The following is a 114,782-nucleotide window of genomic DNA, read 5'->3' as shown; positions in this document are numbered from 1 at the left end:
TACTTTTCTGCTCTTTTGCACACCAGTATTTCTACTTGCACATCAACATCTGCTCATCTATCACTCCAGTGTTACTTAGCTAAATTGTAATTACTTCGCTAATATGGCCTCATTTATAATTGAAATGTGTCCTAATGGCCCACCGTCTTCATGTATAATTGAGATGTGTCCTAATGGCCCATAGTCATTGCCCACTGTCTTCATGTATAAATGAGATGTGTCGTAATGGCCAATGGCCCACTGTCTTCATGTATAATTGAGATGTGTCCTAATAACCCATGGTCCACTGTCTTCGTGTGAGATGTGAGATGAGATGTGTTGTTATGGCCAATGGCCCGCTGTCTTCATTTATAATTGAGATGTGTCATAATGGCCCACTGACTTTTATGTAAAATTGAGATGTGTCCTAATGACCGTTGGCCCACTGTCTTCATTTATAATTGAGATGTGTCATAATGGCCCATGACCCACTGTCTTCATGTATAAATGAGATGTGTTGCAATGGCCCACTTTCTTCATGCTTAATTGAGATGTGTCCTAATAACCCATGGCCCACTGTCTTAATGTATAATTGAGATGTGTCCTAATGGCCAATGGCCCACTTTCCTCATATACAATTGAGATGTGTCCTAATGACCCACTGACCTTCATGTATAATTGAGATGTGTCCTAATGACCCACTGACCTTCATGTATAATTGAGATGTGTCCTAATGACCCACTGACCTTCATGTATAATTGAGATGTGTCCTAATGACCCACTGACCTTCATGTATAATTGAGATGTGTCCTAATGACCCACTGACCTTCATGTATAATTGAGATGTGTCCTAATGACCCACTGACCTTCATGTATAATTGAGATGTGTCCTAATGAACCATGGCCCACTATCTTCATGTATAACTGAGATGTGTCCTAATGGCCCACTGTCTTCATGCTTAATTGAGATGTGTCCTAATAACCCATGGCCCACTGTCTTCAAGTATAATTGAGATGTGTCCTCATGGCCAATGGCCCACTTTCCTCATATACAATTGAGATGTGTCCTAATGACCCACTGACCTTCATGTATAATTGAGATGTGTCCTAATGAACCATGGCCCACTATCTTCATGTATAACTGAGATGTGTCCTAATGGCCCATTGTCTTCATGCTTAATTGAGATGTGTCCTAATGGCCCACTGTCTTCATGCTTAATTGAGATGTGTCCTAATGGCCCACTGTCTTCATGCTTAATTGAGATGTGTCCTAATAACCCATGGCCCACTGTCTTAATGTATAATTGAGATGTGTCCTAATGGCCAATGGCCCACTTTCCTCATATACAATTGAGATGTGTCCTAATGACCCACTGACCTTCATGTATAATTGAGATGTGTCCTAATGACCCACTGACCTTCATGTATAATTGAGATGTGTCCTAATGACCCACTGACCTTCATGTATAATTGAGATGTGTCCTAATGACCCACTGACCTTCATGTATAATTGAGATGTGTCCTAATGACCCACTGACCTTCATGTATAATTGAGATGTGTCCTAATGACCCACTGACCTTCATGTATAATTGAGATGTGTCCTAATGACCCACTGACCTTCATGTATAATTGAGATGCCATAATGGCACACTGTCGTCTTGTATAATTGAGATGTGTCATAATGTCCCACTGACCTTCATGTATAATTGAGATGTGTCCTAATGACCCACTGACCTTCATGTATAATTGAGATGTGTCATAATGTCCCACTGACCTTCATGTATATTTGAGATGTGTCCTAATGACCCACTGACCTTCATGTATAATTGAGATGTGTCCTAATGACCCACTGACCTTCATGTATAATTGAGATGTGTCATAATGACCCACTGACCTTCATGTATAATTGAGATGTGTCCTAATGACCCACTGACCTTCATGTATAATTGAGATGTGTCATAATGACCCACTGACCTTCATGTATAATTGAGATGTGTCCTAATGACCCACTGACCTTCATGTATAATTGAGATGTGTCATAATGACCCACTGACCTTCATGTATAATTGAGATGTGTCATAATGACCCACTGACCTTCATGTATAATTGAGATGTGTCCTAATGACCCACTGACCTTCATGTATAATTGAGATGTGTCCTAATGACCCACTGACCTTCATGTATAATTGAGATGTGTCATAATGGCCAATGGCCCACTTTCTTCATGTATAATTGAGATGCCATAATGGCACACTGTCTTCATGTATAATTGAGATGTCATAATGGCACACTGTCTTCATGTATAATTGAGATGTCATAATGGCACACTGTCTTCATGTATAATTGAGATGTCATAATGGCACACTGTCTTCATGTATAATTGAGATGTCATAATGGCACACTGTCTTCATGTATAATTGAGATGTCATAATGGCACACTGTCTTCATGTATAATTGAGATGTCATAATGGCACACTGTCTTCATGTATAATTGAGATGTCATAATGGCACACTGTCTTCATGTATAATTGAGATGTCATAATGGCCCACCGTCTTCATGTATAATTGAGATGTCATAATGGCACACTGTCTTCATGTATAATTGAGATGTCATAATGGCACACTTTCTTCATGTATAATTGAGATGTCATAATGGCACACTGTCTTCATGTATAATTGAGATGTCATAATGGCACACTGTCTTCATGTATAATTGAGATGTGTCATAATGGCCAATGGCCCACTTTCTTCATGTATAATTGAGATGCCATAATGGCACACTGTCTTCATGTATAATTGAGATGTCATAATGGCACACTGTCTTCATGTATAATTGAGATGTCATAATGGCACACTGTCTTCATGTATAATTGAGATGTGTCATAATGGCCAATGGCCCACTGTCTTCATGTATAATTGAGATGTCATAATGGCACACTGTCTTCATGTATAATTGAGATGTCATAATGGCACACTGTCTTCATGTATAATTGAGATGTCATAATGGCACACTGTCTTCATGTATAATTGAGATGTCATCTAATGGCCAATGGCACACTGTCTTCATGTATAATTGAGATGTCATAATGGCCCACCGTCTTCATGTATAATTGAGATGTGTCCTAATGACCCATTGCCCACTGTCTTCATTTATAATTGAAATGTGTTCTAATGGCCAATGGCCCAATGTCTCCATTTATAATTGAGATGTCATAATGTCCCACTGTCGTCTTGTATAATTGAGATGTGTCCTAATGGCCCACTGTCTTCATGTATAATTGAGATATGTCCTAATGCTCCATTGTGTGTCTAACTGCACGCACCACCACAGCCTGATGCACTCGCTGTAAATTAACACTAGGGCCAGACAGCTGTGGGCTTTTATATCCTATGATGGCTGGCAGTGAAAGAAGATATGGGTCATTCTCATTTAACCAAACATTTTTCAACTGTCATTTTTCACGAAATATGCTCTTGGATCACTGAGATTAGGATCTGCAAATATCCGTTTCATTATTATTTGTATGTTTTTTGATCAGATATTATGCATTTTACCACAATTTCCAAAAAAGTAATGAACAAATAAATGTATAAGATTTTTTACTTTGCTCACCCAATGAAAAGGACTGAGTTCAACCAAACTGAAAGTAAAAATATTAAAAATTAAATGATAAAATCATAAAATTCAATCAGACTTTTAAAAATGTATTTTAGCTATCTGTTTCGATAATGAGAAGGCAAAGTGGGGTAAATGGGATGTTGAGAATAAGAACCTCATTCTGAAGGCATGTAAGCAAGTCAATTAACTTCTACTACTATTCTAGAGGATGCAGGATTGGTGAATAAATCATTTTCAAACTAGGACCCAGTCATCTTTCTTTCTGACAGGCCCAAACACCTGAGTCACCACGGTGAAGGATGGCTTGTTAGTCTGAGGGCTCCTGTAAGTCAAACACACAGAAGCACAATACAACACCACTCACTCACTCAGTCAAGTGGTTGTAGTTATCTACGTTTACATGCCTTGTCACTGACAGGAAATATTAAAACCGGAACTTGTGGAAACAGGGTGAATGGTAAATGGTGTCTTTTAAAAGGACTGTTGTGCGAGTCAGAGCATGGTTGTGTACTGTGAGAGAGACTGTGATAAGATCGTTTTAAATAAGACCGATTTGGTCCGACAACCCCAGATCCAACTCATCAGAAAGCCCCCACCCCATGACTCCTGAGGCTCCTGAGTGGCGCAGCGGTCTAAGGCACTGTATCTCAGTGCAAGAGGTGTCAGTCCCTGGTTTGAATGCAGGCTGTGTCACATCCAGCCGTGATTGGGAGTCCAATAGGGTGTTGCACAATTGGTCCGGGTTTGGCCGGGGTAGGCCGTCATTGTAAATAAGAATTTGTTCTTAACTGACTTGCCTAGTTAAATAAAGGCTAAATAAAAAATGACCCAACTATCAATTTAGATCACAGATACAGTACATTTTAAGTGACAATGCAGTGTAGTTACTTTGTTCCCTTAGCTACTATAGTTGTATGACTAAGGATCTCTAGGGTGACACATGGTAATACCTGAGGCTACAAGATACTGCCCATTTCACAGGTAGCCTGGTGGGTAGGTGCGTTGGTCCAGTAACCGAAAGGTTGCTTGATTGAATCCCTGAGCTGATGAAGATGTTGATTAAGGCAGACCCCTGCACATGAATGTTGCTTAAGGCAGCCCCCCACATCTCTCTGATTCAGAGGGTTTGGGTCAAATGTGAAAGACACATTTTAGTTTAATGCATTCAGTTCTACAACTGGCTAAGTATCCCCTTTCCTTCTCTTTGACTTCAGTTTCTGTCATGTAAATGTCAGGCATTAGGTGACACTCCTATACAGGTAGGCTACAGTTGCTCTCTGGTTTGATTATTGTGAAGTGAGAGAGTGATAAGGGCAGCGCACAATTGGCCCAGAGTTGTCCAAGTTAGGGGAGTTTGCCTGGGTTAGGCCATCATTGTAAATAAAAATGTGTTCTTAACTGATTTGCCTAGTTAAAAAAAGGTAAAACAAAAACAAAATAAGATCCAATGATAACTGCAGATTATTCAGGAAAACAGACATTACTGTAATAAACAGACATCCACAGTGGGACAAAAAAGGATTTACGCTATTAAGTCACACTTCGTTCTTGGAACTGAGCTGAAAACTTAAATGGGATGCAGTTAATCTAATCTCCAGTAGGTGGAGACAGAACCCCTTAAATTATTGAAAAAAATAGGGTACAGGCTGAGAATTCTCAACTCCACAATAAGAATTCTCAGCTTGGTACCGGGTTGATTTTACATGAGGAGAAGAAGCTGGGGAAAAAACAACTCAGTTCAACATGAAAAATAAAACATGTATTGATACATATGCAATAAACAACACTGTAATTTTCTAAGGAAATCTTTGGGCTCTTGTCCAAAACCATAAACTATTTTCTATGATGTAGTAGTTCTAAATATAAATAATCCAATAACTTTCGGAGGCTTCTTACAATCAGATTACTGCAACTATTTACAATCAGATTACAGCAACTAATGATTTGATAAAAAAACGTAAAACAATGTTGACTTTGTAAATAATGACAGTGAATGACAATCATAATGAATCAATGCTATTTTGTCTACTCCTGAAGCTGCAGGTTTACAGCTTTTGACTGACTAGAACAGTAGTAGTGGTATAGTAAGAATCACTGCAGTCACTCAGTGATTAATTATCTGGCCATGGTCCAAAGCATCTCTAGTTAACAAACAGCAGATACACGGTCTAAAGCCTGAGGCACCGGGCAGGGCTAGATTACGCTCCTGGATTATCACAACTAATCCTGTTTTATCTGTAGTCTTAATCTGGCATATTGATGACTTAACATCTTGATCTATAAGAGGGATAAACGTGTAAATGTCTCTTCACTGTCAGAAATACTTGGTATTTATATACGCTTGGACCATAGCTGAAAAGGGTTTTGTTGCATACACTCATGTTTGGCTTTTCCGCTCATCTTCCTGCTTTTTCTTCTGAAGACCTCTAACCATCAGATCCATCTCGTTGAGTGTATTGAGCCATCCTGACAGGGAGTCCACCAACATGTATTTCAGAGCATCCTCAGTCCCACGGTGTGTGTGAGTCAAACATGAGTCATCCTGGTTCAGATGCCAATCAAAGTCTGTGTTTTCTGTGTCATATATTAAATACATTATTTATCCTACTTCAGACATGTTTAAAAGGACAGAACAACAAAGATATTGTATATACAGTACCAGTCAAAAGCTTGGAAACACCTACCCATTCAAGGGTTTTACTTAATTTTTAAAACGATTTTATACATTGTAGAATAATAGTAAAGACATCAATGCTATGAAATAACACACATGGAATCATGTAGTAACCAAAAAAGTGCTAGACAAATCAAAATATATTTTATATTGGGATTATTCAAAGTAGCCACCCTTTGCCTACACACACATGCAGAGAGCGAGAGAGAGAGAGAGAATAAGATGCTGCACAGCCCAACAAATATTTTATGAAGATTTTAAGAGGATGACAAACAACACGAGTTTTGACTTGAGTTTGGCCCCAGGCATCAACAGTAACATAATGCATTTTTCAATGAGATCAGCAGCCTAAGTCATTAGCTGGATGTATAACTGCAGCCTGCAAGCTACATCTGTTGAAACCGTAATGTTATTTAAAAAAATATTTTACAACTTATTTAAAAGAAAAGATTAGTCACAGTACAAAGCTTGCTCTTCTACATTCCCTACGTCTGGAAACCGTTACTACAGTATTTGCTTTGGGCTGGGCTGTCATCACTGAACGTGATCTGAGAGCGGTGACCGAGGAACCATATAAGGTGCAACCGGAAACAGAAAAAACATCGAATTCCATGGCAATTTACCTAAAGAACCTCTACACGAGGCTGCCTTTCACCATCGTTGACTGAACAGTGTTGTCCACGAGTTATATTAATCCAGAGAACGAGTCGTGCACCACCGAAGTTGCACAAGTTGTGTGTTGCCTCTTGCCAGTTGTAATGTCAGTCGGTGCCACACAGTGCTGCTAATGATTGCACAACATTAGCTAGCACCATCAGAGACTCTTGCTGGCAATATCAGTGGAGGAATCAGTATGGATGCGCTCTTGGTGTTCCTACTGCTGCTGGTCCCACTCTTGCTATGGACCAGCAGCACTTTTGTTTTTTATTTTAAAAAGTGTTTCTACGTGGCCTATATGATGATTTTGGCTGCGATTGCGATTCTGCTTAGTATTCTGAAAAGCGGCGGCAGGGACATCGAAAACATGAGGTAATTTCCAGGTTGTACAACAACGCGAGCCGTGCATTGCTAGCTAACGTTTGCTCATGGGAATGGAAGATGGCTACAGTAGCTAGATAGCTTGCCAAAGACTGAAATAATGCAACCATAACACCACTATTTGTTTCTACTTTCAGAAAAGGTATTTGCAGATATTTTCACCTATTCGTTGTTGCATTTTGTAACGGACTGAGAGATGGCTATCCAGCGGTTGGTAAGAAGGCTAGCGAGCTAGCTCCAATACATTACCAGATGTTTGGGACTTTCTGTACGGTATCATGCGGCTAATGCTAGGTAGTTTGCTAACGTTGTCGTTACATATGGCATTCAGACATGGCCTCAGGGCCCGACATTTTCGTGTCTGGAAACCAGGTCGAAACATGTATCCAACAGGCATGTTTTTTTTTTGCACAGATTTAAACCAACAACGGCAAAAAATGCCATTTTAATCCATGCATTGTTGTCATCGATTTTGTGTCTCAGGTCTAAACAGGACCAAGGCAAGATGTTTTATTTTATCAGTTGGTTTAACGTCATTGGACACTGTGTATTCGGAATGTATTCAGACCCCTTGACTTTTTCAAAATGTTGTTACGTTATGGCCTTATTCAAAAATAGATAATCGTTTTTCACCCCTCATCAATCAACAAACAATACCCCATAATGACAAAGCAAAAACGGACATTTAGACGATTTTACACATTTATTTCAGTTCCTCAAATGTCTTCAATTGACTTCTATCCTTATATGAAATAACTCAGTAAAATCTTTGAAATGGTTGAGTTTGACATATTTGTCAGGTGTACATCGCAATTCAAATCGCAATTGCAACATTTTGTTCAATATCGTCCAGCCCTATGTGGCTGTGGAATTGCAAATAAAATTGTATGAAGTTGAATTTAATAGCAATCAGAATGGAGAAATACCCATTGAAATCACTTGGAATGTATGTGTTGCCACCAAAGGGTCACGCACTACTCCTAAAGAGAATTTCGATTCTAAAATACAGTTAAACACTACCTTACTGTCAAAAAAATGTTTTTTAAATACCGTGATATATTTCGGCCATATCGTCTGGCTATATCTTAAACTGATGGATTATTATTATGCAGATACGATTTTTGCGGGGCGCGCACGTAGACTCCAGGGGGTTATTAATATTGAATTATTACTGCATGTAAAAGTACTCAATGAGTAATGTTACAAGGGATACCAGGTATTATATCGATGTGCAGGGGTACGAGGTATTTGAGGTAGATACTGTATGTACATGACTAGGAATAAAGTGATAGTAACCAGTAGCAGCAGTGTAAGTGGAACACTGGTCTATGCAGAATGTTTGGGTAGCTATTTGGTTAACTACTTAACTATTTAGCAGTCTAATAGCTTGGGGGTAGAAGCTGTTTAGGATCCTGTTGGTTCCAGACATGGAGCATCGGTACCTGAAAGATTAGTGGAATCTGTGTGGGTAGCTGGACAGGTAGAATGACTGACAGTGAAGGTGAACAGGAATGGATGAGACTGAGGCAGGAATTCCTTTAACCATAAAGTGGTATATTTACTGAGTAGTCTGTGCTGCATCACAAAGGAAACAAATAACATGTATCCAATCAAATTCATAATCAAAGATCAAATCTGATCATTCATTATTAACACAAGTTAGGGAGTTCAACAGTTCAATAGTAATCATCCGTGAGTCATTTAGGCTCGTAACTATTTATCATAAATCATGAAAGAATACAAACAGTGAATACAATCTATAATCCCCATTATCAAAGTCAATCAGTTAGCAAACAATGACGTTTCTCATTTCACTCTTTCAATTGTCTTCATGTGTACATATAATTGATTTCAATACACATGAACCATATCGATTGCATAATTGGCCTATGAGGATCCGTAGGGCCGTGATCATTGACAATTCACATTACACAATATGTTTGAAGCTGCGCTCCAAGCCGCGCTCCGCGGTAATAACTATTAACAGTAACTGAATGGCCCACTCTCCCGATCGCCACAGATAATTCAGATGAAAGGTAAGAGTCGGTGGACTTATGTGGATTCATGGACGCACAGAACTTCTGGATCAGATGGAGTTAAGGAAGAGAAAGCAGCGAGATCAGGCAATGGCAATTTCCTCCTTTTATGGAGTTGAGATCTGTCGGACATTTCCACCTGACCTAATTAAAGCGCCCCTGGCCCAGCTCAGTAAATGGCAATGAATTACTGCCGTGCAGTAGCAGAGACAACAGTGTATGACTAGGGTGGCTGAAGTCTTTGTCCATTTTTAGGGCCTTTCTCTGACACTGCCTGGTATAGAGGTCCAGGATGGCAGGGAGCTTGGCCCAGGGATGTACTGGCTTGTGTGCACTACCCTCTGTGGAGCCTTGCGGTCAGATGCCATGCAGTTGTGATACCAAGCGGAGATGCAGCCAGTCAACATGCTGTCATTGAAGCAGCTGTAGAACTTTTTGATCTAGAATGATGGTATTGATGTGAGCCATGAGCAGCCTTTAAAAACATTTCATGGCTACAGATGTGAGTGTTAAGGGGCCATAGTCATTTAGACAGTCCCTGTGCCCAAGAATGCAAACGTAACCTCTGTCAGTCAACTGGTCTGCAGGCCAGAGGGATTGGGACATATTTTACTGTGGCTAGTGAGACGACATGGCCGGTTGGACACAATAAGAGAGGAGTGGGGGTCAGATAGTCTCTCCCTTTCAGAGTCATGTTACCGGCTGGTTGTAACTTATCTCTTCCGAAAGGTACCCTAGAAATCAATGTATGTCTTCCCCAGCCTTGTGCTGCCTGTTGTCCTTTATGTTAGTGATAACACAACTGGCAGACTGACTTGGCTCAGGTTCAGTGCTCTTGGAATAACAGAACTGTTTCACAGCCAGGTGTGCAGACCAGAAATATTGGCTGTGGTGTCATGTTGCACCTGGCAGTATTCTCTTAACCCAAAGGTTTTCTGCAGCTGGACCATTTTCACAGTCGCCAACAAGTGTGTGTGTGTTTTTTGCATGTGTGTGAGAGACCGAGAGATTGAGTGTGTGAGGGAGCGTGTGGGGAGAAGTGGAAGATGGAGATCCAGACACACAGTGACACAGACCGAGAGGGGGCAGGCCGTATTAGAAAGAGTTGACTGATTCAACACGGAAGGATAGCACAGCCTGTCACGGTCATCTACCCTCAAATTGCTAGTGGGAACTCGAGGTCGACCGATTATGATTTTTCAACGCCGATGCTGATTATTGGAGGACCAAAAAAAAGCCACTACCGATTAATCGGATGATTTAAAAAAATATATATATCATTTACATTTATTTGTAATAATGACAATTACAACAATACTGAATGAACACTTAACTTAATATAATACATCACTAAAATCAATTTAGCCTCAAATAAAAATTGAAACATGTTAAATTTGGTTTCAATAATGAAAAAACAAAGTGTTGTAAAAGTGCAATATGTGCTCTGTAAGAACGTTTAAGTTCCTTACTCAGAACATATGAAAGCTGGTGGTTGCTTTTAACATGAGTCTTCAATATTCCCGGGTAAGAAGTTTTAGGTTGTAGTTATTATAGGACTATTTCTCTCTCTACCATTTGTATTTCATTAACCTTTGACTATTGGATGTTCTTATAGGAACTTTAGTATTGCCAGTGTAACAGTATAACTTCCGTCCCTCTCCTCGCTCCTACCTGGGCTCGAACCAGGAACACAACAACAGCCACTCTCGAAGCAGCGTTACCCATCGCTCCACAAAAGTCTCAGAGCGAGTGACTTTTGAAACGCTATCAGCGCGCACCCCGCTAACTAGCTAGCCATTTCACATCGGTTACACCAGCCTAATCTCAGGAGTTGATAGGCTTGAAGTCATAAACAGCGCAGTGCTTGAAGCACAGCGACGAGCTGCTGGCAAAACGCACGAAAGTGCTGTTTGAATGAATGCTTACGAGCCTGCTGCTGCCTACCGTCGCTCAGTCAGACTGCTCTATCAAATCATAGACTTATAACATAATAACACACAGAAATACGAGCCGTAGGTCATTAATATGGTCGAATCCGGAAACTATCATCTCGAAAACAAGACGTTTATTCTTTCAGTGAAATACGGAACCGTTCCGTATTTTATCTAAGGGGTGGCATCCATAAGTCTAAATATTCCTGTTACATTGCACAACATTCAATGTTGTGTCATAATTACGTAAAATTCTGGCAAATTAGGCGGCCTAAACTGACTGCGTGCAATGAACGCAAGAGAAGTGACAATTTCACCTGGTTAATATTGCCTGCTGACCTGGATTTCTTTTAGCTAAATATGCAGGTTTAAAAATATATACTTCTGTGTATTGACTTTAAGAAAGGCATTGATGTTTATCGTTAGGTACACATTGGAGCAATGATACGCACCGCATCAATTATATGCAACGCAGGACACGCTAGATAACTACACATGGTTGATGATATTACTAGTTTAACTAGTGATTATGATTGATTGATTGTTTTTTATAAGTTTAATGCTAGCTAGAAACTTACCTTGGCTTACTGTATTCGCGTAACAGGCAGGCTCCTCGGAGTGCAAAGGATGGTGGTTAGAGCGTTGGACTAGTTAACTAATGTGGCAAGATTGAATCCCCCGAGCTGACGAGGTAAATCTGTCGTTCTGCCCCTGAACGAGGCAGTTAACTTAACCCATTGTTCCTAGGCCGTCATTGAAAATAAGAATGTGTTCTTAACTGACTTGCCTCGTTAAATAAAGATTTAAATAAATACAAATTTAAATCCGTGTCCAAAATACCGATTTCCGATCGTTATGAAAACTTTAAATCGGCCCCAATTAATCGGCCATTCCGATTAATCAGTCGACCTCTAGTGGGAACTGGGACTCTTGAACCTGGCTCACTGTGTGAATGACCATCGTTTACAGCCCCAGGTCAAACACCCACTCAATGCTTAGTGTCTTTGAAAGCCTTATAGGTTGGCCATGTTTTCCTGCCAAACTAGTGCCGGTGTGTTGAGCATCACATGGCAAAAGGCATTTATAGCAATTATTCTAGAATGGGAGACTGTTTTTGTAGAGTCATTTTATTCTCAACCAAGACAGCGAAGGCACTGTCTACATCCCTATAGGAATGTTGCTGCAAGATTCCAACCTGAATCGTCACACAGAGTTTTGGGATGGAAACAAATGAGATTTAGACACTGCTCAAGGGGAATGGCTTATAGATGTCAACGGTACTACAGACCTGTCAGTGCTAAAGAACCATGATGTGCTATGTAGTGTATTGCAGTGTGCTGTCAACTCTTTTTTTTTCTCTGGGTTATGTCAACTGTCTCGGACTGCTTAGACTGGAACTTTAGCACGTTTATCTGTTGAAACTGGAACAATACTTTGGGATAGAATTGAGGTCCCCCTGACCTTGCTCAATTAATATTTGATTAAAACACTTTGTGAAACACTTACACAGTAGACTTTTGTTGAAGATAATGTTGGCTTTGCTCGTTTTGAAATAGTTCAAAACAAGGGTTAAAATTAGTATTTTAGAGAGCATGCAATGACATTCAGGAGGAAACTGACAACCTAAACATGATCATTAGAGGATAACCTTTGTGATATGTCAGTTGTTGACATTGCGGTTGCAACTGAATTTAAGGAAATTGTCTTCCTCTTTACGACTGTGCTGTAGTCTAATAAGAATAGCAGCTTGCTTGTCGATAGAGGCCTTGTGCAAAAGCATGCGTGATTGTGCAAGATTGGACGGTTTTATCGTCGTGATAGTGAGGAGATCGTGTTTTTATTCTGGTTTGAAGATCATATTTTGACATGCAGATCCAGTCTCATTGCATTCTACTCTACACACTCATTCTTGTGACTTGAGCAGTGTTGATCGTATTCTAAACCCACACAGGGAGGGGCCAGTGGAGAATAAAAGGACAGTATGCTGAATGCTAGACTGGAGTAAACAGAACCACACTCTTCTTCATCCTTTAGGGACAGAGGCTGTAGTCTTCCAGTAATGAAGGCCATCTGTTAGAGAGCATGCGCTGCTAGCCTTGTGTCCCGGACAGATCTGGGGGTTTATGTTATGGCTGCCTTGCCTTCCTCTCTTCAGCATGATTGTTATTGCTTTCCTGACAGAGAGCCTCAGCCTACCTTAAACTAAGATACATAGTCAGTAATGAGAAACTGACATCTCAGGCCGGTCTACTTTGTGTAAAACTAAATAGTATTAGGGTAGAATTAGACATAACATTGTGTTTATGATTAAATACCATTGCCTATGGTGTAGTACAGGCTATCGTTATTCATATGTTACGTAGGATAGGCTATTTTATAACTGACCCCAACTCTAAGAGAACGATTTCTTTCCACTTATTATGGTTGTAAGAACAAGAACAGCAGACAAGTCTAACCATGCTATTGTATGTGATGGTGAGTCTAACCATGCTATTGTATGTGATGGTGAGTCTAACCATGCTATTGTATGTGATGGTGAGTCTAACCATGCTATTGTATGTGATGGTCAGGGTTTCCATTAGCTGGCAATCGCTGGCTTTTGGCTGAATTTTAATAAAATGAGAAGGCGATTGGAAATAAAACTGTTGCTGGCCAAAATGACTGGGAGAATTTTTTTTAAATTTCATATGAGGCATGCCTTGCTTCAAAGTAGCCTATAGGCAGAATCTGACCATGGAGGCAATGATTTCATAGACTTCATAGGCAGTGAGTGAGTTTCAAGTTTGGGGAAGCTCACAATTTATCCTACCATTTTCTACCGTTCTGTGTGCCAATTATGATTTTCATATGTACATTTCAGTCGAACAGTTTCATTTCACTAACGTTTTCGTTTCTCAAAATCATTTTCACGTGGTTAATCATAAAAATCTGAATTAAATCGATAAATCAACTAATGCGAGATCACCAGCCTCTGCCATATGGACACATTGATACACCGTGATCCATTGGCGGCTAAAGAAATGAGCGCATGGAACTCATTGTCCATAGGTCAATGCAGCAGTAGACCTATAACTTCCACTGCTCTTTCACACTGAGGATTGGTGATTATCCATGGGGAGATTGTTGGAAAGTTTTTTTCAAATAGCATAATGTGAAGAACTATACTTTTAATATACACTACATAGCAAAAGTATGTGGACACTTACTCATCAAACAATCTCATTCTGAAGTCATTGTAATTAATATGGAGTTGGTCTCCCCCCCCCCCTGCTGCTATAACAGTCTCCACTCTTCTGGGAATGCTTTCCACTAGATGGAACATTGCTGCGAGCCAGGCGATTAGGCCTGGCTCGAAGTCGGCGTTCCACTTCATCCCAATGGTTTTCGATGGGGTTAAAGTTGAGGCTCTGTGCAGGCCAGTCAAGTTCTTCCACAGCGATCTCAACAAACCATTTCTGTAATGACCTCGCTTTGTGCACAGTGACATTGTCATGCGGAAACAGGAAAGGGCCTTCCCCAAACTGTTGCCACAAAGTTGTAACCACAGAATCATCTAGAATGCCATTGTATGTTAAGATTTCCCTTCACTGGAACTAAGGGGGGCCCGAACCATGAAAAACAGCCCCAGACCATTATTCTTCCTCCACCAAACTACAGTTGGCACTACTAAGCATTTGGGCATATGGCGTTCTCCTGTCATCCGCCAAACCCAGATTTGTCCATCAGACTGACAGATGGTGAAGCGTGATTCAGTACTCCAGGGAACACATTTCCACTGTTCCAGAGTCTAATGGTGGCGAGCTTTACACCACTGCAGCCGACGCTTGGCTTTGCGCATGGTGATCTTAGGCTTGTGTGTGGCTGTTCGGCCATGGAAACCCATTTTATGAAGCTCCCGACGAACAGTTCTTGTGCTGACGTTGCTTCCAGAGGCAGTCTATAGTGAGTGCACTCGGCAGTCCTGTTCTGTGGCCTACCACTTTGCGGCTGAGCCATTGTTGCTCCTGGATGTTTCCATTTACAGTTGACCGGGGCAGCTCTAGCAATGCAGACATTTTACGAACTGACTTGCTGGAAAGGTGGCATCCTATGACGGTGCCATGTTGAAAGTCACTGAACTCTTCAGAATGGGCCATTCTAATGCCAATGTTTGTCTATGGGGACTGCTCGGCTGTGCTCGATTTTATACACCTGTCAGCAACGGGTGTGGGCTGAAATAGCCAAATCCACTAATTTCAAGGGATGTTCACATACACTACATATACACATTTTGTGTAACAGCCTACTCATTATGAGTAGGAGGTAATCAGTCTGCTCACCTGGTGATCACGGACTGAGCAGAACTGATGCTCTGAAACTCTGCCGTTAATGTCTTTGTTTTGTTTCTAGTCACACTGTTTGACACTGAAATGGTTTTAACAAATAAAGATTGAATTGAATATTGTTGTTCCTTCCTTGGTTTCCAGGGTGATCCGCGCTCTGGTTCGTCACGTGAAGTACTTCCTGGGTCTGAGGTTTGACGTGAGCGGCTTGGAACACCTGCAAACAGAGGGACCCTACGTCATCATCTCCAACCACCAGAGCTCCCTGGACGTACTGGGTAGGAGACACACACAGATGGATGAACGGACCGACACACTCACAGATGCACACTTACGCGCGCACACACTTTTGAATAGGATCGAGTCATTTCCCTGGTCTCTCTGAGTCTCTTCCCTCTTGTATTGAATGCAAACACTGGGTTTCTCCCTTCTCACTAACTCCACCTTACCCTCCATAGTTCACTTCCTAAGGGAATCTTCTAGTAATGGTTTGAGTGCTGCCAGTCACAGAGCACTCTATTTTGAGAGAGGAGGATAGTGGGGATTGATACGCATGGTTTCAGTGGGCGAAGACTGACAACTGTCAGTTGGAATAGCGTCACACAAGCTCCGATCACTGACATGGCTGTCTAAGTCTAAACCCAACACCGACTGTGTACCCTAACTCTAGGGCTAGACAGCACTATTTTAAGATGGTGTATTTTGTAAATAATGTGGTTACATTAGAGAAAGGCATGGATCAATATAAACTGCATTATGCTTGGCACCAGAGGATTGTGCAGCACTAGCCTTAATTAGTGCCATGAGGCTGACTGGCTGAATTTAGTTATTGAATGCAGAATGTGTTATGCATTTTCACATCGAAATTGATCATCTTTGGTATCCCCTCATGGGAGATTTTGTTTGCATTCTAAAGGTCTTTGAATGATCTGTCTATTCAGAGAGTTGGTCAGGAGAGGAATTCTTAGTATGTCTCCTACTGGATGCTCATATGGCCTAGGTTGTGTTCCTTGTGTGTCACATTGATTTAAGTGTGTGTGTGGGTGGAGTCAGTGTTGCTGGAGGAGTCAGTGTGTATGTGTCTTGGTGGTGACTGAGTGATATGAGTTGGCTGCAAGTCAGGAGACTGACTACACGCTAGGAGACTGACAGCAGGAATGCAAGGGAGGGAGCGAGCGAGCATGTGTGAGGGAGAAGGTGATTGTGTCTGACAGCGGGAGGGAAAGAAGGAGTGTGTGACAGTGAGGGAGAAGGAGAGAGGTGCTTCATTAGAGCTGATAACACACCGCAGGAGGCTGATGGCTGATCTAGGGTCGGAGTTACCATACCAACCTCCCATAACAGATAATCTACTGAACTACTGCTCCACCTGCTGATCCCAATCCTCATGAACAACCCCGGCCTTCTGTCCCTAGCTTCCCTCCTCATAAACAACCCCGGCCTTCTGTCCCTAGCTTCCCTCCTCATGAACAACCCCGGCCTTCTGTCCCTAGCTTCCCTCCTCATGAACAACCCCGGCCTTTTGCCTCTAGCTTTTCTCTCTGCTCCTGGCCTCAAAGAGCACTTTGTTGGGCCAACTGGGTTGACAGGACACCAAAACAAACAACCATCCAGACACATGCCAGCGATATAGATCAGACTCGCTCAAATGATCAATACACTACTGATGACATTGACTACAGACAACTCTCTAGGGCTCACCCTATTTAGTCGACTGGTTGGTGGATAGGCTGTTGGACCGATAACTTTTTTTAGTCGGGCAGTTAAAATGATTACTTTTTGATTGACACCTGTCTCAGTGGACTAATCCATAGTGTAGGCCACGGGGATGGCTCACCAGTAGTATAGTTACCATTAATTCCCATAATTTCTAAGTACAATGTTTGTTTGGTTACCAGAACTTCTGTTAACCTCTCTACGCACCGAACCCATTAGCCGGATTAAATTCGACAACATACGGTGATCGCTACATAAATAGTCATATTAAACATTCATGTAAATACAAGTGTCTCACATGGTTCGAAAGCCTAGAATCTTGCTAATCCAACTGCGTTGTCAGATTTTTAAAATGATTTATTGTGAAAGAATACGGTGCGATTATCTGAGCACAGACCCCCATATCAAACTACTTATTCAGCCAGCGCTTGGGTAACAAAATCACAGATTGCATTGAAATAAATCTTTTACCTTTGAAGATCTTGCTCTGGTTGCAATCCCAAGGCTCATTGTTACACAATGGATGGTCTTTTGTTCGGTTAAATCCATTTTTTTATAGCCTAACACGAAACATTTTGTGAAAGCTTATCTCGTTGAATTTCGTGTCATTCAATTTGACGTAACATCCAACGTAAAATAGACTTTCCCTGACTTTATCCAGTCATGTTTGGTTTCCTTGCAATCAACTGTTTGTTTGTAAGTAACACAACCAAACCTGATGGGTCATTTTGCGGGACGTATTGACCCGGAAAAAACGATTGGAAGACAACAAGTGACGAGCCCATTTGTGCACCAATTATATGACCACTGTCTCGTTGATTGACTGTCTTTTAACCCAATGACCACTGATCGTCTTGAAATCTAGCTGGGAAGATAGCCAATGAGAAGAGGTAAACGGCAATATCCCATGATTCTTTGTTGTAAGACAAACCTTTCCATTGAACGCTGGCGTAAGGACCATTCTTTCGCCATTGCCAATTCAACCGTGAAGGAGCAAAGCTTATTATGCACGCAGTATTTCGGTGACTTGCATCTTCAGCTGTTTATTTATCCAATATCATGGCGAATAAGTCAAGGAAAGCTAATTCTAAGACTAGATATATATGAATGTAGAAACAATTTTAGAGGAAATTCATCGTGAAAGTGAGACAGATCTGCTTTTTGAAGACTCCATTTTGAAGACTGAAACTGGGGCATATTTTTTGAACGGAGAGGACATTGTTTTGGACTGGTAAGTTGCTTTCATGCTAATGCCGTTGTTTGAAATTAATATAAAATATTATTTGATTGTTTTTACATTTTATTTGCAATATATAAAGATGTAATGAAATGGTAAAGGTAAAGTACACGTTAGCTAGTCATTGTGAGTGTCTTGTTTGTATGAGAATGACCATTGTGTGTGTGTAATATATATATATATCACACACACACTGCTCAATAAAGGGAACACTAAAATGACACATCCTAGATCTGAATGAATAAAATATTCTTAAATACTTTTTTCTTTACATAGTTGAATGTGCTGACAACAAAATCACAAAATTATCAATGGAAATCAAATGTATCAACCCATGGAGGTCTGGATTTGGAGTCGCACTCAAAATTAAAGTGGAAAACCACACTACAGACGGATCCAACTTTGATGTAATGTCCTTATAACAAGTAAAAATGAGGCTCAGTAGTGTGTGTGGCCTCCACGTGCCTTTATGACCTCCCTACAACGCCTGGGCATGCTCCTGATGAGGTGGCGGATGGTCTCCTGAGGGATCTCCTCCCAGACCTGGACAAAGCATCCGCCAACTCCTGGACAGTCTGTGGTACAACGTGGCGTTGGTGGATGGAACGAGACATGATTTCGGAGATGTGCTCAATTGGATTCAGGTCTGGGGAACGGGCGGGCCAGTCCATAGCATCAATGCCTTCCTCTTGCAGGAACTGCTGACACACTCCAGCCACATGAGGTCTAGCATGGTCTTGCATTTGGAGGAACCCAGGGCCAACCGCACCAGCATATGGTCTCACAAGGGGTCTGAGGATCTCATCTCGGTACCTAATGGCAGTCGGGCTACCTCTAGCGAGCACATGGAGGGCTGTGCGGCCCCCCCAAAGAAATGCCACCCCACACCATGACTGACCCACCGCCAAACCGGTCGTGGTGGAGGATGTTGCAGGCAGCAGAACGTTCTCCGCGGCGTCTCCAGACTCTGTCACGTGCTCAGTGTGAACCTGCTTTCATCTGTGAAGAGCACAGGGCGCCAGTGGCGAATTTGCCAATCTTGGTATTCTCTGGCAAATGCCAAACGTCCTGCACGGTGTTGGGCTATAAGCACAACCCCCACCTGTGGACGTTGGGCCCTCATACCACCCTCATGGAGTCTGTTTCTGACCGTTTGAGCAGACACATGCACATTTGTGGCTTGCTGGAGGTCATTTTGCAGGGCTCTGGCAGTGCTCCTACTTGCACAAAGGAGTGGTCCTGCTGCTGGGTTGTTGCCCTCCTACGGCCTCCTCCACGTCTCCTGATGTACTGGCCTGTCTCATGGTAGCGCCTCCATGCTCTTGACACTACGCTGACAGACACAGCAAACCTTCTTGCCACAGCTCGCATTGATGTGCCATCCTGGATGAGCTGCACTACCTGAGCCACTTGTGTGGGTTGTAGACTCCGTCTCATGCTACCACTAGAGTGAAAGCACCACCAGCATAGGAACTGAGGTGGTCTGTGGTCACCACCTGCATAACCACTACTTTATTGGGGGTGTCTTGCTAATTGCCTATAATTTCCACCTGTTGCCTATTCCATTTGCACAACAGCATGTGACATGTATTGTCAATCAGCGTTGCTTACTAAGTGGACAGTTTGATTTCACAGAAGTGTGATTGACTTGGAGTTGCATTGACTTGGAGTTGCATTGTGTTGTTTAAGTGTTCCCTTTATTTTTTTGAGCAATATATATATAATATATATATTATATATATAAAATGGTATTGTGTAGAATGCAAACTCATACATCTCAACACAGCCAGCATGCTTCCTCCAATCAGTCTACATTAGAGGCAGCATCAAGGAGCAACAGCACCACTGCAACAAGCCCTGTCCCTTCTGCTCATCTGCCCAAATATATTTGTGCATGCATGGATGTGTCTAAGGGCCAAAAGGGCACAGCATGGAGGTGTTGCTTGCAAGATAAAGTATCCCATCACATGCACCACATGCTCAGCGGCTTTACATCAGAAAGAGACTGCTATGGCATCTGGCATCAGCAGCAGAATATTGTCTAGAGTTTTGGCAAAGTTGGTGGGGTTATATGGCAAAGTGGGTGGGGGCTAGGGTCAGTATGTTATATCTGGAGTACTTTTCCTGTCTTATCCGGTGTCTTGTGTGAATTTAAGTCTGCTCTCTTTCTCTCCTTCTTTCTCTCGGAGGACCTGAGCCCTTGGACCATGCTTCAGGACGACCTGCCATGATGACTCCTTGCTGTCCCCAGTCCACCCGGCCTTGCTGCTGTTCCAGTTTCAACTGTTCTGCCTGCGGCTATGGAACCCTAAACTGTTCATTTTTACTCTTGAGGAGCTGTCCTGTTGCACCCTCTAGAACCACTGTGATCTCCACCCGGCACAGACAGAAGAGGACTGGCCACCCCTCATAGCCTGGTTCCTCTCTAGGTTTCTTCCTAGGTTTATGCCTTTCTAGGGAGTTATTCCTAGCCACCGTGCTTCTACACCTGCATTGCTTGCTGTTTGGGGTTTTAGGCTGGAGCTATATAAATTGATTTGATAGAGGACTGAGGGTCTTCCAAATATTGAAAGTGTGTAAATAGCTACCCATGTTATTTTGTAAATGTGTGTGTGTGTATATATATATATATATATATTTTTTTTTTTCCCCCTCCATTTTTTTTGTGGGGGGGGGTGTTAGAATACCATTTTGGTATTTTGTATATAGTTATTTGTTTCAAAATGTATACCTTCACCAATTTGGCCACTTGGGTACATTTGGGCTACTCGTGTGGGACACCTGGGTGATTTCATGATAAATGTCATGTAGCACACTCATTTTGGAAGTTATCATTCTGAAACTTTGCACAAGTACTGTTGCCCTCTTGTATTTTTCACTGAAATTGTCCCCATCATCCTATCTGAATGTTTGTTATCTTGTTCATTTGAAATATGATATAAAAAAACATGTTTTTTTCCCATTGTTTTATCTAAACCAGATCTATTTTGTTATATTCTCCTACATTCAATTCACATGTACACAAACTTCAGAGTGTTTTCTTTCAAATGGTACCCAGAATATGCATATCCTTGGTTCTGTGCCTGAGCTACAGGCTGTTAGATTTGGGTATGTCTTCAGGCGGAAATTGCACAAAATAGGGGGGGGTGTGCTCTAAGAGGTTTTAATGCATTTAATTTATTATTAGTCATTTACAGTTGTCATTGTCGGAGTGGACACGTTGTTTGCAGAGCACACAACCTAGGCTACACAAGTTATTTCATTACATTTACGAGTTGTCAATTTATGAATTGTTTAGTTTTGGAGCGCTCCTCTCAATGTTGAGTAAGGACGCGCACCTGATTTATGCGCAGAAGTAGGCCTAGGCTGCGCGCAAATGTATGTTTATAGATGTGCCCATTTGGGGATCTGATAGTATTTCTGAGTGTCTTGACTCACCACCACTAATGAGCTTTGGCGCTTCTCGAAGTAATTTCTTCTTCACATCAAACGGCAAATAAACAAACTATGTTTTTACATCCATTGAGAATGACAATAGTTCCTCAATGTAGCCTATTTGAACCTTTCGAGTCCTCTCCCTTTCGAAAACCACTCAGGGGGAAAGAAAGTCCTGCTCTGATCTAGTGGAAAGTCCTAAGAGGCCCAGCTGTTTTACTTCTTATCCCTTGCGCTAATAGCCTACAGCTGTGTCTGTCTGGATCTCACTGGTTCTGGAAACTCTTGAGGTTCCAGAATATTCTATACAATGCTGCAAGTTTGTTAGTGCAAGCTTGTGGCTGGACCAGCTAGTTGTTAAAGTGAACATCCTTTTCGGCGAAATTTACTCTGCGCTCTGGAAAGACCGCAGTCGGGTGTAAAGACAGTTTGCCGAACGATAACTAAGAGATAGGTGAGAAGACTGACCAAGGAGACGGGGATGAGAAGGTGATGAAGTGTACTTCATGAGCTGTGACCAAAAAACAACTGGCATTTGGAAAGTTTGAGGTTATGGAGAAAGTGGGGTGGAACAAGAATTGTTAGCATTGTTAAGTATATTGCTATAGTAGTTGGATCCAATTCTCCGTTAGCTAGCCAGAGAAATATTGAGCACATCAAGTAATTGAGTTTATTGTGTGAAAATTAGCTGGCTAATAAAGTCCGACAGCTAGCTAACGTTAGTAACCTAACCAATTTGTTATAGTGTTAACTGGTATACAACTCCTCGCCGTTCCTCAAGTTTTAACGCGTTAGTTGCTTCCTGCCGGGACCCTGGCAATTTGTGTAAAATGTTAACTAGCGAACGAACTATCTGAACTAATGTTTCCCCTCTAATCTTCAGAATGAGAGCATGAGGTGAAAGTGAGGTCGTTGCTTGTTAAACAAATGGATTCCGGGATAAAGTGGAGCTGGAGCTGGGCCTGGCTTATGCTGGATGCCAATAGAGGTGAAATAAATGCCACACACTTTCCTTCTTTCAATATAGTGGATAAAAAGGTGTATGCCAGGTGTACTCTGCCTGAAAGAGATCAATTATGCCAACAAAGGGTATCATGCTCCACTGGCCACACGCTCCACTGGCAGACAATGTCCACAGGCAGAAAGTGTACAATGTAATAACGTGCAGCGTAGCCCAAAGATATTGCTTTAGTTGTGTTGAACTTGAAAGTAACACCTTTGGGATTTGAGGGGGATTATTACATTTTTTACTCTGAATGTTATTTTTGCATACATGTAGCCTTGTGCACTTGATCGATGTCTATAGTGGCCACTATAATAGAGCAAAAATGTAATGCCTGTTTGTTTCATTCTATTTTTAAGATGTTTTTTCCCCAAGTGCAATATTTAGATGTGTGTGTGTGTGTGTGTGTGTGTGTGTGTGTGTGGTCACAAACATTCTATTATAAAGGCTGTCATGTCTAACTGCAATATTACTGTGTTTGTTTTCAAGACTTGAGTGTCATTTGCAGTGAAGTCTGGGCAACAAATAACATTGGATTGCTTTCCTTACATTTAGCTGTGAGTTCAGTTCACATGAACCACTTTATGTTACACACATACTGATGATGTAGATCATATTCCTTGTTTAATTAGTTAAAACATGGGATTTGTTTGCATGTTTCAGTGTGAAAAAAGTGTCACCTTTTTGGGCCCTCACCAGATTGCATCCCTGGGTAAGAAAAATTGCAACTCCAAATGGGAAAAGGTTGCCAACCCCTGGTGTAGCCTATTAGCGGCCACTTCAGTAGCCTAATGAAGGCAAGCAGCAGCTAGAAGAGGTGGGTCGGGAACAGGTTTTTTTTCTTCTGGTTTGGCTATCTTGATTTCTGGCTCCCTCTTGAGTCCTTTGTGTGTCTGATTTAAATAATGACGTCTGCTTAAAGCATCAGACAAGCTCCGTAGCCTACATATAGTTGATTTTATTAAAATGCATAGGGTGTGTTTACATATCGAAAAATACAAGTTTAATGAACAGTCGATTTGTCGAAGGAACGGACGACTCTTGGTCGACCAAGATTTTTTTTTTGTCGGCGACAGCCCTATAACTCACTACAAGGCATGGCGACTTGACCCAGTACCAAATTCCAGACCAATCAAATGCAAAGCTTTACTGATTGTAATTAGCCACCTCAAACAAATACAGGGCTCTACAGTGTGATCATTTTGCTCGCCTATGTGCCTAAATATTTTTGCTGTGCGACCTGAAATTGATTTAGGAGCACCATTCTAGCTTTAAAGGGTAGGTAGCATGGGTTTTTACCCACCAATGTAATGGTGTGGTCAAAGACGTAGTAACTTAGTTATAGTCACGATCTGGTTACCTATAAGTACAAACATAGGTATGTTTTGGGGTTATTACATATTAACTTATTTCCAGATCACTTCTAAACTACCCACAATGCACTATTTCTCAACGTCGTATGGAAGATCTACTGTGGCTACATAGTTCGTAGGCTAGCTTGGTAGCTCGCTCAAGGTGGCTTACGTTAGCCACACCTCATGCTATTTATGGCTTTGAGGCTGTTATCTAGTAAGGCAGGCTCTGGTGCTATCTTGCCGTGAGTTCAAAATGTAAGAGAATCATGCCTGCTTTCTCTTTGTGTAGTACCTAGTCTGTTTTCCTTTTTGTTTTAACTTTTCGGCATGTTCTCTGTGAAGTAGGCTATGGGAGTTTTGTAGATTTTTCTACCTTGGCTTGGTGCTGGCGCATGTTTGTGCAACGATATCTTATCAGAGAGAAATAGGCTGGATATGTTGGCTGGATAGCTAGCTAGCTACATGAAGTAAGGGTCACCTGGAAACACTGACCAACACTTTGGTTCCTACCCTGTCAATAATTCCTCCCTCGTTTATTCATTGCTCCTCCCCACGATATTCCAACTATTTAATTAGAATAATCATATTTACAACAGATCACCAATTAACTAGGAATGTATATTTTTTGCCAACATGTGTGGAAATGATAATAGAAATGCAGCGATTGATTGAAAATGCTGAATATTTTTATTTTTTTTGGAGTTGGATTAAAAAGTATATATGGAGAAAGCCCCATTTAATAATTTGTGAACAATTCATACAGCATATTTAGAACTTTTATTATTCAGAAACATAAAATACTGTCACATATCAAACATTTTGTGATATATTTAGTTCATATTGCCCAGCCTTACTACCTACCCTTTATTATTTATCTGCTAAATGGCATATATTATTATTATATATTATTATTTCAAATGTTTCATTGTGCTCCTAATTTCTTTGTCTACATTTTTCAATTTAGGCTCACATGTGCTCCTTGTAAAAAAGGTCAGTTGTAGAGCCCTGCAAATAGATGACATATTAACTGTGACTTCGTAAGGCTAGTGTGAGAAGGTGAGATAGGTGAGAGAACACCATTCAAGGTCAGAAATTTCCTCACAATAATAATCAGACCACTGTGCATTAAAGGGTGAAGTCGACTGATCAGACCACTGACTCAACAGTGTGATTACCAACAACAGCAGGGCTCTCCAGAGGGTGGTGCGGTCAGCCTAACACATCACCAGGGGCACACTGCCTGCCCTCCAGGACATCTACAGCCACAGGAAGGCAAAGAAGATCATCAAGGACCTCAGCCACCCAAGCCACGGCCTGTTCACCAGCTACCATCCAGAAGGCAGACTGTACAGGTGCATCAAAGCTGGGACCGAGAGACTGAAAAACGGCTATCTCCAGGCCATCAGACTGTTAAATAGTCAACACTAGCCAGCCTCCGCCCAGTACCCTGCCCTGAATTTAGTCACTGTTACTAGCTGGTTACCACCTACTCTACTCTGCACCTTAGACTGCTGCCCCTATGTACATAGTCATTGAACACTGGTGACATTAATAATGTTAACATACTGTTTTACCCACTTCAGCAAGTATTCATACCCCTTGACTTCTTCCACATTTTGTGTTACATTCTGAATTTCAAATGATTCAATTTTTTCCCCCCAACCATCTGCACACTACCTCATAATGACGAAGTGAATACAGAAATATCTAATTTACATAAGTATCGACACCCCGGAGTCAATGCTTTGTAGAAGCACCTTTGGCAGCAACTACAGCTTTGAGTCGTCTTGGGTATGTCTGTATCAGCTTTGCACATCTGGATTTCCTCCCATTTTTCAAGCTCTGTTACGTTATATGGGGTGATTAGCAATCTTGAAGTCTTTCCACAGATTTTTAATGGGATTCAAGTCTGGGCTTTGGCTGGGCCACTCAAGGACTTTCACATTCTTGTTCTGAAGCAATTTCAGCATTGCTTTGGCTGTGTTGCTTGTGGTCATTGTCCTGTTGGAATGCAAATCTTGGCCCCAGTCTAAGGTATTTTGCACTATAAAACAGGTTCTCATCTAGGATTTGGCTGGATCTTCATTATTTCCCCTGGCCTTACCAGTCTCCCAGTCCCTGCTGCTGAAAAGCGTCCACATAGCATGATGCTGCTACTACCACGCTTCATGGGTTTTCTCCAGACATTGCGCTTTGCATTCAGGCCAAATAGTTACATTTTTGTCTCATAAGACCACAGGCATTTTTGCCTTATCTTGCGTGCTGTCATGTCTTTTTCTCAGGAGTGGCTTCTGTCTGGCCACTTTCCCATAAAGTCCAGATTGGTGAAGTGCTGTAGAGACTGTTGTCCTTCTGGCAGGTTCTCCCATCTCAGCCAAACAGCTCTGTAGTCCTGTCAGTCAGTGGTCATTGGGTTCTTGGTCACCTCCCTGACCAAGGTCCTTGCCCGGTTGCTCAGTTTGGTCTGAAGACCAGCTCTAGGCACACTACCGGGGTCGGGTTAACACAGAATTCTGTGTTTATCGTGCATAAGAAATATATTGCTGCATTTTGTAAACGCAGATCTAAAATGCTTCTTGTGATTTCTGCTTGGCATTAGACACATTTGCACTCCGATGAGAATTCACAAACATGCAGACAGCGCTCACACATCAGTCAAAGTTATTTTCTCGGTGTAGCCTAATTTACTCTGGTAAATGCAAGATTAACTTTAAGAAAAACATTAGGAAATGTAGCTGGCTACATTTTTTTTCTATGATAAACGTTGTACATTTGTTGACCTTGCATAGTTTTAGCAAAAAATACCTTGCTTTTTCATTGTAAGCTCATTTACTTGTGTAGCTGCTAGGCAAATAGCATTGCACTTCTGTCATCTGATTAAAATTATTTATTTTTTCTGCCTAATGTGTTGCGCTAATGCATTTTTTTGTGGAGGAGAACATTAGTTGTGTGCTCCTGATCACACTTGAATTCTAACATAAAGCGCATGTAAAATGGTTTGAAATGCAGATTTTTTTTTTTAAAGATCTGCATTTTGAAAATGCTCTAGAAATGTGTATACCCTTCCCCAGATATGCATAATTACAATCTCGTAGATCTGCGGACAGTTCCCTGGACTTGGTATAGTTTCTGCTCTGACATGCGCTATCAACTGTGGGACCTTATGTAGATGGGTATGTTTCTTTCTAATTCATGTCCAAGCTATTGAATTGGCGACAAGTGGATCTCAAGGATGATCAAAGGAAATTGGATGCACCTGAATTCAATTTGGAGTGTCATATCAAAGGGGTGGGAGAACTTAACTAAGTTAGATTTCTATATTTCATTTTGAAAAAATGTATATTTTGTCACTTTGTCATGAGGTATTGTGTGTAGATGAGTGCGATTTAAAACATATATTTGATAAATTTTTAATTCAGGCTGTAAAACAACCATGTGGAATAAGTCCAGGGGTATGAATACTTTCTGAAGGCCTTGTATATACTGTATTCTAGTCAAGGCTCATCCTATATAGCTACTGTTGTACACCTTGTCAATTCATATTTTTTCTACACACACACACACACAATCATACAGTGCATTGGAAAGTATTCAGACTCATTGACTTTTTCCACACTGTTACGTTACAGCCGTATTCTAAAATTGATTAAATAAAATGTTTTCCTCAACAATCTACACACAATACGCCATAATGAAAAAGCGAAAACAGGTTTTTATACATTTTTGCAAATGTATTGGGTCACAAGAGCAATACAAGAGCAATACAATCATAACAAATAAAATATTACCCTTTTACATGCGTTTTGTAACTTACACACCCCCATTCCAAACATGCTCCAATGTTGGACAATCCACAAAAATAAGGTACCAGTCAAAAGTTTGGGCACACCTACTCATTCAAGGGTTTTTCCTTATTTTCCTGTTTTCTACACTATAGAAGAGTAGTGACGACATCAAAACTATTAAATAACCCATGGAATCATGTATTAACCAAAAAAGTGTTAAACAAATCAAAATATATTTGAGATTCTTCAAAGTAGCCACCCTTTGCCTTTGACAGCTTTGCACACTCTTGGCATTCTCTCAACCAGCTTCACCTGGATTGCTTTTACAACCGTCTTGAAGTAGTTCCTACATATGCTGAGCACTTGTTGGCTGCTTTTCCTTCACTCGGTGGTCCAACTCATCCCAAACCATCTCGATTGGGTTTGATCTCTGCAACATGGTTGCCATAAACTCTTTGAATGAGTAGGTGTCCAAACTTTTGGCTGGTACTGTATGTGAACATCAGATGCAAATCTGTATTCCCAGTCATGTGAAATCCATAGACTGAATCCAAGGCCTAATGAATTTATTTCAATTGACTGATTTCTTTATATGAACTGTGTAACTCAGTAAATTGAAATTGTTGTATGTTGCATTTATTTATGTTCGGTGTACATGGTTGAATACTTTTTTTCAGATTTGCTTGAAGTGCATTCTAGAGCATGCACTATTTTCTTCTACCATACAGTATATCAAGAACAGAATAATTGAATGGCAATAGTTCATTGTCACCGGCAAGTGTACACATTTCTGGGGCAAATGTGACATTGTACCATGGCTGTAATTTAAGACTGGAATATGTAAGGGATAATCAACAAGGGGCTATGCGTCCTCTGGAAAGTAATGCAACTCTGTGGATGGTTAGATCCACTCCGTTAGTACGTTGTGGAACAAACCTTCTACGTTCATTATTTTCCATAAAACACACATCCCCTCATTGATAATCCCTTACATATTCCAGACTCTGACATTGCTCCTTCTGATGTTTCTTAATTTCTTTTTATTTTGGGGATTTGTTTGTATTCTTCGGTGTTACTGCACTGTTGAAGATAGAAACATAAGTATTTCGCTGCACCTTTTGATAGTATGTGTACGTGACCAATAACATTTAGATTAATTTGTTTTTAATGCACAGTGGTCTGATTATTAGACTTGGGCCTATAAGGCCTAACACTGAACCCAAACCGGCAATCTTGCATCCATTTATTTTGTCCCCCTACACCAAACGCGATCACGACACGCAGGTTAAAATATCAAAACAAACTCTGAACCAATTACATTTCATTTGGGGACAGGACGAAAAGCATTAAACATTTATGGCAATTTAGCTAGTTAGCTTGCACTTGCTAGCTAATTTGTCCTATTTAGCTAGCTTGCTGTTGCTAGCTAATTTGACCTTGGATATAAACATTGAGTTGTTATTTTACCTGAAATGCACAAGGTCCTCTACTCTGACAATTAATCCACACATAAAAAGGTAAACCGAATCGTTTCTAGTCATCTCTCCTCCTTCCAGGCTTTTTCATCTTTGAACTTATATGGTGATTGGCATCTAAACTGTCATAGTATTACCACGACCATGCTTCATTTACACAGGCAGCCCAATTTGTTTTATTTGTTTCACTAATTGGTCTTTTGACCAATCAAAACACATCTTTTCACATCAGCTCTTTTTCAGTGCTGATCTGAGTGGTCCAAAGACTAATTAGTGAAAAAATATTGGGCTGCCTGTGTAAATGCCTAACAGATCTAATAGTCTAGATCTTCTCGAAGATCATGTTCCCCCTCAGGTCTAATGGAGGTCCTGTAACAGATCCACTAACAGATCCTTTCCAACCCCCAGGTCTAATGGAGGTCCTCCCAGATCGCTGCACCATGGTTGCCAAGAAGGAGCTGGTGTACGCTGGCACTGTGGGCATCGTGTGCTGGCTGGGCGGCATCGTCTTCATCAACCGCAAGAAGACACGAGACGCCAAGAGTGTCATGGCCGAAGCTGCCAAGACCATGCTGGATGACCAGGTAAATCAACAGGACTAATCTATTGGACCAGATTAATTCGTAAACCCGCGCTGTGCTCTGGAGCCTTCCAATCTAACGACTAACTCCATTCTGAAAGCCCAATAATGTATGATGTCAGGGAGTGACATACTGTTAGATCATAAAAATTAATTAAACAAATTAATTTAATTCCCAAGCCAGTATATCCTGAAACTTAACCCAAGTTTGAATACTTGTAACTAGAAAAAAATTAAGTATTTTTTTATCAATGTTTATTTCTGGTTTAGTGTCCAGACCTTTCTCCACCACTGATATTTAAATACTGTTTCCATGCTTCCACATAGGCCTCACCTTTGACCCCTAACCTTTGCCCCCTGTAGATCCGTCTGTGGGTGTTCCCGGAGGGTACGCGGAACCAGAGGGGCGACCTGTTGCCCTTCAAGAAGGGAGCCTTCCACCTGGCAGTGCAAGCGCAAGTGAGCCACAGGGCCATGTGTGTGCGTGCATGCCTCTATTCCAGTGTTCACAAGGGGGACCTAACAACCTAGCATTGAGACTGACTGAACATCATATGAATTGCAGAGGACATTTTCACTACCTTTGACACAGATGGAAGACAAAGGGAGTAAGAGAGACTGAGAGAAGCAAAGACCAAGGGAGCAATACAGTGGGAGAGAGAGACCCAGAGAGCCTAATGGAAAGGGTTTCTAAGGTTATAGATGGAGGGTGATATCGGATGAGTGTTGGGGAGAATGAAAGACTGAGGAAGGGAGACAGGTGAAATAAATGTAAAGAATAACGTTACATGAAACAGAGCCAGACCGACACCGCAGGTTCACTCCAGGTTATGAGGCGTCGAAGTGTGTGTGTGTTTATTGTACAGTCTGTCTGTATAGCCTGTATTCAATGTAGGCCTTGTGTGCCTGCATGCTCAAAGGATGTGTATCAGTGGATAGATCTGAGAAACAGACGGAACACAGTAACCAAGACCTGCTGGTCCATATTAACTAACACAGAAATATCTGAGGAATCTCTGGTCTACAGAAGGGTCAATTCAAAACCCTAATCTGTATAGTAGATCTCTGCAGAATGGTATATGTTTGAGTTTCCCATATCATTAACACATGACTGTTGTACTCCAATGCAGAGCTAACGATATCTCTAGGTCTGCCTCTGCAGGGCTGGAGGAGATGGTGCATGTGTGTGTGTGCCCATAGATGTGTGTACAGACAGTCTGTGTAGGCCAGTCAGCCATGCATGTCTTTGTCTGTGTGTTCATGTTTGTCTTTGTCTTGCCTGAGGGAGGGAAGCATCCTTAAAAAGTAGATTATACTTGTTGGTTTGTGATCGTGGAAATAATGCTATTTTGGTACCCTGGGCTTATATCGAATGTGGAACGAACTGTCATGGTAATTCTATTTCTTGCTTCTCTCTCTTTCTTGCTTCTGTCTCTGTTCCAGGCTCCTATCATTCCCATCGTGTTCTCCTCCTACAGTAACTTCTATCTACGGAAAGAAAAGCAGTTCAACTCGGGTACAGATGTTTGTAGTTCATATTGAAAAGGTGTTATCCACAGCTACTCTTGACATTAATGGCTTATGATATTATTTATCAAAAGAAGTTGTCCTTTGCTTCCATGCAGACACGATGATGAGGGTTGTTGTGATGATGTTTACGATGATATTGATATTTATGCTATGCTATGTTCTAACAAGGGACCATCACACTGAAGATCCTTCCGAAGATTGAGACGAAGGGCATGACGTCAGACAACGTGGCCGACCTCTCCAACAAGTCCTACGACCTCATGCGCTCCGTCTTCCTAGACATCTCTGGCTCTGCCCCCGTAACCCAGAGCAACGGGCCCTCCTTGCGCCACTAAACATGAACAACCTCCCTCCTCATTTTCCTGTCCAAGACACCAAACCCCCCCCTTCTCTCCCCTCCACATAGTCCCAGCTCCCTACCTACCTACCTACTCACAAATTAAGTCAAATATATTGGCACCCTCGCACTTTACAATGGCGCAGAATGTTCTGTTTTCTCTTTTCAAAACTGGTTGAATGGATATGTCTTACCCTTAGGGCACCTGCAACTTACCACGGGTGAGAGAAATGACACCGTAAACAAGATAATTGCTTCCAACCAACCAAATTAATTTAGTATAATTTAGTCCAGGCTATCTTTTTTACTTTGAAATGAACAATCTCAATTTTAGAAGAAGAAAAAATGTATTGGTCCTGTGCAGTTGTAAATAAAACAAATTCATGTGTGTACACCAAATGTTTTTTAAATGTCAACTTATCTTAAAAAACATAGTGAATCATGCAAGGGTGCCAATATATTTGAGTGTATCTCTACCAGGACAGAACGCACACACCAGGTCTACGTCATGAACTCTTCTCTGCTTTCTGATGTGTTGGCCTGGTCCAGTTTGGTTCTGGTTGGTTCCTGGCCTAGCCCAGTACATTCCGGCCGTGACCGCTCACTGCAGCAGGTTAGAACAGCATGGATGTGATGTGGGTTCATCATGCATTCCTTTTGGATTGCTCTGTTGTCCAGCATTTTGTTTTGTTTATCTGTTTTTAAGTGGCTTTATGGTTGTCTGATTTTATGGCAGTAGTTGTGCTTTTGCTATTTTCCCTCTCCCTTCCTCCGGCTTGACTTTAGATTTTCGTAAATGTCGCCAGTGGATATTTATAGCTTCTTCTGGTGCTGCCTAACCTCTTTTCTTAATGCGCTCTCAGACAATCGCAACACACAACCACCCTGCTTTAACATGCACACACAACAGTTCCCCCTGCTCAACACCACATCCCACCCAACCCCAGTGTATCCTCCCCTGTTCTGCATTCCAGCCTATTGTCTCTGTGAAGAACAGGGGGAACAGGGGAGGTGGAGGGCAACAGAGGAGCGAGATGAGATCAACAGTAGTTGACTTAGGGACTTGTTCCTTATCTGTGTCTCAGTGGAATCCACTCTATATTGTTACTTACTTACATACTGACCACACTGGCATCTCAACCACCTTATCACAATAGCTCAATGATATACTGTACCATGCTTGATATACTGTACCATGATATAATGTACCACGCCAAACAACAAGGTATACAACGAAGACAAGAACCATCCTCAGTGAATTCATGGACTTTACTGGACTTATCAGTTTCCAAACGTGCATTTTTGGTTTACTACACAGATTTTCTTCACTCTTATTTTCTATCCGCCTAAGAAATAACCTGCATGTAACATTGAGCAAAGTGTTGTTGTTTTTTGCAGCTGTGTTCTATATTTCTCTTTATTTATATCTACATCATATGGTCTTGTGTTCATTTTATTTGTGTCTTAAAGTTCTGTTCTTTGTGCATGGAGAACATATTTAAGATGTATAAAAGGTGATTTTATGAAGTGCAATGTCCAACTGTTCAATCTAAACTGCTCCAAAGTGTAAGAGGTCTAGGATGTATTCATTACATCTGGCAACGGAAACTGTTTTAAGAGCCAAACAAAGCAAATGGAGCAAACTGAATGAAACGGAGGGACCTACTTGAACTCTGGTTTTGTTGGAAAAAGTGTGCTAGTGCTTTAAAAGTAACACATTGGGAAGTGATCTAGATGTAACACGGGTACACAAGTAACATTTATTTATTACCTAAGTCTTGTGCATTCTTTGCTTGGCCAAATGTTCCTTATTGTTACATGGCAACTATACTGAACAAAAATATAAATGCAACATGCAACAATTTTAAAGATTTTACTGAATTACAGTTCATAGAAGGAAATCAGGAAATAAGTTCATTAGACACTAATTTATGGCTTTCACATGACTGGGCAGGGGCACATGGGTGGGCATGGGAGGGCATCGGCCCCCCCACTTGGGCGCAAGGCCCAGTCAGTCAGAATCAGTTTTTCCCCACAAAAGGGCTTTATTACAGACAGAAATACTCCTCAGCACCCCTGCCTCCAGACGAGGTGAGGAAGCCAGATGTGGAGGGCCTGAGCTGTTGTGGTTACACACAGTCTGCAGTTGTGAGCCAGTTGTACGTACTGCCAAATTCTCTAAATTGACACTGGAGGTGGCTTACGGTAGATAAATTAACATTAAATTCTCAGGCAAGAGCCCTGTTGGACGTTCTTGCAGTCAGCATGCTAATAGCATGTTTCCTCATTTTGACACATCTGTGGTATCGTGTTGTGTGACAACTGCACATTTTAGAGTGGCCTTTTATTGTCCCCAGCACAAGGTGTACCTGTGTAATGATCACGCTGTTTAATTAGCTTCTTGATATGCCACCTGTCATGTGTATAAATTACCGTGACAATTTAGAAATGCCCACTAATAGGATGTAAACAAATTTGTGCTCAAAATTTGAGAGACAAGCTTTTTGTGCCAATGGAACATTTCTGGGATATTTCAGTTCATGACACATGGGACCAACACTTTGCATGTTACATTTATATTTTTGTTCAGTATAGAAGGGCTGCTGTCAGAGTGGTTTCCTTAGCTTTATACTTGATAAACTGGTGCTTTTCCTATTAATGGGGAAGAGGAGGGATACACGCATAGTCATTACATACTGTGGTTTTCTGACCAATTATGATACCCAAAACAGAACTGAGAATATTACATTTGATGTTTTTAATCGATGGATGGTGTATGATATGTACAACTCTGACTGTGGGGGACAGGCGCGGTCTATTTTTAAAGGAAGCGAGGAATTGGCTGAATGTTTTTGGCCTTGTATTCAAGGTAGTAATAATCAAAGTTGGGATTGTGAAGTTCGTAAACTTGTGAGAGGTTTTATATTCTGTAATTAATAGACAGATGACTGGAATGACTGAAATACTTTTAATGTATGGCAACGCAGCTTCTTATTTGTATCCAGATCTTGACATTTTTAATATTCACTGCCTTTACATTAGTTGGATAAAATGACGTCGCTTGAAGCTTTTTGCCTGTCAAAAACACCAGTCTGAGAATGTATTTCAGGATTATTTGTGTAATACTTATTGCATTTAACTCTTTATTTTTCAATTTTTAAAAAACTTTAAGTATAACTTATTTCAATGGAATGTTGTTTTGCATACAGTTGGTTTCTGACACAAAGAAATGTCAATGATTAATTGTTTTTATTTAAAATTAAGGTAAAGTAATTGAACACTTAATTTAATCTCCAGCATTTTTCTTTGTTGTGCACCCAAACTTCCTGAGGTACAGGGTTGAGGGTCAATCAATTTAAATTCAGTCAATCCAAAAAACATCTACTTCAATTATCCTCAGTGCTTCTCTGAAACATGTTTAATTAGAATTTCAGTTTACTTCCTGAATTGACTGAGTTGATTAACTCCAACCCTGTTGAGCCGCTCATGCTGTAGAAGTGAAATCATCTATGCTTTGTCTGGTAATAACCCTGTATACGAGGCCTCTTCATAGTCGATTGGCTACAGTAGCTTTACCTGCTGGGCTTTTGGCTTACTTGGTTCTGAGGAGTAAATCAACTCAAGGCCCGGGCTTTCCTCATCTTTATGTTCTTGAAGGCCAGTACCACCATGTAAGGAATATCGGTCTGAATACATCAAATAAATCTGTGACTTTAATTTATGTTAATAGAAGTATATATTAACAATAGTAAGCCTTTCATGGTTTTTGTTATCTTAATGCAGTGGTGTCTTTTAAAAAAATCTTACAACAGAGGTTTGAATGTTCATCAAAGATGCTACCAAATTGGTTTCAACCAAATGTATACTGTCATTGATTTTTAGACAATGGTCAATAGTTCGCCTATTAATCTTTTTATGATTATTTTCATGATGTTTTGTAGCTTAACTTTCTAGTGTGTCAGCTAAAAGCGTCATTGACTCATGACGATCATATGTTAACTCAACAGGCTCTGCAGCACTACTTTGGAGAGCCTGGTTGGTTGATCTGGCTGTTGTTTACAAAATTATATATAAGATATTGGAGAAAGATTTAAAGTATTCTAAATATGAATAAAGCACTTTTCATGTTGAGTTTGTGGTTATATTTCAAAAGAACAAATCTTATAAATATTCTGAATTTCACCAAAGTAATTAAAGTGTAATCTGTTGGCTTTAGATGACTATGAAGCATTGAGCTGTGGCCAAGGCGTCTTGTCTTATGACATCCTGCTGAGCTGTCTGTGTGGCCTAGACATACACATACAACAACATAGAAGCCCATTCTAGTATCTGGTTAATATCGACAATGTAGTATTTCTTGATTTCACAGAAATATTGATTAAACATGTTTGATGAATTCTTTGGAAAATAATGTCTTTTTTTCTTAAGGAGCTGTTGTAGAGCTTTATTACTGTTTCTTAACTCTCCATAGAATTGAAATCGGCAACTAGTAATGTGTTCGTTGAGTGTTCAAATGAGATCTCTTGTTCTTCCACGTGGAGCAGACACACATCCTCTACCAGACATTTTTGATTTAATCAATTTTATTACAAAAAGTTACAAAACAAGGTAAAAAAAAAGAAAAGTAAACTAACTATTGTAGCTCTATGAAATAAGCACAAGGAATTCTAACTTAAATACATAAATACAGATGTCCATGCGAACCCCACCATGGGGGCTCTGACAGTGGACTGATGTGAACCGAAAACATGGAAACCAGATACTTCAGAGTGAAATTGGCAGTTTTAACTTCGACTCTCAGGTAATGTGCTAATGGTAGAATGAGGCCCCTGTAACCGTCACAGGTGGTGATTCTATATGCTCTTCTATGTCTCCGTAATACAGCAATGACATGAAATGATGCTGTTCGGAGTGAAGGAAAGAGACACTTAAAAGGGTTGTATGTGTCACTGACAAAGCACATGACAGGGTTGCCCATCATAGAGCTAGTGTTCGAGTTAGCCTTTGGGCTGGTATAGGAACAGGAATACACAAACACTGAGTAGGCCTATGTTCTGCTAATGTTCATCCTCATCCTCCCATATCGTTGGGCTGGGGCATTCATTCCTATTGTGTTGTGGACTCAGACTTGCCTGGAGATATCTGGTTGGTGAGGGTGACCCAGTCCTGTTGTCTCTAATTCTCTTGGCAGGAACCTTTAGCAACAAAGGACAAATCAATGTTACTATCCATAGTCAACCAAATCACTTCACATCCACTTCAAGCCATTATATGGTCACTTTGTCCTGTCCAACAAGAGGAGTACAATGAAAAAAAGTTTGAAACTTTGTCTTTATCCACTCACAGCTTCCGAGGCGTTCCTCGAGGAAGCCGACCTGTTCGCTGAGCGAGTCGATGCGATCCAGCTGCTGGAAGGAGTGGGACAGGAAGCTGGTTTTCTCAGACACGCCCTCGTCCAGCGACATGGGGAACAGACTGGTGAAAGGGGCCAGGACCAACTGGAGCTTCTGGAGAGGTGAAAAGGGAGGGAGAGAGGAGATGAGGAAAGAGATGGGTGAGAGAGGAGATGGGGAGAGAGGAGAAGTTTGGAAGAGGGAGGCAAGAGAGAGGTTTGGAAGAGGGAGGCAGGAGAAAGAGGATAGAGGTTTGGAAGAGGGAGGTAGGAGAGAGAAGGGAAGAGTGAGGGGAGAGGGAGAGAAGGGCAGTCAGTGGCAGGGAGAAAAGATGAGGGGGATTAGTATATGTAGTGTATGTGACTAACAACATTGGCAACAAATCCCAACACAATCCGTCTCGCCATCACAGCGGTCGCTGTAATGTGGAAGTACTGCTATATTATACGGATCCTCCCATTTCAGCTGCCTGCATCTCCTCCTTCACTTTTACTGTAATCCACCGAGCATTAACGACATGACTTCTAATGAAAAACTAAAAAGACGTTTAAAAGGTCACTATGACAGACTGGCATTTCAAAGGATGCTGGGTTTTGTGAGTGCGTGTGTTCTCTGTTGGTTAACAAAGTTCATGATTACATCTTGAGTGGTATTTGATAATACACCAGCGTAACAGTCTAACGTGTGTCTGCCTGGCGCTGGCTCAGAGTGGGTGGGAGATGAGGGGTACTGGTAAGGGTTTAAGGGGGACTTTACAAGGATAGGAAGGGAGAGGGTATGTACGCCTGTTTGTGAGAGTGTGAATGTGTGTGTACACGTTTTCCTACTTTATCAGGACCACAATCCACTGACAAGTCACCAGAATGTTCTGACAAGTCACTAGAATGTTCTGACAAGTCACCAGAATGTTCTGACAAGGTAGGAAAATAATATATATATTTTTAAATGTCCTGAATTTGTTAAAATGCTATTGTTGGCGTAAAGGTTAGGTTTAGGGTTTGAGGTTAAGGTTAGGTTTAGAGTTTGAGGTTAAGGTTAGGTTTAGAGTTTGGGGTTAGGGAAAATAGAATTTTGAATGGAAATACATTTTTACTCCCCAGAAAGTCCTGAAAATTCCACAAAACAAAGCTGTGTGTGCAGGTGATGGTAGAGAACAGGGGGTGCAGTTGTACCTGCTCCAGCAGCTCTACTCTGTTCTTCAGGCTCTGGACCTCCTCTGTTACGTTCTCAGTCAGCCCATACCCTCCACCTGAAGACAACACACACAATCACACTGTGGATCACCAGTATTTAAGACACCCTCTATCTACACAATGGGGATGTGTATTGGGAGAAAACTTTTTGAAAACTATAAGGTACAACCTGACCAGCTTCAATAAGAACACAGATTCTTATTTTCTGTTGCAAAACGTTTTGCTACAGTGAACCCTACTGAATATGACCCAGTAGGGTTAGTTTACAAAGCTTTGGGGACAGATCAAATCAAATATTATGCACCGAATACAACAGGTGCGACCTTACAGTGAAATGCTTACTTACAAGCCCTTAACCAACAATGCTTTAAGAAGTTTCAAGAAAAAATAAGTGTTAGATAAAAATAGATAAGTACAAAATTTAAAATAAAAGTTTAAAAAATTAAACAGCAGCAGTAAAATAACAAGCCAGGCTATATCGAGGTAATATGTCCATGTAGGTATAGTTGAAGTGACTATGCATAGATTATAAACAGAGAGTAGCAGCAGCATAAAAGAGGGGTCTGGGTAGCCCTTTTATTAGCTGTTCAGGGGTCTTATGGCTTGGGGGTAGAAGCTGTTGAGAAGCCTTTTGGACCTTGACCTGGCGTTCCGGTACCTCTTGCCGTGCGGTATCACAGAGAACAGTCTATGACTACGGTGGCTGGAGTCTTTGACAATTTTTAGAGTGGAACGGGTGGGAGAGAGTGCGATGGTTAATCCTTCCAATTCTATCTAAAGCTTAGACTTGTGACATGTCTTTGAGATAGATAATGACTTCAGCATCTTACTCCGATCCTGCTCCAGAGTGATTCATAAGCAGACAGGGGGCCTCAGTCTCAGAGCTATGAAACAAATGGGAAGAGAACCACAAGCTGGCTGGGGAATTCAGTGCTAGGGGTGAAGCCGGTAACAAATCCATAACTTAAGACTGCAAAAGGGGCAGAGGATATGAGGAAATGACACACACACACCATGTAACTGGAAGAGAGGGCACTATGAATAAGACACACAGTCCATCATGGCTAAACATGTTGTCCTGTATCAGTTACAAGACAAGGAGGGGTGAGCTAAGTTGGCCTGAGTCCAACCAGCCACGAGTGTCCCCCTGTTCACCATGACAGGTCCCCAGAGCTATGGGCTCAGAGCTGGGTACAAACCCCACGTCTCCCCCCGGTCAGCCACGGAGCTAAGGCTGAGAACAACTCAATCTCTCCCAGATGTGGACAAGAGTCGAAAGGGGGGAGGCGACCCCCAGCAGATGAAGTTGATGAAGCTGGAATGAGAGCGCAAGTTCCGGCCAAGAAGAGAGAGAGACCGAGAAGGAAGAAAAAAGGTGGAGGGATTCAGACGAGAGCTGTTAAGGTCTGAGCAGGGCATTTATTCCCTTGTTTGTCTTGGTGATCTTCATCAACATCATACCTCAGCCTGGATATGAACAGTTCATGGATATAATAGGGCCATTAACCAAAACAATACTGCTGCTGATGTTAATGCTGCAGCAGCCTGCTGGCCTTGCACTTTGTTGGCCAGGAGAACAGAACTGTACTGAGCCTGCACATTTCTCTTTGTGTAGTTTAGTGTGTAAGACAATCTATCCTGTTTATCTCAACTCTATCTAGACAGACAGACACAAGGTAGAGGAAATGATTAGTCTTTCTTTATGTGTGTACTGTATGCTCATCGTACTACAGTTTACTGGCTAACAGTCTGAGAGAAATGGGAATTTCTTTGGGTTCCATCCAGCCACTTCTAGATATGGGAGGTTGTTTTAGCCTGTTGCTGAGTTACGCCAAACACAGCACATCTATGGGAGCTGTTTTTTCCCTTTTCTTCAGTGATATGCAGCAGTTTAGAGAATAGCTTGAGTGTGTGAAAGTGTGGGAGAGGAGGATGTTTCACTGCATACTAAAGGAACATTTTGGAATGGAAAGAAGTTTTCCTATGTTAAAGATAGGGAAGAAAGGTCTACATCAGGGATGGGCAACTGCCCCCCACCTGTGGACATTTAGCTTAGGGCCCCTGGCCCCAAAAGCCTAGGGCTGGCTCTGACTGCATGTGTGGGTATGGAATGTGACCCACGAGCCACTGCGCGGCCCCTCATGATGAGTTCCAATTTTTTGTGGGCCCCACCCCCATCAAAGCTGCCCATCCCTGGTCTGCATCAAACAGCTAGCTGATGTACAAACAGTGGTTATCAGCATGGTTCATCAGGTACCATACTGTACATGACCAGAAACTGTTGGTTGCTGACCGCAGTTGGTCTATCAATCGTTGTTTATACTGGTTATCAGTGTGGTCCATCTGGTCATAACATACACCACCACACCTTGTTGGTTGTTGACTGCATGCGGTCCACTTTGCAGTGTGCACCAGTCTCAGTGCATTATTACTCACGGTACGAGTAGAGTTTGGCATAGCGCGTACCAAAAGTAATAATGGACCAAGAGCCTGGCTGTGGTCCTGTCTGTCCTCTTCTTCACTCCCATTGGAGGCTTTGCTGAAACACACACACACACACACACACACACACACACACACACACACACACACACACACACACACACACACACACACACACACACACACACACACGATTGATTATCATGTCTGCAGATAAAGATAATGGTGGAGGTGTACCTGTATCACTGGAGGGGGGTCTGTGATCGTTTGCTGCTTCTTGACTGGGGTGGGTGGAAGAGGCCGGAGGAGGAGGAAGGTTCTCACAGGAGTGTGTGTCTCCTGCCAGCCTGTAGCCCTCTTTACACACACAGTGGTAGCTGCCTGCCATGTTCACACACTGATGAGAACAGGGCTGCTGCTCACTGCACTCATCCACATCTGACAGAGAGAGGGAGGAGAGACTGGGTGTCACTGATATTGTTAGGGTTAGAATTACGTTAAGGGTTAGGGTTAGGAGCTAGGGTAAGTTTTAGGGTTAAGAATTAGGGTAAGTTTTAGGGTTAAGAACTAGGGAAAGTTTTAGGGTAAGAACTAGGGAAAGTTTTAGGGTTAAGAAGTAGGGTAAGTTTTAGGGTTAAGAATTAGGGTAAGTTTTAGGGTTAAGAACTAGGGTAAGTTTTAGGGTTAAGAACTAGGGAAAGTTTTAGGGTAAGAACTAGGGAAAGTTTTAGGGTTAAGAACTAGGGTAAGTTTTAGGGTTAAGAACTAGGGTAAGTTTTAGGGTTAAGAACTAGGGAAAGTTTTAGGGTTAAGAACTAGGGTAAGTTTTAGGGTAAGAACTAGGGAACGTTTTAGGGTTAAGAACTAGGGTTAGGTTTAAGGTTATAAAGGTAAGAGTACAGGCTTAGCGAAAATATGATTTTGAATGGGACTGAATTGTACAGCTATCTACAAGGTTAGCTGTACAATACTGTGTGTACGTGCAAGAGCGTGTGTGTGTACCTGTTTGGCAGTGACGACCCATCCATCCCAGAGGACAGGCGCAGTGGTTGGGTCTTAAACATGTTCCTCCGTTCACACAGGACTGGCCACACACCGCTAGAGAGGACAGAGAGAAATAATCAAAAATTAACGCGCACACATACGGGATGCTAGGAGAGTGTAAACCCCTATTACCTTGGTTACAGTTGTGTGAGTGGAGTCGTCGCCAACCCGGGCAGCATTCTGTGTAAGAGTGTGAGACTGGCACTGCTCTGGTCACCTGACGGTACGCCACCCTGTACACTGTCCTGGAGAAACACACAACAGAAAGTTACAGCTAGGTCAGACAAGGTCTTTACTGCCCACACAGAGCCACTTAAATAGGTTTGAGTGATGATTCTGAGAACCACTGTGTGCGTGCAGAGCTCCTAGAGTTTTCTCCTTGTCAGCAGACATGGACACACAGATATATTAGGCTGGACCATGGACCAATGGTTACCAAGTGTGTGTGACAAGAGGGGGAGGATGTGGAAAGGATGGCAGGGGGTGAGGTTGACACCAAGCCAGTTATGGGTTCTGCTGTTTCACTGAAATCTGCTGAAATGTTTCCTGGCATTGTCCTCAGAGAGAAAAAGGGAAAGAGAGCAGGACAGAGAAAAATAGCCTCACAAAAGATGTCTCGCAAATTCATCAATAACATCAGTCTCATGGTGGGAAGAAAAGTTTATAATTATGGTTGTCGGCTGGGAGCAGTCTGCTGCTGCGGAGAGAGAGAGCGAGAGAGAGAGAGAGAAAGAATGAAAGAGTGCGTAAGCACAGAGGGAGAGGTTGTCCAAGATAAACACAGCAGTGGTCTCTGTGGGCTGGCTGTTCATTTCCCGTAGTTACACAAATTGCTTGATATTTATATTCCACCAAAATATGTATCGCCATGACCCACTTCTGTGTATGAGTATGATATGAAAGAGAGACTTAGAGAGGGGCGGGAGTGAGCCAGAGAGAGACAAAGGGGGAGAGAAAGAGGGAAAGCGCGAGAGAGACATGGAGGCGGGGGGGTAGAGAGATGAACAGAGAAAGCGATACAACAGAGAGGACAGTGGTAGCGAGGACAGCGGCAGGTCTTCACCTGGAGGGATAAGACTCTAAACATATCAGGAGCTGTCTACCTTCTTTAGAGTGTAGCCCTGCTAACAAATAAACACTGTAGAACAATGTATAAATTCCCCTTAACATCTTCTGTGTCAGAGATTAATGTATTGCCTGATGTTGGCTGAGGTCAGACTGTATAGACAATGCTAAATATGTGGTCCTCTGTAGCTCAGTTGGTAGATGATGGCGGGTTCGATTCCCATACATACACAAAAAAACAAAGTCGCATGACTAAGTCTGCTAGCGATAGCAATATTGACAGTGATAGCAATAGAGATATTGACAGAGATAGCAATAGAGATATTGACAGCGATAGAGATATTGACAGTGATAGCAATAGAGATATTGACAGCGATAGAGATATTGACAGTGATAGCAATAGAGATATTGACAGCGATAGAGATATTGACAGTGATAGAGATATTGATAGTGATAGAGACATTGACAGTGATATTGACAGCGATAGAGATATTGCCAGTGATAGCAATAGAGATATTGACAGTGATAGCAATATTGACAGTGAAAGCGATAGAGATATTGAAAAGCTATATCAATATTGACAGTGAAAGAAACAGTGATAGAGATATTGACAGTGATAGAGATATTGACAGTGAGAGATATTGACAGCGATATCGACAGTGATAGAGATATTGACAGTGATAGAGATATTGACTGCGATATTGACAGTGATAGTGACAGAGACAATGATAGTGATATCGATAACGATAGAGATATTGACTGCGATAGCGATAGCGATAGAGATATTGACTGCGATAGCGATATTGACAGTGATAGCGATAGAGATATTGACTGCGATAGCGATATTGACAGTGATAGCAATAGAGATATTGACTGCGATAGAGATATTGACTGCGATAGTGAAATTGACAATGATAGTGATATTGATAACGATAGAGATATTGACAGCGATAGAAATATTGACAGTGATCGCAATATTGACAGTGATAGTGACAATGATAGTGATATTGATAACGATAGAGATATTGACAGCGATAGAAATATTGATAGTTATAGCGATAGAAATATTGCCAGCGATCGCGATATTGACAGTGATCGCGATGTTGACAGTGATAGAGAGATATTGGTAGTGATATTGACAGTGATAGCGATATTGACAGTGATAGTGACAATGATAGTGATATTGATAACGATAGAGATATTGACAGCGATAGAAATATTGACAGTTATAGCGATAGAAATATTGACAGCGATTGCGATATTGACAGTGATAGAGATATTGACAGTGATAGCAACAGTAGTGGTCATGAGAGTCATGGCTGTGTCACTTACTTGTAGGTGCTACAGAGGCGGTGCCCCTGACATAGGGTGATGTAAGGTTTGTGAACGGGCTGGACGAACGACTCGGTCGTCTTGATGACACTGCTGTGATGAATATCTCTGCCACACACCCTCCTCCTGCAACACACACATAGGAACACACAGGTGAGATCACTCACACAGGTAGAGACTAGTGAGGTATTCTTTGGAACATATGAGAACTGTGGGTCCGATTCCTGGGACCACCCATATGTAAAAAAGTAATGCATGCTTGTCTGTTAAAAGCATCTGCTAAATGGCATATATTATATTAAATTAGGACTGTCTCTGCTGTCATCAGTCTGTCACTGTGTTAGGTTTAACAGCTAGCTACACTCCAAGTCATGAAATTCAACATAATCACAATTCTTTATCGTCAAATAAACAATTTGCTTAATGTTGGAAGTGAAATTACTGACAGGAATCGTAATGGTTTAAAATGTGAAATTACACCACTTACTCTTGATTACCTCTGAAGCATTCACATATAGAATGTGCCGTGTCAGGGGACAGTTTGAGACTGGGTTTAAAACCTGCTGTGGTGGTCTCTCTTAACCAGTCTGAGAACTAATCAGTCCCTCAAGCATTTTAACCCTCAGTTGATGACGTGACCTCGAGGTCTCTGTGTCAGTGGCAGTTAACTGACATGTAATTGATGCTGACTGGCCAATGTTATCGCCACTGAACCTGTCTTGAGTTGAGAGTCACCTCTGACCTTTCATCACCCTTTGATCTTTTGTAAGGGTTGTAGTTTTCTTCTCTGGCCAAATCAACTGAGATCTCAAAGAACCTGCATTTCCATAGAGTTGGCATAGGTCTAATACAACATGTCACCGTCGTAAATGTTTAACTGTTATCTGGACTCAGTATACATTTACTCAGGGTGAGAATGCCAAGTGAAGCAAATAACCATTCTAAATATATAGCCCCCAATTAACTCCATAAATGATTGGTGTGTAACTGAAGCTAGAGGCCCATGTAACCGAGCTATCACAGGGACCAATAATGGGTGACGACCAATAACAAACACAAGAAATGGAATGAGGGAGCTGTTACCCGTGGTGACCGTGGAACTGTGGAGTGGCCGTCACATGGAGGATGAAGAGCGAGGAGGAGAGGAGGAGTGTTTGGTACATGTCTCCCTCTTCTTTCTCACTTTCCCTCTCTCTCTCTCTCTCTCTGTCCAATGGGAGAAGAAAGGAGGATGAGGGGAAGGGGAGAAGGGCTGTGGCTGTGTCTCTCTCTCTGATGTTAAGAGCCTTGTTTTAGACTTCTAGGAGGAGGATGCCAACTACCTGTAGGTACACAGAGAGGGACAAACACAGAAGTTTGGGTTCAGAAAGTGAAGAGTAACTTCTGTTCACTCTTTTCATGCATTTCCACTTGACATTTCCACTCCACTTATGATGCACAGACGATCCGGGTTTGAATCCCAGTCAGTCATATCAACATCTAACCTTTTAGAGAAACCATGATAGAAAGAAGTTCACTGAGTTCTCACATCAGAGGGAGTACTAGCTTACTTCTCCACTCTCATAGCTGATGTGGAAGGCTTAAGTGTTACCCCCATTTATAAACACTCAGAATCCATCTCCAAACAACACTCCAAATATCAGTTCCCACACGAGAAAACATACTTACTGCTTGACTTGAACCTCAAATCAAGTTCTGGAGTGAAAAGCAATGGGTTATGTAATACTTTAAGTTAAAACAGATGATGTACATACTGTTTTAATTAGTGGTCGACCGATTAATCTTGCCTAGTAAAATAAAGGTAAAATAAAAAATGTTAAAAAAAATCGGAATGGCCGATTAATTAGGGCCGGTTTCAAGTTATCACAATTGGAAATCGGTATTTTTGGGCGCCGATTTTTTTGCCATTTATTTTTTATACCTTTATTTAACTAGGCAAGTCAGCTCGGGGGATCGACAGATTTTCACCTTGTCAGCTCGGGGGATCTAATCTTGCAACCGTACAGTTAACTAGTCCAACGCAATAACAACCTGCCTCTCTCTCGTTGCACTCCACAAGGAGTCTGCATGTTACGCGAATGCAGTAAGCCAAGGTAAGTTGCTAGCTAGCATTAAACTTATCTTGTAAAAAACAATCAATCATAATCACTAGTTAACTACACATAGTTGATGATATTACAAGATATTATCTAGCGTGTCCTGCGTTACATGTAATCTGACTGAATATACAAGTATCTGACTGAGGCAGAAGCAGGCTCGTAAACATTCATTCAAACAGCACTTCCGTGCGTTTTGCCAGCAGCTCTTTGTTGTGCATCAAGCATTGCGCTGTTTATTCAAGCCTATCAACTCCCGAGATGAGGCAGGTGTAACCGAAGTGAAATTTCTAGCTAGTTAGCGCGCGCTAACTAGAGGGAGGGAAGCTATACTGTTTCACTGGCAATACAAAAGTGCCTATAAGAACATCCAATAGTCAAAGGTTAATGAAATACAAATGATATAGAGGGAAATAGTCCTATAATTGCTATAATAACTACAACCTAAAACTTCTTACCTGGGAATATTGAAGACTCATGTTAAAAGGAACCACCAGCTTTCATATGTTCTCATGTTCTGAGCAAGGAACTGAAACATTAGCTTTCTTACATAGCACATATTGCACTTTTACTTTCTTCTCCAACACTTTGTTTTTGCATTATTTAAACCAAATTGAACATGTTTCATTATTTACTTGAGGCTAAATTGATTTTATTGATGTATTATATTAAGTTAAAATAAATGTTCATTCAGTATTGTTGTAATTGTCATTATTACAACAACAAAAAACAACAACAAAAATTGGCCGATTAATCGGTATCGGCTTTTTTGGTCCTCCAATAATCGGTATCGGCGTTGAAAAATCATTATCGGTCGACCTCTAGTTTTAATACAATGATGAGGTTGAATCTGCAGGAGAGAGTGTAGCTCTGTTACTAAAATAAGGCCAGGATTCAATCCGGAAGATCCACGTTGTTGCGCAGTTGACATTTCTGATTGAGCCAGCATCTGCAGCGTTTAATTTGAATGCCATCTCTGCGACTGCGGTAACATCACCTTTAAATGGTGCATAGCCAAAAGGGGACGATGTTGTAATGGAATGGGGTAGAGGTGGACACACACAGAAAGAGAGAATTAAAGTCAGAGACTCAGTACGACTCACTCTGTATAATAAGAAATGTGCCAGTGATTAACATACCAACACTGACATTAATTTCACTTCACAGCAAATGACTCAACATTTACACTAGGGTTGAATGGCGGGAACCCGGTTCCCGAGATTTACTGCCCAAAACCACTTCCTTTCCCCAGGATAAATAACGATGACAAACCAGCAAATTATAATAAATGATTTATATGAACAGCATGGCGTGAAAAGTGAACTGTTAAATTATACAGTGCCTTCGGAAAGTATTCATCAACGCTCAGGGTGGGGATAGACAGCCCATCTCAGTATGGAGCATAGTTCACAATGCATGTAGACCTATCATCTCATCATCATGGTGTCACGCCCTGGTCAATGTATTTTGTGTTTATCTTCATTTATTTGGTCAGGCCAGAGTGTGACATGGGTTTTTGTATGTGGTGTGTATGTAGTGGGATTGTAGCTTAGTGGGGTGTTCTAGGTAAGTCTATGGCTGTTTGAAGTGGTTCTCAATCAGAGGCAGGTGTTTATCGTTGTCTCTGATTGGGAACCATATTTAGGCAGCCATATTCTTTGGTTGTGTTGTGGGTGATTGTCCTTAGTGTCTGGATGTCCTTATTTCTGTGTTAGTTTGCACCAGTTTAGGCTGTTTCGGGTTTTGTTTATTTGTTTTGTAGTGTTTTGTATTGATTCGTGTTATGTTTGTTTTTATTAAACATGGATTGCAATATACACGCTGCAGTTTGGTCTCCTTCACCATTAGAAAACCGTTACACATGGACATCATTTTTTATACCAATAGACTATTCGACGAGGGATGGAAGCTCTTGTTTGCTCTTGTTTGTTGAATGTTAAATACAGCAGCCAATAGAACAACTCATGGGTAGTTTGAAAGAAGAGTGAACACGCGATGGTGGTAGGCTATAGCAGTTATTTATTCAGACCCATAACCATTCAATGTTCGTGAAGAGAAGTGAAAGCCTTCTACATCTAATTCTAGTCCTATATTATTCAAGGATGTCATTAGAATGATGAAGATGAGGACAACAAAACGTATATAATTTAACTGTTGAAAGCGAGGAAGGAATGAAGCAACAACGGAGAGAGAAAGAGGAAGTAGGCTAATAACATTAGGAGAAATATTCTGATATGGTATGTATGCGTCAGCCTACTAATTATACAAATAGGCCTTATTATGTTTCAAAACTAAAATCCATTTTGCTAGCCTATACTTGTAACTTTTTAGGCTGCATGTGCTACAACAGAATCGCATGTTCTCTCCCTGCTTTATCATGGATTGAACAATGAGTGTAATTCCAGTCATATAATCCAGTACTTATTATTTATTGATTTATTTGCACCACACAGTAATATAGTCCACACTCAAATAAATAAGCCTACTCATTGCTTTTACTTGAAAGCTACCTACACAAATAGCTAGCTAAGAACAAAGTGTTAATAAGATAAATTCATTAAAAAGATTAAAAGCAATTCAAATAAGTTATCCAGTAGGCATCTGGAGTAGGGAGCTAGTTTAATTTATTTACCCAAGAGCGCATATACAGTGGGGCAAAAAAGTATTTAGTCAGCCACCAATTGTGCAAGTTCTCCCACTTAAAAAGATGAGAGGCCTGTAATTTTCATCATAGGTACACTTCAACTATGACAGACAAAATGAGAAAAAAAATCCAGAAAATCACATTGTAGGATTTTTTATGAATTTATAAGCAAATTATGGTGGAAAATAAATCCGCAATAGGTAGGCAGCTTGGTATGAAGAAATCAACTGTGGGAGCAATTATTAGGAAATGGAAGACATACAAGACCATTGCTAATCTCTCTCGATCTGGGGCTCCACGCAAGATCTCACCCTGTGGGGTCAAAATGATCACAAGAACGGTGAGCAGAAATCCCAGAACCACACGCGGGGACCTAGTGAATGACCTGCAGAGAGCTGGGACCAATGTAACAAAGCCTACCATCAGTAACACACTACGCCGCCAGGGACTCAAATCCTGCAGTGCCAGACGTGTCCCCCTGCTTAAGCCAGTACATGTCCAGGCCCGTCTGAAGCTTGCTAGAGAGCATTTGGATGATCCAGAAGATTGGGAGAATGTCATATGGTCAGATGAAACCAAAATATAACTTTTTGGTAAAAACTCAACTCGTTGTGTTTGGAGGACAAAGAATGCTGAGTTGCATCCAAAGAACACCATACCTACTGTGAAGCATGGGGTGGAAACATCATGCTTTGGGGCTGTTTTTCTGCAAAGGGACCAGGACAACTGTATCGTGAGATTGGTGGCTGACTAAATACTTTTTTCCCCCACTGTATGTATTGGATAACAGCACAATCATTTGTGCTTCCAGACATAGGTTTATTTATATGCTTTATCATGCTTTTGAATGACCTTTCCGGTTTTGGCGAGAAATAGCGGGTTACCCAGGAGAAAAGTGATTTATTCTCGGGATGAAACATTTGTAAAAATACAGAGAAAATATTTAACCCTAATTCACACAGGTCATATTTTCACTGTATTCATAATATATAGCTATGTACTTTCTCTTTCGTTTGTTACGTGACTCCAGTTTCCCTACCACAGCTCTTTGTATGAACGGCAGAGCCCTTCATCTTGAAAAGCTTAACGTAATCAACCCATTTATTTATATAACGATCCCCGATTTTATGAGTTGTTTAAAATAGATTTGATTGTGCTTCCCTGGTGGGTGATTTTAAACATGGCTGTCGTAAAAGTGAATGAGTTCAGACAACAGGTAGCAGCAGTAAGGGGGTGCAGTAACCAGATTTAGCACGTTGGTGGTTACTGTACCCCCTCCGCTCAGAACACTGTTTGCCACTGACTGTAAAGATGATTTGAGCCATGTTTGTGCTTCATGCTGAGTGTCTGAGCTAGATTGTTTGTCGGGTGCTCGGAGCAGTAGGTTGTGTGTGTGCATGGGTGTAAACATTCACCATACTCTCTCTGCTGGGTTAATGTTCCCGGCTAACCAACATCCTGTGGACTCCTCCGACACTGCACCCCTACGGCCCCTGGATGATGACCTGTCATTAGAGGGCTGTTAACCCATCACTCCCCACCACAGCCAGGCCCCAGGGAGAAAGGTGGCATCATGCGGTGTTCCCCAAATGCCACCCTATTTCCTATATAGTGCATTACTTTTGACCAGGGCAGATAGGGTTCTGGTCAATAGTAGTGTACTATGTAGAGAATAGGGTGCCATTTGGGACAGCCATGGAGCCAACAGGGCGGTCTGGATGATGAGGCCCTAAGAGACCGTATAGCTGGTTTAGTGGTTTTATCTGAACGCCTGATCCACCCTAAAACCATGGACATTATTATAGCTCTGTTATATTGTCTATTGACCCACACACACACACAGATACCAAGGCGACACACACACACATGCATACACATGACGCGCATGTACATACACACACACACACAGAGACAGATCCTGTGTGAGGCCAGGGTGGACTTGCCCGTCTCTCAGAACATAAAGTGAAGATAGGTCTACCTCCAGCTCTGTCCCATAATCTTTTCCTACCTCCCGTTCCACTCTGTTAGATTGATGGAGAACTATAGCAGGAGTTTGGTTAACCTTCAGAAGAGCTGGGGGTACTCTGGCTCTGGATTTTGATTTAGCCTCCAAGATGGCACTACAGTTAACCTGGGATACATCCCAAATGGCACCCTATTCCCTATATAATGCACTACTTTTTTACCAGGGCTCATAGGACTCAGGTCAAATGTAGTGCACTATATAAGAAATAGGGTGCCATTTGGGATGCAGAAGCAGACCTGGAGTTGATCCTATATAGGCCAGGGCCTTGGTTCTTGTTGTAGTCAATAGCAAAACACTAATGTTACCCTTGGGCTAGCGGCTAGCCTGATAGGGAACAAAGAGTTAGTCTGCGTTGTAAATGTCACCATACTTTAGTTGTGACCAGAGCCCCATGAGCCCTGGTCAAAAGAATACACTATATAGGTAACAGGGTGCCATTTGGGACATAGACAGAGTTAGGCTGGAGGTGCCGCTAAGCCCTGGCTGACAGCGTGCATGTCTCTCAGATCCTCTATTGGCTCTACACCCAGAGAGCAAACACGCAAACCTTACACAGCTTGGGTTCATTCACAAATCGCCACAGCAATAATACAGTACAGCATAGCTCCAGTCTGCTCTTATCTTTAGAGTAGATCAAGTGCAAATTTTAAGTATCAAAAAAGACCTTAAGGTGTGCAGCTATCACAGCCTTGCTTCCTGACAAAGTGTCTGGTGTGGTTTGAGAACATCATAGCCAGCAGCTGTGTTGCCGATGATTAGATTGTAGTTAAATGTAAGGTTGTGAGACTGGCTACTGCTGCCAATAGTCGGAGTCATACTCCCACAGGGAATATATAGTACATGTACCTCTGGCTGAGATATAGGTGGATGATATCAACACGTAATTGAACCTACAACCTTGCTGGTTACATACAATATATTTCTACAGACATTATCCTCTCTAATAGAAACATATTAAGCCAAGCAGCCAATGCCTGGGTTCACTCTCCCTGCACAACAGACACTCACCTCCACAGGTGATAAAGCACCATATAGGAAAGACTTTTAGGCAATAAAGACCCATAAAAACATTTTTCCCTTTACCCCATACTCCAATATCTCAGTGCCCCCCTTCCACCCCCTTTCTCTTTGCTGTGTCCCAGGTGAGCCCACCTAGGCAGAGGTCCATGCTGACCGACAGACAGACAGACGATGATAGACAGCCCCCAGCCACTATCTGTCTAAGTGTAAGTCTGAGGAGTGAGGCTCTGTGAATCCCTGTATGGAGGATATCTCCCTAATGGCTTCAGACAGTGGGATCAGCTGACAACACAACATGCCTGTCGAGGTCGGGCCCAAGGAGGGGTTATGGACGGTGGGTTGGGTGGGGGAAGAGACTAGTACATCTGTGTCTGAGGGTTCCTCCCCTGTGGAAAGAGAGAGGGGATGGTAGGGGAAGGCAGGTAGCCTAGCGTTTAGAGCAGGGGTGGGCAGTTCCAGTCCTTGAGGGCCTGATTGGTGTCACAGTTTTTCCCCAGCCCCAGCTAACACACCTGACTCCAATAATCACCTAATCATGATCCTCAGTTTAGAATGCAATTTGATTAATCAGCTGTGTTTGCTAGGGATTGAGAAAAAGTGTGACACCAATCAGGCCCTCGAGGACTGGAGTTGCCCACCCCTAGTTTAGAGCATTGGGCCAGTAACTGAAAGGTTGATAGTTCGAATCCCCGAGCCGACATGGTGAAAAATCTGTCCATGTGCCCTTGAACAAGGCTCTAAACCCTAATTGCTCCAGGGTTGCTGTTGATATTAGCAGACCCTGGCCATGACCCCACTCCCCTTTCGGAGTTGGGATATGTAAAAAACACCAGGGTTGTGGGTTCAATTCTCAGTACCAGTACAGGGGAAAATAAATTAAAAATGTATGCACTCACTACTGTAAGTTGCTCTGGATAAGAGTGTCTGCTAAATTACTCAAATATAAAAATGGGAAGAGTGGGCAGGATAAGGGTAGGTCAAAAGTCACTGCCGTTTCCATGTTCAGATAAAGTGTATGGGTTATAAGATGAAGAGCACACACCTCTGTCTTCCTGAATGGATTTACCTAAGAGAATTATGTCATACCCCTGGGGATCTGTGAGAGTGCATGAGGTGGGGATTTGACACTGGCAGAATCATAAACCAATGCCATTGACTGAGACATGCTGTGTATCTTCCCTGACTGCATGGAGCCCTAAAACACACACAGTTCACACTGAGTTCATCTTCAGTTCACACGTAGCACGATCTAACCACAACTCTCCCCAGCCGAGAACACAGTACTCAAATCAGACCTGGCCACACAAAACAAAACTGAACAGCTTCACCTGGACCGATAAATGGGTTAATTGCTCAAATCCTCTGAACTCCAACCTGGACTCAGAGTATTTTGTATTATTCTGTACGTAAATTCAAGCCTCTCCATTTAATGTGATATATTACGTTTCATGTGGTCTGTATTAATTTGTGGCTGTCCATTGGCCATTTCATATGAAATGTTCCGAATTACAATTCGTATTATATGTTACGAATTTTCAAAACGTTTGATATGTTACGAATCTAACTAGGTGGCTAACATTAGCTAGTTGGCTAATGTACTCTAGGCTAGGGTTTAGGGTTAAATTTAGGAGTTAGGTTAAAGGGTTAAGGTTAGGGGAAGGGTTAGCTAAGCAGGTTAAGGTTAGGGGAAGGGTTATCTAAAAAGTGTTAAGGAAATGGTTAGCTAAAAAGGTTAAGGTTAGGGGAAAGCTAAAAAGGGTTCAAGTTAGGGTTAGGGGAAGTGCAGTGTTGTAAAGTACTCCAGTAAAAATACTTTAAAGTATTACTTAAGTCATTTTTTGGGGGTATCTGTACTATACTATTTACATTTTTGACAACTTTTACTTCACTTTTACTTCCCTGACACCCAAAAGTACTAGTTTGATTTGGAATGCTTGACAGGACGGGAAAATGGTGCAATTCACATACTTATCAAGAGAACATCCCTACTGCCTATGATTTTGCAGACTCATTGGAGTGTGCCCCTGACTATCCAAAATTAAAAATGTAAAAAATCGTGCCATCTGGTTTGCCTAATACAAGGAATTTGAAATGATTTATACTTTTACTTTTGATACTTAAGTGTATGTAAAATCAAATACTTTTAGACTTCTACTCAAGTAGTATTTTTCTGGGTGACTTTCACTTTTACTTGAGTCATTGTCTGTTAAGGTATCTTTACTTGTACTCAAGTATGACAATTAGGTACTTTTTCCACCACTGGGGAAGGGTTAGCTAACATGCTAAGTAGAGAGAAAGGTGCTAATTAGCTAAAATTGTCCGTGATGAGACTCGAACTCACAATCTCTAGGTGGTTAGACATTTGCGTTATACGCCCACCCATCCACCCTGACCATCCACCCTAATTTCGTTTTTGCCTTAAGTAACCATCTGTTTTATGTAACCTTACGAAATCTAACATATTTTACTAATTTGAGTGTCTAGGATTTACGTTACATCTAGTCTATGAGACGAGGCTGTGAAATCAGGTAAATATTGATCTAGTTGAGATCTTAAAATATTGTTATTGATGCTAATGAGCTTGGTATTCAAAGTAAACAACAGCTATCCCAACACTCAGTGGATGGAACATGCCCTCATTGCCCTGGTCTAGTCCAGGGTTTCCCAAAGTCGGTCCTGGGGCCAACCCTGGGTGCACGTTTTGTTTTTTGCCAAAGTAAAGTTGGTTACTTGAATCAGCTGTTAAGTGCTAGGGCAACACTGGTCGAGTCAATGCATCATTATAGAATTAAGCAGTTGGCACATGCGACACATTTCTTACAGTGGCCAACAGACGGCAGTGTTTTACAATACTTTCATCATTAGATCACACACCGCAAACTTGCCTCTGAGCCAGAGATGCTCTTGCTCTTCTTTCTATCTCACTTTCGCATACACATACGCACGCATATACACGTATACCCACTTATTCTCAGTAGCCTACAACATAATGCAAAAGTTACCGATATTAATAATAGTCAAAGTATAACAAGCTTAGCCTATAGAAATGATATCATTGAAATGGTCCTATCAAAAGTAAAAGTGAGCGGATCTTACGCATTGGCTATATAATTAATGTGAGTAATGGGCTGAAACGGAATGAAAACGTGCAACTTACAAGTCTGATATAGTAATTCCAATGTGCTCCTTGTAATTTAGTGAAATTAAGTGATACTCGTTTTCGCTTTTAAACGTACAACTGTTCCATGTGCAGCTAAGTAGCAACGCACTGTTCCCTTGTCCAAAATGTGAAATGTCTAGCAAAACGGAAAACCTCGGTCAAATCCACTCGCTATGCTAGTTAGTAGCCTAGTGAGCGTTTCCCTTTGAGTCGTCTTGTGTTATAGCCTTGTAGTAATATCTCTCTGCCAGTCCAGATGCAGGTTCCGTCTCCGTGAGTAGCCTACAAACCTACTAACTGTCAAAGTGCGCATGGGGGGTACCCGCGGCAGCACCCCATCCGGCTCGAGCCAGCTGGGTATCTCGCAACCGCGACCGGTCGAGGGGGACTCCCCGCGTTGCGTTACTACAAAGAGATTTCACTTGAATTTATTTGTAGGCTATTTATCACAAGCGCTATCGTGGCCAAGAGCGAATGAACCTGGAGTTGCATTGGAGAAGGATAATATGATTTGGGCGTCTTTTGAAAATACAGGCTACTGTAGCCTGTAACAGGTCCTAAAAATAGCATCACCCACATTCATATTTTGTTGTCCATTTCTAGCAGAGCTATTGATAGCCTAGGCCTACAAAGGAAAATGACAACCAACTGGGCAGAGACCTCAATTCAACGTCTAATTCAGGTTGGTTCAACGTAATGTTATGAAACAGCAGGGAGTAGGTCTCGATTCCTCTACCTTCTAGCCCGAGGTCCGGGGCGCTGTCGACTGTGCCGCAAAAGCATATACGTGCGGCAGAGTCGATTTCCGCGCTTATAAACCCAGGGTCGTTACAATAATTTCATTAGGTTGAATCACGTTGATTCAAGCAATGCCTAGTGGGAATTTTCTCATCAAATGTGATACATTTAGTTGAAATATGCCACCTTTATAAATATATTGTTAAATGTAGGCTAATTGTTGTTGTAGCATACCACATTCTCAGACGTTAATAAATATATATTTTTGCAATGAGTTGACTAGCACAATGCTTGGGAGCGCATTCAATTAATACCATGAAGGCCTATCGTATCCCAATGTCTCAAGCTACTTTCTCAAGTATAGGCTACATCCCCTCCAACCCCGCCATTGTGCAACACCCACGACGAAAAGGTCATTTCCATTTAGACAGGTCCATAAATGCATAAATGCTCATAGCATATCACAAAGCTATTCCGTTTCGCGCCCTTGGTCGTCGGCTGTGGCTTGATCGAAACGGGTCCCAATGACGTGACAATGATTTATGACGTGACAATGATTTGTCACATTTGAGTTGTAAGTAAGGTTAGGCTATTCATGTCTAATATAAAATTGAGTGTCATTTTTAATACTGGCAGTAGGCCTAGAAGAGGGCTCAATAGCCACCATTGTTTCGTCAACACAATTAAAACATCTTACATAAGTATGGTAAATACGTTTTTTTTTCTCCAAAAGTTAACAAAATTATGAGTTAAGATAAACGAAAAAAACTCTTCTTACCCCCTCAGTATGAGGTCATGTGGTGGTGCGGCTCGCGCACGTAGAGCCGATGCTGCCATGGGAACCAACTCCGACCACTTGACAGCCAGTTTAGTGGACTCTTCCATCGTTGCAATTTATTTTTAGCTCGTCCCTACGGTTTTTTTCTTAGGATTAAACCTCAACGCTTAATGTTTAGATGCTCCCCGTGAACCGAATGGAGAGAAATGAAATGCCTTTGGGCGTTTTTCAGTTGCTTTTTATCCAGAGCTTCCTGTGGAACGCAGGAATTGGATGGACAATCCCAAACCGGAATTCCTGTGAGTGTTTCACGCTGATAAAACCGTTCTACTGCACAAACACTCCATCCTGCTTGAACCTCTTTGTCAATTACCTTTTAAAGCATTCTCTGCCCCCATTAGGCCTATAGTCTACGGTCAGAGTTTGAAGGGGACAAGAAAAAGCTTCTTGCTCTGACTATTGTCAGAGATGGGGTTAATTCGAATTAAAGGCAGTCACTTAGGAAGTGATTGACATAAAAAAAACATTGAAAAACAAATCAAATAAATAGCTTCTACTTTTCAGTTTATTGAGAATTCATTGGCATTTCAGTACTTCCTGAATTGACTGCCTTCAATTTGAATTGATCCCAACCCTGGACTGTACTGTAGGCCTTCAGATTTTAACCCACAAAAGATTTAATTACATTGCACCGTTACAGCGCAGGCTTAATCAGCATACATTATTACTGTAAATAGAGACCCCTCCTGTTTAGGGTTGCATATCAAATCAAATTGATTTATATATCCCTTCTTACATCAGCTGATATCTCAAAGTGCTGTACAGAAACCCAGCCTAAAACCCCAAAAAGCAAGCAATGCAGGTGTAGAAGCACGGTGGCTAGGAAAAACTCCCTAGAAAAAGGCCAACACATAGGAAGAAACCTAGAGAGGAACCAGGCTATGAGGGGTGGCCAGTCCTCTTCTGGCTGTGCCGGGTGGAGATTATAATTATATTATATGTTCAAATGTTCATAAATGACCAGCATGGTCAAATAATAACCACAGTAGTTGTCGAGGGTGCAGCAAGTCAGCACCTCAGGAGTAAATGTCAGTTGGCTTTTCATCCCTCCATCAGTTTCCAGACTGTCTGCAATAGGCTGAGAGAGGCTGGACTGAGGGCTAGTAGGCCTGTTGTAAGGCAGGTCCTCACCAGACAACGTCGCCTATGGGCACAAACCCACCGTCGCTGGACCAGACAGGACCGGCAAAAAGTGCTCTTCACTGACGAGTCGCGGTTTTGTCTCGCCAAGGGTGATGGTCGGATTCGCATTTATTGTTGAAGGAATGAGCGTTACACCGAGGCCTGTACTCTGGTGCAGGATCGATTTGGAGGCGGACTGAGCTTGTTGTCATTGCAGGCAATCTCAACGCGGTGCGTTACAGGGAAGACATCCTCCTCCCTCGTGGTACCCTTCCTGCAGGCTCATCCTGACATGACCCTCCAGCATGACAATGCCACCAGTCATACTGCTGGTTCTGTGTGTGATTTGTCAGTGTTCTGCCATGGCCAGCGAAGAGCCCGGATCTCAATCCCATTGATCACGTCTGGGACCTGTTGGATCAGAGGGTGAGGGCTAGGGCCATTTCCCACATAAATGTCCGGGAACTTGCAGGTGCCTTGGTGGAAGAGTGGGGTAACATCTCACAGCAAGAACTGGCAAATTTGGTGCAGTCCATGAGGAGGAGATGCACTGCAGTACTTAATGCAGCTGGTGGCCACACCAGATACAGACTGTTACCCCCCTGTTGTTCAGGGACACATTATTCCATTTCTGTTAGTCACATGTCTGTGGAACTTGTTCAGTTTATGTTTCAGTTGTTGAGTCTTGTTATGTTCATACATATATGTACTCATGTTAAGTTTGCTGAAAATAAACGCAGTTGACAGTGAGATGACGTTTCTTTTTTTGCTGAGTCTATAAAGCATGCTCCACTCTCAAGTTGAAGTTGAACTTGTTGACTGATGCCAAGGCGGTGGCTGCTAAGAAGAAGGGAGCAGCTGTGGACCAGCAGACTGCAGCCAAGGCAGCACTGCGAGTAGTATTGGTTGGTACTGTATGTGCCTTTAGGTTCCTCTCCATGTGTAGGCTATTGTACTTGCCGGTGTGTTGCAGTCTTTCATATTTGGTGTAGTTTGTTGCAATGCTTTGCTTAGTTTATCATTTGTGTCAACTTTGAGTTCAATCTCAGCCACAGATTGTTAACTTCCTGCACTTTGAGAGCAAGCAGTATATAAATGCAGTGTATTCAAATAAAATAAAATCAAATTGTATTTGTCACATACACATGGTTAGCAGATGTTAATGCGAGTGTAGCGAAATGCTTGTGCTTCTAGTTCCGACAATGCAGTAATAACCAACAAGTAATCTAACTAACAATTCCAAAACTACTGTCTTATACACAGTGTAAGGGGATAAAGAATATGTACATAAGGATATATGAATGAGTGATGGTAGAGAGCAGCATAGGCAAGATACAGTAGATGGTATCGAGTACAGTATATACATATGAGATGAGTATGTAAACAAAGTGGCATAGTTAAAGTGGCTAGTGATACATGTATTACATAAGGATGCAGTCAATGATATAGAGTACAGTATATACATATGCATATGAGATGAATAATAGGGTAAGTAACATTATATAAGGTAGCATTGTTTAAAGTGGCTAGTGATATATTTACATAATTTCCCATAAATTCCCATTATTAAAGTGGCTGGAGTTGAGTCAGTGTCAGTGTCAGTGTGTTGGCAGCAGCCACTCAATGTTAGTGGTTGCTGTTTAACAGTCTGATGGCCTTGAGATAGAAGCTGTTTTTCAGTCTCTCGGTCCCAGCTTTGATGCACCTGTACTGACCTTGCCTTCTGGATGATAGCGGGGTGAACAGGCAGTGGCTCGGGTGGTTGATGTCCTTGATGATCTTTATGGCCTTCCTGTAACATCGGGTGGTGTAGGTGTCCTGGAGGGCAGGTAGTTTGCCCCCGGTGATGCGTTGTGCAGAGCCTTACGGTTGAGGGAGGAGCAGTTGCCGTACCAGGCGGTGATACAGCCCACCAGGATGCTCTCGATTGTGCATCTGTAGAAGTTTGTGAGTGCTTTTGGTGACAAGCCAAATTTCTTCAGCCTCCTGAGGTTGAAGAGGCGCTGCTGCGCCTTCTTCACGATGCTGTCTGTGTGAGTGGACCAATTCAGTTTGTCTGTGATGTGTATGCCGAGGAACTTAAAACTTGCGACCCTCTCCACTACTGTTCCATCGATGTGGATAGGGGGGTGTTCCCTCTGCTGTTTCCTGAAGTCCACAATCATCTCCTTAGTTTTGTTGACGTTGAGTGTGAGGTTATTTTCCTGACACCACACTCCGAGGGCCCTCACCTCCTCCCTGTAGGCCGTCTCGTCGTTGTTGGTAATCAAGCCTACCACTGTTGTGTCGTCCGCAAACTTGATGATTGAGTTGGAGGCGTGCGTGGCCACGCAGTCGTGGGTGAACAGGGAGTACAGGAGAGGGCTCAGAACGCACCCTTGTGGGGCCCCAGTGTTGAGGATCAGCGGTGGGGGGGAGATGTTGTTGCCTACCCTCACCACCTGGGGGCGGCCCGTCAGGAAGTCCAGTACCCAGTTGCACAGGGCGGGGTCGAGACCCAGGGTCTCGAGCTTGATGACGAGCTTGGAGGGTACTATGGTGTTAAATGCCGAGCTGTAGTCGATGAACAGCATTCTCACATAGGTATTCCTCTTGTCCAGATGGGTTAGGGCAGTGTGCAGTGTGGTTGAGATTGCATCGTCTGTGGACCTATTTGGGCGGTAAGCAAATTGGAGTGGGTCTAGGGTGTCAGGTAGGGTGGAGGTGATTGGTCCTTGACTAGTCTCTCAAAGCACTTCATGATGACGGAAGTGAGTGCTACGGGGCGGTAGTTGTTTAGCTCAGTTACCTTAGCTTTCTTGGGAACAGGAACAATGGTGGCCCTCTTGAAGCATGTGAGAACAGCAGACTGATATAGGGATTGATTGAATATGTCCGTAAACACACCGGCCAGCTGGTCTGCGCATGCTCTGAGGGCGCGGCTGGGGATGCTGTCTGGGCCTGCAGCCTTGCGAGGGTTAACACGTTTAAATGTCTTACTCACCTCGGCTGCAATGAAGGACAGACCGCATGTTTTCGTTGCAGGCCGTGTCAGTGGCACTGTATTGTCCTCAAAGCGGGCAAAAAAGTTATTTAGTCTGCCTGGGAGCAAGACATCCTGGTCCGTGACTGGGCTGGATTTCTTCTTGTAGTCCGTGATTGACTGTAGACCCTGCCACATGCCTCTTGTGTCTGAGCCGTTGAATTGAGATTGTACTTTGTCTCTGTACTGACGCTTAGCTTGTTTGATAGCCTTGCGGAGGGAATAGCTGCACTGTTTGTATTCGGTCATGTTACCAGACACCTTGCCCTGATTAAAAGCAGTGGTTCGCGCTTTCAGTTTCACACGAATGCTGCCATCAATCCACTGTTTCTGGTTAGGGAATGTTTTAATCGTTGCTATGGGAACGACATCTTCAACGCACGTTCTAATGAACTCGCACACCGAATCAGCGTATTCGTCAATATTGTTATCTGACGCAATACGAAACATATCCCAGTCCACGTGATGGAAGCAGTCTTGGAGTGTGGAGTCAGCTTGGTCGGACCAGCGTTGGACAGACCTCAGCGTGGGAGCCTCTTGTTTTAGTTTCTGTCTATAGGCAGGGATCAACAAAATGGAGTTGACACTGTTTTGCAACAAAGTTCTACAATAGCCTCAACAGCACTCTCAGGGGTAGCTAGCTTCTGTCCTCTGGGTACATTGACTTAAATTTAAAACCTAGGAGGCTCATGGTTCTCACCCCCTCACACAGTAATTATGACAACTTCCGGAGGACGTCCTCCAACCTATCAGTCCTCCAACCTATCAAAGTATCAGATAAGTAATCTAGTACTGAAAGCATAAATTACAGCTAGCTAGCACTGTAGTGCATAAAATATGGTGAGTAGTTGACTCCAAGAGAGAGAAAGACAATAGCTGAACAATTTTGTACAAATTAATTTCTTCAAAAATTAAGGAGAATTAGTAGCAGCACCAGCAGAAAGAGCTAGATATATTTGGTTGTATTTTTTTCTTCCACTTTTCATTTAGCTAGCTAATTAGGTCTCCTCAAACAGAGTGGATTGCTATTTATGTTAGCTAGCTAAGGCTATCCAACACGGGCACTCCTCCAAGTCAAGGTAAGCTTTCGGTTGTATTAATTTATTGCAACTGGGGCCCGCCGGTATAACTGATAAGCTGCTTGCTGTACACTGTACTGCTTGATTGTGGCAGGTTTACTAACACGTTAGTTCTAGTAGCTATGTTGACTATGACGTTAGCTAATATGGTGACAACGATGTAAGCAGTGTGTAGCGGATATGGTACGAAGGTTTGGCTTGGAAAGGTCCACAAGTGAAGGGAAAAGGTGAGAGGAGGAGAGTGCGTAAATGTGAGAGAATTATACAACGAGCAAAGTTATAATGCTGTTTGTATGTGGCTACTATGAAAGTGAACTGTGTGTATTCATTCCGCCGATTCTCTTGGAATAGTTTCTTAAACGGAAGCAAATGGAACAAAACGGGGATCAACTTACCCAAATTTGTCCAATAGAAACTCTCGTTTGCAACTGTTTGGATGAATGATTTCACCCTAAATCAGCTAGATGCAGGTAAAAGTGTGCAAGGCGGTATTGAATGTGTCACTGTCTGTCACCTTGATTACTACAATTTGTCTCTCGCCCTGTGCACCTACATTATACACTTTTAATTTGTGGCTAGGTTGTAGCAACTATATGATGGGTTTAGGGAAAATTTGAGTGTTATGTAGTAGCCTAAACCTATCGATGCTACATGGAGCTGGGTGAATGGAATTTGAATGACAGTCATCCAATATGCTGTAATAAAAGTAAGGCCATGCTCATAACCTTAAACGGCACCGACTGCCACTGCTCTCTATGGACGGGACTGTAAAACTCATGCATTAAAATGACTCCATCTACAGTCCCTTCAGAAAGTATTCACACTCCTTGATTTAAAAAATAAATAATTGTCTTACAGCCTGAATTTAAAGGGGATTAAATGTTGTGTCACTGGCCTATATAGAATAGCCCATTTTGTCAACAAATGTATTTAAAATGAAAAGCTGAAATGTAATTAAATATTCAACCCCTTTGTTATGGCAATCCTAAGTTAAAAAGTAAACATTTGCTGGACTCTCTGTGTGCAATAATAGTGTTTTAACATGTTTTTGAATGACTGCCTCATCTCTGTACCCCATACCTACAATTATCTGTAAGGTCCCTCAATCGAGCAGTGAATTTGAAACATAGATTCAATCACAAAGACCTTGGAGGCTATCCAGTGCCTCGCAAAGAAGGGCACCTATTGGGCACCTAAAAAGCAGATATTGAATAAATATCGATTTGAGTATGGTGCAGTTATTAATTACACTTTGGATGATGTATCAATAAACCCAGTCACTACAAAGATACAGGCATCCTTCCTAACTAAGGTGTCGGAGAGAAAGGAAACCGCTCAGGGATTTCACCATGAGGCCAATAATTACTTTCAAACAGTTTCCGAGTTTAATGGCTGTGATATGAGAAAAGTGAGGATGGTCAACAACATTGCAGTTACTCCACAATACTAACCTAAATGACAGAGTGAAAAGAAGGAAGCCTGTACCGAATACAAACATTCCAAAACATGCATCCTGTTTGCAACATGGCACTAAAGTAATACTATAAAAAAGTGCTATGTTCATGGCAAATCCAATACAACATCTTACTGAGTATCACTCTCCATAATTTCAAGCATTGTGGTGGCTGCATATGCTTGTAATCGTTAAGGACTGGGGAGATTCCACTAGACACTGGGAGATGAATTCACCTTTCAGCAGGAAAATAACCTAAAACACAAGGCCAAATCTACACTGGAGTTGCTTATCAAAAAGACACTGAATGTTCCTGAGTGGCCAAGTTATAGTTTTGACTTAAATCTACTTGAAAATATATGGCATGACCTTTAAATGGTTATCTAACAATGATCAACCAATTTCACAGAGCTTGAAGAATTTTGAAATGTTTTGAAGTGTTGCAATATCCAGGTGTGGAAAGCTTTTAGAGACTTAACCAGAAAGACTCACAGCTGTAATCACTGCCAAAGGTATTGACTCAAGGGTGTGAATACTTATATAAATTAGTAAATTATATATTTCAATGTAATTTTCTAGACATTTACAAACATATCTAAAAACATGTTTTCACTTTGTCATTATGGGATATTGTGTGTACATTCCCAAGATTTACCGGGAATTACCAACCAAAACCACTCCCTTTTCCCGGGATAAATAACTGGTAACTTATAAATTATTTATATGAATAGCATGGTGTGAATTCATATAGACCTATCATCTCATCATGGTAACTTTTTGTTTTATTGTGACAAATAGTCCTACATTTGCTGCAGCATAGCTTATGCTACAGTTATATAAAGACAGAGGCTGCAGTCCAAACAGTTAAAAGACGCACCCTATCCCCTCAGCCCTCAAATTAAGTAGACACTTCTGATGATGTATCATGAAGTCTGACAAGTATACACTTGCAGGGCAAGGGGCAAGGGAGGAAGGAATGATTTTTAAAGGGACCACCCTTGGCCATAAATTCGTCACTAGTTCATCCCGTGATGATTGCGTTTTCAGCCACCGGTGGCTTGTGGGTTCTTTATATGTGCTACAGTCAATTATGAGTGCATGTCTACTTATATTAAATATATCATTATTAATACCCAAACATTTCTGCAGCATTGAAGGTCCCCAAGAACACAGTGGCCTCCATAATTCTTAAAAACCACAAAGACTCTGGCCGCCCAGCCAAACTGAGCAATTGGGTGAGAAGGACCTTGGTCAGGGAGGTGACCAAGAACCTGATGGTCACTCTGGCAGAGCTCCAGAGTTCTTCTGTGGAGATGGGAGAACCTTCCAGAAGGACAACCATCTCTGCAGCACTCTACCAATCAGGCCTTTATGGTGGAACAGCCAGACGGAAGCCACTCCTCAGTAAAGCACATGACAGCCCACTTGGAGTTTGCCAAAAGGCACCTAAAGGACTCTCAGACTATGAGAAACAGGATTCTCTGGTCTGATAAAACCAAGATTGAACTCTTTGGCCTAAATGCCAAGTGTCATGTCTGGAGGAAACCTGGCACCATCACTACTGTGAAGCATGGTGGTGGCAGCATCATGCTGTGGGGATGTTATTCAGCCGCAGGGACTGGGAGACTAGTCAGGCTCGAGGGAAAGATGAACGGAGTAAAGTACTGAGAGATTCTTGATGAAAACCTGCTCCAGAGCGCTCAGGCCCTCAGACTTGAGTGAAGGTTCACCTTCCAACAGGACAATGACCCTAAGCACACAGCCAAGACAATGTACGCTTGTAGCGTCATACCCAAGAAGACTCGAGGCTGTAATCGCTGCCAAAGGTGCTTTAACAAAGTAATGTGTAAAGGATCTGAATACTTATGTAAATGTTATATTGCAGTTTTTTTTATTTGAAGTAAATTTGCAAAAAGCTAAATCTGTTTTTGCTTCGTCATTATGGGGTATTGTGTGTAGATTGATGATAAAAAAGGACAATTTAATACATTTTAGAATAAGGCTGTAATGTAACAAAATGCCAGAATACTTTCCAAATGCACTGTATATGCATCAGCCTACCAATTATACAAATAGGCTCTATTATATTTCAAAATTCAAATCTAATTTGCTAGCCTATACTTGTAACTAGCCTATACTGCACCGGAATGGCATGTTCTCTCCCTGCTTTATCATGGTTTGAATGTGTGTAATTCCAGTCATGTAATCCAGTGTAATACAATACATACATTAATACAGTCCATACTCAAACGGATTAGCCTACTGGAGCTAGTTTAATTGATTTACCCAAGAGAGCATATAGCTACAGTAGCTACATCTATGGACGTTTATGTTTTTCTGTCATGTGTAATGTGCAGTAGCCTATATCGAATATGTATTGCATAACAGCACAATAATTTGGTCTTTTTTGGGCTTGGGCTCATTAAATATCTTTTAATGTAGGGCTCATAAAATGTATTTAATATATGGTTCATCAGTCTCAGGAAGCATCAGACTTGAATCTTCAATCAAAGCTCTAATCAAATCCAGACATAGCATTATAAAGCATATAAATAGGCCTTTTGAATAACACTTCCCGTTTTGGAGCGAAATACCGGGTTACCCGGGAGAAAGGGTATTTATTCTTGGGATGCAGCATTTGAAAATGACCCTGAAAGTGTTTAACCCTAGTGTAGATGGGTGGGAGAAAAAAATATACTTAATCCATTTTGAATTCAGGCTGGCACAACAACATGTAGAATAAGCTAAGGGGTATGAATACTTTCTGAAGGCACTGTATGCTGAATTTATTAAACATTTTTACTTCAAAGCTTCTTTTAACTATGTTATGAAATTTGTTCAGAGGTTAACATTTGGTTAAACTTTTCGCTTGTAAAAATGTGATATTGGTCTACAGATACATTACAAAACTAACAGAGAAATATAACAACGTATGCATTTTAAACGAAAATACCAAACTTGCTAAAGTGAGGTATGTTTTTATTCCTGAGGTTAGTTAAGGGCCCAGTGATTTGGGTTGTAGCCTAGCGATGTGCCTCTACTGTACCTGCACACATACTGTTTTTACTGCGATGACGAAGAAGTCTATGTGCTGTAGCACCATGGCTGGGGGTCGCAGTTGACCACACACACCAACACACACTCAGGACTTTCTGCCAAGGGTGAGTGGCAGGAAAGGTTCAAGCACCGTGAGACACAAAATGTGCGTGTGTGAGCGAGTGTATGTTTCTTTTCAAGGAATATATATTTTTTCTTTGAAATCAAGGCTTGGCCTGACACAAGCAAAGTTTTGTATGCCGATTGCTGAGACCAAAAAAATAACTGAAGCGAAGCAGCACTTCCTGTCGAAGAGGAAGCAGGAAATGGCTGTGGTAGTGAGATTCTGGAGTTGGGTCCCTTGGAACAATAAAAATCTCACTTGTACAGGAAGCGGACGTGCGTCAAAGGGGACCTGACAGATTTGGCTAAAAGGCAGAAGCACTGACCCTGGAGAGAGTAGAGAGAAAGGTCACTGTGCCCATGCTATGGCCTGAAGAGGGTTAGAAACATGAACAAACTTTCCTGATGTGGGCTGAGAGAGAGAGAGTGGTGGGGTAAAGAAGGGCATACAATACAGTAAATATTATTGTTGCTGGCAAACAATTAGGTCTGGAGCGTTGCCGGTTCTGGTTTATTATCTGGCTTCACAATAGGATTGGGGTGTGTTTATGTAGAAAGCGTTGGTTGTGCCAGTGTAAGTGTGCAGGCGGGCGGTGTGTGTGCGACCAGTGTGTGTTTTCTCCACCGGGAGACATCAGGTATTTCTCCCTGGCTACTGAACTATAGTGAACACCTCTCTCCCTGTCTCTGAGTATTGATGACATCACCAGTGTGTTTACAGAGTTTGGTCCTGGTCTGTTCCTGTCTCTTCTGTGGTTGCAGGCACTTAGATCCACCACTGATATCTACCTGCTCTTTAAAACATGAATTGATAAACAGAGCATTGATAGAATAAAAAAATCCCTCTCTACCCCCCTCTTGCTCTCTCCACCCTCCCCTTCTCTACCTTAGTTGTGGATCAGTGCTGTGTTTAAAGTCTCTGGCCAACTCTAAGACGGTTGGGCTGTCCTCACCAGTAATGTAGGAATTTGAGGACACAAACATAGTCAGCAGAATGGGCATAGTTTAACATTTACTGACGCTTCCAGATACTTGATACAGTACTTCAACATGATTATGTGCTGCTTGGTCTCTGTCTGTCTGTCTGTCTACATGCTGGAGACTAGAATGAATAGACAGGATGCTGTGGAGATTTGTATTGTAAGGCTTCTGAGCATGTGTGAGGGAGACACTGGGAGACACGTTCAACGGAACGACTTGATTAGTGTAGTGTCAACAACGCAGCTACTGCCAGCTAGCCTACTTTAGCAGTACTGTATCATTTTAATCATTTTAGTCAATAAGATTCTTGCTACGTAAGCTTAACTTTCTGAACATTCGAGACGTGTAGTCCACTTGTCATTCCAATCTCCTTGCATTAGCGTAGCCTTTTCTGTAGCCTGTCAACTATGTGTCTGTCTATCCCTGTTCTCTCCTCTCTGCACAGACCATACAAACGCTCCACACCGCGTGGCCACGACCACCCTAATCTGGTGGTCCCAGCGCGTACGACCCACGTGGAGTTCCAGGTCTCCGGTAGCCTCTGGAACTGCCGATCTGCGGCCAACAAGGCAGAGTTCATCTCAGCCTATGCCTCCCTCCAGTCCCTTGACTTCTTGGCACTGACGGAAACATGGATCACCACAGATAACACTGCTACTCCTACTGCTCTCTCCTCGTCCGCCCACGTGTTCTCGCACACCCCGAGAGCTTCTGGTCAGCGGGGTGGTGGCACCGGGATCCTCATCTCTCCCAAGTGGTCTTTCTCTCTTTCTCCCTTACCCATCTGTCTATCGCCTCCTTTGAATTCCATGCTGTCACAGTTACCAGCCCTTTCAAGCTTAACATCCTTATCATTTATCGCCCTCCAGGTTCGCTCGGAGAGTTCATCAATGAGCTTGATGCCTTGATAAGCTCCTTTCCTGAGGACGGCTCACCTCTCACAGTTCTGGGCGACTTTAACCTCCCCACGTCTACCTTTGACTCATTCCTCTCTGCCTCCTTCTTTCCACTCCTCTCCTCTTTTGACCTCACCCTCTCACCTTCCCCCTACTCACAAGGCAGGCAATACGCTTGACCTCATCTTTACTAGATGCTGTTCTTCCACTAACCTCATTGCAACTCCCCTCCAAGTCTCCGACCACTACCTTGTATCCTTTTCCCTCTCGCTCTCATCCAACACTTCCCACACTGCCCCTACTCGGATGGTATCGCGCCGTCCCAACCTTCGCTCTCTCTCCCCCGCTACTCTCTCCTCTTCCATCCTATCATCTCTTCCCTCTGCTCAAACTTTCTCCAACCTATCTCCTGATTCTGCCTCCTCAACCCTCCTCTCCTCCCTTACTGCATCCTTTGACTCTCTATGTCCCCTATCCTCCAGGCCGGCTCGGTCCTCCCTCCCGCTCTGTGGCTCGACGACTCATTGCGAGCTCACAGAACAGGGCTCCGGGCAGCCGAGCGGAAATGGAGAAAACTCGCCTCCCTGCGGACCTGGCATCCTTTCACTCCCTCCTCTCTACATTTTCCTCCTCTGTCTCTGCTGCTAAAGCCACTTTCTACCATTCTAAATTCCAAGCATCTGCCTCTAACCCTAGGAAGCTCTTTGCCACCTTCTCCTCCCTCCTGAATCCCCCCTCCTCCCTCTCTGCAGATGACTTCGTCAACCATTTTGAAAAGAAGGTCGACGACATCCGATCCTCGTTTGCTAAGTCAAACGACACCGCTGGTTCTGCTCACACTGCCCTACCCTATGCTCTGACCTCTTTCTCCCTCTCTCTCCAGATGAAATCTCGCGTCTTGTGACGGCCGGCTGCCCAACAACCTGCCCGCTGACCCTATCCCCTCCTCTCTTCTCCAGACCATTTCCGGAGACCTTCTCCCTTACCTGACCTCGCTCATCAACTCATCCCTGACCGCTGGCTACGTCCCTCCCGTCTTCAAGAGAGCGAGAGTTGCACCCCTTCTGAAAAAACCTACACTCGATCCCTCCGATGTCAACAACTACAGACCAGTATCCCTTCTCTCTTTTCTCTCCAAAACTCTTGAGCGTGCCGTCCTTGGCCAGCTCTACCGCTATCTCTCTCAGAATGACCTTCTTGATCCAAATCAGTCAGGTTTCAAGACTAGTCATTCAACTGAGACTGCTCTTCTCTGTATCACGGAGGCGCTCCGCACTGCTAAAGCTAACTCTCTCTCCTCTGCTCTCATCCTTCTAGACCTATCGGCTGCCTTCGATACTGTGAACCATCAGATCCTCCTCTCCACCCTCTCCGAGTTGGGCATCTCCGGCGCGGCCCACGCTTGGATTGCGTCCTACCTGACAGGTCGCTCCTACCAGGTGGCGTGGCGAGAATCTGTCTCCTCACCACGCGCTCTCACCACTGGTGTCCCCAGGGCTCTGTTCTAGGCCCTCTCTTATTCTCGCTATACACCAAGTCACTTGGCTCTGTCATAACCTCACATGGTCTCTCCTATCATTGCTATGCAGACGACACACAATTAATCTTCTCCTTTCCCCCTTCTGATGACCAGGTGGCGAATCGCATCTCTGCATGTCTGGCAGACATATCAGTGTGGATGACGGATCACCACCTCAAGCTGAACCTCAGCAAGACGGAGCTCCTCTTCCTCCCGGGAAGGACTGCCCGTTCCATGATCTCGCCATCACGGTTGACAACTCCATTGTGTCCTCCTCCCAGAGCGCTAAGAACCTTGGCGTGATCCTGGACAACACCCTGACGTTCTCAACTAACATCAAGGCGGTGTCCCGTTCCTGTAGGTTCATGCTCTACAACATCCGCAGAGTACGACCCTGCCTCACACAGGAAGCGGCGCAGGTCCTAATCCAGGCACTTGTCATCTCCCGTCTTGATTACTGCAACTCGCTGTTGGCTGGGCTCCCTGCCTGTGCCATTAAACCCCTACAACTCATCCAGAACGCCGCAGCCCGTCTGGTGTTCAACCTTCCCAAGTTCTCTCACGTCACCCCGCTCCTCCGCTCTCTCCACTGGCTTCCAGTTGAAGCTCGCATCCGCTACAAGACCATGGTGCTTGCCTACGGAGCTGTGAGGGGAACGGCACCTCAGTACCTCCAGGCTCCGATCAGGCCCTACACCCAAACAAGGGCACTGCGTTCATCCACCTCTGGCCTGCTCGCCTCCCTACCACTGAGGAAGTACAGTTCCCGCTCAGCCCAGTCAAAACTGTTCGCTGCTCTGGCCCCCAATGGTGGAACAAACTCCCTCACGACGCCAGGACAGCGGAGTCAATCACCACCTTCCGGAGACACCTGAAACCCCACCTCTTCAAGGAATACCTAGGATAGGGTAAGTAAGGGTAAGTAATCCTTCTCCCCCTTCTCCCCCAAAAAAAAGATTTAGATGCAAGTGGCTGTTCCACTGGATGTCATAAGGTGTATGCACCAATTTGTAAGTCGCTCTGGATAAGAGCGTCTGCTAAATGACTTAAATGTAATGTAAATGTAATATGTATGTGTGTACAGATATGTGCAAATGCACACCTATTGTCCCTACACAATGATGCATACACACTGCTATAAAACCACACGTCCTGCATACTAATCCTTGTCATGACCCTGTTTGTTGCTTAGATAAGACAGAGGAGAGGATGAGTAAGAAGAGAAGAAAAGTCTCTGGGACCCTCATATAGCCCCCCCCCTCCCCCCAATACACACACATACTCTTCACCCCCCTCTCCCTGTGCTCTAGACCTCTCCCCACCACTACCCCAGTGATGACATCATTCAAGCCAAACAGGACGTCCTGCATCCAAGGCCTCAAACCCGTCTTTTCACCAACACCCATTTTTTCTTAATTTTACAGTCATCAACCCATCTCACTTCATACAAGCAATAATGATGGAAGCTTTATGAACCATGCAGTGGGTATAATAAGTGTTCACCCCCCATTGTATTTCTTCACATTTTATTGTGTTATAAAGTGGGATAAAATGGATTTCATTGTCATTTTTTGTCAACGCTCTACACAAAATGCTCTGAAATGTTAAAGTGGAAGAACAATTCTAATAATTTTTTTGAGATGAATGAAAAAGAAAGCACTAATATCCCTTGATTAGTTAGGTATTCAACCCCCTGAGTCAATACATGTTAGAAATGTAGTTTACAAAAGTTCAATCAGGAAGGCTGGTCTGAATGGCATTTTTAATTCATCTAGTAGCCACAAGCTCCTCTCTTCTGGCTACGGATGTACTCGGCTTATCTCTGCAACTCCTAGACGATGTTATCCCCTTTGCGGGAGAAGAGGTTTTCCCCCAGAGGGAAGAAAAGGCTCTAGATTCGGCTTCACCAGCAAAAGGGATATTCCAAGATACAAGGTTATGGGCTCCTCTGACCAGGCTGTTCCTGCTTCCTTCACTCCAATGAAGCCGCCGTGGCTCCTCCACCACTTCCACCCGTGCCCCTTTCTCGGCTCCTATGACCAACGACCCAGCACTGGTGGCTATCCAGCCATCTTTACAACTGATTCCAGGCTACATCATATCCAGGAATGGGTTTACCACGCTGGTTCCTTTACTGCTAGTGTACAAGGTTCATCTGGGTAGTGCTCAGTTTTAATAATACTTTTATTCAAGTGCCTTTTCATGGTTGGTCCTATGGTCACGCCGCAATAGCGCCTGATCTCAGATCTCATTATGGGTTAGATAGTTTGCTCTTAGTACGGGTACTACTACGGATGCTTCCTATCCATGTACTTTTGGGGGGATTTTCACGCTCAAAGTCGGCAGTTCATCAGATTTACATGACAGGTAATTGGTTACTCCTTAGTGGGGCTCAAATCATAGGCCTAGCGTCAGCATGTCATACACCAAGCGAATCACGTTAGTCAGGCACTACTACGCCTGGTTGCTTTGTCTCGTGCCATCTTTTCTCATTTCTATCCAATCAGCATGACTGTTCAACACAACAGTTTTAATCTCTATCCTCAGCCACTACATGACCAAAAGTATGTGGACACCTGCTCGTCAAACATCTCATTCCAAAATCATGGGCATTAATATGGAGTTTGTCGCCCCTTTACTGCTATAAAAGCCTCCACTCTTCTGGGAAGGCTTTCCACTAGATGTTGGAACATTGCTACGGGGACTTGCTTCCATTCAGCCATGAGCGTTAGTGAGGTCGGGCAGTGATTAGGCCTGGCTCGCAGTCGGCATTCCAATTCATCACAAAGGGGCTCGATGGGGTTGAGTTCAGGGCTTTGTGCAGGCCAGTCAAGTTCTTCCACACCGATCTGAGAATTAGAAACAGGCTCAGCCCCTGGTTCAACTGTGATCTATCCAGAAGGCCAAAGTTAGTTACTTTAACTTCTCTAGGGTAGGGAGCAGCATTGGGAATTTTGGATAAAAAGCGTGCCCAAATTAAACTGCTTGCTACTCAGCCATAAAAGCTAGAATGTGCTAGATTTGGATAGAAAACACTTGGAAGTTTCTAAAACTGTTTGAATGATGTCTGTGAGTGTAACAGAACCCAGTATAACAGAACCCATAACCTGAGAAAGAATCCAACCAGGAAATGGGAAATCTGATGTTTGTAGTTTGACTCTTGCCCTATCGAATACAGTGTCTATGGGGTCATGTTGCACTTCCTAAGGCTTCCACTAGATGTCAGTCTTTAGAACGTTGTTTGATGCGGGGCCGAAGGAGAGGGGAATGAGTCAGAGGTCTGCCAGCAGCCACGAGCTCAGTCTCGCGCGTTCACGTGAGAGCGACCTGCGTTCCATTGCATTTCTGAAGACAAAGGAATTCTCCAGTTGGAACATTATTGAAGATTTGTTAAAAACATCCTAAAGATTGATTCTAGACATCTTTTGACATGTTTCTACGGACTGTAATGGAACTTTTGGACTTTGTCTGCTCGTGCGTCATGAAGTTGGATTACTGGGCTGAACGCGCTAACAAAGAGGAATTTGGACATAAATTATGGACATTATCGAACATAACAAACATTTATTGTGGAACTGAGATTCCAGGGAGTGTATTCTGGTGAAGATCAAAGGTAAGTGAATATCTATAATGCTATTTCTGACTTCTGTTGACTCCAACATGGCGGATATCAATTTGGCTTGATTTGTCGTCTGAGCGCCGTACTCAGATTATTGCATGGTTTGCTTTTGAAATCTGACACCGCGGTTGCAGTAAGGAGAAGTATCTCTAATTCTGTGAAAAACACTTGTATCATTTATCAATGTTTATTATGAGTATTTCTGTTGTTTTGAATTTGGCGCCCTGCACTTTCACTGGCTGTTGACAGGTGGGACGCTACCGTTCCACATACCCTAGAGAGGTTAAGGAGCAGTTGTGGGTCTGTGGGTCTAACCCTAAGAAGTTCTGGAAAATGGTTAAAGACCTGGAGAATAAACCCTCCTCCTCACAGCTGCCCATGTTCCTTAATGTTGATGATGTGGTTGTTACTGACATGGAGCACATGGCTGAGCTCTTTAATCACCACTTTATTAAGTCAGGATTCCTATTTGACTCAGCCATGCCTCCTTGCCCATCCAATATTTCCTCATCTCCCACCCCTTCTAATGCGACTAGCCCCGATGCTCCTCCCTCTTTTTCCCCTGTTCCGCTACAAAATGTCTCTCTGCAGGGGGTCACTGAGTCCGAGGTGCTAAAGAAGCTCCATAAACTTGACCCCCAAAAAACTGTCTGGGTTTAGACCCTTTCTTCTTTAAGGTTGCTGCCCCTATCATCACCAAGCCTATTTCTGATGTTTTTAACCTGTCTAAACTCACTGGGGAGAGGCAGCCACGGTGTGTCCTTTTTTAAAATGGGGAGATCAAGCCCATCTTAACTGTTATATGCCAATTTCTATTTTGCCCTATTTATCAAAAGTGTTGGAAAAACTTGTCAATAATTAACTGACTGGCTTTCTTAATGTCTATAGTATTCTCTTGGGTATGCAATCTGGTTTCCGCTCAGGTTATGGATGTGTCACTGCAACCTTAAAGGTCCTCAATGATGTCACCATTTCCCTTGATTCTAACCAATGTTGTGCTGCTATTTTTATTGACTTGGCCACGCTTTTGGTACGGTAGACCATTCCATTCTTGTGGGCAGCCTAAGGAGTATTGGTGTTTCTGAGGGGTATTTGGCCTGGTTTGCTAACTACCTCTCTCAAAGAGTGCAGTGTATTAAGTCAGAACATCTGCTGTCTCAGCCACTGCCTGTCACCAAGGGAGTACCCCAAGGCTCGATCCTAGGCCCCACGCTCTCCTCAATTTACATCAACAACATAGATCAGGCAGTAGGAAGCTCTCTCATCCATTTATATGCAGATGATACAGTCTTATACTCAGCTTGCCCCTCCCTGGAGTTTGTGTTAAATGCTCTACAACAAAGATTTCTTCGTGTCCATCAAGCTTTCTCTGCCCTTAACCTTGTTCTGAACACCTCCAAAACAAAGGTAACGTGGTTTGGTAAAAAGAATGCCCCTCTCCTCACAGGTGTGATGATTACCTCTGAGGGTTTAGAGCTTGAGGTAGTCACCTCATACAAGTACTTGGGAGTATGGCTAGATGATACACTGTTGTTCTCTCAGCACATATCAAAGCTGCAGGCTAAGGTTAAATCTAGACTTGGTTTCCTCTATCGTAATCGTTCCTCTTTCACCCCAGCTGACAAACTAAGATTCAGATGACCATCCTACCCATGATAGATTACAGAGATGTAATTTATAGATCGGCAGGTACGGGTGCTCTCGAACGGCTAGATGTTCTTTACCATTTGGCCATCAGATTTGCCACCAATGCTCCTTATGTGACACATCATTGCACTCTATACTCCTCTGTAAACTGGTCATCTTTGTATACCCGTCGCAAGACCCACTGCTTGATGCTTATTTATAAAACCCTCTTAGACCTCACTCCCCCCTATCCCCCCTATCTGAGATACCTATTGCAGCCCTCATCCTCCATGCGTTCTGCCTGTCACATTCTGTTAAAGGTCCCCAAAGCGCACACATCCATCCCTGTGTCGCTCCTCTTTTCAGTTCGCTGAAGCTAGCGACTGGAACGAGCTGCAAAAAACCCTCAAACATGACAGTTTTATCTCCATCTCTTCATTCAAGGACACAAATCATGGACACTCTTACTGACAGTTGTAGCTGCTTCGCATGATGTATTTTTGTCTTTACCTTCTTGCTCTTTGTGCTGTTGTCTGTGCCCAACAATATTTGTACCATGTTTTGTGCTGCTACCATGTGTTGCTACCATATTGTTGTCATGTTGTGTTGCTACCATGCTGTGTTGTTATGTGTTGCTGCCATGCTATGTTGTTGTCCTAGGTCTCTCTTTATGTAGTGTTGTGGTGTCTCTCTTGTCGTGATGTGTGCTTTGTCCTTTATTTTATTATATTTTTAATCCCGGCCCCTGTCCCCTGCAGGAGGCATTTTACCTTTTGGTAGGCCGTCATTGTAAATAAGAATAAGAACTGACTTGCCTAGTTAAATTTTTTAAAATTAAATGTGAACTTCACTCAACTTTATAGAGTAGTGGTCTCCAAGGCATTCCTTGTCGAACGCCAAACATTTCTGTAAAAAAAACTATTTTTTTTGTATTAGTCTCGTTTGGTGGTGGGTGCACCCGATTCAGCTGCCCTGCGTGCCGGGTAGGCAAACTGTTGCCATTTTTAACCATTTCATGTGTCTGAGGGTAAAAACTCTGCCTTCCCAGCAGACCCAGAGAGCAAATCAGGTGCACTATAGGCCTAATGCTGACCAATCGGATGTCTCAGATTACCATGTCTAAAGTGACGTAGCAGGCAGAAAATAAAGCTTACAGCGAAGTTAATACTGTGAGATTTCACAACGTTTAAAACCATGACTAGAGAGAGACTGTCAACGAATACAGCAGAGCTGCAGTTTGAGTGAGTTCATGTTAAAGTTCGCACTGTCAACACTTTGTAGTCAACACTTTTATAAGCCATAAAATGCCTCGTTCTTCCTATTACCACTCAGCGCTACAACAAACAATGCAGCAGTAATGAATGAATAGGAAAGTGTATCTATATTCTTGCATTGTTGTTATTATTAGTGGCTTGGGTCTTTTTGTATATTTAGGAATATTTAACTTTCTCTGTTCATAGGAGTAACAACATGAATTTGTGCATGAGGCAGCAATAATGCGGTGCGACTCGAGTTTCCCTATCAGCTGGAAGACGGTGTCCCTTTTTGGTCAGTGTCAGTGGAGGAAAGGGAGAGTGGAGGGATGTTGAGGCTGCTAGAATCCTGACTAGAACCACGTTTTTTTATCATATTACTCCAGTGCTAGCCTCCCTACACTGGCTTCCTGTTAAGGCAAGGGCTGATTTCAAGGTTTTACTGCTAACCTACAAAGCATTACATGGGCTTGCTCCTACCTATCTCTCTGATTTGGTCCTGCCGTACATACCTACACGTACGCTACGGTCACAAGACGCAGGCCTCCTAATTGTCCCTAGAATTTCTAAGCAAACAGCTGGAAGCAGGTGTTTCTCCTTTAGAGCTCCATTTTTATGGAATGGTCTGCCTACCCATATGAGAGACGCAAACTCGGTCTCTTTACTGAAGACTCATCTCTTCAGTGGGTCATATGATTGAGTAGTCTGGCCCAGGAGTGTGAAGGTGAACGGAAAGGCTCTGGAACAACGAACCGCTCTTGCAGTCTCTGCCTGGCCGGTTCCCCTCTTTCCACTGGGATTCTCTGCCTCTAACCCTATTACAGGGGCTGAGTCAGCTAATTGTAGGCCAGTGCAACTCAAAAGTTGGGTTGTTGGGTTGTGCCGTGGCGGAGATCTTTGTGGGCTATACTCGGCCTTGTCTCGGGATGGTAAGTTGGTGGTTGAAGATATCCCTCTAGTGGTGTGGGGGCTGTGCTTTGGCAAAGTGGGTGGGGTTATATCCTTCCTGTTTGGCCCTGTCCGGGGGTATCATCGGATGGAGCCACAGTGTCTCCTGACACCTCCTGTCTCAGCCTCCAGTATTTATGCTGCAGTAGTTTATGTATCGGGGGACTAGGGTCAGTTTGTTATATCTGGAGTACTTCTCCTGTCTAATCCGGTGTCCTGTGTGAATTTAATTTAAGTATGCTCGCTCTAATTCTCTCTTTCTCTCTAATTCTCTCTTTCTTTCTCTCTCTCTCTCGTTAGGACCTGAGCCCTAGGACCATGCCTTAGGACTACCTGGCATGATGACTCCTTGCTGTACCCAGTCCACCTGACCGTGCTGCTGCTCCAGTTTCAACTGTTCTGCCTGCAGCTATGGAATCCTGATCTATTCACCGGACGTGCTACCTGTCCCAGACCTATTATTTGACCATGCTGGTCATTTATGAACATTTGAACATCTTGGCCATGTTCTGTTATAATCTCCACCTGGCACAGCCAGAAGAGGACTGGCCACCCCACATAGCCTGGTTCCTCTCTAGGTTTCTTCCTAGGTTTTGGCCTTTCATGGGAGTTTTTCCTTGCCACCGTGCTTCTACACCTGCATTGCTTGCTGTTTGGGGTTTTAGGCTGGGTTTCTGTACAGCACTTTGAGATAACAGCTGATGTCACGACTTCTACCGAAGTCGTTGCCTCTCCTTGTTCGTGCGGTGCTCGCCGTTCGACGTCACCGGTCTTCTAGCCATCATTGATCCACTTTTAATTTTCCATTGGTTTTGTCTTGTCTTCCCACACACCTGTTTTCAATCCCATTTATTACCTGTTGTGTATTTAACCCTCTGTTTCCCCTCATGTCTTTGTCAGAGATTGTTTATTGTCAGTGTAGTGTTTTTTGTATAGGTGCGCGACGGGTCTTCGTACCCATATTTGTTTATATTCATTTTTCTATTTAGTGTTATGGAGCATGTTACTTGGACATTTATTAAAAGACTCAATTTTACACTCCGTTTGACTCTCCTGCGCCTGACTTCCCTGCCACCTATACACATATATCTGACAGCTGATGTACGAAGGGCTATATAAATACATTTCATTTGATTTGAGGCGGACCCTCAGCCTGCAGGCACCAGCAGCCCAGTAAAAAAAAGAAATTAACAAAAAATGATTTAAATGTATGCTCACTCAGCTGTGCCTCACAAAGTAATACAACAACGGCTCTATTACCAGTGTGATCATACAGCCTACCTCAAATGTTAAAATATAATTTTTAAAAACGGTCCGAACAACAATGCATAGGCAGGGCAATTCAAGCAAAACCAATATGCGGTCATAATGTACTGGGCCTATAGCTTACTGCACAAACCTAATTTCTACAGTAATGTTTTTAATTGGTTAATGTTGCATATGCTTACGGTTTTTAAGTCATGTAAAAAAAAAATGAGCGATAGATCTCAGCTTTTATTTTGACTCAAAGTGATCTTGAATCAGAAAAGGTTGGTGACCACTGTTCAAGAGTTTCCCCCATCAACGTTTCCCTTTATTGTGGCAACTGATAAAATCAATGCAATATTAGCCACATTCTATTCAACATACTGAAACAACACGAACTATGCAAGAGATTTTGTTGTCGGCAGAACGCATTGGATTAAGATTCCATTGCATTGGCACGCACTACTCAGCCCATACTCTACGCAGACCTGTGCGACATAAACAATCAGAGCTGCAGTAGGTCTATATGCAAATAGACCATTACCATATATGGGTCTGTGCCATTTACTTTGAACTGGGCTATGTTTACAGCATGAGCGGTCGTGAGTAGATGCGCTTGTTAATGTTATAGGATGCATTTTTTCCACTGTTTTTTTTAATGGTAGGCCACTCTGGTAGGGTTAAATTATGATCAAATAGCCACAGTAACCCACATAGCCACTGTTAAAGCTGTAACTTAAAGCGGGTACAGCCTCAGTGTTCACAGTAAATGTGCACTGAAAGTTTTCACAAGTTTGCGCTCAGCAGACTTAAATTCGCACACTGCCTAAGGCAACATTACCCATAACATGATGCAGCCACCACTATGCTTGACAATATGGAGGCAATTACTCTGATGTATTGTGTTGGATTTTCCTCAAACATAAGGCATTTATTTGCATTTATGCCAAAAAGTGTATTCCTTTGCCGTGTTTTTTCACTCTGTCATTTAGGTCATTATTGTGGAGTCACTGCAATGTTGTTGATCCATCCTCAGTTTTTCCCCATCACAGCCATTGAACTCCATAGCTGTATTAAAATGTGGTCCTTCTGTAGCTCAGTTGGTAGAGCATGGCGCTTGTAACGCCAGGGTAGTGGGTTCGATTCCCGGGACCACCCATACGTAGAATGTATGCACACATGACTGTAAGTCGCTTTGGATAAAAGCGTCTGCTAAATGGCATATATTATTATTATTATATTATTAAAATCATCAATGGCCTCATGGTAACATCCCTGAGCTGTTTCCTTCCTGTCTTGCAGTAGAAGCCTGACTGTATCTTTGATGTGTCTGCGATTTAATACAGCATCCACAGCATAATAATTAACTTAAAGAGATATTCCATGTCTGATGTGTTATTGTTACCCATCACTGCCCTTCTTTAAGAGGCTTTTGAAAACCACCCTATTCTTTGTAGTTGAATCTGTGCTTGAAATTCAATACTTTAATGAGGGACCTTACAGATGTTGTATGTATGGGGGTAGGTGCTTATATTTGTGATGGCAAGGGTCACCATTGTATAACTCCCCTGGAGCAATTAGTGTTAAGTGCCTTGCTCAAGGGCACACGGGCAGATTTTTCACCTTGTCGACTCCGGTATTCGAAGCAACGACCTTTCGATTACTGGCCCAACGCTCTAACCTTGAGGCTACCTGCCACTCATATTGGGTACAGAGGAAGGTGTAGTCAAAAATCATGTTAACCCCTATTATTTCACAGAGTCCATGTAGCTTGTTATTTGATTTGTTAAGCCAAATTTGACTCATAAACTAATTTAGGCCTTAACAAAGTGGGTGAATAATTATGCAATGACTACATTATATGTTATTTAATTTGGCTAAACACAACATTTTGTGTAGATAAATTACAAAAAAAAATCACAATTAAATCTATTTAAATTCCACTTTGTAATGCAACAAAATGTGAACAAATCCTAGGGGATTTGACCATTTATTTTAAGAAAAGTCATGCTTTGATATACTTCCCAGTTTTGGATGTGTGAATAGCCTTTTTAGAGTTACCAACCTTTATTAATCTCACTTCCTCTCTCTGGTCTTCAGGAGAGGGTAAGGGAAACTAGTCATCTAGTTGAGTAGTAGGATGGGTAAGTTTGTCACTAGTGTATCAATGTTGCGCAATTGGTTTTACCATCCATGCCTTGGGCCCCTACAGTAAAAATGCTTAGGCATCACAAAAATACATGAGAATAGCCTTGACTAATTTTGTCCTGCATATCAATGTGAGCACATTTTTTAAACATGCCTTTTTATGGCCTCCCTCCCGTTCCGCTCAGATTTCTTCCCCTTGTTGCTGTTGCCAACAATCCTCGTCAGAAACTGTCAACGGCGACCAGGGAGGGATGGGGATTTTATACACATTCCACCCAAACTCTGCTCCCTCAGAAACACGTGACAGTAATTGGCTTATTTACCATAGTAATCAAATTCTCTCTCCATGAGGCTAGCATTTGGAACATCTTGTATTTGAGCCAAAACATTCCCTAGAGTTGTTTGAGGAGGCTGGTGAGTGTGAACTGTGGACATTCACACCACAATAGTCCTGAAGGATCTCTTGTAGTTCAAATCAACTGTGATTTAATGTACAGTTTTTGCTCAAATATTTGTTACAGAACACTGATGCATTCCAGCAAGGAATTAAGTTATATGGAGCGTCTGCTAAATGACTTAAATGTAAATGTAATGTACAGTATTTGTTGGCTATTTAATATCCCATGGTCTGCCAACTTTTGCAGCGTTTTGCCATCAATAATATATGCCACTCTGCTGCTGTGTGTTATGCTATTTCTAGAAAGAGTATCCCCATGGTTTCCTAACCCAGTCATAAGAGACTGTGTAGTGTGTGCGCGTGCATGCGTGCGTGCGTGAATGTGCATGTGTGTGGTGGGGTAGTAAGAATAGATAAAGCTGCTGTGAATCAATGGCAGGTGGTGCCAATAAGGGTTCTGTATCTGTATAGGCTAGAGATCAAATCCACATAGGTAGTTGATAAGATCCGTTTTTATAGATAGAGGTTTGATGGCAGCTAAGTGGAGAGGCTGGGCAGTAGGTAAACCAGGATTAATGTAAGGAGATAGAGGTGTCCAGTAGTTTCCACCACTAGAGAGTAAGAACTCTACACTTCACTCAGACTGTAATGTTAGCAGCTACACACTTAGAAAAAAAGGGTGCCAAAAGGGTTATTTGGCTGTCCCCATAGGAGAATCCTTTTAGTTTCCAGATAGAACCCTTTTGGATTCCTTTAGAACCCTCTGTGGAAAGGGTTCTACATGGAACCCAAAAGGGTTCTACCTGGAACCAAACAGGGTTTTTCAAAGGGTTATCCTGTGGGGACAGCTGACAAATCCTTTTAGGTTCTAGATAGCACCTTTTGTGTAGCGTTGAAGCCAGAACCTAAACTAAAGTGTATATAATGGAGCCTCCAGGGCCCAGATTCACAAAACATTCTTAAGAAGAAATGTCTACTTAACTGCCATTTTTTCCTTAGCTATAGACTTAAGAAGAAAGTTAAGCAAGTTGATATTCCTCAAAGGTTCTTGGACATTTTCTTGCGCCATTTCTTATGTTTCTCCTTAAGCAAAAAGTTCAGAGCCAGAGCGGGCCCTGGTCTAAAGTAGTGCACTATATAGTAAATTGGGTGCCATTTCAGACGTACCCTATGACTTCTTTCCCTGGATGAGAAGAAAAGGCCCATCAGAAACAGTACAGATGTAGGATCTTCATTTGATAACTTTTTTGTTGCAGAGAGTTTTCCTTCTCTGCAGGAAATGCAGGTGAGCTTTGTGATTTACATAAATTCACTGAAAACCCACTTACACACAGTTATGTTAAAACTATTGCACTTTTCATGTAGTCTAATTTTGGCCAGCCTAACCACAGAAGCAACATTATGGACTAAATGTTAAAATCCTGTTTATGCAGGATTATTTTTCTGCAAATTAAGATCCTACATATGTAGCACATAGAGTCTAAAGACCTTGAGTCAGTCAGCGAGGAGGATTGTTAAAGTAGATGTGCACAGTAGCAAAAAGATTTGAAAAACAAGCCTGACGGTAGCAAAAAGATTTGAAAAACAAGCCTGACAAATGGCCTTCTTTGTCAAGGCCGTGTCCCTGACCAGCCTGGTGCTCCTCAGTTCATTTATGGGGCGAGGTGCTCTCTTAAACATGTCAAGGACATGCAGCCTGGCCCTAATGTGCCCATAATGTGTGAAGGACATGCAGTCTAATGCGCCAATAATGTGTGAGTGACATGCTGTCAACAAACACACTTCAACAACCAGGCACTGGTAATGTATGACAATTGTGTACTTTTTCCACCACTGTTGGTAAGCGAGGGAAGGAGAGAGAATAGTTAATGGGGGGAGGAGGGTGGGAGGGTGTTAAAACAAGGGAAGGCTGATTGACCCCCACAGGTAAGAACAACAACCCATCAGCCAAGCAATTGTTAAATCCACACTGTTTCCATGTGGGGTCGTTCACCCAAAGGACTATTAATCCTATAGAAATCATGGGTCATAACACCTATTATATCAGTCAAACACAAACACACACACATTCAAACACACACGCACATAGAAAATAATTCATCCAAGCGCTGTCAAATACGCTCAAATAGTATAATGCACTTAAAATAGAACAGCATCACTGCAACTTGCACAAATTCACATTGTATTCACGCAAAAACACATTTTCCCACAATGTGAACAGAAGTTGGAAAAGGTTTGTCCGCCTCAAATCCCAAATCCCTGTACTGCTGACAGACAGCAGTTTCCTAGACTCATTAGGGTGATTGAGGTCTTTCTGGAAAGGAACAGAGGATTACCCTAAATCTGTCCTCTGTCGACGTTGAGCCTCAGCCTGAGACATGTATCTCCCTGACGTCCCATAGGAGACAAACCCTTCCACTTAAAATCCCCTAAGCACGTAGGATAGAAGTGAGTGTGTGTGAGTAGTGCCAGCCCAACACCATGAAAAAGTAAGACGGGTTAAAACACACTGTAGTTTAAAAGTGAGATGTAGTTGTTGTCTTAGGAAAACACCGTCTTTGTAGGCTTCCATAACGTAATAAAGAGTATGGCAGTGTTTGTCTGTCCGTTAGCCCTGGGCTGGCATTGGTCACTTTGTAAATCACTGTTTATGTTTGATGTTCACACACACACACACTTCCTTTTAGGGTCTGTGAGTGTTTCTACTAGCGTGCTGTGGGACTGTGGGGCTTGGCATTCCGCAGTGCCCTGGCCTGAGATACAAGGACAGAATGGCTGGTACAGGATGTAGACAGGGTGTGGTAACAAACCATTCACATGCACACGCACACACAGAGACACTTAGAAGCCTGTTCCACCCCCGACGTAGGGGTTAATAAACTTGTTTTGAATTCCTTCACCTCTAAACAGGATTTACATTCCAAGCCTTGAAAATAGAGTGGTTGAAACAAAGACAGGAAGTGATGTTAGAGGACTTCCTGTCTCACCTCCTCACCCTCCTCTCTCTGCATTTATCTTGACCCTGCAGACTGGACTCCCTGCAGCCAGCCACCACACCCACCCAGCAACCAAAGCGAACACACACCCACAAGGACACGCGCACACACACTCTCAAACGACAGACTCTGTACCCCATTAAAATGCCCCTGCATCCCCCTCCCAACCCCATGCCAGTCAAGGACCAGACACTCACCTAACCCTTAAATAAGGCAGGTAGCCTAGTGGTTTGAGTGTTGGACTAGTAACCAAAAGGTTGCAAGATCAAATCCCAGAGCTGACAAGGTAAAAATCTGTCTTTCTGCCCCAGAACAAGGCACTTAACCCACTGTTCCTTAGGCCGTCATTGAGAATAAAAACAGATTCTTAACTGATTTGCCTAGTTAAATACAGGTTAAAATAAAAAGACCTGCTGTTCCACTTGACTGTTGAATTTGTCACACTCACTTAAATGTGAAGATTATTCAAAATCATCTGCAAACAACCCAATAAAATATGCACATCAGTGATATTCTCTTGTGGAACAGTTAGTGTAATTTCTTCCACCCAACCACCTGAGAATGAAAGTTCTTGGACAGACGGAGCTGTCATTCAGCATCATGGAAGCTACAGTTCCTCATTAGGAATGGATGCTGAATGGCAGGAAAGCTGTATATTGGTATAGCTAATATAAATGTTGCCAACGAGCTTTAATCTACACTTTATGAATTAGTAATTTAAGTGTTTTTGGAGACTATAAACTATATCTGTCTTGATAAAGATCTCCAACCGAAATGTTGACACAAACAACATGCAGAGGCTCGTTTTTGTGGAAGTTATATTGTATATTGTGAACTGCACTATAAGCCTCTGGTGTTGATGTAATGAATTACAGGGCTATATTAGAGCAGGAGATAGATAGGGTGGGAGAGGAAAGGACAGGCTATTTAGCCTGCAGTGACTCAATCTCCAGAAGCAGACCTTCCGGCCCATGGCTTGGGTGCTTGCCTACGTTAACACTGCAATAATATGAGTCACACTAACACTGATAGGCAGAGAGAGGGACAGATGGAGAGAGAGAGAATGAAGGGTAGATTGAGACTGGGGATGTGGAATAGAAAGAAAGGTGGCAAGGAGAGAGAGAGATAGAGAGAGAGAGCGAGAACAACAGGATGGTCAACTATTTTTGCTGGTATGACAATGTTATGTTGGAAAATAATATACTTATAGTGCTGAGGTTTCTGTAGGGGGACAAACGCTCTACAAGCATACTGTAGAGCACTGAGGAAAAGAATAGAGAGATAAGAGAGAGAGAAGCAAGACAGAAAGAGAGAGAGTGGGTACAAACTATACAGACTGCAGGAGCCGTACAAAAGCCATTCCTCATTCTCGACCACCCTGGGCCTGGATTGGGGTGCAAAACAAGCCTGCTGATTTGGGTTTCCTTTCTTAACTCCACAGATGCAGCCACGCACTGCAGGCTACATGTTGTTTGTCAGCAATGTTTCTGCTTCTCCCCCCATTCCTCCACCTGCTCCTCCACTCTCGTCACCTCTCCTCCTCTCCCTCACTCCTTCACTCCTCTTTTGCCTCACTCCTCCTCTCCTCCTCCCCCTCACTACTCCTCCTCTCTCTCACTGCTCCTCTTCCTCATTCCTCCTCTCCCTCACTGCCTCCTCTCCTCGTCTGTCATTGGGGCCATCTGTAGTGTTTTGGAGGCTGTAATGTATACGGCCAAAACACATCTCACATAGTGAACGAGAGTCCTGAAGTACTGACCCCCTATTTCTTTCTTTCTGTTCCCTCTTTTTTTTCCACATACAGCATGTGTGCTGGAGCAGTGTGTTTCCCCAGAGCCTGACTCAGACTCCCCAGTCAGCAGAATCTATGTAAAGGCATGTTCCACTCCTTCACTGATGGAGGGGGTAAAGATTGAAAGACTGCTGATGTGAGAGGCCAGCGACCTCAGCCCCTCCTCCCCCATGCTGCTGTCATGGCACATCGCAGTAAGTAGTGCAGCGGGGTCCACCCTGGTTGAATCAATGTTTTTTTCTACGTCATTTCAATTCAATTACATTGAACCAATGTGGAATAGACATTGAATTGACGTACGTATGTGCCCAGTGAGGAGCCATTCTCCAGCTGTCTGTGTCAGGTCTTTCCCTCTCTGCCCCTGTTTAGTGTAGTCCACCGGGTGGCACAGAGAGTGTGGGATCTCGACGATGTCCAGGTGTAGTAAACATACGGTAACTATTCAGAGAGGGGAGGGGTTGGAGGAAGGGCAGGTTTAACATTAGTGTGTTTGGGCTGACACTGTCAAAGAAGATAGCGCTGCACTGGGTCTCTTTTACAGCTAAATCAATGCAGTGTGTGTGTCTGTGTTATCCCTGCTCACATTGTAGTCTAGTGTTCTGATAACAGCCTAATCAATGACTTGTGTGTGTGTGTGTGTGTGTGTGTGTGTGTGTGTGTGTGTGTGTGTGTGTGTGTGTGTGTGTGTGTGTGTGTGTGTGTGTGTGTGTGTGTGTGTGTGTGTGTGTGTGTGTGTGTGTGTGTGTGTGTGTGTGTGTGTGTGTGTGTGTGTGTCCCAATGCAAACTCAGACGAGACTCCTAAAGTGCTCTTTGTAGTAGGGTGGCGCCCTGATAACTTATGGTGTCAGTCCATCTTCATTAAAGTTCGAGTAATTAAATATTTTCTCAGTTTCTGTCTCAGTGAGTGTGATGTGAAAGCTCAAAGCCGTGAAGGTGATAACTCTTTTCAGTCTTCTCTGCTTCAAGAAGAATAACAATCAATGTTGCCATGGAGTTACTATGGCATTTAAATGCACTTAACTCGAAGATTCTTAAATTGTTCTTTCTCAGCTCTTAAGTTTTCTTGGAGAACTCTTGCCCAATAAAGAACCTTTGAGTTAAGTGGGGGGTTATCTACCTTTATTCAGAATTTGGAAAGGTTATTGAAATGTGTGGAAGCCTGCAGATGTGTCCCTTTCATAGCACACAGCAAATTGTCCAGTGTTTACTAGTGTTGATTTTACAGTGTAACATTTATAGTGTTGATTAAATAGTTAAATTAACACTCAGTGGTGTAAAAGAACCGTGGTGTTGGTGTTAATAACCAGAGTTGAACCAAAGCCACAAAGCCTCAAAGGCCTCAAGCCTCAAAGGTGGCCCAGCAGTTGATGCTAAGAACTGGGTTGACTGATTAAGCAATGGAGGTGGATCAGTCCAATGGCGTGGGACTAGCAGCAAGGAGGAGGCATCACTCTGGTTTACTTGACCATGGTTGTGGACACCTGGACTTGAGGAAAGTCCTTGGTTGGTGTCATGTCCATGATACATGGGACATTGCTGTAGGTTGCTCTAGTATGAGTGGGTGGCTGGTCTGGTGCCAGCCGGAGTTCCCTTCATGTGATCCTGCCTGGTGGTCGATCGAGTCTTGAGTTTTTGGCTCCTGCTTGGTGCCACGCTTTGTCAGGTGACTGTTCAAGATGCGGCTGGGGGTGCATAGAGGGGAGTAATCTTCACCCATTTCTAGGAGGGAGTGGCGCAGCTCCGCCTTCTTCAGCTCGTTCTGGGCCTGGCGAAGGCGTTGCTGCTGTCGCCATTATCTTTCTCTACTCTCCAGCTGCATCTTCTGGGATCTTCTCTCCATGGTGAGTTGGAGTCTCTCGATCTCTATTTCAGAATTTAACACCTTTTGTTCTGGCTGGCCTGGGCTCAACAGTTCGCTTTGTTGAGGTTGATGATGATCCTCTTCATCAAAATCCTCCTCAAGGTCTTCTTCTTCTGGGGCGTGGCTTGCCTGAAGCTGACCTGTGGGGGAGGGCTCACCAGTTAGAATGCCCTCACCTCGGTGGGCATGGCCACTTGGAGTGGTTGTTAGAGTGTGTGGGTGATTGACTATGTAGTCCTCCATTCCTTTAGGCTGCTGTATTTGCCATAGTGGATGGTCTTCTCCTCTGGGATGGGATCCTTGGGAGATCTGGTTGTCCTCAGTCTCGATGTCCATCATCCGGCTTAAATGACCATAAAACGGATTCTGGTGCTCTCTAATGTGTGGATTGTCACGCCCTGGCCATAGAGAGGCTTTTTATTCTCTATTTTGGTTTGGCCGGGGTGTGACTAGGGTGGGCATTCTATGTCCTTTTTCTATGTTTTGTATTTCTATGTCTTGGCCTGGTATGGTTCTCAATCAGGGACAGCTGTCTATCATTGTCTCTGATTGAGAACCATACTTAGGTACCCTTTTCCCCCACCTGTTTGGTGAGAAGTTAATTTTGACTTTGTTCAGGGCCCAAAGCTTCACGGTTTGGTTTTGTTCTTTGTTTTGTCGGCGTCATTTTTAAATAAAGAAAATGTACGCTTACCATGCTGGACCTTGGTCCAGTCCTTCAGCCAGCCGTGACAGAACTTCCCACCACCAACGTACCAAGTAGCATGGTAAGGTGGACTCCTGGACATGGCAGGACGTTCTGGACGGCAAGGGAGTCTACATATGGGGGAGATCCTGGCGGGAAGGGTTTGCCTTCCATGGGAACAGGTGGAGGCAGCTAGGAGAGCAGAGGCAGCCGGAGAGAGGAACCAGCGGTATGTGGGAACATGGCTGGCAAGGAAGCCCAAGAGGCAGCCCCCAAATGTATTTTTGGGGGGGGAACACGGGGAGTGTGGCAGAGTCAGGAAGGAGACCTGAGCCAACTCCCCATGCTTACCATGGCGAGCATGGGACTGGTCAGGCCCTGTGCTATGGGGTGATGCGCACGGTACCGAGGCGGAGTATTCACAGGTCGGTATGCTCGGTGCCAGCGTACCGCATTTGCCGGGAGGAAGCTGGCATCCAGTCAGAACGGGTGGGGCCAGCTCTGCGCTCGAGACCGCCAGTGTGCCTCCACGGCCCTGTGTATCCGATGCTTCCACTACGCACCAGGCCTCCGGTGGCAGCCCCACGCACCAGGCTGTCTCTCTGTCTCCTTCCTCCAGGTGCTCCCGCCTGTCCGGAGCTGCCAGAGTCTCCCGCCTGTCCGGAGCTGCCAGAGTCTCCCGCCTGTCCGGAGCTGCCAGAGTCTCCCGCCTGTCCGGAGCTGCCAGAGTCTCCCGCCTGTCCGGAGCTGCCAGAGTCTCCCGCCTGTCCGGAGCTGCCAGAGTCTCCCGCCTGTCCGGAGCTGCCAGAGTCTCCCGACTGTCCGGAGCTGCCAGAGCCGCCCTCCTGTCCGGAGCTGTCAGAGCCGCAGCCCCTCAGTCCAGAGGCGCCCCTCAGTCCAGTGGCGCCCTCTACGAGGGTCTTCAGTCCGGGGCCCGCTGCGAGGGCCAAGACTGAGGTGGAGCGGGGTCCACGTCCCGCACCCGAGCCGCCGCCGTAAGAAGGCCCACCCAGACCCTCCCCTTTAGAGGGGGGTTACGCCCTGGCCATAGAGAAGCTTGTTATTCTCTATTTTGGTTAGGCCAGGGTGTCTAGGGTGGGCATGTCCTTTTTTCTATGTTTTGTATTTCTATGTCTTGGCCTGGTATGGTTCTCAATCAGGGACAGCTGTCTATCGTTGTCTCTGATTGAGAACCATACTTAGGTACCCTTTTCCCCCACCTGTTTTGTGGGAAGTTAATTTTGACTTTGTTCAGAGCACATAGCCCAAAGCTTCACAGTTTTGTTCTTTGTTTTGTCGGAGTCATTTTTAAATAAAGAAAATGTACGCTTACCATGCTGCACCTTGGTCCAGTCCTTCAGCCAGCCATGACATGTATAGGCTACTTGGAGTAAATGGATGCCGGACTGCACTCTGGTCAAAGAGCGATGACAAACACAGAAGCTCAGTACTTGGACAAAAACTCACAAATATCCCTGCAAATTAAAACGGTCTGATCTTCACGAAAGCCAACCGAACTGAGAAAGTTTTGTTTTTATACTAACAAGTGGTTGCCATGGTAAATAATCCAATAATACTTGGTAGGAACCATCAAAGAGTTTACCAGAATCTCTAAATGAAAATACTGGCAGATCAATAAAATTTCCTTGTAGATCTAATTACATTTTTAGGATTCTAAATGAATATCTAAGGGTCTTTTATGCACTGGTGGATTGTAATAGTTTAAGATCTGGTTTGGTGATTAGGGTTAGTTGGCAGTTACAATTAATAGCTATAGGTTTACTGGGGCTGAGTACGGTTTAGGGTGTAGAGTCAGTGGTCTGTGGAGCAGGTGGCTGTAAGACTAGCCCTGTGTTTGTTTCTCTTCTCCTCTTGTTGTTTCTGCTCATTCATTTATTTTGGGTGTCCTCTCCTCATCCTTCCTCCTCTCAACCCAGGCAGGTTTTTCCCAAGACCCCTGTCACAGTGGGGGTTCCCAGATGGTACGGACTCCATAACAGACCCCCTCTACTCAGAGGTGATCTCACACTTACATGGTAACACAGGGAATATTATTCGGTCATGCTTGCCAACATAGTAGTAGCTGAGAAATTAGTGCTTTTTACTTTACTTTAAGAAAATATTTCAGTTGTGTATATTACATTTGTTTTATTTGATGACGTTATTATTTAATTCCAAGTCATAATCTACTCTATAAAGCTGCTGCCTATGGTGTCTGACAAAATCACTATTTTGTTCTTCAAAGTAAATAAGGCATACTTTTATGACTGCTGAAAACCAACTATCAATCACTTAGATAATGTATTTCCAGGTTGAGATACCTTGCGAAACAATTGCTCAATGCCTCTCGATCATACATTCTTCTGTCTCTTTTATGTGAGTGTAAAAGAAACCGGACAAGTAGGCGGGCAATGAATCATGATCATTGTAGTATATTACTACATTTTCTGCGCTAAACTATGTACAATATTGACCTGTTGGAAACTACAGCTCCCTACTACATCGCACAGTTTGAGCTTGATCTGATTCATCTCTACAGAAACAAACCTAATCCGAATTCAAATAATTAAAACGACATTGGTTCAAATAACTTAAATGTTGGTTAATCGCGCAGCACTACAAAGATAGTCTCACACTAGCTGTTTCAGTTAAATTATCCTTTAAGCTTCTGTACTGTACAATCTTCTTTCTCTGTTTTCACAGTATACTTCGTACTGTGTCCCAGAATACACCATTGGCAGGAATAGGACATTTAAGGTACCTGGCTGGTACATACATTAGTTACGTTTGTTTTATCTGTGAATGGCACATACTCTTTGAAAAGGAAATGTCCTTGTGAGTGTTCAAACAGGTGTGTGTGTGTGTGTGTGTGTGTGTGTGTGTGTGTGTGTGTGTGTGTGTGTGTGTGTGTGTGTGTGTGTGTGTGTGTGTGTGTGTGTGTGTGTGTGTGTGTGTGTGTGTGTGTGTGTGTGTGTGTGTGTGTGTGCTCTCTCTGTGTTTAACTACAGACAACATCCTTTATTTGCCTCAGCTGTCACCTTCAAATGGACAACAGTCAACATGGTGCTTCCTCGTTAGTTCATTGGGACGTTTTCAGGTCAAAATGTATGACCACAGTCAGAGAGGGAAATCAACCACACTTAAACCGCTATTCCATGATGTCCATGCCGCCATAAAACCAGTCATTTATCCCATGTGTTTTACAGCCTTCCCATTGCTTTGCTTTACACTACAGCCAGAAGTTTAAGTATGAATTTCTCACATTTTAGCAAGATAATTTACAACAGTCATTATTCAGATCCTGCCCGATTGACTAACGACAAGAATTATTAACTGTTATTGGCTTATAAACCCTGACTTCGGGCCTCTATGATTGAAAATTGATTTATTGTCTTCCAGAAACACATGAACATGGTTTTATGGCCATTACTGTAATACAGTAAAACAGAAACATCTCTGGGTGTTCTGACAAATTTATTTTCATAAAAATAACTATACCAGCCAATGGACCCTGAAACTGGTCTGGTGTTGGCCTCCTTCCCATTCACTCTATCATTCTCTCTCTTTGTCTCTCTCACTCTCCTTTTCTCTCTCTCCCTCTCTCCTTGTGTCTCTCTCTCTTCTCTCTCTTTCCAGTGGTTGTAACTTGTAACCAGACCTGGGATATGTTAAAAAAAAGATTGGCTGCCACCCAACCTGAAAAGTATAGCTCCCTAACGGAGCTTTATAGCAGTCAGACCAGCCATATAGATCACTCTCACTATATACTGTACTCTCTCTGCTCCCTGGGGTGGGCTCTCCTGGAAAATAAAGTGCTTTTAATATAGGCTTTCGTAGCGGCTCCCAAACCACAACTGTATAGTGCTATAGAATAATATTGTAGTGGTTTCAAAACTTATTTTCTTTGTGACCAACCTAAAGCATTTCAAGGTTGTAATGCCAAATAGATAAAACATGTTTTTAACCACAACGCAGGACGCAAGAGGGACCGGCCATGACCTGCCATTTGAAAAATTAAGTATGGTAGCCCCCCAAAAATAGAATGGTACCCCCATTTTCTCTTGACCCGCTGTTCGTGATCTTAATTCTCTTCATGGGTAGCTCTCACCCCCTGAGAGAGGAAGACTGGGGAGGAAGAGGAGGATGTTGGATATATACAGTGGGGCAAAAAAAGTATTTAGTCAGCCACCAATTGTGCAAGTTCTCCCACTTAAAAAGATGAGAGAGGCCTGTAATTTCCATCATGGGTACACTTCAACTATGACAGACAAAATGAGAAAAAAAATCCTGAACATCACATTGTAGAATTTTTTATGAATTTATTTGCAAATTATGGTGAAAAATAAGTATTTGGTCACCTACAAACAAGCAAGATTTCTGGCTCTCACAGACCTGCCGCATTCAAAACTGGGAACTATAAAAAAAAAAACTATTAAAAAAAACCAAGCTCAGACTGAAAAAATACATTTTTGTTGCTTCATTCCTTCCTCGCTTTCAACAGTTAAATGAAATACGTTTTGCTGTCCTCATCTTCATCATTCTAATGACATCCTTGAATAATATAGGACTACAATTAGATGCAGAAGGCTTTCACTTCTTATCACAAACATTGAATGGTTATTGGTCTTAATAATATAATATAGCCTATCGCCATTGCGCGTTCTCTCTTCTTTCAAACTACCCGTGAGTTCTTTTGGCTGCTGTATTTAACATTCAGCAAACAAGCGCTTGCGTCCCTCTTCGAATAGTCTATTGGTATAAAAAATGCAACAAAAAAAATGTCCAGCAGGTTATTCTAGTCTAGCTTTTCCTGCATGGGACTCCAAGAGCTAAGGAGCCTTTTTTAAGGAAAGAGGCCAGTGGAGCACAGGTGCGTATTGCACAAGAGACAGAGGTTATAAGTTAGAAGCTTGTTATGCATAACCCATCAATAATTAGCTGAATATAAGGTTAATATTGCATTGAATCTATTAGGTGTAAAGTACTGAAGTAAAAATACTTGGAAGTACCACTTAAGTAGTTTTTTGGGGTATCTGTACTTACTTTGCTATTTATATATATATTTTTTTAAATTTTACCCCTTTTTCTCCCCAATTTCATGGTATCCAATTGTTTTTTACCGTCCCTAGGAGGGGTGCGTCACTTGGCCCTGTCCGGGGGTGTCCTCGGATGGGGCCACAGTGTCTCCTGACCCCTCCTGTCCCAGCCTCCAGTATTTATGCTGCAGTAGTTTGTGTCGGGGGGCTGGGGTCAGTTTGTTATATCTGGTGTACTTCTCCTGTCCTATTCGGTGTCCTGTGTGAATTTAAGTGTGCTCTCTCTAATTCTCTCTTTCTTTCTTTCTCTCTCTCGGAGGACCTGAGCCTCAGGACTACCTGACATGATGACTCCTTGCTGTCCCCAGTCCATCTGGCCGTGCTGCTGCTCCAATTTCAACTGTTCTGCCTGTGATTATTATTATTTGACCATGCTGGCCATTTATGAACATTTGAACATCTTGGCCATGTTCTGTTATAATCTCCACCCGGCACAGCCAGAAGAGGACTGGCCACCCCACATAGCCTGGTTCCTCTCTACGTTTCTTCCTAGGTTTTGGCCTTTCTAGGGAGTTTTTCCTAGCCACCGTGCTTCTACACCTGCATTGCTTGCTGTTTGGGGTTTTAGGCTGGGTTTCTGTACAGCACTTTGAGATATCAGCTGATGTACGAAGGGCTATATAAATAAATTTGATTTTGATTTTTTTTAGTAGCTACTATCTTGTCTCATCGCTACAACTCCCGTACGGGCTCGGGAGAGACGAAGGTTGAAAGTCATGCGTCCTCCGATACACAACCTAACCAAGCCTCACTGCTTCTTAACACAGCGCCATCCAACCCGGAAGCCAGCCGCACCAATGTGTCGGAGGAAACACCGTGCACCTGGCAACCTTGGTTAGCGCGCACTGCGCCCGGCTCGCCACAGGAGTGCACGATGAGACAAGGATTTCCCTACCAGCCAAACCCTCCCTAACCTGGACGACGCTAGGCCAATTGTGCGTCGCCCTATGGACCTCCCGGTCGCGGCCGGTTACGACAGAGCCTGGGAGCAAACCCAGAGTCTCTTTTACTTTTACTTCACTACTTTCCTTTTTGACAATTATGTACTTTTTACTCCATACATTTTCCCTGACACTCAAAGGTACTTGTTACATTTTAAATGGTTAGCAGGACAGAAATGTTTTCTAATTCACACTTATCAAGAGAACATCCCTGGTCATCCCTACTACCTCATATCTGGCGGACTCACTAAACACATGCTTTGTTTGTAAATGATGCCTGGTGTTGGAGCATGCCCCTGGCTATCGGTAAATATAAAAATCTAAGAAAATGGTGCCGTCTGGTTTGCTTAATATAAGGAATTTGAAAAGATTTATACTTTTACTGTTTACTTTTGATACTTAAGTATATTGAAAACCAAATAATTTGACTTTTACTCAAATATTATTTTACTGGGTGACTTTCACTTTTACCTGAGTCATTTTCTATTGAGTTATCTTTACTTTTACTCAAGTATGATAATTGGGTACTTTTTCCACCACTGTATATCAATCTAGAACAGGAGTATCTATTTTGGATGCAATTTGAATGGAATTGATGGAGAGAGAGAAAGATTACGAGGGAGTGCTCACGCGTACACAGATTTAAAGCAACGATATTCAAGTGATATGCTGTTTTACAACTCTAGATGTAATTCAAAATATATAAAATCTTTACAATTAAAAAGGTGACCCCCGAAGCCACATTAAGATCGGTAAATTCGGTCGTTATATTACTGTAGCATAGGCTATGGTGCACCAAACAGGAAGGAAAGTTACCATGATGAGATGATAGGTAGATAATACATTGTGAACTGTGCTCCATACTGAGATGGGCTGTTTGTCCCCAGCCTGAGCGTTGATGAATCATCATGCAGAGGCCATAGAGAAGCCAGATTTAGACATCACATATCATTTAACAGTTCCATTTCACGCCATCCTATTCATACAAATAATTTATTATAATTCACCAGTTTCTCATAGTTAGGGTAATAGGGGTTGACTAGCTCCCCCGAAGAACAATGGTCATGCTGAGGCGAATAAACTATAAAGGGAAATAAATGATTACAGTTTACAGTTGAAGTATTTCATGACATGTTGTTTTTAGAAAAGGGCAGTATTTTTTAAAGTACCGGGGTAATTGCCCCGGAATATGACTAATAACATTAAATAACACTGGAATATAACATTTAATAACAATAACTCATAATTTAACGAATTAATTCAGTGTAACACTGATGTGGAAACTCTCTTGTGCTCTGCTATTGTACGATTCTAATTTGTAAATAGGTCACAAATAAAGCTACATTACCAGTCAAAAGTTTGGACACCTACTCATTCCCGGGTTTTTCTTATTTTTACTATTTTCTATATTGTAGAATAATAGTGAAGACGTCAAAGCTATGAAATAACACATATGGAATCATGTAGTAACCATAAAAGTATTAAACAAATTAAAATATATTTTATATATGAGATTCTTCAAAGTAGCCACCCTTTGCCTTGATGACAGCTTTGCACACTCTTGGCATTCTCCAACACACCTCCAGGCTGTGTAAGGACTTTTTTAACAAGAAGGGGAGTGATGGTGCTGCACCAGATTACCTTGCCTCCACAATCACCCAACCGTAACCCAATTTAAATAGTTTGGGATGCGTTGGACCGCAGACTGAAGGAAAAGAAGCCAACAAGTCCTCAGCATATGTGGGAACTCCTTCAAGACTGTTGGAAAAGCATTCCAAGTGAAGCTGGTTGAGAGAATGTCAAGAGTGTGCAAAGCTGTCATCAAGGCAAAGGGTGGCTACTTTGAAGAATCTCAAATATAAAATATATTTTAATCTGTTTAACACTTTTTTTGGATACTACATGATTCCATATGTGTTATTTCATAGTTTTGATGTCTTCACTATTATTATACAATGTAGAAAATAGTAAAAATAAAGAAAACCCTTGGATGAGTAGGTGTGTCCAAACGTTTGACTAAAAGTAAAAAAGTAACTAACTATAAAGCTATCTCCAGTGGAAACATTTACAACTGCAATTAAGTTACTTTATCTTTTTCTATGTATTTTCCCTCAGACAATCTCGTAGGAAGGTTGCTAGCTTGCACTCCTAGCAGCTTATGCTAACTAGCTAGCTGGCAAGCATTTACTGCTAGTGAAGTTGCTAGCTAGCAAGTTAACGTAAACTAGTGCTAATTGGGCTAGTCATTGTCTGAATGACAGGTAGAAACATATTCCTAACTGCAAAGGGGTAACTATCCCCCAGGGGCGAGCCCCCAACACACTCATCCAACATATTACTACTTTACTCAAAAATGATCTAAATGTTTCTCTCTAGACAAGTGGATTAGTTATCTTAAGGCTTTCCTACTTGTATATTAGAAGATATATATATATATAGCTCTAACTTCATTGAAATATATCTAGAACTTTTTCATTTTTTAAAATCAATTTACCACAAAATCGTTTTGTTGAAATATCTCCAAAAGTTGTGATGACAGGACATTTTTTGTTGAGTAAGAGCAGTGGCAGCCAGGGAAAGTGTTGGGGAAATAATTTGGTGACATCTTGTGGTCTTAATGGGAATTACGGGGGAGGGAACAGTTACTCCAGTGGGCTAGTTACCCCTAAGTACCTTATTCACCCCGGAAAAGGGAGTGGTTTTGGGTGGTAAATCTCGGTAACCGGGTTCCTGCCATTCAACCCTAGACAGCATGTTTCGGTTCCCGCCAATAGCCAGCAGCGTCGCACAGCCATTGAAGAGGAGTGGGACAGCATTCCATAGGCCACAATCAACAGCCTGATCAACTCTATGCAATGGAGATCTGTTGCACTGCATGAGGCAAATGTTGGTCACACCAGATACTGACAGGTTTCCTGATCCAAATCCCTACATTTTTCTTTAAGGTACGGTATCAGTGATCAACAGATACATATCTGTATTCCCAGTCATGTCAAATCCTAATGAATGTATTTCAATTGAATCATTTCTTTATATGAACTGTAACTCAGTAAAATATTTGAAATTGTTGCATGTTGCGTTTATGTTTTTGTTTAGTCTAGTAGGCTCATATGTTTTACAGTATTGTACAATGGCCATAGATATTATTATTGAGCTGAGTTCAGTGTATCTTTTCCCTTGTGCATGCAGATGGATGGCCTGATGTACAGACAGAGTGAGGTAGGGTGAATCAGCATTCTCTATGTGTTATGGGCCTTTTGAGATCTAAAGCAGTCTTTTGAGATCAAAGAGAAAGACTGGAAGAGGTAAGAGAGACAGAGATACTAAACCAGGCTGGGTGACTTTTTGGCCTTTTAGTTCTTCCCCAACATTTCTGTCTATGTTCTCCAGGGAAATCTAGAGAGGGCATGAGAGGAAGAGGGAGAACAAGTCTGAATTAATTGTTTAGGCTCTGAGCCAATTAGATGGCTCTGATCTTATAGCTCTGACGATGATATGGAATGTGTGTTTGTGTGTACAGAAACATATTTTGTGGCGTATTTCATCCATGGACATGATTGTGAAAAGCACTGAACTCCCTCTGCTGGTGTTGAAGGGTAAGGACTTGACTTGACTCATTATATGGTGCCTACTTTGCAATTCCAGAGCACTTTGATAAAAGGGCTTAAACTGCATTGTAGGGGTAGTATGAGAATCCTGGTGGAGGCTGTAGCTAAGTGTTGGACTTAGTATCACCTGTTGTCCTCGCTCCTCCTTTCTCTTTTGATCCATTGTAGTTCACCAGCTGAGGTATGTTCTCAGTACAGGCCTGAGTCTGAGTCTTTAATGGCCGATGGATCACGTTTCTAAGACACCTGTAAGTGTGGTGCTGCTGAGAATGAGTGGGAAGGAGCTCCTGCTGGTCATACTGTTGGTGACAGTTTGGGTTTCACTGTTGATAGCAGCACAGCCAGTGGCCTTTGTAAAATGGCATGGTGATTAAGTACTCTCTGACATACTGTTTAAGAGAGAGAGAGAGTTATGGAGAGCGGAATTGGGGAAGAAGGCTAGTCCACAGCCACAGTACTCCCACCACTTATAGAGAAACCCCTTATGGGAGTTGTCATTACAGTTAAATGAGGAAATACTGAGATATTCAAGTCCTGTTAAGAACTAGATTCACAGCCAAACACCAACCCCTCTGAAACATGTTTACATTCAATCAAGAGGGGAGACAATACTGTATATGAACGGGGAGGGGGAGAGGATCTACAAGAACAACAAGTGATAGTGATTGAAGGAGTGAAACACCTATTTATTCTATGTTGATTTACTCCTCTTCACTCTCACTCCATCTTCTTTTAGCAGATTCCCTCGTTCTAGACTTCACAGGAATGTGCTTTGGCCCTGTGTTTATTCTCCAAGGACCCGGGCTGCCCCAGGGTGGGGGGGGCTGGGTTAACCCAGGAGAAGAGAGGGGGAGTTGGGGTCAGCCGGGAGGGAAGGTGGGCTTTTGTAGTGGCAGGGGCCTTTGTTTAAACTGAGATTAGTTGCTGACCTGTCCTCTGTCCTATGAACATGAAGCCCTCAGAGGTGCCCTGTTCCATTTCACAGCCCTTACCACCACTGATCAGAACTCATCCAATGTTCTCCAGAACACTTATCCTCAAACCTTTTGCCTTGGGACCCACCACAAGCATCTCATCCATTAAAGTGACTTAGATCTCTTTTCCAACTGTTCAGTCAGGTTTTGTACATGTTCATACCTGTTCATACTAGATATGCTGCTTGTCCACCATTATAGGATTTATTATCAAAACTCAGTCTGTCAATAGTAGACCTATTACTACGATATGAAAATGTCTGGTAACACAAGATTTAATTAAACACTGCCATAGACATAATATTTCCAATCTGCCAAAGACATCAAAGTCTACGCCAAGGTCCACAGTGGATAGCCATTGTTACTTGGCTTTCCTAGTTTGTGTTTCCTATTTAGAAGACCATTGAGAGGATGCCCAGACTTGTCAGACTAGGGGATTTTGTTACCATACTCTGCAGCCCAGCCAGAGAGAGAATCCTCTTGCGAAAAACTAAACACATACTTCACCGATTACAGGCTTACCGTACAGCAGTGTATATACAGTTTGGCAACTCGTCATTCAGGGCAGGTGGGCCTGTTTTGCATGTTATTTTGACATTAATACGCGTCACATATCAGTTTGCAAACAGTATACAAGATAAATAATTGAGTTAATAAAGACGCATTAAAAAATCTATTTTTTGCTTTCTTGAGTAAGGCAGCTCCAAATTGCAGGTGTTTCAGCCTAGCTCTGTGCTTTCTCTGGGGGAGCCAGCACAAAATACAGAGTGTAGGGGTTGTTAATGTTCTCTAGTTGCGCCGTGATTGGCTCAGTGTTCTGTCATTCATGAGGACACTACGTCATAGTTAGAGCTAAACAACTACGTCATGGTTAGAGCTAAACATTTCAAGCCCCTTGGGTGCTGCCATATATTTATATTAGAAGTGCCCATCCAAGAAGGCTCAAGGTCATCAGCCACAGATAAATTACATCAAATCACATTATATCTACAGTAGCTTTGATTGATGTTGACATGGGCATCAGTCCAATCTTAGCTAGCTAGCTAGCAGTCATCTTCATGAGTCAAGTCGACAATCAACTGGCAAATCCTTTTCAATCCTTGTCATATGAAGAGAAATTATAGATAAAACGTATCGGTGATCATCGGCCATTGGACATTATCATTAAACAATTGCAAATTCAACAATGAATGGTTTGGAAGGAATCAGTGGCTAACTGCAAGCGTTGCAAAGCAATCAGTAGCCTGCTATTCAGTGGAGATGGTGTGTATTCCAAACCGCTCCACCTTCCTGGTCACGTGAGCACAGCACAACAAGATGAGTCCTAAAAGGTATTGTATGCTGCTGCATAAATGATGTAATATGCTAGGGAGATATGTATACTGTAGCTAAGAAAGTAATTCTAAGTGTATGTTGTGTAGTAAGCTATTAGTAGCCCTAATAATTTGGTCACTTTCCCCTTCATAACTTAGCCTACTGTTCTGACTTGGTGGTGCACATGTAGCCTATAACCTGTTTTTAGAAATTTCATCATTGAATATTGTAAGAGCTTTCATTGTCTGCTTATATGCCCCTTTTATTTATCCTACGGTTCTGACTTGGTGTACAGGGAGAATACTGTAAAATGGCCTATGTTCTGAATTCTGTTGCTGTACATTTCAAAAGTGCTGAACAAATAGTTATGACTACTTCCGTCTTAGCTCGCTCATTAATATCTTAATCGAAATTACGTATTGCATCTCATCTGCTCATCGTCCCCTCATGCCATAGTTTGTTCATCTCAATTGCCAGTAGATGCTACATTTGTTTAATTAAGCAAGTCAGCCATATCAGCTATGTTTTTTTAAAGCAGTAAATTAGGCTGAATTAACTGTTTCACTGACAAGGCTCCGCTGATAGCCAGGTGTAGTGATGGTAAGGATTCACTCCATGGTGCTGGAAAGAAAGATCTGCTGTTGGGACAGGCCCTAACAGTTTGTGGGCACGGGTTGTCACCGTTATAGTGCAATTAATGTATTGTTTAGTGGTGTGCTGTGTAGTAGCTTTGCTGGCCTGTATATACAGTACAGTATATCTGATACTGAGTGAAACTATTTTATCATCACTGTACATTTAATTAGAAATGGAGGTGGTTGTTGATGTCCTCTTCCAAGGAAAGAATCATATGGAGATACATTCTCATCAGATAGTCTTTATTGTGTAATTAGCTGAAGAAAAGTTTATCATTTGTGGGATTATCTCAGACGTTCCTAATCCTACAGTCCCTGGTTTGAATCCAGGCTGTATGACACGCGGCCGTGATTGGGAGTCCCATAGGGCAGAGCACAATTGGCCCAGCATCGTCCGGGTTTGGCTGGGGTAGGCCGTCATTATAAATAAGAATTTTTTAACTGATTTGCCTAGTTAAATAAATATTAAATAAGCATGTATAAATACAAATATAGACTAATATCTGACCCTGTGTAATGACTGTGTAGTGTCAGATTACCAAACATCTGAAAATGAGCTGATTGAGCAGAGGGCACTACTGCCATGACTATCCTAACACACACGCACTCACGCATTTATCAAAAAGGAAAGCTGAGGACCGTGAAGGGGTGAAGAGTAAAATGAGATTTATGAGGTCCCAGGGGTATGGACAGGTGGAAACACAAACACTGAGAGGAAGAATAGGAGACTAGAAAAGTATAGCTGGATTAAGATGACTGGGTTTTTACTGCGGTCCAGGGGGTTGTCATTGGACTGAGTCAATTCACTATCACGCTCATGTAATGACTCCCAGACTTTGTTGATATTTATTTTGTTACAAACTTATTTTATTTTCTGTTGTTTTGGCACATGCTTTGGTGACATAAATGAATTTCTCCATTGCCAATAATACAACTTGAAATGAGCGAAGGCTGAAATGGAAGTGGAAATGAGAGTAAGAACTAGGATTAAAATATAAGATTGTGAAAGGGCATATGTCATGTAAAACATGTTGTGGTGTTCAGACCAAGTCAAAACACTGAATCTGAGTTACTGAAATCAACTTGCCAAATGCCTTTTGTCATGATTATTATGGCTATTATAAAAGAGAAATACACAGTGGTGTAAAGTACTTAAGTAGTTATTTGGGGTATCTGTACTTTACTATTGTAAGGGATTTCCTCCTCTTCTTCCAAAGAGGAGAGGCGAGAAGGATCGGAGGACCAATATGCAGCGTGGTTAAAGTTCATGGTTCTTTAATCAGAGAAACTATACATGAACAGAATACAAAACAAGAAACGTGAAAACCCGAAAACAGTCCCGTGTGGCACAAACACTGACACAGGAGACAACCACCCACAAAATTCCCAAAGAATATGGCTGCCTAAATATGGTTCCCAATCAGAGACAACGATAAACACCTGCCTCTGATTGAGAACCACTCTAGGCAACCATAGACTTACCTAGACAACTACACTGAACACAACCCCATAAATCTAATAAACACCTAGACAAGACGAAACACAATAAATCACCCATGTCACACCCTGGCCTAACCAAAATAATAAAGAAAACACAGATAACTAAGGCCAGGGCGTGACAACTATTTATATTTTTGGAAGAGAAAACACCCGAAACAGCAGAAAACACGCAGTCCTTTGTTTGGCTTCTTCCCTCACGAGGCAGAGGGCCTGTTTTGGCAGATTTACAGCCAGGTCATAGACCAGAGAGAGTGCCAGGAAGGCAGGAGAGAGGCAGATGGGAGTCAGGGGGTTCACGTCACCTGACTGATCCTGATTCATTTCTCTAGCTCTGTTGTTCACCTGTCATACAGAAGCTGATGAAAGAGTCTACTGATCTCAGAACAGCGAGATTATATAACAAACATTTACGTCACCTTCCATAGCAGCCAGTCAGTCAGGGAGCCCCAGGGCTCTCATTCAACTAAGATACTAGATCTGTTTTGTACCTTATTGTCAAAAAATTTCTGCTTTGCTGAATGTTCTAATCATAATGTAAGATTTATTGGAATATCAGTCCAGTATCATTAATATCATCAGCCATCTTGCCTTTATAAAGCCATAGGCAAAGCAATTTTCCTTTTGCAGGAAACCTATTTAGTTTTTCATCTGTCTTCCTCCCCCTCTCTCTCTCCCTTCTGTTCCACAATTAAACTTATATTGTTATGTCTGTACATTTACATTCCAACTCACATTCTTTAATATAAACTTGTAAGTGTTACCTCAGCCCTAGCTAGGGTGGGCCAAGTTCCCGGTGGGGTGTGGGGTTGGGGAGGCTAGACAGAGAGGGTGGAGAGGGGATAGAACATGTAGCTTCTATAAACCAAACCATTATCTCTCTCCCCAGTAATAAAATAGAACGGTTTGATCTGAAGGGTCAGAAAGGGAAATTAAGTCAAAGATGAACAGGTCATGAGCGGGGCAATGTTATTGGTACAAAATAAATCAAAATATGAACATGACCTTTTAATATTAAAGTAACAAAACAGAAATGTGACCCCAACTGCCTCCAAAACATAAACAGGAAGATAAACCCTAAGATCTCAAAGTGGGGAGTCGTTAAACGTTAAACAACATGATTCCCCTTGCCCCAAATAGTCATGTTATGTCCGGTTCAATGATACATGTCTTTATTAATGTGTCCTCAGTCATCATGGGATCAGGTAGGTCTTGAATGGGTCTGAAGTACAGACACTCTATCTCTGTCTGTCTGTCTCTCCCTCTCTCTTCATGATCTGGCATGTCTTTACAACAATGTACAGTGTATGAAGTCAACTGTCGTCAGTGGTGTAGCGGTGCCTGGAGAAGTGGATATACTCTAATTTTGCCAAAGAATTCCTACACGTTCCACCCGGCAAAGGAAAGGTGTGAAACACTCTATGACAAACCGTGACATACACACTCTGAATGACCTAAAATGATAAATCCCCTATTGATCTTTCACAGTCAGGCCAACCCAAGCTGTACTGTGCAGGTAGGCTAATAGTAGGGCAACTATTGAAACAGATAAATGAGGCTGTCAACTGTACATTTGCTCATAGGCCCACCGCCATTTGCACATTGCTGCGCTTAAAATGTCAAGAAATAATAGTTTATCAACATTTTAAGCTAAACATTCGGGTCTCTCACGCTCTCTCTCTACCTAATTTCATTAGCCAGATCTGGCATCGTGTTGGGGGACTAATATGTTATCCAGAGTTCTAGAGTGATCTATGATTTAAAATGATTTATAACATATTTATTCAACCGTTATTTAAACCAGGAAGTCACATTGTTTTAATATAGAATCTAATTTTCCACTTGACTAAGAACACAGACCTGGGCCTGTACTAACACAGTACCAGCATAGTGTTGCAACACTGCATCTGATCATCAGCCAACAACATTAAAATTCCTCACAAGTACACAGTATAGGAAAGTAGAGTATGCTCATTCCAGCAGAACCATCTGTCTTGCTCCATCTCTGACCCTGGTGGTGTCGCCCAAATCCTCTGGCTTTTAGCACAGCTAATGAGAAAAGAACTCTCTTTCAGATAGAAAGGAAATGGCACACCATATATGCTATTATATCATTCAGAACTCAACAAATGTGTGTTCTATGGGCATGTGGAGGGACTACTAATGGTGTATTTGGTCAAATATATAAACATTTTTCTCTAGTCTCAGTTTTGACTTTTCAAATTCTCAAAAAATATTTTGATATATGCGGTAAAGAGGTCACTGGAACGCTACCAAAACAATGGAAATGCCATGGAAACGCGTGAGGAGAAGATGCTGAAGGGGATTTGTAGGCTTTACAAGGAGCCTGTTATTCGGCAGGATAATTCCATTGAGAAGGTAGATTTCTATTACGGTAAAGCAAGATATTTACTGTAACACAATAATGCCCTCTGCTGGTAGGCTTGTCAATTTATTCTGAATAGGACAGGATAGGAGTGGCACATTATTTGTGATAAAAAAATCAGATATACTGTATTGGTCCCTTTAAATCTTGATTACTGAGTTTACTGTAATGACATTTATGCAACCTTGTCAAAAATGAACTTTCATTTCACCTCTTAGGCCTATGTTGCACTCATCTTCAACCTAGTAGTTTGTGTCTTGGATGACCAATGTTCTTAACAAATGTTACAAATATCTATTTACATAAGTTGTTTTTTTTACGCTATGAAGAATGACATTTCAGAAATTGTCCAACCTTGCCCTTTAGACTGTGACGTCAGAGACAGACATACAGACACATTTTATTTGTCACATGCTTCGTAAAAATTATTCTGATTGGCTGTGCCTGGCTGCCAAGTGGGTGGGCCTATGCCCTCCAAGGCCCACCCATGGCTGCACCCCTGCCCAGTCATGTGAAATCCATAGATTAGGGCCTAATTAATTAATTAAAATTGATATGAACTGTAACTCAGTAAAATCTTTGAAATTGTTGCATGTTGCTTTTATATTTTTGTTCAGTATACATTCATGTGGATGCTACCATGATTAAAGATAGTCCTGAATGAATCGTGAATAATGATGAGTGAGAAATATGGTTGAATGACGGGAACCCGGTTACTGAGATTTACAGCCCATAACCACTCCCTTTTCCCGGGATAAATAACTGGAAAAACTAGTCAATTATAATTAATGATTTATATGAACAGCACGGTGTGAAATGGAACTGTTAAATTATATGCCATGTCTAAATCTGGCTTCTCTGCATCCTCTGTGTGATGAATCATCAACGTTTAGCCTGGGGACATACAGCCCCTCTCAGTATGGAACGCAGTTCACAACGCATGTAGACCACATCATGGTAACTTTATTTATTGTGACAGGTAGGCATACATTTGCTGCAGCATAGCCTATACTACAGTATTATAAAGACCGAATGCACATCTCATTTACCCATCTCCATCTGGCTTTTGGGGGTCACTACTGTAAAGATTTATTTTTTAAATTGCAGCTGCAGAGTTGAACATTTTAAAAAGCCTATCATTCGAATACCGTTGCTTTAAATCAGAGCATGCACGAGCACTCTCACAGTCTTTCCCTTGCTCCATCAACTCCATTCAAATTACATCCCAAATAAATCATCCTGTTCTAGATGTATATATAGTCCTATATATACACTGGAGCTGTCCTAGCCTAGGTATTACATTCAAATCAGTATTAGCCTGATATTCAGCTAATTAATGATGGGTTATGCATAATAATCCTCCAACTTACAGCCTTTGTCTCTTGTGCAATACGCACCTGTGCTCCACTGGCCTCTCTCCTTAAAAAAGGCTCCTTAGCTCTTGGAGTCCCATGCAGGAAAAGCTAGACTAGAATAACTTGCTGGACATTATTTTTTCCCTGCATTTCTTATACCAATAGACTATTCGAAGATGGACGGAAGCTCTTGTTTGTGTAATGTTAAATACAGCAGCCAATAGAACTCACGGGTAGTTTGAAAGAAGAGTGAACATGCGATCGTGAAGTGAAAGCCTTCTGCATCTAATTCTAGTCCTACAGTGCCTTGCGAAAGTATTCGGCCCCCTTGAACTTTGCGACCTTTTGCCACATTTCAGGTTTCAAACATAAAGGTATAAAACTGTATTTTTTTGTGAAGAATCAACAACAAGTGGGACACAATCATGAAGTGGAACGACATTTATTGGATATTTCAAACTTTTTTAACAAATCAAAAACTGAAAAATTGGGCGTGCAAAATGATTCAGCCCCCTTAAGTTAATACTTTGTAGCGCCACCTTTTGCTGTGATTACAGCTGTAAGTCGCTTGGGGTATGCCTCTATCAGTTTTGCACATCGAGAGACTGAAATTTTTTCCCATTCCTCCTTGCAAAACAGCTCGAGCTCAGTGAGGTTGGATGGAGAGCATTTGTGAACAGCAGTTTTCAGTTCTCCACAGATTCTCAATTGGATTTAGGTCTGGACTTTGACTTGGCCATTCTAACATCTGGATATGTTTATTTTTGAACCATTCCATTGTAGATTTTGCTTTATGTTTTGGATCATTGTCTTGTTGGAAGACAAATCTCCGTCCCAGTCTCAGGTCTTTTGCAGACTCCATCATCTCCATCCATCTTCCCATCAATTTTAACCATCTTCCCTGTCCTTGCTGAAGAAAAGCAGGCCCAAACCATGATGCTGCCACCACCATGTTTGACAGTGGGGATGGTGGTGTTCAGGGTGATGAGCTGTGTTGCTTTTACGCCAAACATAATGTTTTGCATTGTTGCCAAAAAGTTCAATTTTGGTTTCATCTGACCAGAGCACCTTCTTCCACATGTTTGGTGTGTCTCCCAGGTGGCTTGTGGCAAACTTTAAACTACACTTTTTATGGATATCTTTAAGAAATGGCTTTCTTCTTGCCACTCTTCCATAAAGGCCAGATTTGTGCAATATATGACTGATTGTTGTCCTATGGACAGAGTCTCCCACCTCAGCTGTAGATCTCTGCAGTTCATCCAGAGTGATCATGGGCCTCTTGGCTGCATCTCTGATCAGTCTTCTCCTTGTATGAGCTGAAAGTTTAGAGGGTCGGCCAGGTCTTGGTAGATTTGCAGTGGTCTTATACTCCTTCCATTTCAATATTATCGCTTGCACAGTGCTCCTTGGGATGTTTAAAGCTTGGGAAATCTTTTTGTATCCAAATCCGGCTTTAAACTTCTTCACAACAGTATCTCGGACCTGCCTGGTGTGTTCCTTGTTCTTCATGATGCTCTCTGCACTTTTAACGGACCTCTGATACTATCACAGTGCAGGTGCATTTATACGGAGACTTGATTACACACAGGTGGATTGTATTTATCATCATTAGTCATTTAGGTCAACATTGGATCATTCAGAGATCCTCACTGAACTTCTGGAGAGAGTTTGCAGCACTGAAAGTAAAGGGGCTGAATACTTTTGCACGCCCAATTTTTCAGTTTTTGATTTGTTAAAAAAGTTTGAAATATCCAATAAATGTCGTTCCACTTCATGATTGTGTCCCACTTGTTGTTGATTCTTCACAAAAAAATACAGTTTTATATCTTTATGTTTGAAGCCTGAAATGTGGCAAAAGGTCGCAAAGTTCAAGGGGGACGAATACTTTCGCAAGGCACTGTATATTATTCAAGGATGTCATTAGAATGATGAAGATAATGACCACGAAACGTATTTAATTTAACTGTTGACAGCGAGTAAGGAATGAAAAAACAATACAGAGAGAAAGAGGAGGCTAATAACATTAGCGGAAATATTATGAAAGGTCAGCCATATCAGCCATATATCAGCCCACTAATTATACAAATGTTAGATTTCAAAATTACAATCAAATTTGCTAGTCTATACTTGTAACTTTGTAGTCTGCATGTGCTGCACCAGAATAGCATGTTCTCTCCCTGTATTATCATGGTTTGAATGATGTGCATAATTCCAGACATATAATATAATACAGTACATTAATACAGTCCACACTCAAATAAATAAGCCTACTGGATCGAGTTTAATTTATTTACCCAAAGGAGCATATAGCTACAGTAGCTACATCTATGGGCTTTTATGTTTTTCTGTCATGTGTAACGTGCAGTAGCAACTATCATATATGTATTGGATAACAGCACAATCATTTGGGCTTTTTTGGGTCTTCGATTAAAGCTCTAATCAAATCCAGACATACAGTGCATTCGGAAAGTATTCAGACCCCTTGACTTTTTCCACATTTTGTTTCGTTACAGCCTTATTCTAAAATTGATCAAATTGTTTTTTTAAATCGTATTAATCCTCACACAATACCGCTTATTGACAAAGCGAAAACAGTTTTTTTTTATGTTTGCAAATATCACATTTACATACATTTTCAGGCCCTTTACTCAGTACTTTGTTGAAGCACCTTTGACAGCGATTACAACCTCAAATCTTCTTGGGTATGATGCTACAAGCTTGGCACACCTGTATTTGGGGAGTTTCTCCCATTCTTCTCTGCAGATCCTCTCAAGCTCTGTCAGGTTGGATGGGGAGTGTTGCTGCACAGCTATTTTCAGGTCTCTCCAGAGATGTTCAAGTCGGGGCTCTGGCTAGGTCACTCAAGGACATTCAGAGACTTGTCCCGAAGCTACACCTGTGTTGTCTTGGCTGTGTGCTTAGGGTCGTTGTCCTGTTGGAGGAGAGTGAACCTTCGCCCCAGTCTGAGGTCCTGAGCGCTCTGGAGCAGGTTTTCATCAAGGATCTCTGCACTTTGCTCCATTCATCTTTCCCTCGATCCTGACTAGTCTCCCAGTCCCTGCTCCTGAATAACATCCCCACAGCATGATGCTGCCACCACCATGCTTCACCGTAGGGATGTTGCCAAGTTTCCTCCAGACGTGACGCTTGGCATTCAGGCCAAAGAGTTCCATCTTGGTTTCATCAGACCAGAGAATCTTGTTTCTCATGGTCTATGAGTCCTTTAGGTGCTTTTTGGCAAACTCCAAGCCTTTTACTGAGAAGTGGCTTCCATTTGGCTACTCTACCATAAAAACCTGATTGGCGGAGTGCTGCAGAGATGGTTGTCCTTCTGGAAGGTTCTCCCATCTATACAGGGAACTCTGGATCTCTGTCAGAGTGACCATTGAGTTCTTGGTCACCTCCCTGACCAAGGCCCTTCTCCCCCGATTGCTCAGTTTGGCCGGGCGGCCAGCTCTAGGAAGAGTCTTGGTGGTTCCAAACTTCTTCTATTTAAGAATGATGGAGGCCACTGTGTTCGTGGGGACCTTCACTGCTGCAATTCCTTCGACCTCATGGCTTGGTTTTTGCTCTGTCATGCACTTTCAACTGTGGGACCTTATATAGATGTGTGTCTTTCCAAATCATCTCCAATCAATTGAATTTACCCCAGTTGGACTCCAATCAAGTTGTAGAAACAACAAATTAGGATTGTCAATGGAAACAGGATGCACCTGAGCTCAGTTTTGAGTCTCATTGCAAAGGGTCTGAATACTTATATAAATAAGGTATTCATGTTTTTTACTTGTAATAAATGTGCAAAAATGTCTAAAAACCTGTTATCGCTTTCTCATTATGGGGTATTGTGTGTGTATATTGATGAGGGGAACAAATATTTCATCAATTTTAAAATAAGGATGTAACGTGACAACATGTGGAAAAAGTGAAAGGGTCTGAATAGTTTCTAAATGCACTGTATCTATTTTTTTCTACTTATTTCATTTGCTGTTGTTTTGGCACGTTTTGGTGATGCAAATGGATTTCTCCATTGCCAATAACACAACCTGAAATGAGCTGAAATTGAAAACGGAAGCGGAAATGAGAGGAAGAACTAGGATTAAAATATATAGGAAGATCGTGAAAGGGCATATGTAATGTAAACATGTTGTGGTTTTCAAAACTGAACCTGAGTTACTGAAAATCATTCCACTTTATTTTCCTCCTGAAAATCTGTTGCTCAATGAAAGAGAGATAAAGGAAATGCGGCTGTTTATTTTTCAAATCTGTCTGGAGTGTTTGTGCAGATCCCTTTTGATAACAGAGGCAGACGCTGCCAAGAGTAGATGGGTCCGGGAGGGGGAGAGGAGTGTTTGTTGGGATGTGCCCTCTCAGCTTTCAGGCTTCCTCTCTTGTCTTATCTCTCTGCCTGCAAGAAGGCCTGTGTTTCATAATTTACCCCCTCCACCACCACCACCGCGGCACTTGAGGAAGTGCACTGATCCTGGAACATAATGACCACCACTTGGTCCCTCTGCGTTAGGAAAAACAGCTTTACACAAACCCACAGAGAGGAAGACAAAACACCAGGCCCTTTGTTTGGCTTCTTCCCTCATGAAGCCGAGGCTCTGTGTTGGCAGATTTACAGCCAGGCCAGAGACCAGGAAGTGTCGAGTTGCTCCCGAGTGGTGCAGCGGTCTAAGGCACTGCATCTCAGTGCAAGAGGCATCACTAGAGGCACCCTGGTTCAATTCCAGGCTGTATTCCATCCGACCGTGATTGAGAGTTCCATGGGGCGGTGCACAATTAGACCAGTAGACCGTCACAGTAAATAAGAATTTGTTCTTAACTGACTTGCTAAGTTAAATAAAGGTTACATTTGAATAAAATGCCAAATTAAAAAAGTGAGGTGTCAGGTGGAAGTCAGGGAGTCCCAGGGCTGCCGAAGGGGGCCACGTCACCCGATTGATCTCTACGGCTCTATTGTTTACCTGTCACACAGCAGCTGATTAAAAGAGCCCACTGATCTCAGAAGTGCCAGATTATGTAATAAACAGCCAGGTCACCTTCCATAGCAGCCAGTCAGAGTCCCAGGGGTCTCATTCAACTGAGATACCAGACCTACTTTGTAACTTGTCACAATTTTGCTTCTTTACTGAATGTTCTGATCATACATTATTGCTACAAAAAAATAACAACATGACCTTTTAATATTAAAGTAACAAAACTGAAATGTGACCCCAACTGTCTCCAAAACATAAACAGGAAGATAAACCCTAAGATCTCAAAGTGGGGAGTCAGAACATCAAACATCAAACAATCAGATAAAGCCCTTTTTACATCAGCAGATGTCACAAAGTGCTATATAGAAACCCAGCCTAAAACACCAAACAGCAAGCAATGCAGATGAAGAAGCACAGTGGCTAGGGAAAACTCCCTAGAAAGGCAGGAACCTAGAGAGGAACATCTGAGGGGTGGCCAGTCCTCTTATAGCTGTGCCAGGTGGAGAAAATAAGTACATGGCCATTAAGGCCAGATTGTTTTTCAAAATGTTCAAACTTTCATAGATGACGAGCAGGGTCAAATAATAATTACAGTGGTTGTAGAGGGTGCAACAGGTCAGTGCCTCAGGAGTAAATGTCAGTTGGCTTTTCATAGCCGAGCATTCAGAGGTAGAGAGAGAGAGAGAAAGAGAGGTGAAAACAGCAGGTCCAGGACAAGGTAGCACATCCTGTGAACTGGCCAGGAGTCATCAGACCAGGTAGTACTGAGGCATGGTCCTAGGGCTCAGGTCCTCCGGGAGGGGAGGGAGAAATAATTAGAGGGAGCATACTTAAATTCACACAAGACACCAGATAAGACAGGAAAATTACACCAGATAGCCCCCCGTCACAGAATATTGCAGCATAGATACTGGAGGCTGAGACAGGAGGGGGTCAACAGCAGTGTCACTGATGAGATGTGTCACACAGATGTACACACACACACAGTACACATAGATATATACTTTGTATAGAGGCATATATAGAACAGATAGATTTATGTCCCAAAGATACATTAACACCTGGTTTGGTGTAACATACAGTGCATTCAGAAAATATTCAGACCCCTTGACTTTTTCAAAAAACAATTACATTACAGCCTTATTCTAAAATGTATTACATTCTCAATCTACACACAATACCCCATAATGACAAAGCAAAAAATGTTTGACATTTTTGCAAATATTTTAAAAATAAAACTGAAATATGACATTTACATCAGTACTTTGTTGAAGCACCTTTGGCAGTGATTACAGCCTGGAGTTTTCTTGGGTATGACGCTACAAGAATGGCAAACCTGTATTTGGGGAGTGTCTCCCATTCTTCTCTGCAGATCCTCTCAAGCTCTGTCAGGTTGGACGGGGAGTATCTCTGCACAGCTATTTTCAGGTCTCTCCAGAGATGTTCAATTGGGTTCAAGTCTGGCTGGGCCACTCGAGGACATTCAGAGACTTGCCCCGTAACCAGTCCTGCGTTGTCTTGGCTGTGTGCTTAGGGTAGTTGTCCTGTTGGAAGGTGAATCTTCACCCCAGTCTGAGGTCCTGAGTGCTCTGGAGCAGGTTTTCATCATGGATCTCTCTGTACTTGCTCCGTTCATCTTTCCCTCAATCCTGACTAGTCTCCCAGTCCCTGATGCTGAAAAACATCCCCAGAGCTTGATGCTGCCACAACCATGCTTCACCGTAGGGATGGTGCCAGGTTTCTTCCAGACGTGACGCTTGGCATTCAGGCCAAATAGCTCAATCTTGGTTTCATCAGACTAGAGAATCTTGTTTCTCATGGTCGGAGAGTTCTTTAGGTGCATTTTGGCAAACTCCAAGCGGGCTGTCATGTGCCTTTTACTGAGGAGGAGTGGCATCCGTTTGGCAACTCTACCATGAAGGCCTGATTGGTGGAGTGCTTCCTTCTGGAAGTTTCTCCCATCTCCCGAGAGAAACTCTGGAGCTCTGTCAGAGTGTAAATTGGGTTCTTGGTCACCTCCCTGACCAAGGCCATTCTCCCCCAATTGCTCAGTTTGGCCGGGCGGCCAGCTCTAGGAAGAGTCTTGGTGACTCCAAACTTCTTCCATTTAAGAATAAAGGAGGCCACTGTGTTCTTGGGAACCTTCCTTCCTGCAGACATTTTTTTGTTACTCTTCCCCAGATCTGTCTTGACACAATCCTGTCTCGGAGCTCTACAGACAATTCCTTCGACCTCATGGCTTGGTTTTTGCTCTGACATGCACTGTCAACTGTGGGACCTTAAATAGACAGGTGTGTGCCTTTCCAAATCATGTCCAATCAATTGAATTTACCACAGGTGGACTCCAATCAAGTTGTAGAAACATCTCAAGTAGGATCAATGGAAAAAGGATGCACCTGAGCTCAATTTTGAGTCTCAAGGGTCTGAATAGTTAAATAAATGTGATGGGTCCGTTTTTATTTTTGATACATTTGCAAACATCTCTAAAAACCATTATGGGGTATTGTGTATAGATTGATGAGCATTTTTTTTAGTGAATGGATTTTCGAACAAGGCTGTAACTTAACAAAATGTGGAGCAAGTCAAGGGATCTTACTTTCCGAATGCACTGTATAATAATGACTTGGGTCATGGACGAATAATATCATAGTTCACATATACACTTTTCTCTGTAAAATGACTGGCATAACCATCCCTTCTCTGAACTGCTCCTTCCCTTTTATTGTGTCAATCAAAAACATCTGTCAGTCCAAACAAAGTATATTTGTCACATGTGCTCCCTTGCTGGCCTCTAGGTCACCAGGCTACTCGTTATGGCGCACACCTGTCACCATCGTTACTTGCACCTGCGCGTCATCAGACTCACCTGGACTCCATCACCTCCTTGATTACCTTCCCTAGTTATGTCACTCCTTTGGTTCCTTCCCCAGGCATCATTGTTTATTTTCCAGTGTCATGTCTGTGCGTTGTTTGTGTTTCTTGTTTTGTATTTAGTTGTGTTTATTTATTAAAACACTCCCTGAACTTGCTTCCCGACTCTCAGCGCACTCGTCACAATACTGAACAAAAATATAAGCACAACATGTAACAATTTCTTAGATTTTACTGAGTTATAATTCATAAGGATATCAGTCAATTGAAATAAATTAAT

General features: G+C 42.5%; 2 protein-coding genes across 4 annotated transcripts; one reads left to right on the top strand and one right to left on the bottom strand.

Annotated features, from left to right (window-relative positions):
* The first annotated feature begins 6,838 nt into the window (after positions 1–6,838).
* LOC118387386 (1-acyl-sn-glycerol-3-phosphate acyltransferase alpha-like) lies at positions 6,839–36,184 on the top strand. Its single transcript, XM_035775688.2, has 6 exons — positions 6,839–7,302; positions 15,745–15,878; positions 30,015–30,190; positions 30,550–30,645; positions 31,630–31,702; positions 31,885–36,184. The coding sequence occupies exons 1-6, from the start codon at positions 7,127–7,129 to the stop codon at positions 32,049–32,051; spliced, it is 822 nt and encodes a 273-aa protein (XP_035631581.1). The 5' UTR covers positions 6,839–7,126; the 3' UTR covers positions 32,052–36,184.
* Positions 36,185–36,618: 434 nt separating this feature from the next.
* egfl7 (EGF-like-domain, multiple 7) lies at positions 36,619–57,213 on the bottom strand. 3 transcript variants are annotated; one of them, XM_052525451.1, is made up of 9 exons: positions 56,985–57,207; positions 45,606–45,844; positions 44,523–44,648; positions 42,258–42,370; positions 42,084–42,179; positions 41,319–41,519; positions 38,619–38,695; positions 37,398–37,560; positions 36,619–37,248 (listed from the first exon to the last, which is right to left on the bottom strand). In XM_052525451.1, exons 2-9 carry the CDS (start codon positions 45,683–45,685, stop codon positions 37,229–37,231), a joined length of 876 nt encoding a protein of 291 aa, XP_052381411.1. In that variant the 5' UTR covers positions 45,686–45,844; positions 56,985–57,207; the 3' UTR covers positions 36,619–37,228. The 3 variants fall into 3 exon arrangements, with proteins under 3 accessions (XP_052381411.1, XP_052381409.1, XP_052381410.1); XM_052525449.1 differs by having other exon boundaries at positions 42,084–42,370; positions 56,985–57,213; XM_052525450.1 differs by lacking the exon at positions 56,985–57,207 and adding an exon at positions 55,466–55,873 and having other exon boundaries at positions 42,084–42,370.
* Positions 57,214–114,782: the final 57,569 nt, after the last annotated feature.

The sequence above is a fragment of the Oncorhynchus keta genome, chromosome 9 (assembly GCF_023373465.1).
Source record: "Oncorhynchus keta strain PuntledgeMale-10-30-2019 chromosome 9, Oket_V2, whole genome shotgun sequence".
NCBI classification, from domain to species: Eukaryota; Metazoa; Chordata; class Actinopteri; order Salmoniformes; family Salmonidae; genus Oncorhynchus; species Oncorhynchus keta.
This window is presented reverse-complemented; position numbering and strand designations above follow the sequence as displayed.

Coding starts and splice junctions, on each gene's coding strand:
- LOC118387386 (XM_035775688.2), top strand. CDS start 7,127: ATGGATGCGCTCTTGGTGTTCCTACTGCTGCTGGTCCCACTCTTGCTA. Junction 15,879..30,014: donor GAGCTCCCTGGACGTACTGG/GTAGGAGACACA, acceptor TCCAACCCCCAG/GTCTAATGGAGGTCCTCCCA. Junction 31,703..31,884: donor AGAAAAGCAGTTCAACTCGG/GTACAGATGTTT, acceptor TGTTCTAACAAG/GGACCATCACACTGAAGATC.
- egfl7 (XM_052525449.1), bottom strand. CDS start 45,685: ATGTACCAAACACTCCTCCTCTCCTCCTCGCTCTTCATCCTCCATGTG. Junction 44,649..45,605: donor CAGTTCCACGGTCACCACGG/GTAACAGCTCCC, acceptor TGTGTGTTGCAG/GAGGAGGGTGTGTGGCAGAG. Junction 37,561..38,618: donor GAGTAGAGCTGCTGGAGCAG/GTACAACTGCAC, acceptor TCACCTCTCCAG/AAGCTCCAGTTGGTCCTGGC.